The following is a 144,179-nucleotide window of genomic DNA, read 5'->3' as shown; positions in this document are numbered from 1 at the left end:
GTCCACTCCAACAAGTGCTTGGGGATTCATATTAATGACTGGTTGGACTGGTCTCGAACAAGGTGATTCAGGGTGTCAGAAGCAAGACTGTGTGAGAAGTGTGACACAACCTTGAACTAAATGACAGTCTATTGCAGGAGACACTCACACACAACCACACACACACACACATATAGGAAACATAGGGGCTGATTTAGAACCACCAGCTAACCTAAACAACTGTTTGGAGATGTAAGAGGAAAGACAGAAATGAAAAATTGAAAAATGAACACAGTATGCATGCTGGATGGTTTGGCTAGCAGTACTAACCACTGCCCGCCATGCTAACCTAAATGAAAGTAATATTCCATGTTAAACACATAATTATCAGGCTACTATTATAAAGAGCATCTGTAGTTCATGTGGGGATTCTAAGAGAGTTGCAAATTATGAATATAGCGCCTACAAAGAGAGAAATTTGGGGATTTTTGAAGTTTTCATGAAAATGAAAAAATTAGAAAGTGGAAAGTTTGCCATTCTCCATGGACAGCATTTGGAGCACTCTTCTTTTCCAAGGTCAGTGCATCAGCTTTCATGGCATGCCTTAATAATCGTGTCCAGATGCTTGCGTCTCCCAAGACGCTTTTGGGCTGCCTGCACGGTATTGCTAAGGAGAGGAATGCACTTATGAAATGCTGCTGACATGCTTCTCAAGACTGAAAAATTTCCCTCATCGCAGAACTTCTTTTCTTCTGAGCTACATACTGTAAATTCAATGCTGACATTTTCTCTTAAAGTGCAATATCTGGTATTCCTCAGATAAAATTAGAACATTATACTTGTTATCACAAGACGAGAAAGAATAATACAATGAAGTTGGTAGAATTAAAATAAAAAATATTATAATCTTTAAACCCATAGGTAACACTTTAGTGTAAACATCCATTATAAGCAGCTATTACCAGTATGCATGCTATAAAATATATTACATAATATTCTGTTCCTCAAGAGTCTTACTACTTTTTTGTGATCAATTTTTTTTTTTGTGAATTGAAAATCAAGAACAATTATACATTTCAAAACCCAAAACCTGAGTTCTCATAAGAACAGCGAGAGCCTTGGAGTGGAAGGCACAACCAAATTAAAGGAAAAAAATCGAAAAAGATTATGAACGGTCAAGGGGAGAACAGACTAGATCTCCCATCTATATGGCTGCAGACATGCTGAACTAAGGACTGCTAATTTAAAATATGGGATGTGAACACACCATTAATTTGTGCCACAAATAACTCTAACAATGTCAGAATAAAATAGGAGGCTTTTACCACAAATCAAAGGATAGTAAACTAGGAAATTTATGGCAGGAGGCACAGAACAGTTTAACAGCAATTGTGCCTTGAGAGATGAGACTTTGATGGAAAAGAGAGACAGCAGAAAAGTTGAGGGGAGAAAGAGATTTTGTAGGAAAGGAACGACTTTGAGACATTACACCAGAAAACCATAACATTGAGACTTTCCCTGAATATACACAGGAAGATACCCACAGATTTAGAGGAACAAAGGAATACAAGGGACATAGGAAACTGTCTGTGACAGTTTAAATTTAAGTGGTACAGAAATTTAAACTATATGTTGGTAAATGGGATTCTTAGTAAAGTAATACTTTTAAAAACAGTATTCCAATCAAGAATAATGTGAGAGGGAAAGTCGTTCTCCCAAACTAAATGAACTGGTAATATTTAAAGACAGGCTTTTGGCAGGGCTTTATATATAATACAGAGACAAGTTTTATTTTCGGAGATACAGACTGAATAAAAGATAGCAAAGGATAAGAGTACAATTGAAAAGAAAATGGCACATGGTGTGACTTAAAAAAAAATCTAATTTAACGATAAAAGAAAAAGGATGAGGATGAAACAGAGAAATGAGACCTTAAACAATGGAACATCCAAAGCCCCAAATCATCAAAAATGCTGAAAGCAAGGCAATACCGCTCTCCCTCCAGGCCAGAAAAGAAATCAGGTTGCCCCCAATAAAAGTTTTATTACTGTAAATGATCATTTAGTGCTGACAATAACATAGCTAATAAACTGTTTATAGACTGTGTGACAGATAGAGGGCGCTGTCGTCCCCTTGAACCCTCAGACTAGACGCCAGACACCAGGTAAAAGTCCAATAATTGACTTTATTAAAGTAACACAGTGCACAAAGCACCCTCCTCTCCACAATACTCATAAACCAATTCACAATACAATAATCAATAAATCTCCACTCCCAGACGCGTTGCCACCCTGCCACCCAGCTCAGCTCATTGTTTGGTATTTCCCATAGTCTTTTATAGTATGTGACCCGGAAGTGTTTCTCAGCCCCTCTCCATGTGACTTCCTAGCACTTCCGGGTGAACTGAAAACTCATTCTTCTTCAACCCGTTGTCAGTGTGACTAGGACGCACTTCCAGGTTGTATTACAAAATACTTGTTGCTCCTCCCTGCAGTTCCATCTAGTGGCCCCTGTGGTATCAGGCTGTGGATGAAAACTCCATTGTCCATAATTCCCTGCTGGTATTTGGGGCACCTCCATGCTGCAGGGAGGGCTAAACCTGGCAGCCTGGGGGTATTGGCCTGGATGACTGGCCGGCCATAGACCACAACTGTTATTAGTTGTTTTATAATGAATACCTAAACTAAAGTGTGACCAACGTGGGATGGGTCGAAATACGATAGGGCTGGATTTCTGCTGCCTTTCTCTACACCTTTTACATAACCTACACTAATCTCCATGAATAAGAGGAATAAATGATTAAGTCAATAGTTATCACAAAGTTCCATCATCCCAAGAGTGTTATGTGTTTTGCTTGTTCTGCTGAAGGAATACTCTGGGCAAAAATGATCATTTTTGTACCTGCTAGTCAAAGTGCTGGTTCTGGTCTTCCTGAGGCTTTAACACAAAATTCTATTTGTATGTCCACCATATCAACCTTCTCATCAAAGTCTTCTCTGCTCCTTTCCCTTATTAAAATATTGTGGCCGCTGCTACAGGGGGACACGGCCCCCCTCAGAAACCCCCTCTTAAACAGTTTTTCATTGGGAAACAAACACACTCTTACAGCTCCTCTTTGTTGGCTTGCCGTGTGACGTGCTCCTGACATGGGGCTTCAAACATTTGGGAGAAGGGCCTGGGGAAGAGAGGTGACCAGCAACCAAAGAACAGTCTTGCTCATCTCCAGAGAACCTATCTGGAGATGGGAGAAACTTTCAGAAGGACAACCATCACTCCTAGAAGTCCACTGATCTGGGCATTACAAAGAGTGACCAGACAGAAGCTTCTCCTCAATAAATTACACATTGAAATATGTTCGGAGTTTGCAAAAAGGCACTTAAAGGACTCTCGGGCTGTAAACAACAAGATTCTCTGATCTGATGGAACCAAGATTAGCATCATGCCTGGAGGAAACTAGGCACTACTCATCACTTGTGCTACCATTCCAACGGTGAAGCATGAAAGTGGCAGCATCATGCTATTGGGTTGTTTTTCAGTGGTTGGGGGTGGGAGACTAGACAGTTTTAATGGAAAACTGAACAGAGCAAAGACATATCCATAATGAAAACCTACTCCACAGTGCTCTGGACCTCAGACTGACCCAAAGGTTCACCTTCCTGAAAGACAATGGCCCTAATATCAAAGCAAAAACAACACAGGAGCAGTGTAAGGACAACTCTGGGAATGTCCTTGAGTGTTCCAGCCAGAGCCCAGATTTGAACTGAATCCAGCATCTCTGATGAGACCTGAAAACAGCTGTCCTCTGATTGTCTCCATCAAATTTGGCACAGCTTAAGAGGATCTGCAGTGAAGAATTGAAGAAAATCTCCAAATCCAGGTATGCAAAGGTGTTTCAGTTAAGTACTGGTCAAAGGGTCTGAATACTTGTTCCAGTGTGGTATTGTAGTTGTTTTTGCTTTATTTTTAATAAATTTGCAAAACAATTCTAAAATCCTATTTTCACTTTGTCATTCTGGTGTTGCTTGAAATGGGGAAAAAACAATTTAAATAAATTTAGCACAAGTCTACAACATAACAAAATGTGTAAAAAGTGAACAGATCTGAATATGTTATAAGATAGATAGATAGCTATCATTTCTTGACACACTTCTGCTGAATAATTTGTTGGCTGAAGCCCTCAGTGTTGGTGTATCAGAGAGAGGATGTGCAGCATTCTTTATAATGGCACTCGGTTTTGCTTACGTTGTCTCCTTTGCTACTACCTTCCGGGGGGTGTAGAGTTTGTCCTCTAACTGAGTCTGCCTTCTTAATTAGCAGTAGTAGTTTGACAAGTCACAAACCATAAAGTGCATGAGAGGCATTATGCAAAGATGGGCCACGGAAAAAAAACATTGAGCCCAGTCCCTTAAAATCTCCTGTCTTGCTGCTTATCTATTGTTCATTTGAAAGTACTGAAATTGGCTTCCACAGGTGTGTGGCCTCTTACTTGTCCTCCCAGTTCTCCTGTTTTCAAAGTAACAGGTTGGGAGTCTGTAATTGTTGTGCATTTTGAAAGTGTTCTGATATTTATTTAGGATCCCTTCACTCAAGGATGGAAGCCTTAAAATCAACAATTACAAACAGCAAGACACAGTTTATGGGGAAGTGTAGTTGCTGTACCATTTGTAATGGGTATGAATGTTGCCAGCATAACACACTACCACACTTGGGATTACCTTCTTAGGCTCACCTTCTTGGTCCTAATGTGAGGTGGAAGACGAAACAATATCAAGAACCACAGTAAAGGAGTCATATGAACAGGAGCAAACTCTGGATCAAATACCAGTCTATCATGGGATGACAAACTCATTACAAATTAAGTGTCACCATTTAACCAAACAGTACTGTGAGAAAGACAAAGCTGCCCAGAGTAAATCCACATGTACGCGAGGAGAACTCAACACAGAAAGCTGCTAAGTAGGGTTTGGGCAACACTATGAAGCAGTGCTTAACACTCTTGCCTCAAGGACGCCAGGGATCTGGTTTCAGAACCCATCTTGGGCATTGCCTACATGGATTTTGCACGCTTTCTCATGTTCATGAGTGCTTTCTTTAAGACATTAAATTTGAGGAAATTGGAGATGGTGAACATATCTAATATCAGAGAAAAAAATGAGTAAAATTGATCTTGCACCTGATGTTGCTACAGTAAGTTCTGGCAGCCTTCATCATGTAATAAGAAAAAAGCAAGTTGAAAAAAACTAATCAGAGTTTTTGTTGAAAAGAGGGTTTCAAGATAATGGTTGTTAACTAATGTATTCACTATTATATGCCTCTAGATTTGAATCTATGTATATATCTCTTTTACTATTAGATGAAAACAGGCCATTAGGCCCAAAAACCGTGCCAATCCTATTAACTCAATTTGTTTTAAGATAACATTGAGCCAAGTCTTGAAGGTTCCCTAAAGTCCTGCTGTTTACTCTTTACACTACCTTTAATTAATTCAACATGTCTGTGGTTCTCTGTGTGAAAAAACAAAAATCTTTCTGACATTTGAGCAAAATTTATCCTTAAAAAGTTTCCAACTGTGTCCCTAAGTTCTTGTTGAAGAATTTATTTTAAAGTAACAGCTGGGATTGAATGTACTAATTCCCTCCACGACTTTAAACAATTCAGTCATGTCGCCTCATTATCTCTCTTAAACTAAACTCCTTCAATCGCTCTTCATAGCTCATACCCCTCAATCCAGGAATCAGTCTAGACACTGTCCTTTGGACTTCCCAAGCACTGCTGTGTCTTCTTCGCAATATGAAGACCAAAACTGAACCCACGACTCCAAGTGAAGGTTCATCAGTGCATTAACTAACTTAAGCATAAACCCCCTTGACGTACATCCTACACATCATGCTGTATAACCAGACATTCTGTTAGCTTTCCTGATCCATTCTGTACACTTTATTGTTGATAGTGACAAGTCCACTGTGACTCTGGGGTTCTTTTGATAAGATATATTTTCTGGTTTCAAACCTCTCATTGCGTATTTAATTCTACATTTATTTTTACTATCTATATGTAAATATTTACATTTATTTACATTAAATTTCATCTGTCACAAATCCACTCACACCTTTATTCTGTCTATTGTGTCATAGGAGGCAGGTTTGGACTGGCATCTGGGCTGGGATGGTTGGAGGCTCCTTTCCTGCTTAGGTGCTCATTATAATGGAAGGAAAGAGGGAGACTGCCTCCTGGGATCACTTGTTCTCACAGTACACTGGAGGACAGCATCCTTCTAGTATGGCTCCCTTTTTGGGTCCTTGGGTGCCAATGGAGAGACTTACTGGAGGTTCTACCTGGGTTTGAGTTAAAAAGGGAGGTCTCTGACTCACCCAGGCAAGTTGGAGTTGGCAGAGGTGAAGGACAGGGACAAGGTAAAGGAAAATAATCGTGTCTGATTGTACTTGTGGTGAGTGGAGTCGAGAAGAAATCATTATTGCAAGGTACAATATTTGTGAGTACAGTTGTGTCTGATTTTTATGGGTCTGAGACCTTCCTTAGCAGTCACACCATGCACTTTTTGTAATGATTTGGCTGATTCTGCATTATCTTCCACTCCAACTAGTTTGGTATCATCTGCAAACTTAACCACCTTGTTATGTATAATTTTATAGAGATCACCACTTTTAACATAACCTTATTTTCAATATGGTTCCTAGCACCATAACCCTTTTGGTCTTGGTGTTTATGTCAATTTTGAACACATCTACACAATGCACCTTAAACTCATACTTTATTAATTTTGATCACAATCCTCTCATTTAACGCCTTTTCAAAAGTTTTCAAAAAAAAAAATTGAGATAAATAATGCATCTCTATGATTGTATGCTATTGCTGCTTCTTCATAAAACTCCAGAATAATAATGAAACACAATAGTTTCCATCTGAAATCATGCCAACTGCTCACTATCACCCCATTCTTAATTTGTGATGCTTCATTTTTTTCTTAGTAATTGCTTTCAATAATTAATCTGTGATGCATGTTAAGCTTATTGGCCTACAGTTACTTACATCAGCCTGATTACCATTTTTATGGAATGTGATAATCTTCGATTTTCTGGTCCTTAGGATTTTCCCCATGTGTATTGATCTCTCAAAAATATGCTTCAAAAGTTCATATATGGCCTGACTAACCTCCTGGAGTACTCCAGAATAAATGTTACTTGTTCCAGGAAGTTTGTTTGATGCCGGTTGTTTTTATCCAAGCAGCACTTCTCCATCTACAATTTCTGAATCACTAAGTAGGATGTGTAGAGAAGAGGGAGTTGAGGTGCTTTGAGTGAAAACAACTAAGTAAATGAGTAGTCACTACTGAAGCCCAGCAAGCCTTTCTGTTTTATTGTCATATGTGAGCTTTCATTTTTCAGCATTCCTTTAAATGAAGACAAAGGTCTTGCCCTTATGTATGCTGGTCTTTGTTACAGTTCCAGAAACTTCAACTGCACTTTAGTTTAGGTTACTAACAAAAATACATTCTCGTTAAAATAATAAGACTCTAGAAATATGCTACAATAATTGTTCATTCTCTTATATATCATTCAAACAGATGTGTAATGTTTTATAAAATACACAAATTTAATAACTACTTAAGACTAAAGTGTTACTGATGCTTCATAACAGTAGATATTCACAGTGTTCATTCACTGCCTGATCCACAGACTCAGAGCCACAGTGACGAAGAGAAGGAGTCTGAATGAACTTGACATTAAATCACAGAGTACCAAGCACAAGCAGCATTCATTAACTTGCATAGCCAGGAAAAACATCCAGAGTGTTGCATAGTGAAAGGACCATAGAGAGGTCAGTGACCTCAGTGCAATGACAAAGTGAATACGCTAGATTCAAATAAGTGGTGTATTTATATTTCTTTGTTGTGGGAGTGGATGTTCATCCCAGACATCCTGGCGTGCTTTAATAAAGCCGAGAGCTCTCGCTGCAAGTGTCTGCATCTCCAGTGACCTCGCCCCTTATTTCCTGTGCCTACAGCTCAGGGAACAGCTTGGATCACTCTGATAAGAAAGTCCGAAGGAAAGTCAGAAGGGGACAGCAATCAGCCTTGTTTGGAAATATTCTGAAATGTGTAATTCTTGTTTTTGTACTATGAGGTTTCAAAGCATTATGTTCTGCCATCTACCAGGCATTGTTTCTATTAAACACTATAAAGCAATTGTATTATATGAGCAATAACAATAATAATAATTATTATTATTATTATCATTAGTAGTAGTAGTAGTAGTAGTAGTAGTTGTAGTATTATTAAGCATTGCGTCTATTAAATACTATAAAGCAATTGTTAAGCATTGTTTCTATTAAACAGTATAAACCAATTGTATTATTTGAGGAATAATAATAATTATTTAAAGCTCAGAGGGTGTGAAATGTGTGTGTGAAATAAGAGTGTATGATTTAAAGAGAACATGCCGTAGAGCTGAGCGTAAATGGACTAAGACTAAACTAACTATCCACTATGAAATATTAAAAGTTAGAATAACAGAATACAATAACACTGTCCATCTTGAGAGGTGCTGCTATTTCTCTAAGCTTATAAATGACAATGCTAGTAATCCCAGAGTCTTATTCTCGACGATTGATCGTCTGCTAAACTCAGGTAACTCAAAGGAATGCCTCCTAAATACTTCCAGTAAAACCTGTGAGGCTATTGCTGTATTTTTCAAACAAAAAATTAATGATATTAGAAATAAAATAGTATATCTCCCCAACACTAAGGGTCCTCCTAAACCCCAGCATTCCGTTATAAACAAATTAAACTCTTTCACTAGGATAGATTTACCTGATTACAAAAAATAATATCTCAATTAAAACCCTCCACCTGCGTCCTTGACCCGATACCAACAAGGTTTTTCAAAGAAGTATCAGGTGTGCTAATTGATAATGTTCTGGACATAGTAAATTCGTCATTAGATACGGGGGTCTTCCCAGACTGTCTTAAGACTGCTGTAGTTAAACCTCTACTTAAGAAACATAATCTTGATCCCTCGGCTTTTGAAAATTTTAGACCCATCTCTAACCTGCCCTTCTTAAGTAAAGTTCTGGAGAAGGAAGTCATTATGCAGTTAAATGACCACCTCAATAAACATGCTATCTATACTAATAAAAGGCAAAGCCCTCACTCACTCACTCACTCACTCACTCACTCACTGACTCACTCACTGACTCATCATTAATTCTCCAACTTCCCATGTAGGTAGAAGGCTGAAATTTGGCAGGCTCATTCCTTACAGCTTACTTACAAAAGTTGGGCAGGTTTCATTTCGAAATTCTACGCCTAATGGTCATAACTGGAAGTTATTTTCTCCATTAACTGTAATAGAGTTGAGCTGGAAAGGCGTGGGGGAGTTTCGTGTGACATCATCACGCCTCCCACATAATCCGTGAACTGACTGTCAGCGCAGTGCGTAGAAAACCAGGAAGACCTCCAAAAGCACTTAAGAAAACATGCATTATATAATTGAGAAGGCAGCAAAATAATAAGAAGCGGCGAGTGACATATACTACCATATTTATGAGTGCTGCTACCTCAGAAAGAAAGCAAGGTGTAAACCTAAACTTTAAATTAAGTTCATAGACAGGCTACGCTGGCGTTTCACATACCCACAGGTAATGCGGGATGCAAGTTTAATGAGAGGGCGCGGATATAAGCGAGAGTTTTGATCACTTTGTAACTAAGTTAAAATTGTAGGTGAAGGGGTGTGCTTATGCAAATTCGAGACTGTGTTTGTGGGGATTGACAGTTAAAGGCGGGTGGGGAGTCGTCATCATCTCCCTCCCATTCATCTCATTTCGCTCAGAGCAACTTCGTCAGACTGCCACCAAATACTCACAGAAAAATCCACAAGTTAATACACACGCTGTCTCTAGAGTTTCTCCACACTGAATCCTCCAGGCACTACTTACAAAAGGTCAAATTGACAATCGTGTTACGTTATTTTTAAAATCTTTCCTTTTCTTAGCACAAGCACAGCTGAGAAGCTTGATGCATGTGCTCCATAACGCGTTAAAAATAATGCATTTAATCACACTTTGCATTACAAGCAAGGGGAGCTTTTGTCAATGCATGATTTCCTGGTACACCATTACATTGATCAGCGCATCCCTATTCATTTTACCCTCGCACCACCTTAGTTTGAGAAGAAGTATGAAAAAATATGAGGTTAACACAGAAAAACAGATCACCAATTCAAGCTTTATGAATAATCGATTAAGCCATCAATAATTGTTTTGGTAAAACCATCCTCCTTCCATTTTATAATTTTTCCACCACTAGCCATGATTAAATGAGCGGTAAAAAGTAAGAGCAAAGCGAGGGTGACTTATTTAGGCAGGCATATATATGACAGCAACACTCATGACAATGTCAATCATGTTACGTTATTATTAAAATGTTTCCTTTTCTTTTCATTACTTCTTTAACACACTACTTCTCCTGCGGCGGGTATTTTGCTATATATATAATATATGAATGACCTCCAAAGAGGCTGAGACTTTTGATATCATGAGCGTGTCTGCAAAACTGGGGTCTCCTGCCCAGCAAAAGTCAAGCAGCCAGCGCGCATGCATAGCTGTGCCGGCCTTTGAGATGCTGACTGTGCTTCTGCCTTAAGTCAAAGTGAGCACTTTTAATTTTTTCATCCTCCCCTGCGCTATAGCCCAGACAAGTGCAAACACTGGACCCCTTTTCTACACCACGGCAAAATAATATTAAGGCGATTCACACTTTCTTTTGCGTATACATTATGAGGTCCTCAGCTCGGATTATGAAGACACGCACAGAGTGGAGGACTGACAGTGCCATCACAGCCGATTAATGGCGGGGCGTCTCACCAGTCTACACAAGACCCACGCGACTGTCCCCAAAAGGCGATCATAGCGTCAGCGAACACATCTCTCTATACTATATAAAAGAAAAAGGCAACTTTCCTTTCTTTACACCTTTTTTCCTTTTATCCCAAACCAAAGCCTTTCTCTCTTAACACTGCAGAGGACACAAAACTAATTTTCTTTAAATGCGGTAAGGCACATTACCAGAGGCACAAATTTGAACGTTCACATAGAAAATGTAATTTCAATGTACCTGTATTTCTTAAAACGTTAATGTTTTACTGTTTAATAACTTATAGACTATAATTTATTATTTTTCCCTTGCACTCAGTGACCAAACCTATACACACACATATAGACACATACAAACATACACACAAGTATATGTATGTGTATATATACACACACACACACATACATACATACATACACACATATATATAATTTGTGTGTGTGTATGTATGTATGTGTGTGTATATATGATGTAGATAGGTATGTATATATATATATGTGTATATGTAGATATGTATATAGGTATGTATATATGAAGATATGTATGTGTATATATATATATATATATATATATGTATGTATGTATGTATGTATGTATGTATGTGTGTGTGTGTGTGTGTGTGTGTATATATATGACAGCAGCAATCCAAGCTGTGAGAAAACAGTAAAAGGAGTGTCAGATGTGGTACATTTTCTGATGCAGCTACGAAAACAACTTTGTGGCGCTGCCAGCAAATACACAAAACAATTACTTTGACAATCATGTTACATTATTTTTAAAATGTTTTCTTTTCTTTTCATAATTTCTTTAACACATGACATCGCTCTGAGCTGGGTATTTTGCTATATATATATCACAGCGACACTCATAACAGTGACAAAACAATTACATTGACAATCATGTTACGTTATTTTCAAAATGTTTCCTTTTCTTTCTCTTTCCTTCTTTAACACACTACTTCTCCACTGCCAAGCGCGGGTATATATATATATATATAGATAGATAGAGATATATATATATAGATAGATATGAAAACAACATATATATATATATATAGATAGATAGATATATATATAGATAGATTGATATGAGAACAACACTCATGTCAATGACAAAACAATTACATTAACAACCATGTTACGTTATTTTTAAAATTTTTCCTTTTCTTTTTCGTACCTTCTTTAACACACTACTTCTCCGCTGCGAAGCGCGGGTATTCTGCTAGTTCTTGATAAATTTCAGTCGGGTTTTAGAACAAATCACAGCGCAGAAACTGCACTCGTTAAAGTAGTAAATGATTTGCAGGTGAATGCAGACAGAGGCCATTTATCTGTTCTCATCCTCTTAGATCTGAGTGCGCATTTGATGCCATTGATCACAATATTCTTAGAAATCACCTTAGTCAATGGGTGGGCCTCTCTGGCAGTGTCTTAAATTGGTTTGAATCCTACCTGACAGGGAGAAAATATTTTGTTAGTTGTGGGAATTACAACTCAAGACACATGATATCCAATATGGTGTTCCACAAGGCTCTATCCTGGGTCCGCAGCTCTTCTCAATCTACATGCTTCCGTTAGGTCAGATTATCTCAGGGCACAACATGAGCTACCACAGCTATGCTGATGCCACACAGCTGTACTTATCAATAGCACCTGATGACCCTGATTCTATTGATTCACTAACACAATGTCTGACTTGTATCTCAGAATAGATGAATAGTAACTTTCTCAAGTTAAATAAAGAGAAAACTGAAATCTTAGTGATTGGCAATAATGGATACAATGAGGCTATTAGAAATAAACTGGATACATTAAGATTAAAAGTCAAGACGGAGGTAAAAAGCTTAGAGGTAATTGTTGACTGTAATCTGAATTTTAAATCGCATACTAATCAGATCACTAGGACAGCATTTTTTCACTTACGAAACATAGCAAAAGTTAGACATTGAAAGATGCTGAGAAATTAGTTCACGCGTTTGTTTTCAGTCGACTAGATTACTGTGACGCACTCCTCTCAGGACTACCCAAAAATGACATAAATCGTTTGCAACTAGTGCAGAATGCAGCTACTAGAATCCTAACTAGGAAAAAGAAAATCCGAGCATATTTCTCCAGTTTTGATGTCGCTACACTGGTTACCTGTGTCATTCAGGATTGACTTTAAAATTCTGCTTATGGTTTATAAAGCCTTAAATAAATCTCGCCCCATCTTATATATCGGAATGTCTGACACCTTATATTCCAAATCGTAACCTCAGATCCTCAAATGAGTATCTCCTTAGAATTCCAAGAACAAAACTTAAAAGTGGTGAGGCGACCTTCTGCTGCTATGCTCCTAAAATCTGGAATAGCCTGCCAATGGGAATTCGCAGGGCTGATATGGTGGAGCACTTTAAAAAAACTGCTGAAAACACATTATTTTAACATGGCTTTCCCATAATTTCAATGTAATCAAAATCCTGATACTCTGTATATCCAACTCATTATAATAACTATTCATGAGGGCTCTAAAATCTGTACTAACCTCTACTCTCTCTTCTGTTTCCTTTTCCGGTATCCTTTTGGTTGTGGCTTGCGCCACCACCATCTACTCAAAGCACCGTGATGTTCCAACAATGATGGATGGATTAAAAAGCCAGAAGTCTGTATGACCATCAATATCAAGTGACTCAGTGAGAACCCTAACTACAAAAAGGACTATTTCATTTATGTTAGGTAGAATGCCGAGAGGGACTGGGCGGTCCGTGGCCTGGAACCCCTGCAGATTTTTTTTTTTTTTCTCTAGCCGTCTGGAGTTTTTTTTCTGTTTTTTCTGTCCACCCTGGCCATCGGACCTTACTGCTTTTCTATGTTAACTAATGTTGTCTTATTTTAATTTCTTATTTTGTCTTTTATTTTTATTTTCCTTATTATGTAAAGCACTTTGAGCTACTTTTTGTATGAAAATGTGCTATATAAATAAATGTTGTTGTTGTTGAAATGTGTCAAACTAAATAAACTGTAGTCACTGGAGCTGTTCAGAAGAAATTTTTAGAAAACTTAAATTGCAATTTAAAATGAAGCCACTATAAAATATAAAATATAAAATGGAAAACAATCAAAACTTTTCACTTATTCTTGGGAGCAATGTATGCTATATCCTAATTACAGGGTCACGGGGTCTGCTGGAGCCAATCCCAGCCAACACAGGGTGCAAGGCAGGAAATAAACCCCAGACAGGGTGCCAGCCCACCGCAGGGCGCGCACACACACACACCCATACACCAAGCACAATTTTGGATCGCCAATGCACCTAACCTGCATGTATTTGGACTGTGGGAGGAAACCGGAGCACCCGGAGGAAACCCACGCAGACATGGGGTGAACATGCAAACTCCACGCAGTGAGGACCCAGGAAGTGAACCCAGGTCTCCTTACTGCATGGCAGCAGCGCCATCGTGCTTCCCAATAGCAAAGTCACCTATCTCAAAATGTCTGAAGAAAGCTGTGAAAAGAAACTACTGCTACTACTAATAATAGTAATAAATCGCTGTTGTTATAAATATTCATTTGCTTTATGAACCTAGCCATGGCCCCATATTATAATGTATTAACCTAGCTAGAGAGGGGTCTCCATGTTGCCAGAGGCATGATGATGGCAGTTGCCTGATACACACTTGCAGTGTTCCCTTCACCACTGGTTCACGTGTAGTTCTATTCTATTCTATGTTTTGCCTAATCCTCATCCTTCTGTTTAAATGTCAGTCCTAAAATAGAATACTGGTTAACTTGAGTAGAGTTTATGCATTTACTTATTGCACTCTTCCATGTCAGCTTAGAATATAATTTGCAGATAAAACTTCACAAATAAAATACTGACATACTTTAGTCAGAAACTAAAACACATAACACTGCAGTTGATACTAAAATAACCTTTTCCCATTAACTACAGTGCCCTCCATTATATCTGTGACAAAGACACATTTTTTCCTTGATTTACGCATTTGCTATGCATTTTAAAATTACAAAGCAAACAATTCAGATGTGATCAAAGTGCAGGCTTTTAACTTATGGGCATTTGCTTACATTTCAATCATACCATGTAGAAACGACAACACTTTTTCTTCATGGTCACTACACAAGTATGTATTGATCACTAGTAGAAGGCCCAGATGGTGGTGATGGACCAGGATATTAGCAGGCTACAGCATCATGAAGTTGTAGGCAGGACACAAGCAGGACATGTTAGACTGGGATATGGAGGGTCTCCACTGCTCTGGTCCAGGGCAGATTAACACCATTGACCAAAAAAACTGAATTTTTAGGCAATAGTAGGGGTCATGGCAAATAAAGGTGAAGGAGGAGAAGTCATGTTATAGAGGCTTGTCCAAACCCTGACAATTTCCAGAACATCCTCAATACACTGTGTGCACAATTATTAGGCAAGTTGTATTTTTGAGGATTAATTTTAATATGGAACAAACACAGTGCTATCAGTCAATCCAAAATGTTAATAAACCTGAAACCTAAATGTTTCACAACGGAAATGTGTGAACATCATCAGGGGAATACATATGTGCGCACAATTATTAGGCAACTATTAGTGTGCAGATTTATTATGCAACTAAAGGAAAAATGAAAATTTTCCCATCTCACTTGTTTATTTTCATCTGTTATAGTGAGAATAATAAACAAACACCTCAAAATTTACAAATAAACATCTCTGACATTTCAAAAAATAAATCAATCAATCAATGACCAATATAGCCACCCTTCTTTCCAATAACAGTCATAAGCCTTTCCATTCATGGAGTCTGTCAGTTTCTTGATCTGTTGACGATCAGCTTTTTGTGGAGCAGTGACTACAGCCTCCCAGACACTCTTCAGAGAGGTGTATTGGTTTTCTCCCCCGTAAATCTAGCGTTTAAGAAGTGCCCACAAGTTCTCGATAGGGTTTAGGTCAGATGAGGAAGGGGGCCATGTCATTATTCCTTCATCTTTAAGGCCTTTACTGGCTGGCCACGCAGTGGAGAACTTCGATGCAAGTGATGGAGCATTGGCCTGCATAAAAATCATGGTCTTTTCCTGTATCACTGTTTGAAGAAAGTGTCTTCGAAAAACTGGCAGTAGGTTTGGGAGTTGATTTTGAGTTCATCTTCAATGCAAAAAGGTCCAACTAGCTCATCTTTAAAAATACCAGCTCATACCAGTACCCCACCTCCACGTTGGAGTGGACCTCTGTGCCATTACTGACCCACAGGTCCATCCATCTGGTCCATCAAGAGTCACTCTCATCTCATCGGTCCATAAAACCTTTGAAAAAAATCTGTCTTCAGATATTTCTTGGCCCAGTTTTGACGTTTCAACTTATGTTTCTTGTTCAGTGGTGGTTGGGTTTCAGCCCTCCTTACCTTGGCCATGTCTTTGAGCACTGAACACCTTGTACTTCTGGGCACTCCAGGTAGGTTGCAGCTCTGGAATATGAAAGTACTGGAGGATAATGGGTTCCTGGTAGCTTCACGTTTGATTCTTCTCAAATCTTTGGCAGCCAATTTGCGTCTTTTGTTCTCAACACGTTTCTTGCGACCCTGTTGACTATTTGCAACAAAATGTTTGATGGTTCTGTGATCACACACCAATATCTTAGCAATTCCAAAAGTGCTGCATCCCTCTGAAAGACTTTTTACAATTTTTGACTTTTCAGAGTCAGTTAAATCTCTTTTTTGGCCCATTTTGCCTGAGGAAAACTAGCTGCCTAATAATTCTGCACACCTTGATATAGGGTGTTGATCTCCTTAGGCCACACCCTCCCTCATTACACAAATACACATCACCTGACGTGCTTAAATCCAATAAGCATTCAAGTTAATACACCTTGGAGTTGGAATATACGCATAAAAATGATGATATGGTCAAAATACTCACTTGCCTAATAATTGTGCACACAATGTAGATTGTACATCTCTCAGATGGACTTGGAGAAATTGGAGGAGGTTGGTGAGTTAGGTTAGTTTAATCAGCTCTGTCTGTAGCAAGTACTATCCTGTTGGGAAAAAGAGTAAAAAGTTTAATTATGAATGACATCCACATAAATGTTAGAAATAACCTCTCATTAAGATACTGGTTGGATTGAAAACTCTTTGCTGTGCTTCACACCAACCTAAAAATCAGATTTAAATGACCTTTAGTAGACTGTACATAGGAAATCTATTAAGGGCAAGAGTTCTGAAATTAGAAAAAAAAGCTGGTTCAACTGGGACAAAATGTTTAGAATAGGAAAAGGTCATTTAATCCATCAAGGTCTCCTCAGCTTCCTGAAATTTATTCATGCACAATGTAAGTCTCAGAGGGAATGTTTCTCAGGTCCAACAATTATGTGAACGATATTTCATCAAACTATACTTTTTATTTTGCTCTTGAGTTTTTTTATTTCACTTTATTCCAAATTTTTCCATTTCCTCATTTGTTTAACATTAACCTTTAATGTCTTTACCAGCTCTACATCAATGAACCTATGATGCAATAAGAATGCTTTCTAACCTGATCATGTTAAAATAAATGAGATACAGTGATTTAAAAAAAAAACTGAATAAAGATCCAGTAACTTTTTTTACAATTCGTGATCCTGAAATTCCATGCTTGCGTGCACTACTTTCTGCATTCCCACCATTGAGCTGTGTGGTGCACACCCTTCCACTACTGGTCCATGAAGAGTCTTCTCATGTAGTGTTCAAATTCATTCATTTCATAAACTCACACTACACAATCCTTAGTAATGAAAGTACAAATCCATGTGCATTCCTACACTTATGGAGACAGAAAAAAGTTAAGGCTAGCCACAGGCACTTTTATTTTACAGAAACTTGAAAACGGGAAATAAAGGGCTTCTGTAGACATAATTCAAAAGTTGAAGCAAGACAAAGGTCAGTACATGAAGAAAGGCACAAGAAAACCAATCATCTTAGCCCAAAACAGAAGGCAAAAATATGAGTCTAAAACAAAGCTAGAAGTTCAAAGCCTTAGTCTAATAACCCTTTTCCTAGACTTTGAAGAATTTGTTTTGTTTTTTGTTCTGGAAAGGGGTGTGTAACGCACCCCATATCTATGCAAAACGATGAAGGGCCAAGTCTTCAGAGTCCTGGTGCTTCCTGTCTTGCTATATGGTTGTGAGACATGGACGCTATCCAGTGACCTCAGATGAAGACTGGACTCTTTCTGTACAGTGTCTCTTTGGACAATCCTTGGGTACCACTGGTTTGACATCCCTGAGGGTGATCCGTGTGGCTGGACCAGGCCAAGGGGACACCCATGTAACATCTGGCTGTGGCAGATAGAGAGTCATTTCCAGAGGGTGCGTATCTCACTCAGGGGGGTTGCCAATCAGGATCCCAAGTTGTTTCGTTGTGTGGTGTGTCTGGCAACGCACTGTACCAGTGCATGCTCCCCAACCTGACCTGACCTGACCTGACTTCAATGTATATGAGAATGTTAGCACAGTGACTGCTGTACACTACAAACTGTTATAGAAGTGACATGATGATGTCATACGTCCCATTCCTATGAGACACATGTGATTGTTGATGCAAAGAATAAGGCTGCACCAATAAGAAACTCCACAAAATAGTGTCAAGCCAGGTAAAAAAAGGTATGAAATGTTAAGAATATAACAGTAAAAATACACTACTGTGATGAACAATAATATTTATAATCCTTATGTGCAGAAATACAATACACTCATGACGCTTGCTTAACTCACGGTTCATGGTTGGCTGGGGCATCAGTCTCTGCCAAATCAGGATGGGTTATTACTGCATTGCAGGGGGCATTCAATGATGCCAGCTCAAACTAAAGTCAACAATCTGCCAAGAATGCATGGTTTTACAATTTGGGGGGAACCAGGTAACAAAGAGAAGAACCCATAGAAATGGGACCAAACTGAGATTAGAATGCAGCCTATTGGAGTTGTGAGGCAGCAGTATTAATAATGTCACCATCCTGGAACTCATTGCCAAAGGTTAAAGATAGTGAAGAAAGATATTTGTGTTAGGTACTGGGCTGAAATCCTCAGAGTAATTGTCAGACCTTACAATGGTGCAGTGGGCCATGGATTCCTCCTGGTACAGGGCAATGCCTTGCCTCAGGATACCAGAGTATGTAGGTAATTCCTGGATGACACAGACATTAATGCCACTAACGGGCCTGAATGTCATCCAGCTTTCCGTGTGTAACAGCCCATCTCCTGGTATCTCCTCCATGCTCTTGAGACTGTGCTGGGAGACGCAGCAAACCATCTTGTGATGGCACATATGCATGCTATCCTAGAAGAGCTGGACTACCTGTGCAACCTGAATCAGCTGCTGGTGCCACCTCATGCTAGCAGTAGTGACAAGGGCACTTAGCAAAATACAAAATGAGAGAAGAATCAGTCAGGAAGGATAAGGAGAGAGCAACCGTCTATGGCCACCACCTGCAAAACGATTGCCTTTTTGGGGGGTGTCTTGCTTGTTGCCTCTCCAGTGAACCTATTGTCACTTTCATTTGCACCAAAGCAGGTGAAGTTGATTCACAATCACTTATGCTTCCTATCTGGACAGACTGATATCAGTAAAGCTTAATTGATTTGGTGTAGTGATTTTTCTGTTTCTTTACTGTAAATGCAGACCATTGATTGTATATTGCTCTAGTATTTGAGTGTTTTCATTTAGACTCTAATGTATTCCCACACTTCAAAAGCATATTTTAGGTGTGTTCTGTACAGAAGACTCTAGAAATGTGTGTGTGTGTGAGAGTGATAGTGCCATCTGATGGACTGGCATCTGGCAAGCTCTAGTGAGGAGACTGTATAGAGTAATTAGGTTCATTTCTTCTTTTATTCTATGTTAGTGTACCCTAATTTTTATTATTTTTGTCTTTTTTCTCTTTCTTCATCGTGTAAAGCACTTTGAGCTACGTTGTTTGTATGAAAATGTGCTATAGAAATACATGTTGTTGTTGTGTTTGACTGTGATGATTGTGTTCCCTGAATTGTTTGAGCAATATATATTAGTGGCCACTACGGGGAATAGCAGATCCCCAAACCCCAAATGTAAATAAATGTTTATTTTAACAATTACCTTCACACAGTCTTCATCGGATGTTACAATTTCTTTCTTTCTTTCTTTCTTTCTTTCTTTTTTCTTTTTCCTAGTGCTATCCTTCTCACCAAAATCTAATTCCCCTGGGTGAGACAAAGCAGCTGTTTTTATGCCAGAGACAGGGAATACTTCCAGTGCCAGTGCATTGCACCCAAGAAGCACTTCTGTGTCAAGAGTAACAGCCATGAAACAAGGGAGTCTTCTCCCAGCAGTGCCCCTTGGCAGCCTCCGGGAACCCAACAGCAACATAATTTATTTCTTTAGCACATTTTAATACAAAGGATATAGCTCAAAGTGCTTTAGAACATGTCAAAGAAGTAGTTACATGCAAAAGGAATAAAATTAAATTTAGATAATAATAATAATAATAAATAGTATTAAAAAGAAAAATTAACATTGCAAACTTACATAACAAAGATATTGAATTAAGAGAAACAGAATCCTTAAAATTCATAATTGTGTGTTTTTTTTACATTTCTAAGTAACAGTCAAGTCAAGCCAAGGTGGACAGAAAAAATAAGGAAAAATAATAAAAAAAAGGTTCCATTGAACTCCTGCAGGGGTCCAAACCGGAGGAACACCAGAGGAGCCGCCTAGCATACTGGGGCAACACCCACAATTGAGAGGTAGTCGACCTAAAACTATCCTTTACTTCTACCTTGTACCTGTGGCAGGAGGCATCACCCATCCTGGCCAGGATGTCCATCTATCTCAGTTGTCCAACCATAACATTGGTCTCTAGGCCTTGTAAGTTATGACTCTCCATGTCAGTAGAGGGTCCAGTGTCTATCACAATATGTAAAGTATATACATATACATACACACACCTAGACATACAGCAATAGATGGCAAAACAAGACATCAAAATATGCCTCCATCCTATTTGTTTACTTTTTTGAAAACTTATTTTTCCTAACCTTTTCTTAAAGAGAAGATTCATAGTGTATTAAATGTTCTCTTAATGATCTATTTTAATTGCATGACTTCTGTATCCAGATTTACAATAGAGAACAGTTAACTCCTTGGAATCAATTCCTGGAATTTTCTCAAGGTTCACTACAAGGTCACCAAGTCCGTGAAGCCAAGCGGAGAGAACCTAATTCCATTGTGTTTTCTCTGTCCATTTTAGGAAATTTATTGCATGTTTTACAAATTGTTCCATGCAACTCAGTAACTGGAAAAAGCAGCTGCAGAAATGTTTCATTAAATGTGGAAGAAATGTCAAATGAATCCTATAACATCAGTGAGAAAAAGCACACTGTTTAGTGAACTCTGTCTTTTAACTTGGTAGTCCACAATGGTTTTGAATCAACTTAAGCTCAAGTTCAAGTGTATTGTCATTTGCACACAGCACAGTGAAATTCTTTCTTGTGTGCTTCCCAGAAACTAGTTGCAGCAGTACAATACACACAAAAGATGAAAGACACATTGGATGCCCTCGTACATTAGTTAATACAGTATAATTAAAGTATACAGTATTATGTGAATAAAACCTGCAGCAGGCATTGAGAAATACATACAATAATCTTTCTAATTGTAAATAAGTGCGGTAAAGATAATATCATTATTGTTATTATTACCATTATTATTTATTATAATCTATGTGTTTAGTTCCAAGCCCAGATAAATGGGAAGGGTTAGCATCAGGAAAGGCATCCAGGCAATAGCAATAATTACAAAACCTATACAATATAAATCTCACACAGAAGTGGGAGAAGATGAAGAAGGAGAAGAAGATTGAGCATAAACAGGATTGGATTATAGACGGATGGATGGATGGATAGGTGAATTAATTATAATATGCCATGTCTCTAAGCTTGAAGTTTCCAAATTTATAATTAGTGATCATTTCATGCGTACACATTCAGTGTACAGCATGGCTATTCAGTTACAATTTCAGCTTAGCCAGACATTTTCAGCGGCCGGTAAGCAACAGGTAATGACAAGTTTTAAACCAACACAATTGAATGCATTGAAAAACAAGTAATGTTTATTCATTGTTTACCTTTTTAATGTGGTCACATTTGACTTGGGAACATCAAAAATTGCATAAAAATCATAAAAAGCAACAACTGTACAGAATTTGAGATAGTAGCAATACTTTTGAAATAAAAAAATAAATATTTTGGTCATATTTGACAAACAAAATAGTGCACCGTATTAGCAATACAATTTGTTTACCTTTTGAAATAAAATAAATATTTTGGTCACATATGATGCAGACACATCACAAAGTGCATTTAACAGAATAAAAAAAGAACTATCAATGCTATGTCACACACGTGCGCATAGGAGGACGTTGTGTGGACCAAGTAAAGGTAATTAAATGCATTAAACCTTCTCCTATTATCTTTGCAGACCAGCCGCGGGAAAACCTTTCTGAATCAAGAGCGTCACTTCCAGTTCCGGCACCTAGAAGAGCGTCACTTCCGGTTCCGGTGCCTAGGAAAATGTCACTTCCTGTCTGACCATTTAAAACCGTCATTTCTCACAACCTTCAGCAGTTCAGTCTTGGACTCTCAGCAGTCAACTTCATTGTTGCATAAAACTAAATCCTTTGCAGCTAGGAATATTATATGGGTGGCTGCCCCAAACCTTTTTTTTACGTGTGTCAAGTCTCTTTCTTTTACAGCTATCAAAGCTCTCAGTTTAGAAAACCCATAACAAGTGATAACAGTAACTAACACACATGAATACAACGTCTACTGCACACTGAGGGAACACAGGTTCATTTGAAATCACCACATGTATTTAGGCATGGCTTTATCACACATCCTACATTATGCTGATATTGTGAAGTGTGGGGCTGTAGGTGTGGAGTCTCGGGGGGGAAAGCACTTTGTCAGGGTTCAGGGATTAGGGTGAGAGGGGAATAGAAATGGTAAAAGAGCAGCAAGAGGTGTCCCTGTGACATAGACAAGGAGTGGTATGGCACCATTTATATCACCAAATAAAAAGCCAGTCTGCATTTTGAAGATTCCCTCGGAGAAGTGGCTCCTCTGTGACTTATTCAACAGGTTGTCACAGTACCATAGACTATTACCACCACTTCTAGACACACAACAAAATACATCAATGTAACAAATAATAATAATAATTCCTTACATTAAAATAGTATTTACTCAAAGCACTCTCCATGCTGGGAGGACCTGGGATGCGAATCCATGATCTCATTACTGTGAGACAGCTGTGCTCTCACTGCTCCACCTGTGTGGATTGTGGGTTGAATGATGAAAGGCTACATGGAGGGTTGGAGAATCGTAAGCTCAGATTCTCAAATGAGTATCTCCTTAGAATTCCAAGAACAAAACTTAAAAGAAGTGGTGAGGTGGCCTTCTGCTGCTATGCACCTAAAATCTGGAATAGCCTGCCAATAGGAATTCGCCAGGCTAATACAGTGGAGCACTTTAAAACACTGCTAAAAATACATTACTTTAACATGGCCTTCCCATAACTTCACTGTGATCAAAATCCTGATACTCTGTATATCCAACTCATTAAAATAACTATTCATGGTAGCTCTAAAATCCGTACTAACCTCTACTCTCTCTTCTGTTTCCTTTTCCGGTATCCTTTTGGTGGTGGCTTGCATCACCACCATCTACTCAAAGCACCGTGATGTTCCAACAATGATGGATGGATTAAAAGCCAGAAGTCTGTATGACCATCAACATCAAGCGACTCCGTGAAAACCCTAACTACAAAGAGGACTATTTCATTTATGTTAGGTAGAATGCCCAGAGGGGACTGGGCGGTCCCGTGGCCTGGAACCCCTGAAGATTTTATTTTTTTCTCCAGCCGCCTGGAGTTTTTTTTTCTGTTTTTTCTGGCCATCCTGGCCATTGGACCTTACTCTTTTTCTATGTTAACTAATGTTGTCTTATTTTAATTTCTTATTTTATCTTTTATTTTCTTTTCTTCATTATGTAAAACACTTTGAGCTACCTTTTGTATGAAAGTTTGCTATATAAAGAAATGTTATTGTTGTTGTATTCATTGTCTGTACATTATTATTATTATTATTATTATTATTATTATTATTATTATTATTATTATTATTATTATTATTGATATTAACAGGATGGAGATTGTGGAAGAGAGCTGAAAAATAGAGTACAGGCAGGGTGGAATGGGTGGAGAAGAGTGTCAGGAGTGATTTGTGACAGACGGTTATCAGCAAGAGTGAAATGGAAGGTCTACAGGACGGTAGTGAGATCAGCTATGTTATATGGGTTGGAGATGGTGGCATTGACCAGAAAGCAGAAGACAGAGCTGAAGGTAGCAAAGTTAAAGATGCTAAGATTTGCACTGGGTGTGACGAGGATGGAGAGGATTAGAAATGAGTACATTAGAGGGTCAGCTCAAGTTGGATGGTTGGGAGACAAAGTCAGAAAGGCGAGATTACGTTGGTTTGGACATGTGCAGAGGAGAGATGGTGGGTATATTGAAAAGAGGAAGGCCTAAGAGAGGTTTTATGGATGTGGTGAGAGAAGACATGCAGGTGATGGGTGTAACAGAACAAGATGCAGAGGACAGGAAGATATGGAAAAAGATGATCCACTGTAGCAACCCCTAACAGGAGAAGATACATCCTTGTAAAGAAACCTGCTTAATCAAATTTTACAGTCACCAGGAGCCAGAACTTATCTCAGCAACAGGGCAGTAACCAAACCTGTATCAGGTAACTTCTTGGAGTCACCAGTCAGTAACCTGTATGTCTTTTGGATGTGGGAAGAAAACCAAAGTACCTGAAGAATCATTCAAACATGTTTACAGTATATTACTTTTGCTTCACTTTCACTCAACTAATGCCGATGACGACCCACAGTGCCAACAGTTCAAATTAAAGTTATCAGGCCAGCCCATTCCAGGCTACTCATGTTAACACAATCTGTGGAACCTCCAGGTTGTCCCAGGGCAGACAGAAGACATAATCCTTCCAGCATGTCCTGGGCCACTGGGTCTTCTCCCAGTTGGTAGAAACTTGCTGCAGTATTACAGTGCAAAATGAAACCACCACAGCAACTTGTGTTTTTACAGTGAAAGTATAGTTCTGATCTTTTATATCAAGGGTCTGCATCGCTTAATGCACAACAAAAGCCATTAGAGCCTGAAGAGCTGAGAAAGTGGTTTGAAAGGCCTGGTAAGGAACTATTGATGGTGTTTATGCCCTTAATGCCATCACGAGAAAGGGCAGAATGCCAAGTTGAACTCTCTGAACTTTATTATTGACATTAAGTGGGAAAAAGACTGATTTTAATACTATTTTCATAAAAATGTCTTCTGCAGTACAATTTCTTCCACCTCTAGGGTCGGGTCCACACCGTTATCCTAAGGCCCTACAGGTTGATGCTTAGAACCCTCTGGACTAAATATTCTTCAATTTAAAGTAGTTCTGTCTTTGGTGATATGAAGATGGTACCACTGAGTTAGGAGGTTTGATCTTGAACCACCAGGAGAAATTTTAGACATGAACACTGTGCATTTTAATCACATATTGGTTTTATGGGTATCTACACAAAGTTCTTGTATTCATGTTGGATATTTTTCATGTAAGGGACTTTTCCCCAATTCTTTTCCACCTGTTCCTTTTTTGCTTCTCTTCTGTCTCATGCAGCAAAGTCAGTGATGGATGCTGTATTGTCTTCATGTAGCTGATCAATCCTCAGTTCCCAATGATAGTCCAGTAAATCTTTTAATATTGCTCAGACATTTTTCTTTGTCAAAGTCATAAAGCATTTTTAGCTGTGGTCTTTGTTTTCTTCCAGATAGGCACCTAGCCCTGTAATAGTTGTCTAAAATGTAATTTCAAGATGAATAAGCCCACTTTCAATGAAGTGAGGTACCTAGGTCAGTTAATATCAGCGTTGGGATGGTGTATCTTATTAGAAGTGAGAAGTTTAAGTGTCCATCCTTTTGATTTTATTTTCCAGTTTATGATGTTAAAACTGTATGATGGTCAAGCTCTTAATGTGTTGTAATCTGTTAGCAGAGTTCAGCTCAGTTTTGAGAATCATTCTAATCCAATTGCAGCACTTCTTCCATAACTTACTTTTCATTGTAGCCTGTTGAATGGCATCTTCTTTGCGGATACCTAGGTATTTGTATTGAAGTTCATTATCTAATTCCCAGATGGTGCTGTTTTTATCCAGAATGATATTTTTTTAGCTTGCGGGAGTTTTCCCCCACTTAAAGGCCTTAGCTCATTTTTCCACCCTGAATTCAATTTAGATAACTGTGCTGAAACATTTAAGATGAGAGCTCGTCCATCTTAAGTCATACCCATATTCACTTACCCTGGATTGATGATCCTAATGCACATTTGTGGTGTGTGAATGAAAACTGTAATATCTTGAGAAAATCTACACAGACAAGAGGAGAGCATGTAAATACACAGTGAATGAGCTGGGGGCTGATCTCAGGTCCTGGAGTTGTAAGATAGCAGTGCTAACCATTGAGCCGCTCTTCATATGACAATATTTTTTGTGATTTTTTCTTTTTCTATCCACAGCTCTATTGTCATGTAGAAAGTGTCAGCAGTTTGTCGGCGTTTAAATATTTGTAGTAAACGCCAGTTAAATCATTGAGTACACACTTTCAGATGAATACTCGACACAGAATAAAAATAATAATTCAATGTAATTTATACTAATTATTTTAACTATGATCAGTTATATTATTTTTTTTATATTAGAAATTTATATACAATTTCAGTTCAATTTTCTCTTGTATATTTTTGAGTCTAGACACAGAACAGAATTCCTATGGTGTAACTTATCTTTTGAAATGTCAACATGGTTTCACAGATAGAGAGAATATTTAATGGATTCCAGAAACAGTGCAGCAGAACACGCCTATTTCTGTATATGATGTGGTACGTTATTGAAGGTATGTGTAATGTATCAGCATGCATTTTAAATCATTTATATTGTCTGCGGTCTTTCACAGGTCAGTGATCCCTCATAAATGCAGACAGTTTTTTACATTGTACAGCTGAGGCTGAACTGCTGTATATAATATTGCAACTCACACACAAGTGTTAGATGTAACCATAACGCATATCAATTTTTTCATTGTACAACATTTTCAGTGATGCCTTTTTGTGCATTAAGGTCAACTTTAGTTAGCATAGAGTGGCTTATCTCTAGCGTTGAAAATTAGAATGGAAACAATAGGTATGCAAATCTATTTTATTATCTCCAGATGGAAAGCTGTTTGTAGCAGGAATATCCATCTCCTCACCTATTGTCAAATATACACTGCTCACAAAAATTAAAGGAACACTTTAAAGAAACACATTAGATACATCAGATCTCAATATGAAGTTGGATATCAATACAAATAACGACAGGGCAATGTCTTAGGAACAAAAGGATGCCAAGTCTTTTAATGGAAATAAAAGTTTTCTGCCTACAGAGGGCTCAATTGTGTAGACACCCTAAAATCAGAGTGAAATGAAGATGTGGCAGGCTAGTCCATTTTTTCAAAAACTTAATTTCTGCTACTCAAAATGCTTTTCAGTATCTTGTGTGGCCCCCACGAGCTTGTATGCATGCTTGACAACGTCGGGACATGCTCCTAATGAGACGACGGTTGGTGTCTTGTGGCATTTCCTCCCAGATCTGTATGAGGGCATCCCTGAGCTGTTGTACAGTCTGAGGAGCAACCTGGCGCCTAATGGACCGAAACATAATGTCCCACAGATGTTCTATTGGGTTTAAGTCAGGGGATCGTGAAGGCCATTCAATTGTTTCAATTCCTTCATCCTCCAGGTACTGCCTGCATACTCTTGCCACATGAGGCCGGGCATTATCGTGCATTAGGAGGAAACCAGGACCTACTGCACCAGCGTAGGGTCTGACAATGGGTTCAAGGATTTCATCTCGATACCTTATGGCAGTCAGAGCACCATTTCCTACGCAGTAGATGTCTGTGCGTCCCTCCATGGATATGCCTCCCCAGACCATCACTGACCCACCACCAAACCTGTCATGTTGAACGACGTTGCAGGCAGCATATCGTTCTCCTTGTCTTCTCCAGACTCTTTCACGTCTATCACAGCTGCTCAGGGTGAACCTGCTCTCGTCTGTAAAAGTACAGGGCCAGTGGCGGACTTGCCAATTCTGGTGTTCTTGAGCAAATGCCAGTCGAGCTCCACGGTGCTGGGCAGTGAGCACAGGGCCCACTACAGGACGTCGGGCCCTCAGGCCATCTTCATGAAGTCTGTTCCTGATTGTTTGGGTAGAGACATTCACACCAGTGGCCCTCTGGAGGTCATTCTGTAGGGCACGAGCAGTGCTCAGCCTGTTCCGCCTTGCACAAAGGAGCAGGTATCGGTCCTGCTGATGGGTTGAGGACCTTCTACGGCCCTGTCCAGCTCTCCGAGAATAACAGCCAGTCTCCTGAAATCTCCTCCATGTTCTGGAGATTGTGCTGGGAGACACATTAAACCTTCTTGCTGCAGCACGTGTGGATGTGCCATCCTGGAGAAGTTGGACAACCTGTGCAACTTCTGTAGGGTTAAGGAATCGACTCAAACTGCCAGTAGAGATGATTACTCAAGCCAAAACTAGCACGAGTGGAAAACCAGCCAAAAAAGATCAAGAGGGAGAAACTTGAAATGACCTCCACATGTAAAACCAGTCCTGTTTTGAGGGTTTTCTAATTGTTGCCACTTTTGTGCACCTGTCGTTAAGTCCATGAACACCAATACAGCAGAAAGTGATTAACAATGACCTCAGCTGCTTAACCAACCAGAAAATTATCAGACAGGTTTAATTGATTTCATGCCAGGCTCAATAAAAAAAGTGTTCCTTTAATTTTTGTGAGCACTGGGCAGCATTGTGAATCAATACTGGACAGGGTGCCATTATTGATTAATTCTATCTGAGATACTATGCCATAAATTAAAAAATTAAAAAATGAGATACAGTGTAGTTTCTATTGAAAAGAATATCAGATTCTTTTACAAAAGTACATGGTTTCAATTTTGAAATCAGTGGGGTCCAAACCCCTGAAAACATAATTCGAGATCTAGAATTGATAACACTAGTAATGTGGGAATAAAACAGTTTGTTAATCTAATGGTGGCCTTGTAAACTGGGACCCTGAAGACAAAGTCAGTTAAGCCACCTGTGCACATATTGACTGGGATGTCCTCATCACTCCTTCGGTAATCAGTGACTAGAAGCACAGGATGTGCTCAACTTTCATTTGTAAATACTTGACATCCCTTTAGTATGGCAAACCTAATGCTCAGATCTCCCATGAACTTTCACCTGGAATATCCGTATTCATGGCACAACTACTTACCAACAAGTGACTTTTCAAAACTAATGCCAGATGCCTCATTGCTTAGATTTCAAAATAATACACTGTTTGGGGCTTTCCCCTATATTAAATTTAACTCTTGCAATGTCTTTGTGTCAAATTTGACCTGTTTTAACATTTGAAATAAGTAAGTCAAAAACGACCCGGAAAGTACAGCATAGAAGACATTGTGAGGGTTAAGTTGCTGTTTTCTGCCAAAATTTCCATTAATAACTAGAGATGAAATGGACAACCTCATCCCATATAGAAATTAATGTAATAATATGACACTAAAGAATAATGAGGCTTTCAAGTTGTCCTATACTAACAAAGAATAAGTGGAGGGTCTTATCCTAACTTGATGTTACAGATTGCCACAATGCCCTGTTTAAATCTTTTATTGCTCCATCCTTTAATGCAGGACAAGCAATATAATGTTTTCGTTATCTGGATAATACATTTGTTGTTCTAGCTAGCTAAATAGCTAATTGGCACAGTCCATCCTCAACCCAAAGTACAGTCATATCAGCTCATTTGAAGTCAAGATGGTCTATCAAAAACTTATTTTTTTAAGAGAGGAAGGTTTCATTTGAAGGCAGATTTACAAATATTAACATCACAACCATGTATATCTGCCAAGTGAAGTCCTGCTAAGCGCCTTTTACCATATGCTTTTAATCCATGCTGAAACAGCACTGCAATGACGTCCAGCAATGACCTCACTCCCTAAACCAGTGCCAAACCTGAGGCCTAATCTGAACCTAGAACTAAGTAAGACACTAAGTACACTATCAGGGGAAGAAATGTCATCATAACTAATTGAATATTTGTTAAGTAAAAATCAAAACCAATCTGTCATCAAGCCAAAGAGTAGTTTGAAAACTCAAAAGGTCAAAAAGATCAAAACACAGGGTCTTTAGCTAGAAACTCATTTAACAAAATGCACTCACTGCAATAAGGTTTCTATTGGATGACCGGGAAGACTTTGTGCTGACCTTTATACCTAGCAATTGCTGACATCCCTTGCTATCATCCAAGGCTACAATTGTAGTACCAAAGCAAAACACCGGCACCCATGATAAAACAATACAGCTGTGTGGAAAGTTGTTAAAATATTTTAACATCTTTAAATATGTTGTAAACAAGAGAAGATAACCATTATAAAGATTTGGGGAGTCCTAGTATATTGTCACTACCAGCACAATATGGTCACAAGTAATCATAAAAGACTGAGTCATAACAGACTGACCTGATGAGTGGTGGATTTATTCTTATATTTTCTTGGCAGGAATAGGCAGGATAGGAAGGGAAGTGAGAGTTGTTCATCAACCCCAGTCTCTGTTGATTACCCTCAACTAAGTAAGGCACATGCCTCCCATGTGCTTGTGTGTGACAATGTGAATAAGCAAAAATAGTAATCAGAAACAGACTGCATAATTTAAAAACACAAAGTAAAAAAGAAAATCAACAAAAAATGAAATATATGAAAAAGTAATTTATGAAATATATAAAAAAGATTATATAGTTTATAACATTAACTGTAAATTGGCTTAGTGGAGGCAGTGATTACTCATGAAATGGCTGTGTGCTACAGTATTGTAGGCAGAGACAATTTAATGATGTACTGTAGAAGTAAAAAAAAAATTATAATAATAAAACTAGAAACACATATAATGAAATGTAGGATTTTATATAATGTACTGTACACTTACATTTTATTTATTTAGTATTTGGCATCACAATACAAAGAGCAAAGATACATCTACTCTGTATACAGTATATAAAATCCTAAGCCTAATAGTGCAAGTGATTTTATGTGACCTTTTTATGTCACTTTTTTTGTCATGCTTTAAATTGGGCTTATTTTAAAACCTACATATACAGTGGAACCTCGGTTCACAACCATAATTCGTTCCAAAACTCTGGTAGTAAACCGATTTGGTCGTGAACCGAAGTAATTTCCCCATAGGATTGTATGTAAATACAATTAATCCATTCCAGATCGTACGAACTGTATGTAAATATGTTTTTTTTTAAGATTTTTAAGCAGAAATATAGTTAATTATACCATAGAATGCACAGCGTAATAGTGAACTAAATGTAAAAACATTGAATAACACTGAGAAAACCTTGAACAACAGAGAAAACTAACACTGCAAGAGTTCGCGCTATAGCGCTACGAACCGCTCACTAAAAACACTTTTGTTTAATGAGTTTTAAGCACAGGGAAAAAAAAAATCAATATTTGAAAAATCCGTAATTTAATAACCACCAAGAAAAGTAACATTGCAACAATATGAACCGATCACTGGAAACAGAAGTGAAGTGGAGGTTAAAATCCAATAGAAAAAAGTCTTCATTAAATACAACAAGGTTAAAACAATGCTCAGATCTGTCGCTTTAAAAACAAGCCTGGTGCATTCTTTGTGTGTGTGTGTGTGTCTCTCTCTCTCTCACGCGTGCGTCTGTGTATGTGTGTGTCTCTCTCTCGCGCGTCTGTTTGTGTGTGTGTGCGTCTGTGTGTGTGTCTCTCTTTCTCGTGCACATCTGTGTGTGTGTGTGTGTTTGTTTCTCTCGCTCACTCGCTGCAAAGGGAATGCACAGGGAGAGACTGAACATGTGCAAACTTTTTGGTTGTAAACCAATTTGTACGTGTTCCGAGATGTTCGTGAACCGAGGTTCCACAGTAAATGTTTGGTATTGTTCTTTTCAGAAATTATTGAACTTTAATGTGATGTTGTTAGATTTTCAGATTCTTATTCCATTTTTAAATTATAAACTAAAAAATATCAAGAATTCACGTCCCTCGAGACGAGACTTATCCAAGAGTGCCAAGAGATTTAACCACGCCTGGGGCCAGAAATAAAAGACAAAGAGTAGAACAGCTGTAGTACAGGCTTTTAAATATATGAAGTGTGGCGTGAGATGCAGATCATACGGCACGGCAGCAGCAGCAAGCCAGCAGCTGATCGAGCAAAGAGGATGAAAAAAAAAACTGGATTTGCTTCCCATTGTATCACCGTTTAATAGGGGGTTTCGGAGGAGCGACCACGTATCTGGCCGCAACTCAGGGTTGGGAGCCCAAGGTGCCAGGGGGGCTTCTTCCCCTAGTATGTTTATAATATATATATATATATATATATATAGGGCAGCACGGTGGCGCAGTGGTAGCGCTGCTGCCTCGCAGTTAGGAGTCGGCTAGGAAGTGCTGAGGTCCAGGGTCCCCAAGGCATTGGGGTGCCCCGTGGTGGTGACCATGGGCCCCTAAAGGGTGGGGCTTCCATGCCCTCAACCCGTGGTCCCCAAAGCAACCAGGATGGTGGCCCCCACGTGATCCCAGATGGGCACGCCCACTTCCGTCCTCAAGGCATCCCTGCGGGTGTCGCCCCTGGCATCCGCGACAATATATATATAAATAACAAACAGATGTCTAAGTTGCTAATATTGCAATTGACTTTCAGGTTGTATGCATAAGTCATTTGGGTTTCTTTCATAAGCTCTTAGGTCACTGTTTTGCTGTGGTAGATGTGGGGTGCCCTTTGCACTAAGTCAAAATCCTCTTTCTGGGCAACAAGGTTCTTTTTATTGATGCCCCCACCCCTGTACCATTTACCAACTACTGTATGGGTAGTCACAGTCCACAACTCGCTCCTGTTGGCATGTCTCCTGGGTCTAATGGCGAGACATCATCCGTTGCTAAAATTACTACTGTGATCCACTTCTACCTGCTGCTGGATTCCTTCTCTATGGCAGCATGTCACCCTATTTTTGGGACTACAAGGTTGCACCCAGTAAACCATTGCCAACTGACCCTACATCTCTTAGAGGATGTCTCCCTACAAACTCCCTCTTACCTGATGAATGGAGCAGTAAACAAGACTGCAAAGCAGATGCTCTCCATTTTTTATGCATTTAAATATATCATGTCAAAACAGAAGCATATAGGTGTAACAAATTACATGATACCAGCTGAGCTCCAATAGCATGTCAATGTTAGCAGCGTCAGTGCATCATAATAGGTGATTTCAGTCTCTTTTCTCTGTTTTCAGGAGGCCAGCCCTGGCAATAAAACAGTTAGATCTTTCTTAGAGCTGTCTGCCCCTCCCAGATGTCTGGATTACATCCATTCTGTGACCCTCTGCAGCTCTCTCTCTTCTGCCTTTGCCTCTCCCTGCTTCAGTTTGCTTGTGGTTTTTGGATGACCACTCCTTCTGCAGCTGTTCAGGAGCGGTCAACAAGTGCTTTAACTTCCTTGCAAGTTACCAACTTGTAACGTATTTGAAAATGAGATTCTGGTTGAGGATCCAGACAGCTGCAAATGAGTCCAAATCATATGCTCTTTTAACACCTTTTTGATATAATTATGCATGATACAAATTTAGCAATAGTTGCAGGAAAATCATCACCAGTCTAACAGCAAAATATACCATCATCACCCCAGGCACAGTCTTCAATGATATACTACATAGTATGTTTTGGTTATTGGCACTACGGTCACAATTTGGAGATGGTATTTTATTCATGGAAGAAATGTGCCTGTCTACTGTTGTTAGTTCTGATTTTATTAAGAGCTGACTAAGGTTTATGAAAAAGATAATATTCATGTGATACTACAGTGACAAAGAGCACATTGTGACATTAAGGACATCCATGCATTTATCTCGATTGACTACTGCAATGCGGTGTTCACTGGCTGTTCAAACTGTTCTCTATACAGCCTCCAGTTAATCCAAAATGCAGCTGCAAGAATTATTACAAGAACAAGAAAATACGAACACATATAACTCCAGTTCTTAACACTGGCTCGGTTAAGTTTAGGGCAGATTTTAAAATCATCCTTTTAACATATAAAGCATTAAATGGCCAAGGTCCGGCTTACTTGTCTGAACTTATCATGACTTACAAACCTGAGTGCACATTAAGATCTCAAGATGCCGGTCTGCTTAGGATTCCAAGGATTTATAAAATAACAGTGGGAGGTCGAGCTTTTAGTTACAGGGCCCCTAAACTGTGGATTGATCTTCCTGTTCTATAAGAGATGCCCCTTGGTCCCAGCCTTTAAATCTCGGCTGAAGACTCACTACTTCAGTTTAGCATATCCTGACTAGAGCTGCTGATTTACTGTACAGACTGCATCTCTGTTGTTAGTCATTAGCACTAAAACATAAGTAACATGACAGTTATAATTTGATACTAACCCTCACTTATTCTGTTTCTCTTCTCGGTAGTCAAATGTGGCACTTGATGCCACAGCCCCCCTGCCAAGTTGTTTTGCCTGCCTATGGTAAAGTCATCCATGATGGAGGATCGCAGGAATCATGGGAAAAAGGGGTCCTTTCATTGGATTGGCTGGCCCAGCACTGTTTTAGCTGTGGAATGGCCAAATGGGGGAGGCAGCTTGATGGATGAGGTCTCTAGGACTCTAAAAATATCCAAATCTTATTATATGATATCATCTACTGTTAAATTTTGCTCTGTACTTCTAAAATTTTTATTTTTATGCTGTATTGAGGATTTGTTCTGTTCTGTGTATTGTATTGTATTGACCCCCTTCTTTTGACACCCACTGCACGCCCAACCTACCTGGAAAGGGGTCTCTGTTTGAATTGCCTTTCCCAAGGTTTCTTCTATTTTCCTACAAGGTTTTTGGGAGTTTTTGTATTATGAGTTTTCTACCCATTCCCTTGCATCCACATATTGAGAAGGCAGAATCCATTGTCTTTTATACCTTTACATGTCTTAATTTGCAGAATTCTAAATCACAAGCTGTCAAAATAATTCATTTTCTTGTGAATCAGTTCTTGGGGATTGTCCGTTGTCTAATTATATTTTCTGATGACTGCTTTTGTTCTGTGAAGGAGTTATGATGGAAAATGACTCAGAAGTAGTTGCCAGAAGGAGGGAGTAGACCTGTTACAATGTGCATGGTATTATTCAATGACACATCAGCCATTTTTGTATGAGTGCTGTTTAACTAATTAGGGTCGTAATATTCTGTAGCTGAAATAACAAAGCCATGGCCTGTGACTTACAAGGTGCAGTCTGTGGATCCTCATGTTGTTCTCTATAGGTTTGTAAAAAATGATATTGCTGGTGCTTAGTTTTTTGGCCATTTTCAGCTGGCATTTTTTGTAGTGTTCTATCAAGTGCTACCCTAATCTGATAAAAAGTCATGGTAATATGTAATTTATAGCACCACAAAAAATCTATATATATAAAAGTTAATGTATGTGTGTGTGTATGTATGTATGTTACAGCATCACTTCCGAATGGCTGGAGCGACTTTCATGAAACTTGGTACGCATGTTTCTCATTGGTCAACTAAAAATACTGTAGGGTGAAATCAATCCTAACCCACCACTTTCTGGGTAGGGTGGAGGGATGATCTTGCGGTCTTCTATGCATTTTAATCCAGTTGACACTCAGAACGACCACCAGAGGGCGAACTGGAGGTGACTGCCAGCATTCTTTATGTTTGAGCACCATTGCCCCCCTGTTACTTTTGAAATTGAATAGAGTTGGGTGGTCCTGAGCGTCAATTGCATGATTACATACATACACGCACATTAGTGAGTCTTCATTGTTGGTAATTTATTTTTAAAGTTTCAATTTTTCTCAAACCATTAAAAAAAACACTTTATTTTCCTCCCGGGCAACGCCGGGTATTTCAGCTAGTAAATAAATAAAACATAAAATGTAGATGGAAACACAGCACAAAAATGGAGACAACACAAAACCATGTAAATTAAAAAGTAATTGTGAAGTGCAACTTACAGCGCCACATTATGTGCAATGCCCTGCAAAAAGTCTAAATAGTATTAGCTTTAAGTTTTGTGTATTGTGACATCAGGCCCTGATTCTGAAGAGGCTGTGGATACTGTAGGAGCCGGCTGGCAGAATCACTTATTGATAGGTTTACGCTGACTCTCTGTGTTGTTGTGTTCATTTTTCCTCTGCACAATGGTAACAGTGCACTTCTGTCTGCACATATTTGTGGGCACTCTGTTTAAGGCAGTGGCACCCAAACTAGCCGGTGAAGTGTTATAATGGAGTGGGTGGGGTGTCATGAAGGCTGAATATACGCTGCTAGCAACAAGTACACCTTGCTGCAAGATGCAGATGGGGTGGGTCAGATGTATGTTGGGCCAGATGTTTATTTATTCAATTTGCTAGTCATTATGTTCTTTATTTTTTCATTACCATACAAGTACCAACCCTTATACCAGGATGCAGCAGTAGGTCTTGTTATATGGTGCGTGGTAGTTGCCCTTACTCCATCTCACATCCGTCAGAGAACATATTGTCTTATATGGTAACACTTGAACATCCGAACCCACCTACATCTGACTCTGCCCCATCCTGTGCACTGCATTGACGGTGTTCTACTAACAGCATGGAGAAGTTTATGACAGGCCTGTCAAAACATAAGGCAGGATGAAGAACCAACCCCAACTGCCTCAAATGTTACAACTACCAAAGCAAAGAAAAGAAAATATCATGAAGCATATCTCTTCCTCAATTTTACTTGTACTACAGTTAGTACAGAGGAGAGACCACAGGGCTTTGTGTGTCTTAGAATGTAAGTCTGAAACCAAACAAGATGAGAAACAATCTGAAGACTTTACATCCTGAGCACAAAGACAATCCCTTGATTTATTCAAAAAGAAACTACAAAACTGTCAGGCTCAGAAGAGCCAAAACATCTGTGCCAGCTAATGCTCAACTTACTTCTTACAAAGTAGCCTACCAAATCGCCCAGTATAGAAATTCCCCAAACTATAGCAGAGGAATTAATCCTCCCTGTTGCTATTACTACAGTTTCCATTATGATTGATGAAGCAAATCGACGTGTTTGTGGAGTGCTTCACAATGATTGCTACTGGAATCAATTTTACAAGAGAAAACACCAATAGCAAAATTCAGTAATGATATAAAAAATACTCAAAGGTAATTCATTCAAAGTTGAATTTAAAATTATCACAAATCATAACTCTGTGCTACCATCAAATCCTAAAATTAGAATAGCTTCCTTATAAAACCAACTTTAATAAAAAGGATAAGTGTCTGTGTGTCTGTAGGTCCATCTTTTTGCTATGTCTCTGTCATTCAAACAGATGGTGCATCATAAACATTTGTAGTAAAAAAGATGGCATTACATCTTGCCTGAAGAAGGGGCCTGAGTTGCCTTGAAAGCTTGCATATTGTAATCTTTTTAGTTAGCCAATAAAAAGTGCCATTTTGCTTGACTTCTCACTAGTAAAAAAGAGCATTGCATTTTTTATTCCAACAGGTGGCATATCCGAAACATTAACACTGTTTTGACAAATCCCATATCAAATGGCATATAATGGAGACATATGCATTGCATGTGTCATTCCAACAGATGACACATCACAAACAAGTGGGGTAATGTATTTTATTACTACAAGTTTTTTGTGGTGTACCATCTGTTGAAATGACAAATGCAATGAATTGTATTACTACATTTATTACAAAATCCTCAGTCATTCCTGCAAAATGTGACAGGATCAGAGATTCTTTCAGTATAACACCCACTGCTGATTTCAGCACTGCAGAACAGGGACAGTTCATTGATGTGCCCTCTGATTCAACAATGAGGCTCCAATTCAAGTCATCTTTGGCTGCATTTTGGACTGGAGTGGAGAAGCAGGGCCCACTGCTAGGGCAGAGAGTCATTTTCATAGGCTTTTGTCTCATGACACATTTTAGGCTTGTCAGTAATATATAAGCTGCATGGCAGCACACCTAATACACAGCCTTGGGGCAAGCTGTTGTTAAATTTCTTCTGATTATTTATTGAAAATAATCTCCTGGAAAAGAATTGGAAAGCTCAAGGCACACTGTACTTTGGACATGTTTTGGGAGTTGATATGTACTGCGTTAGTTGGCAAAATATTGTAGTTGTGTACGTGAGTGGACTGGATGGACAAATGCTGCTTAGACAGGTGCCAGCAACCACATGCCACCTACATCATCCACGATTCTGAATTGGGTTGGTTTGAGAATGCTGTGTCACAGATTTTATTGACAGAATAAAGATATAGACGCCACCTTGATAATGCAATGTACTACAGATGGTAGAAATGAGACAGGTGCAATACAAATGACTATAAAACACAATAACAAAACTGAAAGAGGCTGCACAGTTATATGTAGCTCTCACTGGCTCAGTGTCCTAAACTCTGTGCCCCTTACACCATTCATAATAAACAGATGATAAACAAACAACAGAAATGAAAGGTCCTTTTCACCCTATCTGCAGAGGTTTTCTTATATTCATTTCAGCAGAATTTATTATTATGCATATCACTTATCACTGATGCGTTTAGAGCATTGTACACAAATACCCAACCGTGTTCTGAAACCTCTTATTTTAGCATGAGCAGCATCCAACACAAGACAAAAACCAACCCCGAACAGGACACTGGCCCATCACAGGACACTTTCATGCATATACAGTATCCACACTCTGACATGGTGGGCCCATGTAAAGTCGTTAACCAACTTATATTGTCTCATTTTGGGATGTGAGAGGAAAAGAGAAAAATCCAACTATGTGGGAAGTACATTTAAGCTCCACACTGGTTGGGATCTAAACATTGGAATCTGGAGCTGTGAAGCAGTGCCAAATGCTGCACAGCAGTAACATCATAGCCTATACTGTGTCCAAATAGCTAGAGCCAGAAGAGAAACTAAACTGACGATATAAAGTGTTCAGAGGTAGCATATACGATGTAGCATTTACTTACTGATTTTCTCAACTTGCTTAATCCAATCCAGTTCCACAGTGGGGTTAAAACCATCCTAAAAAAAACTATAACAGAAAGCAGGTGCAAACTCTGGAGGGGATGTCATTCCATTAAAGGACAATTTAGTGTCACAGAGAAAACTGAACTCACATCTATAAAATTTAAGGTGGAACCAGAGAAAGTCCACAGCCACACAAGAAGAACATGCAAACTGAACACAGACTGGGCCCACTGCACTGTCATGCCCCTTCATCATCTTAGTATTCAAATACATAAATCAATATTACTTGTCTTCATTGTACAAGTAACAAATGACACAAATAAAGGAAAATAAAATAGGAAATGTAGCATAAAAGATCCATTTCAAAATAGTGTGAAATGAACAGTCTTGACACACGAAAAAAGGTTTGGGACAGCCACCCAGTATACTCTTATTCCTGGATACAAAAGGCAAATATGAAGCAGAGTTGCGCACAGAATTAAGTTCAAGACAGACTGACTGGCTTTTGAAGCAGGTCGGCAAACGTGACATCATCGTGACCCGGAACTGGAAAAATGCCGTCCTCGGGGGGCGGAACTGGAAGTGACGTCATCTGGCTGGAACCAGAAGAGATGTCATCTGGCCAGAACCGGAAGAGACGTTGTCAGAATCAGGTAGAATTTCCTGTGTCTGGACTGCAGAGATAAAAGAGAAAGGTTTACTGCACCACGCCACCCCCTGGCCTGGAGTGGAATTACCTTCTTTTGGTCCTTCTAGCTGCCTTCCATGCACATGTGTGTGACAATGGTTAAGCATAGACATTTTCTAACTCTGAAAATTACATTGACAGTATCTTTGCAGTTAATGGATTTCAAACACCCCACCGTCTTTTTTGTAAAATTAAAATTCTTGTAATTCTGCTGGTGGGCCAGTAAGCCTGGCTGCCACCTACAGTTATTATTCCCAAATCTGAGTATCTTCCTTGATCATGTAGACACAACCTTAACATGCACTGGCAGTTTGGTATATAATGCAATAAAGGCGAAGGGTGTAAATCATGACATAGTATAATAGCATTAAACATAACTTAAATGGTGAGCAGAAAATAAGTGTTATATTTCAAGCACCAGAAAAAATATTGTATTTTTAGAGCACTAAACTATGACATTTCCAGTGCCAGGCAACTTTTAGCACTAAGCAGGAAAAAAAAAAACACAACCAAAAACTGTTTTTCATTTTTGTAACACATCCAACTGCACACTTCCACCAACTGTTGAATGTTGTGACATAGCAGTAGGTGTCCTGAGTACTATAAGTTCAAACTGAGCATCGAGGCCAAAACTATTCCAGCTGTTAAACATCCATCCATCCATTATCCAACCCGTAAACAGCAAATATTTAAATTAAACTGGAACATGATCACTTCAAAGATGTTTCCTTTGAATGTTTCCTCGGTTGCATGTCATCTCCTTTTGAACCCTACACCCTTTTACTCCCTCTAATCATCATTATCTTTAAATCTGATTTCCTTCTCCAATTGTGGAATTCGACATAGCCTCAACAAACTGGATACAGTGTTGCTTCATGATCTGTATTTAGGCTGTTGAGCATCTCCACCTTTTGGGATATTATCTTTGATAACCTGAAAATAATGGCAGGACTGAGAATGTAAAGACGAAAACAGTGGAAGCACACAGCACGTTATCAGATTACAAGAGGCCTTCTGTTTTGAGCCTGTGGCTGGCAGGGCAGACTGCAGGTCATTAAAACATTGGGTTAAAATTAAAAGCATCTTTGGATGTAAAGTCGTTTTTAGATTACCTTGGCAATTTTCTGAAATTAATTAAGAAAAAGCTTTTGTAGATGCTATTTATGATTTTGATTTGAAAATACTTTGAAGAAATATTTTAGTGCCAAGCATTTTAACATTGTGGCATTGAACTAAGAAAGTCTTTGTAGGATTAACCTGAAGACACGAGTTAATGTCTTGCCTATATGCCTTTGAGGCTCCTTGAATATTGTAAAGCTGAAATAATGCTAAATTGTCAGATTATCTTGCAAAGAAACATCTGTGGAGAAAGTGTTTTACTGAATGATACACATTTAAAATGCTTTTAAGGAAAACATTGTTTAGTACAGAATGCTTTTAAGGAAAACATTGTTTAGTGCAGTGCCTGCAGGTTTTTGCTCCAACCCAACTGCTTACTGTAATAAGAAGCACTTATTGCTCAAGTAACACTTCTGCTTCACTTTTGTTGTCTAGCTCGTTAAGATTTTGAAAACTTACTGCTTATTTTAGTCTTAAACAGCTGTATTCTTGGGTTTTAATTGCTCCTAATTAGCAGTAACATGCAAATGACAAAGGAGACCAGCATTTCTTCATTTAGCTTGTTACCATTTACACCTGTGTGTATTTATCATGCACTACTGCAGGGGTGCCCACATCTTTTCAGCTTGCAAGCTACTTTTAAAATGACCAGGTCGAAATGATCTACCTACATTAAAAATGCTATATATATATATATATATATATATATATATATATATATATATATACACTGTATACTGAGTATACTTTATACATAAAATGTATGTTGTCGTACCTTGCATAACTGAATAACCTTTATGGCGCAATAACAATTCAATACATTTATGGTCACTACAGTATTTGGATTTAATAATCTTCATGTGGGAAAAGGCTGACTCATTTAAATAAGTAGAACCGAATAATGCAGTCAAGAAGCTTTTGAATTCAGCCGAGTGAAAAATGACGGCTCTCTGATTAACTGCGATTTTAGTTCCCTCTCCTTTCTCTTTCTCTGATCGCTTTTTGGAAGGACGTCAGTTTCGTAGTTTTTATGAACAGTTCGAAAGTGTCTTTCAACATTTTCCTTCTTTGGAATTGCAATGATAGATTGACAGATCAGGCAAATGCATTTCGATTGTGACATTATGAGAAAAAAATCCTCTTCCAATTCCACATCCAGCCCATATCCTTCCCAAACATTTTTTTTTTAAATCCCTTCTTTAGTCGATATAAATTGGAAAGTTAACTAGATCACAGCCGGAGTTTTGCAGTAGCTCGCGCGTTTGATCGTGCGTGCGGGTTGACCTGTGTCTTAGAAGAAAAGAGATCTCAGACTGGCCGCCCTTTATGTCAATCAAGTGGCAAATGCCATAAGGAGGATATATGATACACTAACGTTTGAAAAAAAAATGTTTTTCTACCTGCACTATTGCGATTGACGCATTGGGCACCCCTGCACTATTGGGTTTAATTAAATACTTGGAAGTAAAATGAAGAGAAAAAAGTGAAGGACTGAGAATTACTCCTCCATTTTAGCCTTCAAGTCATTTGGATGATATCCTTAGAAAGGGGAAGAAAATCTAGGATATGAGAATTACCTGACATAGCAGAGTTAAAGCACTAACAAGCAAAGAAATTAAATTATTGACAAGAATTGCTTTCTAATTAAGCAACCAGGTTAGAACAAAAACCTGCAGCCACTGTGGCCCTCCAGGACTGTGACTGAGGACCTCTGGTTTAGACAGTCATATACTGTACAAGAGACAAGGTTTGAGTCCCCATGCAAACTCAGCACAGACAATGACCAGGCACTGGAGTAAACAAGTAAAAAATGAAAAAAATATAAAAAGCAAGTAAAAAAAAAATGAAAAAGAAAAAAAAAAACAATAGAAGGCTATTGATTGTCGAAAGCAAAATTTGAAAGAGAACAAAAAGTCTGACAATGTGGTGAGTCTCCTAGTTAACTGGAAGTTAAAATGAAAACAAGGAATGACAGGAAATTAAGAAAATGGTTGGAATGTGCTACTTTAACACTTTAGCATCTCGGACTCTTAGGCTCAACTTTTTTCTAATTGTGTTAAATAAACAAATATTCTTCTAAGAGATGCAGCTGTGTTGAATTTATCTTTGAAAGGATACCATAAGATTACCAAACACTTTTTTTTTTTTTTTGTTTATTAGGTTGAAGTTTGCAGATGCTTCTCTAGGAAGCAGCCTCTGACTTTGAGTATAATCACCACAAATATTTTCTATTATTATGTCTAGATCATCCTAGTTTACCTTTTAAGTAAATGTGCTCACCTAAAGATTTGCATGTTATTAGCTATATGATAAAGATGCTCTTGTCTATAAAAGCTTTGTCTAAACAAAGAATTGTTGGCATATCCGTGATTACAGTGTAGGACTATGCTCCTGAGTTGTGTTTGTTAAATAAATTTCTTATATACTCGCTGGAGTCCTTAGAGTCTTTATATAGGATTTACAAAGCGAATCTGGGATCGAGAATTTTTCCCTATTAAATGATGGACTGTAGGCACAATTGAGCCTCCTAGTGCAGGGCTGGCCACCTCTGATCTCAATAACTGTCCCTTGTAACAATATGCCGCTAGAGAAAGTCTAAATATAATACTAGGGTGTATTATTAACTTGTAAATGTGTTATTTCCAATAATAAAAGCTATAATTCAATAACAAAGTTATAATTCTTTGATTTCACATGCAGTATGAAAATTTCGCACCTAATTTCTAGCACAGTCCAATGTATTGTTACAATAAACACTGTTATGCAACTTGATTTAGTGAAGAGCTAGCTCTGTCATCATGCATCTGAAAAAGGTAAAAACACATAAAAAGCAGAAAACAAACACAACTGTTCCACTGTATAACCTTTATTTATGCACTGGAATGCTTGGAACACATTGGATGATGGAAGATTTACAGGAATCAGCTGTTGTCTTACTTGATATCTGCACTTAACCTCTATATACCACTGCACACTGCAAGCATCAAATATGCTCATATATGCATTCAACTGTGGTATGAGACATGTATAGAATATATCATTTGTATTTGGAACAAATTAAATACAGTGGAAGCGCTGCTGCCTAGCAGTTAGGAGACCTGGGTTCGCTTCCCGGGTCCTCCTTGCGTGGAGTTTGCATGTTCTCCCCGTATCTGTGTGGGTTTCCTCCCACAGTCCAAAGACATGCAGGTTAGGTGCATTGGCGATCCTAAATTGTCCCTGGTGTCTGTGTGTGTGCCCTGCGGTGGGCTGGCGCCCTACCCGGGGTTTGTTCCTGCCTTGCGCCCTGTGCTGGCTGGGATTGGCTCCAGCAGACCCATGTGGCTCTGTGTTAGGATATAGGAGGTTGGACAATGACTGACTGACAAATTAAATACACAGCACTGAGGGGCTTTTCTAGAAAGCAACTAAGTTGTCTTATTTTGTGATGGCACAATATGAATTTGTACAGCCCGGTTTCTGATCGTTTTCTGTGCGTAATTAATAACTAGAACCAAATCATTTTAAAGAGTATTTCATGTTCCAGGAATAGGTTAGACTTTAATGTTTTATAATGTACATTTAGTCATCCAAAAAGATAATGCAACATGACTTCAAAATGTAACAAATCTCATTTATCTTCCTAATGCATGATGATTTTAAAATTTAATGTCACACCAGATTTTAGCAAAGAAACAGCTTGGAACCATCTTCTTTTTTTTTCGGCTGCTCCCGTTAGGGGTTGCCACAGCGGATCATCTTCTTCCATATCTTTCTGTCCTCTGTACCTTATTCTGTTACACCCATCACCTGCATGTCCTCTCTCACCACATCCATAAACCTTCTCTTAGGCCTTTCTCTTTTCCTCTTCCTTGGCAGCTCATTCCTTAGCATCCTTCTCCCAATATACTCAGCATCTCTCCTCTGCACATGTCCAAACCAACACAATTTCGCCTCTCTGACTTTGTCTCCCAACCGTCCAACTTGAGCTGACCCTCTAATGTACTCATTTCTAATCCTATCCATCCTCGTCATGCCCAGTGCAAATCTTAACAGCTTTAACTCTGCTACCTCCAGCTCTGTCTCCTGCTTTCTGGTCAGTGCCACCGTCTCCAGCCCAAACTGTCTTCACACAGTGATAAGGTTAAATTATCTTGTCTCCTTACTGCTATTACTCGTTCCTTTGGTGGCACACAGGAGAGATGGGAGTTGTCTCCTTACATTTTTACTTCAAAAGGAGCATTTGTTTGAATTTCAAGGGATAGGATAGTGTACTCGAGGGAGTATCTCATTTCAGTCCTACATGGACAGGGCCAGGTGCCCAACCCGCAGAGATATTGTGTTTGAATAAATAGGAGCATTGAGTGGGGGTTTCAAGCGTGTGACCTTATACAAATCCAGAAAAAATTTAGAAAAGATGACAAATCAAAAAATAATGCAGCACCAAGCATTTTTTTTCATTTAGTATCTTCAAAAGTAGCCCAGTTGACTTTAATTGCAAAATCATTTAAATTGCGATAATACCCTACTTTTAGACTGTTCATATTCCTTGGGAGGTGGGACATAATATATATAATGGAAACAATATATAAATATTGTAAAAAAAAATGAAGCAGAAAAATGAAATGTACAATGTACGTTAGTAATGGAAAGGTGTGTTGGGCACATCTGGGTCTTAAACTACACTGGTGATGTACAATGATTTGCCGGGTTAGGGTTAGACTAAATCTTTAGCAACTTCTAGAGGTTGGAGGGAACAAACAGATATGGACCTCTTCCCGTTTTAGGCACAACCCCTTCTTGTGCCCCCTTTAAGCCAGCAGAATGATCACATTACTAACACAGTCCCTGTTAGCTCTGCCTTACTCTTCAAAATGTAATCCAGTATGTGGCTATATGTTTAGGAAAGAGCATCTGCACTGCTGTGAGGACGTTTCACTTTTGACCACAACTTAAATCAATATGCCTGTAAATCAAGAAACATTCCTGGAACTGTAGAATTGGAATTTGTCTGCCATAAAATTCCAGACAGCTAAAATTCCTTAATCGAATGACAGAGATTTACAATGGATTCAGAAAGTATTCAGAGTATTCACTTTCTGTACACTTTACTGTGTAGTAGATTAAGATTAAATTAATAAATTTGCCGTTTTACTCATCGATCTACACTCAATAGTTTGTAATGGCAAAGTGAAAACATGTTTTCAGAAAGATTTGCAAATTTATTAAAAATTAAAAGCTGAAATCTCTCATTCATAAAAGTATTCAGACCTTTAATTCAGTACTATGTAGAAGCCCCTTTGGCAGCAATTATAGCGTCAAGTCTTCTTGGGTAAGTCTTTACAAGCTTTGCATACCTGGATGTAGCCATTTTATCCCAGTCTTCTTATGACACCCTCTCAAACCCCATTAGAGTGGATGGGAAATATCTATAAACTGCCACCTACAAAACTCTCCACAGTTTCTTTATGGGCTTTGGCTGGGCCACCCAAGGACAGTTAAGAGACTTCTTCTGAAACACTGTCTTGGCTTTATGGTTCAGGTCATTGGCATGCACAAAGGTGAACCGTCGCCCCAGTCGGGGGTCACATGCACTCTGGAGCAGGTTTTCTTCAAGGACCTCTCTACTGTATATTTGGCTGCATTCCTCCTTCCTTCATTTCTGGGCAGTCTCCCAGTCCCCCACAGCATGATGCTGCCACCACCTTGCTCAGGGCCAACCGAACAGCATTACAGGCCCCCGGGAAAAGCAGTGCACTGGGGCCCCTACCTACACAACCACTCAGCAAGTCACAATATGCAAAGATTAGCATGGGGCCCCCAGGCAAGTGCCCAGCGTGCCCATGTGTTAAGACGGTCTTGACCATGCTTTACTATAGGAATTATATTAGGCAAGTGATGAGCCTGGTAATAACCAGACATCGTACTTGAAGTTCCACCAAGAAAGTTCAAGTTTTGTATCATTACTGTATATCAAGGAATCTTTTTCCCTCATGAGCTCAGAGTGCATGAAATATTGCTTTCCAAACTCCAAATGAGCTGTCCACTCTGTCATAAACAACTGACTGATGGGAGTGCTGCTGAGAGGGTCATCCTTCTGACAGATTCTCCCATCTCAGCAAAACACTTCTGAAGCTCACTTTGCCAAAGATGGACTTCAATCAAGTTCTAGAAACATCTCAAGGATAATTAAAGCAAACAGGAAACAAGTGTCACAGCAAAGAGTATGAACACTTACAGAAATGAGAGATTTCAAGATTTGATTTTTAATAAATTTACAAACCTTTATGAGAATATCTTTTCACTTTGTCATTATGGGTAAATGAGTGTAGCCTGATGGGCAAAAAGAGCAAATTTATCCATTTAATATAAAATCCACAGCACAGTAAAGTGTGCAGAAAGTGAAGGTGTTTCCGTTCTTACTGAATCCACTGTTTATCTGTGATGTGAGAAAACTGACATCTTTGGAGGACAATCCATGGAGTGTGTAAAGTGTGCATAAACAATGACCAGGCTGGATTCAAATGAAGCTCCTAAAGCGATCATTGACCTTCTGGTCCAACTCCAGAGAGATACAGTGATCTGCTGTCCCAAGCAGATCTGAATTCAGCTGCTCCATTACCCCAGTGCCTTACTTTGATGAGCTGAAGCAGTATTCCACTACTCTCCATTGTCTTTGCAGATTATTCATCCAGCTAGATATTTCTTTCAGTGTTATTAATGATATAAAAAAGAACAAAAAAAAAACTTTACAACAAACTTTTTTTTTTAGATTCATCTGCATTGTGCTTTTGATTAGTCTCTGGGGGATTTTGATAAAGATCAGTTGTTAAATCAGTTGTTTATCTGTCCCAGTCCTTTTTAAATATACTGTATGTGCTTTATTTAAAATGAATAGTACATTTTTGCAGAAAATGAAAATATTAAGTGTGGGTTTGCTATTCACTTTAAGGACATTAGTAGATAAAGCAAATTATACTACCAGTTGACATCAGTATATCTTTCTGCTAAAGAAATTATTTCCATGTTGACCTTGGTATGTGGGCTTCCCTTAAACAGCACACAGCTTCACAGTATTGTGGGAAGGAAACCTTTCCTACACCACTCGAAAAACTTTCCCACCCCTCTGTGGGTGGATGTTAAGTTGCAAGCCCCCTACTTTTCTGCCCTGTCATTGGCTTTTTATGAATCTGCAGCCAATTTATAAACAGTCATCCGTTCCTTCTCTGTTATCAGGCACATGCAGATCCTCAGAGAGTCAGTATGCCATCTTCATACCAGACCAACATGAGGCTCAAGTTCCCTATCCTCGCTATTTCTTTGGAGATTTTAATAATTATTTTATTTGGGGTTTTTGTTACATATAAGGATATAAGTACCTCAGGTTCACATGCCAACACCACAGAAAACAGATTTCATGCCTTATATCCCAGTAAGTATTTTTAAAATAAATTTCTTTTAATATATTTTAATGAAAGTCTGTAATATATGTATTTAATTAAAATACTTTTCAACCTATGACTAGTATGAAGGTTTGTCTTAAAAGATTTCCACTTTACTTTTAATCTTATAATGCAACTTTCAGTTTGTTGATAAAATTGCTTTTTAATGAACCTATTTAAATTCAAAGTGACAATATCTGCCATAATATTTAAGCTTAATCCATTTTTATAATTCGCATTATAATATCACTATATTATTATCAATTGTATGTAAGAATTTCTTCCATGTTATGCATAGAAAAACTAAAATAAAATATTTGGTTCCTTATTCTTCAGTGTCTTGTTAAGAAATGTGCAGCTAATACTATTACAAAACAGAAATAAGAACAGTCACATGCCATTTCTAAAAGCCTAGACCTTTTTTTTTCCTACTTGCTGACCTTATGTTTTTCTTTCTTAGTGCACAAGCAGATTCCATGAATATATTTGAAGGTTTATTGAACATTCTGCCAATGCTAAATAACACTCATTTTGTTTCTAAGTTTGAAAGTAACTTGTGCCTGCATTCATATGCATTTGGAATGTTTTTAAACAACTAGTTCACGAATGGCTGCATGCAATAGCAAGTCAAATGAGGTTATCACCTTTTCACTCATTGCCCTCCCAGACTGGACAATGATAGCTTCGTATTTGGTCAGGGTAACATTTTCCATGTGCTGTCATCCTACACACTCACATGTGGTGAAGCAGATAAACAGTATCAGGAGATCTGCAGTACCATAGAGAGCCACAGTGCTACTCTATATAGAAAAGAAAACCCTTCTAAAGATACCTACCCTACTATAATGAAAGAAAAGTGTGTCTTCCAGTACAAGCCCTATTTACTTATTTCGTTCTAACCTAGCTACCAGCTCATTTTAAAATTGAATTACATTTGTTCTTTGAAAAGATATCTACATTTATTTTTTAGAGCTGAATTTGTGAATTTAAAGTGCATTAATGAGTTAGTATGTGTGCTTGTCTTACATGTTAGATGTAACAGCTAAAAGATGTGTGAAAACATCATCCATATCTTTAATAAAGGTAATAAATTACAACTGTACATGGATTTGACTTTATCCACTTTGTTGAGATGGAAGTGAAAAAAATCTTTTAAAGGCTGGTTAAAGGAGAGTTTGCTCGGATTGAATATGAGAAGGCAGAAGCATTCACTGCAATGTAGGAGGCCAAAGTCAGTCAGTCAGTCAGTCATTTTTTAACCCTCTATATCCTAACATAGGGTCACGGGGGTCTGCTGGAGCCAATCCCAGCCAGCACAGGGCACAAGGCAGGAACAAACCCCAGGCAGGGCGTGAGCCCACCGCAAGGAGGCCAACATCTTCAATGTAAAATGTAATATCTAAAGAAGACCCTGCTTTAAACTACATCTGCATGTACTCTTCAATGTCTTTTGGTAGTATGTATTCATTTAGATTTGTCTGGCCCTGAAATGACTTTCAAATAGTTTGAAGTAGTAGAAAATTTTACAATAATTTGTATTTAAATATCCATCTTTAAAAGTCTCGCTTACAGGGAGAGGCAAAGACCAGATCTGGATGCGACACCAGTACATCACAGAGAATGCACACACACGCTTTAGAGGTTCTGATCATTCACTTTGAGATGTGAGAGGAAATCTGTTTGAGTTTTAATGAAGTCTACAAGCAGAGGATTTATGGCATTCAATATACATTTATTCATGGCTTACTTTTATGTTGTTCATGTGCGGTGGGCTGGCGCCCTGCCCGGGGTTCATTTCCTGCCTTGTGCCCTGTGTTGGCTGGGAATGGCTCCAGCAGACCCCCGTGACCCTGTAGTTAGGATATAGCGGGTTGGATACTGGATGAATGGATGGATGATAACTACATTTTAGCCACAAACTATGTTTTCAACAAACCAATCAACACATTTATATATGAAACTGCTCAAGTTCAGGTTTATTGTCTTCTATACAGACTAAAACAAGAAAATAATAAAAGAAAACCTGTCAATTATTAATACTTGAATTAGATGATGGTGGCTTTTGAAAGTTGACACTTTAGACGTCCCCCCCTTGATTGAGCTGAGTGGCTACATCTAGTTTTGCAGTGAATGTAGGTTTGATTCTTTAGCAAAAAGCAACTTCTGGATGACTTCTCTGCGTGTATCATTCAAGTGCTACATGGTTGTAGACGTATTGGTAACCTTTTGTTGTTTGATCATATCATAACAGAAAACTCTAGATGCTCTAGATGCAATGGCATGATTCATTTCTCATTTATTCTCTCTAAGGAATGAAGCAGTCAGTGCAGACTGGCGGTGCACGCTATATAACTGTGAAACGTTAGCAAATGGCAGAAGAGCCTTTCTCAAATGCAACTTCCAATAAATCATTGATGAGTGTATAATGTTTATGCATTTATAGTAAAAACAGTAGTTTAAAGCTTAGTTGACACCATACCACATTTTAGACATGCACATCTTTATATATAATACGCTACCATGGCTGTTCGTTTGTCTGTCCAGGATTTAAAATCACCCGTAGCTCGCAAGCCGTTTGAACTATTGAACTGAGATTTGGTACACATATACTACGTGACGTCTACTATGCGCCTTCCAGTGATGATTGACCTCCAAGGTTATTCCTCTTTTTATTTTATTTTATTGTATAATCAGCTCTCGGCAGCGGCCAGCCGGGCGGTTGTGAGGCGCATGCGTATGGACGCTGTTCTCGTCCCTACCACTTTTGCCATCACTTCCCCTACCTCTTCATAATTTAAATCATTCTTGAGGCAAACTGAAGACTTAACTGCCAGTTTAAGTACAGAAAACGTATTAAGTAATTGCAACACAAACACTGACTTAATCAGTTTTAACACAAAAAGATGCCAACGAAAGAAGAGAAGAAGCGGGCTGCTAGGGTGGAGAAAAGAAGAGCTGCTCAGGAAGCAGCAAGTGTATCAACCTCTGAGCAAACAAATGCTAAACGTACAGAGAAAGATTAGGAAAACCATTAATGCTCAAGTCAAGTGTATTCACTGCACGTTTACACCGGTATTGGTATGGAATAATAGTGCTCAGAAATGACATATATTCTAGTGAACATATATTACATACGGTACTTTTCAATTTAAGATATAGGGAAGTAAATTAATTATATATTAGAATGGACATACACTAAAGTTAGGAATTAATGGGGAGATTAATCAGAATGGAAACTAAAAAATATGGCTGTACTGGTGTTGGACAGCAGAGCTTCAGATGGTGTGTGGAATAAAACTCAAGACGATTCCTTAATGATAAAGCAATGTTATTTACTAAGCATAGCCATTATTGGCACAGAGAATACATGCAGTATAGTAAATTAACCCAAGGCAAAAGTTTATTTGGAAGATAAAAATGCATAAAAATGACTTGCATTAAAGCCAAGGAGGTTGGGACAGAGGTTAGGTTAGCTGCCTCATAGCAAAAGACACCTACTGTAGGTATATCTGTGTGGAGTTTCATGTCCTACCTGTGTCTGAGAGGATTCTCTACTCACATCCCACATCCCTAAAGGTTTGCATAGTATATTAATAAGTGACTCTGAAATGTCTTTGTTTGAGTGTCTGAGCGAGTGTGCTAGTGATACTGGCTAGTTGCTTCCACATGATACTGCAAAGGACTCTGGCAATGGATAAATATAGAAAAAAGCAAAATAGAAACGGTCATTTTGAAACCATTAAAATTGTGTATTTACTTTGAATGAAACATACTGTATAGTATAATGAAACAACAAAACATATTCATATACTCCTAAAACACTACTAAAAAATGCACTACAAACTGGAACAGAATGAGACCTGCCCACAAGTAATACAATGTTCAGTCAACACAGAAAAAGACGGCAGTCTCCTGAAAGGCACGCCCACCTTGAGTCATACATTTGGTGTACTCAGATACCAGGAGAATGCGCAGACTCCTCACAGACAGTGACTGCAAAGTTCTTCATTCTTTAAAATGCAAAAATGAGTCTCTGAATCTGACTCCATCACATCTTTTATAACAGTTTTAAGTAAAGGATACATCTGTTTTCATAGCCCACTATTATAAGTTCAGAGGCACAGAGAGTCAGAGCTCATTCCACCAACAATGGGCCTAAGTCATGAACCAACCTTGGACAGGTCACCAGTTCCAGCCCAGGATGATTACAATTACTTATAGATAAAACCTTCACTAAATCTAAGCCACACATCTGATAAATATATTTCAGTAGGAAGGATATGTAAACACCCTATTGGCTGAGGAAGGCAAACTTAATAAAATGCAATGTAGGAACGAGAGCCCATAGGCGAGGATAGTGAGCCTGGCTGTGCCAATACAAACAGGGCAGATTAATTTAATAGATTAGTCGGTCAATCAAAGGTGGCTAGTAGAGTTGGCATTGATGCCTTTTTCACACATTAATGATTAAGGGATTTTCCAGATGATTATTGATTTTTATTACCAATTGTCGAATAAAAATGTTTGCTGCAGCCTGCTCTAAACCCTGTTGAGTAGCTTTGATGCTGTAACATTATGTGTGTTGTGTGTGACTATATCCCAAGGTAGCCATTCGCAATACGCAGTATGTGGTTTCAACATTTTAATCTATAGTACTGTATGAACAGTCACAGTCACCTTATCGTCTTTAACACAAAAAACCAGGCTTCTGTAATGATAGCAAGTCACAAGTGCACCATAGTCTTCCTCTTCATACAGGTTTTTCAAGACAATATTTGTGATGTGTGAGCAGTAGTAAAGCTTAAATTCTGCTTTGAATTATGACAGCATGCTTTGAAAGAGTGGGTTGTTCACTACAATGAATGGTTACATGTCTCCAATAATCAGATGTGTGATATATTTTGGACAGTTTCTTGGAATGTAGATAACCATTTGTCACTGATGGAAACAGGCAGCTGTCTTTTTGCATATCCCTGCCATTACTCATTGTGGTTCCTTAACCTGCAATTGCTCCTTCCTGAGTATGACGTGAACCTGCATCCAGCCCTGCAAGCAGGTTCTCCAACATGTGGGGAGAACTCAGGGGTTGGTGGAAGGAATTGCACTAATGGGACTGTAAAAAAAAAAGACCTCCCTCTTCTGAACCAATGCTGACTATTCAGAAAAACTCCTGTACTTGCAATGTGCTGCTGATAATTTTCCAGTGATGCATGTTAAGCTTAATAATAATAATAATAATTTATTACATTTATATAGCGCTTTTTTCAAGGCACTCAAAGCGCTTTTACATACAAGGGGGGGGAATCTCCTCAACCACCACCAGTGTGCAGCATCCACCTGGATGATGCGACGGCAGCCATAGTGCGCCAGAACGCCCACCACACACCAGCTTACTGGTGGAGAGGAGACAGAGTGATGAAGCCAATCAGTGTATGGGGATGATTAGGAGGCCATGACGGTCAGAGGCCAATGGGCAAATCTGGCTTACTAGCTTATACTTGCTTGGATCTCCCCGATCACCCTTTTTAAATAATGTTATAATATTTGCCATTCCATTCCAACTAGTGTGGTGCTGAGGTGTCACCCGCTGTGCTCTGTTCCTAATTTGGGATCTTGTGGTGGGTGCAGCAATGCTCTGTATCAGCGAATGCTCTCAACCCAACTAACTCGTTCTGGTATCTGCTTAAGTGTGTAATGAGGTTCATTGTGTTCCCAGAGTATGATACCTCAAACTTACAAATTGTTTTATCTTGTGGTTATTTGTACAATCCAACAGAGCTCAGTCTATCCCCCCCAAAAAAGTCTTGAATGTCTTTATTCAATATTTTAGTGTTAAGAAGGAGAAACAGGCAGAAGAGGAAAAGGAGAAGTTAATTACAGAGAAATACATTGCATCTCCTCTATCTCATCACCCAGTTCTATAGACAGGTAATTGATAAATTGAATTAAAAAATGGTCAACACAAAGCACTAATTATAATTTAATTATGCCACACATATAAAATGTAATATAATCTATTCCTCAATCATTTATTAATAAAACAAAGTGCAGATTGATAATCGATACACCAATGGTTTAAGTTATCCTTAGTGGTTAGATTTACAAGACAACTGACTTGATGGCACAGAACACCAGAATGGATTTCAGAAGCCCCAAGGACAGATAAATGTGCTGAAGCCAGAGGTCACCTTTGCCACAGTATCTCCAAAGGAGATAAGTGAAAACAATCCACTTAGTTTGGGACACACATGTGCAGTAGCCTGTAGCAGCTCCAATCAAAGGAAGGAGCAAGATAAAACTGTTTTTGGCTCATCACCTAGCTAGAATAGTTGAAGGAGGTAATGGCCAAATGTAATGGCTTTGGGATCGTGTGGTTTCTGAGGCTGATGCTCTACTTCAAAAGGACCAATAAATATTATTTAACTCACATCAAACGGAGAGATTCAAAATTATCTCATCAGCAGGCTACAGACATACGACAAACAGCAATAATCAAAGAAAAAGGGGAAGATAAATTTGAGCGGAATCCGTAAAAGTGGTGTAAAGAAGGTAGTGTTACTAATGTGTTACAATGGGTTTATTATTTTTTGTTCGGCCCCAGGTTTTGAAAGGTATGACTAACGGACCATCAGTGAATCCTGTAGGTCTTTATTGTGATTCAAGATGGCTGGATGTGTCTTAACACAGTTGAATTAAGTCAGAAGGTTGTACTACGGAAGAGATTCTCTCATTAGGATCAGTCTTACAGACTCATAATGAACTGCAAGGGAAGAATGGACAATTCCATTGCACTAAGGGTTTTCATAGAGGCAACCGTATCCAGTCATTATCTGATTATCAACATTCCTTGCATGATCACCCCCTAATGAAATGGAATAAATTGTGCATCCCTTGTGTTTTAATTTTTTTGAGGATGACACATTGCCACAGACTGAATCAGCCAGCAGTGCAGCCAGAAAGAGACCTCCACAATCAGAAAGATTGGTTGAGTTGGAGAATCTATTGCATCACAGTTTCAACATTAGTGCAACACTAAATGGTGAGCATGTTGCATAAGACCAAATTAAGGTGCAAAGATCTTCATCATCTAATGATTATGATTTAGCATATTCATTATTTATCATGCATGTTGATCCTGGGTATGATGTTAATCTTCATCCAGCCCTGCATGTAGTCCCTCCAACCTGCAGGGAAAAACCTGGTGGTTGGTGGTAGAATTGGCACTCCAGCCACCATAAAAAAACCTCACAGTGTTCCATTCCATCTGAACTAGTTTGGTGCTGAGGTGTCACCCATTGCATGGTTGTACTCGGGTCCTAATCTGGGATCCTGAGTTAGTTTGTCATGTGGTGGGTGCAGCAATGCGCTGTATCAGTGAGTGCTCCTAACCTCTCTCTCTCTGGGTGGCATCATTCTTCTTCACAGCCCCAGGGACCCAAGTTTGATTCCATGTCCATGAACTGTCCTTTTGGAGTTCGCTGTTTTCACATGTTCACATATGTTGTTGAGAGAAGTTTAAACTCACATCTCAAAGATAGGCCAGCTTGTAACATTTAATGTGTCTGATAAGTGGGAGATGAGCATGACATGTGATGGAAACGCATCCTATCCTTTTTGGTTTTCTGCATGATTCCCAGTAGGCCAAATATATGATCCAACTCCCTTTGAAAATGTAAACTAAGGAAATGTTTACATGACTTGGATGGTTGACTGGACAGCACGAATGCTCCTCCTTGATAATGAATCAACTAGAGTGCACTAAACTGTTTATTTACAAAGCTCATCTCACTCAACATTGAAAAACATAAAGATGGGATGCTTGCCAGTAATATAGCAGGTACAGTATCTTACTTTAGAGAACTGTTTATGGTGACAATTCAAAATAGTGTGGAATGACCCCAAGAGTTAAACAAACTTCACAGCAGGAAAAAAGAGATAGTAATATGAGGATGAAGAAGGGAGAACCCCCATAAATCAATTACAGTATATGGGAGCCCAGGAAGGAGCCTGAACCAACTGTCATAAAGTGAGGTAGCCTTTTATTATTTATACAGTAGTCCAGAGTGTAAAATTTGTAGGATTGTAGGGGTTATTTTCTGCATTTACAGCAAAAATGGGTTGTCTTACTTACTCAGTAGAAAGGGATTTAAGTGTGACTACACACAGACAATCATTATGGATGTCCAACATACTCTCACATCATACGAAGAGTTAAGGTCCAAGGATGGGAGTTTTAATGCATTATGGGCCACTAGGAGGAAATTTTTTTATAGTTGATTTATTGTATACTAAAGGAAAGACTAGGAGCTTTGTGGTGGTTTTCACTGAACTATAACTTCAGGACTACATGGGCAACAGTTTGCTACTGGAAAAGAACTGTGGCTAGAAGGTAAGAGAAGAGAGGAAGAGAACAAAGAAGACTGGAATACCCAGGGAAGATGCTCATTTATAAGACAGGGGTCTCCACCAATCTTATTACACTACTCCACTGGAATATATGTCTTCATTTCATTTAACGGCTGGGGTCAGGTTTGTGGAGCAATCTGGGGTGAGGTCACTGTACAGCGAGGGAGTATTTGTCATTGAATGTATAAAAAAATTAAACCATGAGGCAGAGCTGGCCAAACAGGAGTGTCTAGTAGAGTCGGCAAACACTATATATTTTAACTGAACAGATTATGGGTGTCACAGATGTTTAATTGAATGCACATCTACAGAAATTTCCGTTCAACTGAAATGTCACAGTGTTCGACAATTTATCACCAAACAGAAAGCAAAAAAAAGTTTAAAAATAGTGGCAAACCAGCACGCCCTGTCAAAGAGAAGGCATGCAACTGATGAAAATGATTTCCTATGTTATTACAAACATACAGCTCACACACTCATGTAGGAAGACATCAAGAGCACTGCACAAACAATATCAAATGCAACACAAAAATATATCCTGTTTGCCTTTCCTAAATACAAGTACTCCATTTCTAAGTTTTGAGATGGCTGGTCCATTTCCACTTCAACTGAAAAACACATTTCTTTGATCTAAACTCTGTGATATTTATCTACCATTTTCTTCTGGCCAGCAATTTAAATATTACACTATGTTCTCCATGCCTATGCAGTACACATAATGTAAATATATTTTAATGACCCATAACATTTAGAAGTTTTGAATTCTATATTGCGCATGGAGCAAGAATTGAGCTACCAATAAAAGATAGTTCCTTCAATAAATTCGTATTTAGAAGAATAGGTGTCTTAGGGTTCTTCTTCTGCCTGAGTGCATGAAAAAATGCACAGGAATAAATTCACCTTAGTAAATTTGCAGCCCGCTTTCACAACTGATGCTAGTGGCCTCCAGCTTCAAGTTTAGGCAAGTTTCACACCACTACTTTTCCATTTATGTATGTGATAAAGGAGAGGCATACAAGTCAACAATTACTGCTTTTTACTTTAGCTCCCTTTTGTTAAAAGGTAGAAAAACATATAGGGTGGTCCAGATCTAATTATGCAATTTTCATTACACTATAACTTATTAAGTTTATTACACAGAAAATCACCCGAAAAATCCTGGACCATCGAGAAATGTGCGAACTGACGACATGAATAATCGTCTTTGCGCCGAACTGGAAAGATGTGACCACATCTTTAGTGCCATAATGTTTAGACTAATCCGTTTCTTTTGAAATTTAAAAAATGACTGATTACATGTGGCCACTCTTTTTCTGAACTGAAAACATCTGTTGCTTTCGACTTACAGTATCTAAAAACAGAACATTAGTAGTGTCAGATCCCATGACCAATTATTTAAAAAAAAAGGAAAAATACAATATGATGATAATCTTTGGAGTCATTTTAATTCCTTCATCAAAATAGCCCTTTATAATAATAAATAAAATTAGACTAACATAATAAACAGCATAAAGTAGATCATTATAAGGCTACAGTTGGAAAACAAAGTTACTGCAGGTTTTGATTGGGAAATGAACCAAATGAATGTAATACAGTTGTCCATCTTTTCCTAACAAAGTGTAGGGTCATGGGTAAACAATATTTATTTAACTTAAAAATAACTAAATTATTTAAATTAAATTCATAGACAAATCTTCCTTGTGTTAGAAAATATCCTTTCTATAAATACACATTTTACTTGTGGAAATTCACCATGTTTCAATATGTATTCTGCACTCCCTATTTCAGATGATGGAGAATTTCAAGTGTTACATTACAACACATTAAAGTACCTGATCGCTGTGACAGCACACCCGTGGAGACAAGCATTGCTCTGTTTTGTTTTTTTTTTTTTTTGTTTTCTCCCACCTACTGTACATAGCCATGTCTCTGGCCACATTTTGCTACAAAATTACAATTACCCAACAGTCAACTGAGACCCTTCTACCATAATTTTCAATATACATAAACAAGCTCCCAACCACACTCATTTCTCAATGGTTGATGTGGTCATGTCTTAAGTTTCTCATTGCTTCTTTTTGAATCTGTGTTCATTTTACCACATTTTAATTACCCTAGTGATTTTTTCTATACCTACTAGTTCTTGAACTTGTGCATGCCCACAGCTTTGTGTATGCTGTGTATGAATTCATTTGCGTCTTAAACACATCATTTGGTCCTCTAGCTGCTGGATTCATATTTGAATTTTCTTATTCATTTTACCATTCCATACACATTAAATTAGGAGTTGCAAAATTGGCGAACATCTCTTTCAGAATTATCAGCAATGTGATAGATTGACTTGCAGTAGTCACAGTTTCTATACATGTAAATACAAGCAGCTCCTCTTAGCAGCTCTTATAAAAACTGTGGTGTCACTTTAAATTTGCCTTTGTAATTAAATCAACAAACAAAAAAAAAAAAAAAACAATGGTAATATTTTCCAACAGAACAGATTCATCTTGCTTATTGAGTTTTCTTCAAGAAGATAAAACTTTTAAGACATTTTAGTTCCATTTAGTGATGTCTATTTCTTTTGCTTTCCTGGGGGAATTAAATTTTCTCACAGATTCTTAATAATTGAAGATATTTTATTTGCTGCGGTGGGCTGGTGCCCTGCCTGTGGTTTTATTTCTGCTTTGCACCCTGTGATGGTTGGGATTGGCTCCAGCAGACCCCCATGACCCTGTAGTTAGGATATAGTGGGTTGGATAATGGATGGATGGATGGATATTTTACTTGTCAACTGTGACTAATACTGTCCCCAAAGTCTTACTGTCTACCACACTACTTGGTAGCTTATTCCAAGTGTCTATCGTTCTTTGTGTAAAGAAAAACTTCTTAATGTTTGTGTGAAATTTACCCTTAACAAGTTTCCAACTGTGTCCCCGTGTTCTTGATGAACTCATTTTAAAATACAAGTCTCGATCCTCTGTACTAATTCCCTTCATAATTTTAAACACTTCAATCATGTCACCTCTTAATCTTCTTTTGCTTAAACTGTAAAGGCTCAGCTCTTTTAATCTTTCCTCATAATTCAAACCCTGTAGACCTGGAATCAGCCTAGTCGCTCTTCTCAGGACCTTGTCTAGCACTGCAATGTCCTTTTTGTACCCTGGAGACCAAAACAGCACACAGTACTAAAGATGAGGCCTCACGAGTGCATTATAAAGGTTGAGCATAACCTCCTCGGACTTGTACGACACACATAACCAAACATTCTACTACAAAGCATTGAGTCGACTCCTAAATCCTTCTCATAAGGTGTACTCTCGATTTTCAGACCTGCTATTGTATATTCAAACCTAACATTTTTCCTCCCTATGTGTAACACTTTACATTTACTGACATTAAATTTCATCTGCCACAAATCTGCCAAAGCCTGTATGCCATTCAATTCCCTCATCATCATCTGCAAACTTGACCAGCTTGTTACTTATATTCCTATCTAAATCATTTATATATATTAAAATTAGCAGCAGCCCTAGCACTGACCTCTGTGGAACATCACTCTTAACTTCAGCCAATTCTGATAGGGTTCTGTGCTCCATCGCCGCCTGTGTCCCATTTCTGAACCAATTCCTACCCATCTGCAAGCATCACCTTGAGCTCCTACTTCTTTTAATTTGATGCCCAACCTTTCATGTGGCACCTTATCAAATGCTTTCTGAAAGTCAAGACAAATAATATCATATGCCCCACTTTGATCCTTGTGTTGCTTCCTTATTGAATTCCAGCATGTTACTAAAACATGACCTCCCTCTTCTGAACCCATGCTGACTATTCCTCCTTTACTTGCCATGTGCTGCTCAATCGTATCCTTAATAATTCCTCCCATTCAGTTTCGTGTGGTTTACATTAAGGTTGCTTATAGTTGCTTAGATCTCCCCGGTCACCCTTTTTAAAGTATATAACGGGATAATATTTGCAATTTTCCAGTCCTTCGGAATTTCCCCAGTGTGCAGTGACATCCTAAAAATATGCGTCAAAGGTTCATATATGTACTCGTTAACCTGCTTGAGAACTAGATGGTAAATATTATCTGGTCCTGGAGATTTGTTTGAATTTAGCCTATTTAATCTGAGCAGTACTTCTCCCTCTACAATTTTTAAATCACTCAGTATCTCCTTAGTAGTCCCGTTTAACTCTGAGAGGTTATCCACTTGCTCACTTGGGAATACCTCAGAAAAATTCGTATTTAGAGCAACCACTATTTTGTTGTCTCTGTTTTTTAATTCCTCTTTACTATTCCAGATGTACTTCACCTCCTCCTTGACTTTTACTGCTAAAATACTGAAAGAATCTCTTTGGGTCATCTTTCGCCTTACCTGCTATGTTCTTCACTAACTGTCTTTTAGCCTCCCTAATTGTCTTCTTAATGGTAGCCCTCATGGTCATATACACTCTACGCAGTGGCGTAGCTCGAGTTCGTGACGCTCGGGGCGGGGCGGGGCTTCAATTTGCCGCCCTCCAACATATCTGAATATGTTAACCTATTTAAATAGAAAATTAAAATGACGTATAGAGAAAAATTAAGATACATTTTGCATAGATTTATTCATATATAAAGAAACAGCAATAATTTTTTTATATACATTTATAAGCATCAACTAGACAAGAATATAGTATAGACGCACTGGTAAGTCGTGTTCTAATTATTAGTTTAATATAATTACGCTACGAAAACCAGAACCGAAGTAATAGGTGGGGATGTTTTCTATGGAGGAATATTTCGGACAAAATGAAATAAATAAATAAATGCGTAAATAAATAAAAGTACTGTGAAATGTGAGCATAAATAAATAAATGTGTCATGAAATGACAGCCTTAATAAATAAATATGTCATGAAATGAGAGCATAAATAAATAAATGTGTCACGTAATATGTTTTTCGTTGCTTATTTATTTATTTCATTTTGTCCGTAACATTCCTGCAAACCGTCATGAAATACGGCTTGAAATAAAACTGTCACTTTCACTCATCAAAGTTGAGAGGGTGGGCTCTAACACGCCCTCTAGTTACTGATTGGTGAATCGATAGCACAAGAATTAATTAGAAAAATGTTTACTACTGCCGATTAAATGGATTCTGCCGAAGATATTACGTATTTCAGAGAGAGATTGAAGATTTATCGGAAGAAATTACAATGTTGGCGGCCCTTTTAGAACTGAGTATTTGACCCTTGTTTTACGAGTAGAAAGTCAGTTGCATATTCGCAGCTACTTTTTCAAACAACTGTACAGCTCTGATCAGTGGTAAAGTTGTTCAGTTCAAAATATTAGGTGGAGCTGCTTTGGGCATTCCATGTCAAAGTACCTAAACAAATACAGCCGTTGCAGCTTACCGTATATCAAACTGGCTCATTCGCCTTGTGATCATCTTCTCCAAATACACCATATAGATTTGCAATCTGTTGTACTTTTAAACCGCATAACAGAAGGTGTTCTATTGACTCAGCTGGAATGTCAAAGGATGGACGTCCAGAGCAGGGTACTGCATCAGCTGAACTGGAGTGTAGTTGAGTCCGTTCCACCTGTTCTTCGATAATTTCAAAAACAGTTTCATCTATGTCGGAGTCTAAAAGGGCCGCCAACATTGTAATTTCTTCCGATAAATCTTCAATTCTCTCTCTGAAATACGTAATATCTTCGGCAGAATCCATTTCATCGGCAGTAGTAAGCATTTTTCTAATTAATTCTTGTGCTATCGATTCACCAATCAGTAACCAAGCCCACCCTCTCAACTTTGACGAGTGAAAGTGACAGTTTTATTTCAAGCCGTATTTCATGACGGTTTGCAGGAATGTTACGGACAAAATGAAATAAATAAATAAGCAACGAAAAACATATTTCGTGACACATTTATTTATTTATGCTCTCATTTCATGACATATTTATTTATTAAGGCTGTCATTTCATGACACATTTATTTATTTATGCTCACATTTCACAGTACCTTTATTTATTTACGCATTTATTTATTTATTTATTTCATTTTGTCCGAAATATTCCTCCATAGTTTTCTGCGCAGAGCAAGAATGCATTCGGATTAATAACGAAACGAAATTATAAATTGTAAATTAATTGTTTATCTTCCTAGAAATTATTATCGGTGTATCGTTTATGTTTATTTTTGTCATTGCCTCATACATTTCAACTGCTGTGTCTGATGCAGAAGGACAGTCTGAACATTATTTTTCAAGCATTTGTGGTTAAAAATCTGAGAATTTACCTTTTTTCATACATGAGTGATATTTTTCCGAACCCTGCTGCTTAGACATGAATTATACTGAGCCTTGTGGCCAATAATGCCGCCCCCAAAAATGTGCCGCCCGGGGCGGACCGCCCCAGCTACGCCACTGACCCTACGATTCACATTGCAATTATTAACCTTATACTGTATGCCTTATACGGCATTTTTTTTTCTCTTTGCAGCTTCTTTTCTTAACTCTTTATTAACCCATTGTGGAATTTTTCCACATATTGGTATGTACCAGTCCTGCATTACATGTAAAACGTTTCTAAACCTGTTCCACGGCTCCTTGACTATCTCCACACTTAAAAGCTTATCCCAGTCCATCCTCCTTAGACACTGCCGCATCTGCTCAATATTTGCCTTACCAAAGGTAAACTTAACAGTTTTAGTCTTTGTATCTCCACTCTTCAAAAATACTGAGAATTGAATTATATTTTGATCATTTGACCCTAGTGGTTCAATCAACTGTACACCCTCAATTCTATCCCAATTATTAAAAAAATACAAAATCTAGATAGGCTTCACCCCGTGTTGCTGCTTTAAAATACTGTATTAACAAAACTTCACTGATAAAATCTGAAAACGTGTTATCTTGTGCTCCGCTGTTTGCAAGGTTATCCCATTTAATATTCAGGTAGTTAAAGTCCCCCATGACTATAATATCCCCCTGTAAACTTGCCTTTTTAATATTACTAAAAAGATGTGAGTTCAAATTACTGTTTGCATTGGGCGGTTTGCAGCACACACCTAAAATACGACCTCTTTTCCTAATGCTTTCCTAGGCAAAGACATGTGTCTTCACTAAGATGGGGCTCATCGTCCAACTGAACTTATGTTTGACATAAATAGGAACCCCACCGCCTTTTCTTTTCTGCCTATCCTTCCCATAGAATATGTATCCCTAAATATTATACTCATCCCCATCTTTGTTATTTAGCCAGATTTCCATTATTTCTATTATACTTCTGTAGAACTCCAACTGACTTGTTTTATTCTTGACACTTCTAGCATTAAGGCAAGCTATTTTTAATGTGTTACTGATTTTACTTTTATGGATTTATTATATGGATTGATATGATTCCTTGACCCATTTTTTAGTCTGAATACATGATTTGCTGACAATCAAATTTATGTCTGACTTGTAATGATTCTTTTTGTTAAGTCCACTGTTCAAGTCTGGTTTCAGTCCTGCAATTGCAGTATACCATTTTGTAATGCAGAGTCTATTGACTTTATACTCTCAATCTTTTCTAAAGGTTACGATGCAGAAGCTTGGTTCTGATAATTTACAGATTGTCAAGGGTATTTTTTTTAAATAATGTGTTTTGTAATATTCTTTTTGTTGACACACCAGGCATTGACTATACTAATGCTTGGTGGGTCTAAAAGTCACACTTTCATTAAAGTACTGTCAGGTTTGACCTCTGCCATGTCCATGGCCACACCTTCAAACATTGCTCCTACCATTAAGACACACCTACCACATGGAACTGGTTTCTGTCTCACTCTCAAAGTTATAAGTAATTGGAAACTGAAATTGTCTAGTAGTCCTATTAACTTTAGCTGTCAGTAGATACCAGTGGCATTCTTTGCATTATATTTAATAGTATTATTTTGGTATAGTTTACATTTTTAATATTTATGTGTATGCATATGTAAATAAGCTCTAAAATCTATGAGTACAGTTAGTTTGCCAGTGAAGTGGTTTCCTCTGCAGCCCATTGTTTTGGAATCCTTGGCCTGAATCTTGGGCCACACACTGTCTCAGAATTTTGTGAATTAAAATTTTTTTTTTTAGAGTATTCACGTCTTCTTCTATATTTCAAAAATGTGCATCCAATGATAATTTACTACTCCAAACTGACCCCCGATGTACTTTGTAACTCTAGACTAGCCAACCTTAAAGTGTGCCCTGTCATGGACTGGCATCTTCTTGGGAAGTGGTTCCTGTTTTATGCCATATGTTTCTAGAATAGAGGGCAGTGACCATTAAGTCTGAAATTGATTAAATAGATTAAAAAATGAGTGGACAGATTAACAAGTACAGTTCATTTGGTTTAACTGTAACTTAAGCTAGTTTTTTAGAAAAGCATAATAATGCTTCTTTTAGGTATTTACAATAACTGATTTATTATGATGTAATACTAATGCAAGTACAGTATATCAAAATATCTGAACTTTTTGGCATGTGAATCATCTGTTTAGCCAAAAATTCTGTAGTGGAACACATAGCTCTGTTATATTTGAGATAAACAAGAAAGTAAGTCCAGTTAAAAAAGAATTTAAAAAGAAAGCAGCAGAGATTTACAAATATTTAATTTACCGGTTAGCCAAAAGGATGGTAAGTTTTGTACCTGTATCAGTTTTCCAATACACAGAAAATTGTTACATAAATCATCAAAAATCATTTAAAACAAAACAAAATCAAATTGTTTTCCTAATAGTCTGCTCAAGCTCTAATTTCTTGCAGGGTCTTCACTTTGCCAGTATGCGGTCAATGGTAGACTTCTTAGGCATAAAAAAGAGTTTCTTTGCAGCCTTTGTCGATTTTTGCAAAGCGTTTGACTCAGTTGATCGAGCTGCCCTGTGGGACACCCTGAGGGTTCGCTGGATATCATGGCCGGCCTGTACACTGGTACTCTGAGTGCTGTGCAGAGTTGAGGCAGGACCTCTGTGTTTTTTGTAGTTGATTCTGGGGTTCATCAGGGTGTGTGTTCTTGCTCCTACTCTGTTCAGTGCTTGTATGGACTGTGTGTTGGACAAGGTCATGGGGTCCAGCAGCTGTGGGGCATCTGTTGGTGAAGAAAGATTCACGGATCTTAACTTTACTGACGATGCTGTGATGTTTGCGGAGTCAATGGAGGCTCTGATCGGGGCGCTCGAGAGACTGAGCGAGGAGTCTTAATGTCTGGGCTTGCGAGTGTCCTGGATAAAAACTAGGATCCAGGACTTTAATGACGTCTTGGGCACAGCCATCAGCAGTGTGTCTGTTTGCAGAGAGAGTGTTGACCTTGTTGAGAGGTTTACTCACCTTGGCCGTGACATTCATGTCTCTGGTGACTCTTCCTATGAAGTCAGCAGACGAAGTAAGAGAGCTTGGGGGGTCATAAGGTCGCTGGAAAGGGGTGTGTGGTGCTCCCAATATCTATGCAAAAGGACGAAGGTCCAAGTCTTTAGAGTCCTGGTGCTTTCTGGCTTGCTATATGGTTGTGAGACTTGGACGCTATCCAGTGACCTGAGATGAAGACTGGACTCCTTTGGTACTGTGTCTCTCCGGAAAATCCTTGGGTACCATTGGTTTGACTTCCTGGCGAATGAGCGGTTGCTCATGGAGTCCTGAATGAAGCACATTACCTGCATTGTGAGGGAGCATCAGTTACGGCACTACGGCCACGTGGCGCATTTCCCCAAGGAAACATTTGTAAGATACCTGTCTTACTATTAAAAATGTATTTCTTGGCCAGAGTTCTTTAGCTTAAATTAACATGGCTGAAGGTGTTTCACTAAAATTTAGAGTAATCTAAAAAAAAAAAATATTAAGAATTTGTATGATGGATAAGCTAGAGCTGCTTCCTCATGCCTTCAAGTTTCTCTGACCTTTCCATAAGCTCAATGCCTTACTTCAGTTTTTGGCCACATTCTGAAAATGTAAATTGTTGACCAACTACATAATGACTTGATGTGTGTGTGTGTGTGTGTGTGTGTGTGTGTGTGTGTGTGTGTGTGTGTGTGTGTGTGTGTGTGTGTGTGACCCTGTGATGGGCTGTGCTAGAACCTTGTGGCCAATGCTGCTGGAATATATTCCAACTCAAACACTTGCCAGAAATGCTAGCAGCAATATAGGATTCAAAATGTTTCAAAATAATCACTGCCTGGAAATTTCATATTTAAATGTTTTAAATGCTGAACAGAGCTTTATGTAAAAAGGGGATTTTTTAAAAAAAAATTAGAGTAGAACAATTATAATCATCTTAAGAATGTTAACTCATGGTAAGACAAATTGTTTAGGGAGAAATTTACGATGTTCTTTATATAAGACTATCCTGTGATGGAGTAGGGTGCATATTCAGGAAGGGTTTCTGCCCCATTAGACCATGAAATGGACACAGGAAATTTTAAATTACTGGATTTAAGTCTGTAAAATAAATGTTGTTATTTATGCATTTTATTTTTCACTGATATTTCTAACAGCAATTCTAATTATCTCCCCTGCAGTGTTCCAGGATGTCCATGTGATGATCTTCATTGGCTTTGGCTTTCTGATGACCTTTTTAAAGAGATATGGCTTCAGCAGCGTTGGATTCAACATGCTTCTTGCTGCCCTGGGCCTTCAGTGGGGTATTTTGATGCAAGGCCTCTGGCATCTCCATGATGGAAAAATAGAAGTTGATGTAGACAAGTAATTTTGTTTTTTGAATTATAACAGTGCCAGTACAGCAGCACATTTACACAGAATAAGTGTAGCTCAAAGAGTTCAAAAAGTACCGTTTTGTATAAGTTTAATAACTAACCTATAATGTTGTCAGCAGTTGAGTTAAGGGTAATATGAAGCTTTACAAAATAGTATGGATTTTTATGGTGTATTTAAAAGTTATACCTCATATAACAAAGATGCTAATAAGCCAACAGGCCTTAACCTTTGTATTCATTGCTCTTTTGTAAGGTTAAAAATTCGGACGCGGGCGTCAGTAGGCTTTGCACCCTAGGAATCAGCAATAAACTCATTTTATGTACAGCATAACAGGCTAGAGACTTCATCAAAAGCAATCTGACCAACTTCCCTCATCTTCCAACAATATTTACTCCTGAAACAATGCTGTATAGGTTTTGATTAATATACAGGTAGTATTTTAGATTCTGTCAATGCATTTCATGGGATTCACCCCAGGTAAGTTTAGGAATCAACTGAAAAGTGAAATTTCAATTAGAACTTCAGCTAAGGAATGGAATTGAGTCATCCAAATTCTTTACCAATCTATGGGCAATTAAGGCAAGCCATAATTAACCAAAAAACTGTACATTGTACAACTGTACATATATCTTGTTTAAAAAATGCCCACAATTTATCTGGGACAAGATCCAAGTTATGAACTGTGTCTTCAAAGGCCTGCCTCTACTGTAAAATCTGATGTTCTAACGCCATATAATGAAAAATCGATTGCCATATCTCATTTTGCTTAACTGGAAGAATCCTAATTAACGCCTCTCTTGCAATGAGAAAGCGATTTCTAAATAACTTCAATCATTTCCTATTAAGGAACAGTCCAAATTCAATTTTATTTGTCATTCAGCAGAACATTCAATATGTGTTGCAGAATGAAAAGACGATGCACAAGACATTAATAAAAACACATGGTATTTAAAAGATGAACGGCGGTAGAAAAAAATAGATCAGGTTTCAGCAACATTTTTTTGCTGTTTTATAATATATGAGGAAATATATTAGTCCAGGCTCTCTTGCCATATACAGTAATTCTCTGAATCATGTAGGAGAGCAGGGATGAGTGTTTATTTTGATAAGTTTTATTTTTTGATTATTTTTAGTACAGTATTAAATGTATTTCTGACTTACATGTATAATAGATCTTGTTTATGATTTTCTCAACAAACAATATACTATATGTTAAGAATATATCCACCAATGGAAGATATGCTTCTTTACAAAAAGTTTGAATTAATTAAATGTAATCAGATATCACATGATGTGCCCCTATTTTATTATTATTATTATTACCACACTTTATATTAACTTCACCTGTTTGTTGTCTGGTACAAATCTTGTAATTGATATTTAACCCACTTCCTATTGTCCAAATGACTTGAAATTTTGCACCCTTACTCACTTCCGATGACAATACATGAATCAATAATCAGTTTCGCTAATTGATCAATTAATCCATGTTAATTAAGAAGTGAAATTTTCATATAAAGAATAGTTGAAGATTTCACCAATAGATATAACGCTAGTAACGGATAGAACTAAAACAAACCCAAGACTAAAAAGTTGAAAATAATATATATATATAAAAAATACTTTTTAAAAACCATGCTTATATTAAGTTAAAAGTGTACTAAAAAGTAAAAAATAAGTCTCTCATACATCACTTGTAAAATAAAAGTGTGGGTGCTTTTCATCAATCAACATTCAATAAACACTTCTTAAAACCTTAGCAAAAGTGCCCACCTTTTATTTAGGGATTGATGTATGAGAGGCTTGATTTTTACTTTTTAGTACACTTTTTAACTTAATATAAGCGTGTTTTTTAAAAAGTATTTTTTTATATATACAGTGCATCCAGAAAGTATTCAGAGCACATCACTTTTTCCACATTTTGTTATGTTACAACCTTATTCCAAATGGATTAAATTCATTTTTCCTCAGAATTCTACACACAACACCCCATAATGACAACGTGAAAAAAGTTTACTTAAGGTTTTTCCAAATTTTTTAAAAATAAAAAAATTGAGAAAGCACATGTACATAAGTATTGACGGCCTTTGCCATGAAGCTCAAAATTGAGCTCAGGTGCATCCTGTTTCCCCTGATCATCCTTGAGATGTTTCTGCAGCTTAATTGGAGTCCACCTGTGGTAAATTCAGTTGATTGGACATGATTTGGAAAGGCACACACCTGTCTATATAAGGTCCCACAGCTGACAGTTCATGTCAGAGCACAAACCAAGCATGAAGTCAAAGGAATTGTCTGTAGACCTCCGAGACAGGATTGTCTCGAGGCATAAATCTGGGGAAGGTCACAGAAAAATTTCTGCTGCTTTGAAGGTCCCAATGAGCACAGTGACCTCCATCATTCGTAAGTGGACGAAGTTCGAAACCACCAGGACTCTTCCTAGAGCTGGCTGGTCATCTAAACTGAGCGATCGGGGGAGAAGGGCCTTAGTCAGGGAGGTGACCAAGAACCCGATGGTCACCCTGTCAGAGCTTCTGAGGTCCTCTGTGGAGTGAGGAGAACCTTCCAGAAGGACAACCATCTCTGCAGCAATCCACCAATCAGGCCTGTATGGTAGAGTGGCCAGACAGAAGCCACTCCTTAGTAAAAGGCACATGGCAGCCCACCTGGAGTTTGCCAAAAGGACCTGAAGGACTCTCAGACCATGAGAAACAAAATTCTCTGGTCTGATGAGTCAAAGATTGAACTTTTTGGTGTGAATGCCAGGCGTCACGTTTGGACGAAACCAGGCACCGCTCATCACCAGGCCAATACCATCCCTACAGTGAAGCATGGTGGTGGCATCATCAGGCTGTGGGGATGTATTGCCAGCAGCAGGAACTGGGAGACTGGATGAAAACCTGCTCCAGAGCGCTCTTGACCTCAGACTGGGGCGACGGTTCATCCTTCAGCAGGACAACGACCCTAAACACACAGCCAAGATATCAAAGGAGTGGCTTCAGGACAACTCTGTGAATGTCCTTGAGTGGAACAGCCAGAGCCCAAACTTGAATCCGATTGAACATCTCTGGAGAGATCTTAAAATGACTGTGCACTGATGCTTCCCATCCAACCTGCTGCTGAGGTGCTGCAAAGAGGAATGGGCGAAACTGGCCAAGAATAGGTGTGCCAAGCTTGTGGCATCATATTCAAAAAGACTTGAGGCTGTAATTGCTGCCAAAGGTGCATCGACAAAGTATTGAGCAAAGGCTGTGAATACTTATGTACATGGGATTTCTCAGTTTTTTTATTTTTAATACATTTTTAAAATCCTCAGGTAAACTTTTTTCACGTTGTCATTATGGGGTGTTGTGTGTAAAATTATGAGGGAAAAAAATGAATTGAATCCATTTTGGAATAAGGCTGTGACATAACAAAATGTGGAAAAAGTGATGCGCTGTGAATACTTTCCGGATGCACTGTAGATTATGTCATATTAGGCAAACATCATTATGTCTTTGTGCACTGAATGGCAAGCACACCTAGGCAGTGCATGTGACAGCAGATTTTTTGTATGCAGATTTTTTGTGTGGGCTTGTGAAAGTGAAGAGTTGTACTAGACAAGGATGATGCAGCATCCATGCTGAGTTGCTTACTGTGTCTTAACCACTTATGCACAAAGGGGATTTTGGTACTATTGCACCTAAATTACATACTCAAAAATAAATGTCTATTATTTTGCATAGGTGATAAAGGAGCTGCAAATAGGTTAACTTTTATGAGTACACCTCTCCAGATTTTCAAAAGAAAGTATTTATATGATTAAAAACCTTTGAATACACCAATATCAATTAAATAAATCACAAAAAATTTTGTGCTTTAGGGTTTTATTATAGCTAAAAAAATTGGATTTTATAGTACACAACCAAGACATTTTATGATGCACAACCCTGGAATAATTTTTCTTTTGTACCCCAGTCTTTCAGCTATCATTGTACCAAGTTTACATGTCATATTCCTTTGAATTACAAAGTATTCCCTTTTTGAAAACATGTAGTATTTTGCAGCCAGAACAATCTCTCAAAATATGTATTGCAGTTACAATTTTCCTTATTTTTTAGAAATATATATATATATATAAAATGCAATGTCTGTCTGTCTCTCTGTATGTCTGTCCACTTTTCACGAGAGAACTACTGAATGGATTTTTTCTCTCATCACACCAAGTATCATAGTTCACTTGCGGCAACAAATTATTCATGCGAATCCAAGACAGAGGCTGCGGGCCGAGGGTCGGGATAAAAACCTCAGGAGTAGGGAGCCAGACTGGGCCCTCCTCACTCACACTCCAGCCTCCATTCAAGTTGCTCTACCTCTCACCCCGTGTTGGAGCATACCCTGCCTGTGCTTGGCTGGCAGTACCTGTTTGTTCAGCAGACATTATCATCTAGAGATTGTTAAGGAGTAACATTTGATATTTTTGAGAGATCACAGCTACGGATGTTTTAGAGAGTAGCTGCTCATTGACAGACATATATCATGGCCAAGTGCTCTTCTCCCCACACAAGGGGCGCTCTCCCATCAGAGCTGAACACGATCAGACACATTGGCAACGTTTGACGTTGGAATGTACCTACCTTCCGCTTGGCCAGAGATACCTTGAAAACCTTTTACATTTTTGGCAAAGAGATCACAGCTACATTCTCGCCCCTGACAGCAAAATCAAAAATATTGAATATCAAGAGGCCCTCAGATACGAACGCTATCAATATAAATTCTTCTCAATACAAATTATATTTTTAAAATTTTTTTTATTGATTTTTAAAGTTTGTCCTGTTTCAATACCCATACCTTTGCTTTCACAATTATTTTTCATGCCAGCCCTTGAAACAATTTCAGTTCACCACTAGACACGGAGAAACCTTACATTTCATACACTAGATAGGAGTTTCTGTGCTGCAATTCACTTATATTCTGCCTTCCATTACAATTTCCCCACAGACATTTAATGTGTTTTAATTTATTTCTTTTTTGTTGTTGTTGTTGCTTTTTTCTTGCATATTATGTTTAGAATAAACTAAGAACATACATATAGCTTTTTCCAGTGCTATATTATAAGGGTGAGGGCAATGCCTTTCCTGCCAGCCCTGGGCTAGAAAGAGCCCTAGACAAGGACCCCCAGAGCTAGTCACACACACCACACATACACTTAAGTCAATGTTGCTCAGCTACTTTTGGGTTGCTGGTGGCCATCACGAGCACATGAGACTTGTTCATGGCATAATCGAACACCAGCCTACGATTCTAAATGTGCTCAACTCAATCTCTGCTGTCCCCCCAAACCCAAACCACAACTACTCACCACATTACTGTATATCATATTGGTGGTGAAGGAGGAGGAGTGAGGTAGATTATACTGTGAACAAGACACTAGTTGAAACAACATTTTTTTAATTGTGTGCTCTCAACACAGCAACATGAGCGACATGATACAGTGGCATTCTCTCTCATGGAGGGCAGAAGCGCCTCTCCATGTGAAAACTTTTAGCACCAGCAAGGCAAGGCATGGTCACATCCAATGACATTAGACAGAAGAGCATTCCTCAGTCAAAGTTTGTGAAGTGCTTCTCAGTGACACTTGATGTCGTCCTCCATGAAAGTTCACACAAGCAGTGACATTCGATCAAAGGCGGGTATGTTGAAATAGAAAGTTGAAACTGGAAGAGCACTGCTTCGGAAACTAATACAGGAAAAACACACAGTAGACAGCATCCAGACAAGATGAACTTACAAATGAAGTGTAGCAATAAGTCCTTCAGCAAACACGTCTTTTTTAATAGATACAAAACTGTGGCTCAGGGTCTTCATATTCTATATCATGAGCATTATGTAACTTTTCTAGGACTTCCTAAACCATATACTGTATATATTTTTTAAGAAGAACACATTTCCCTAGTACAAACTTCAAGGTTTATTGCACATCGACCAAACAATCCTCATACACTCTCACAGAATCTTGTGCGTAACAATGCTAAAAGATGCTTAAAGATTAGCTGTCACATAAGTAATATATTTCCTGTCTTCTACACACAGCTGTGAAATGTAGTACATGTGACCAATCATAGATCGCTGAAATGGTCTCAAACTCAGCAATTCAATGGAAATGAGTATTTAACTAAATGCAACACAACATGTTTGCGATCATTGAGAAAAGCAGATTCACTCAGCTGTAATGCGCTACTTGTCTCGGCATAAAATCACATATTTTACTAATGAAAGAGAGCAGACAACATTAAAACTTGTGATTTCTTTGAAAGAAGAAACTAGGGAATCCATTCCGGAGCCCGGGATTCCGGGACATTTTTCATTCCCGCATTCCCGTGAATGAAACTGCTGTAATTCCCGGGAAACCAGGAACAGCCAAGCTCACATATATGGCGTGTAAATGTTGTATCAGTAGGGGACGCTAGTGCTCCCTTGAACCCTCAGGTACCACGCCAAAACACCAGGTAAAAGAGCAAGAATTATTAATTATAATAATCAAGTGCACAAAGCACCACCTCTCCACTCTTCTCAAATAAACAATACTAAATAACCAATAAATCAACAATACAATAACCAATCATCCGACAGTCCTTTTATACTCCCTGACCCGGAAGTGTTCCTGGCCAACAGTCCACAAGTCCTTATTCCTTCCAGGTCAGGGTAAATAGTATTTTTTCTTCACCCTGGAAGCCCGTTGCTCTTCATGTGACGAACTGCAGGGTCAAAGTGCAAATAACACTCCCCAAGCCTCCCTACAGTGGCTCCTGGTGGCCCCCATGGTATCCAGCAGTGCTGTCCATAAAAACTACAATGTCCATAAGGTTCAGCTTGAATTTGGAGACCTTCCATGCCGCTGTGAGGGCTCCCTCTGGCAGCCTGGGGGTATTGGCCGGGATACAAAGCCGGCCATGGACCACAAAGTGTAAAAATCGATCAAGAAATAACAGAGTTATAGTTGAAAATAATTAAGTGGCACGGTTTTTTGGCCCACAATGTAGTGTTTTTCAGATTGATTCAGTCAACCAGCAGCAGTCGTCAGTCTCCCGGCTCCCACTAAGACTGAGCACAGTGGAATAGGAGGAGTCTGCACTCAGCAGCTCACGAATGCCGGGACAGGGCAGACTTCATTGACGTCTGTCAGACAACAGCTTTGAACAGCAACTTGAAATTGCAAAGCGTCAGTCTGTTGCATCCGCATTATCTGTGCCAAGAAACTTTCTATCACAGAATGATGACAAGAAACTGGATGCATCATTAAAAGCTAAAATGCCGGTGTTTCAAAGCAACGCAAGCGTTGTTTAGAACAAGTGTATCAGTTTCTGATCAGGTAGATTGTGTTGCATTCAAAATTTTTTTTTTAAACGTTAGTCTATTATATATCCTCCCTATGGCATTTGCCACTTGATTGACATACAGGGCGGCCAGTCTGAGATCTTTTTTCTTCTAACACAATGGTCATCCCACATGCACCCATACAATCAGACTGTGATTCAGACTACGAATGCCATGAATGTAATTACCCCGATCTACATGCTGTCAAATAAACGCGCCACACGCTGTGGCACAATGTAAAGGGCAAAACACATGTCGCGTACTCTTTGCATTATTTGACAGTAAAACTATGCTATATATATATACAGTATATATAGGGCGGCATGGTGGCGCAGTGATAGCGCTGCTGCCTCGCAGTTAGGAGACCCGGGTTCGCTTCCTGGGTCCTCCCTGTGTGGAGTTTGCATGTTCTCCCCGTGTCTGCGCGGGTATCCTCCGGGTGCTCCGGTTTCCTCCCACAGTCCAAAGACATGCAGGTTAGGTGGATTGGCGATTCTAAATTGGCCCTAGTGTGTGCTTGGTGTGTTTGTGTGTGTCCTGCGGTGGGTTGGCATCCTGCCCAGGATTGGTTCCTGCCTTGTGCCATGTGTTGTCTGGGATTGGCTCCAGCGGACCCCTGTGACCCTATATATATATATATATATATATATATATATAATTTTTAATGTAGGTAGATCATTTCGACCTGGTCATTTTAAAAGTAGCAGGCAAGCCGAAAAAGTGTGGGCACCCCTGAACTAGATACATGTACTTATATGACAGCATGAACTGCTTGTAGATAAGGTTAGTCTTGATTGTATGTAATGATATTTTCATTGTTGTATAAGTTAGACTTCATCTTATGGAATGTTAGAATCTTCAAATAAAATTAAACAAAAAAACAGTTATTTTTATAAGTCAATAAATTGATTAATTGACAAAATAATTGGACAGATCACATAATTATCAAAATAATCATTAGTTCCTACTCCAGTTACATAGTCTGATTACTTTTTAAAGTAATGAGTAATCTAACATAATACAAGCAAGCAGCAATACACAAACAGCACTGGGTGTAAGGCAAGAAGCATACCGGGTCCTTTGTAGTGACCAGTAAAGCAGAAAAGAGTGTGCTGTGTGCAATCTGGTAACAGAAACCTGTAAATAAAGTTTCAATTTGACTAAATCTATACTAATAAAAGGCAAAACCCTTACTGACTGACTCACTCACTCACTCACTCACTCATTGACTCATCACTAATTCTCCAACTTCCCGTGTAGGTAGAAGGCTGAAATTTGGCAGGCTCATTCCTTACAGCTTACTTACAAAAGTTAGGCAGGATTCATTTCGAAATTCTATGCGTAATGGTCATAACTGGAACCTACTTACGTACATATATACAGCCATAGCCTGCAGCTCGGTCGCCTTGTGAGGCGGAGTTGCGTCCCTTATCGTCACGCCTCCCACATAAATAAGGCCGTCCGTCAGCAGCAATCCAATAGACATGCTCCGCTAAATATTCGCAGGTAAAGGACTGTGCTTATGCAAACGAAGATGAGATGGTCAGGGACAGACTAGTGTTTGGCACAAACTCAGCGAAAGTGCGAGAACAATTTTTAAGTGCCGGGTCTTAGCTAACATTAAATAAAGCCGTGGACATCACAAGATCGCGCGAGATAGCACAAGCACGGCTGAGAACCTTCGATGCATGTACTCCGAACGTCTCACGTGAACTGACTGTGAAAGCAGTACGCAGAGAACAAGCAAGAGCTCCAAAGGGCGCCGAACAAAGAACGCATTACACAATTGAGAAGGCAGCAAAAGAATATGAAGCAATTCACGCATACAAGCATATTCATAAGTGCAGCTACTGCGGAAACAAAGCACGGTGTAAACCTTAAGTTTAAATTAAGTTCATAGACACGCTGCCGCTGGCGTTTGTCATGCCTACGACGAATGCGATATTTGTGAGATACAAGTTTAATGAGAAGATGCAGGGTATAAACGAGACTTTTGATCACTTTGTAACGGAGTTAAAATTGCTTGTACGGAGTTAAAATTGCAGGTGAAGGATTGTGCTTATGCAAATGAATAGGAAAGCAAGTTGTAAAGCTTAACTTTAAATTAAGTTCATAGACACACTGCCGCTGGCGTTTGTCACGCCTAAGACGAATCTGATATTCACGAGATACAAGTTTAATGAGAGGACGCAGGGTGTAAACGAGACTTTTGATCACTTTGTAACGGAGTTAAAATTGCTGGTGAAAGACTGTGCCTATGCAAACGAACATGAGATGGTCAGGGATAGAATAGTGTTTGGCACAAACTCAGCAAAAGTGCGAGAGAACCTTTTTTACATTCATAGGCATGCTGCTGCTAAATATTCGCAGGCAAATCCACAACTTAATACTGGGAATGCCTGTTGAACATCTTAGATTCACGAGTACCGATATGGGTAGTGATCACTTCAATGAATGAAACCTGTTATCTTTACAACGATTGACAACGAACATGAGATGGTAAGGGATAGACTAGATAAACGCGGAATGTAACCTGAACACAACACATCCTTCAAATGCAAACCTGATTGAAAGAAATAGTGATAATCAAATCCTTGATGACAGCAACACTCATAACAGTCACAAAACAGTTACATTGATAATCATGTTATGTTATTTTTAAATTGTTTCCTTTTCTTTTTCATAACTTCTTTTACACAGTACTTCGCTGCGAAGCGCGGGTATTTTGCTAGTGTATTTATAAAATACAAAAAAACTTATCAAATGTGTCATGCTTGTTTTTGAATTCACGGTGGCTGATGGTGACATTTAACTCTTTTTTGTGCAGTTTAATGACGTGAACTCCAGAAGATTACTTGCCAATGTAAACATGGATTTTTAAAAAAAACAGGTTCTATGCCTTCACCCATTTTCATTTTAATTTTTTCTTTCAACAGAATGATAAATGCAGATTTCAGCACTGCAACTGTTCTCATCTCCTTTGGGGCAGTTTTAGGAAAGACAAGTCCTGTCCAGTTGCTTATCATGACTATCCTGGAAATCACCATCTTTGCCATGAACGAGCATCTTGTAGTGGGGATACTTGGAGTAAGTAATTCTGTTTTTCCTTCTTTGGAAAACTGAAATTATATTACCTACACTAAACAGCTGAAATTGCAATGCTAATGCCTGATGCTTAACGTATGTGAAACATTTTCACATCATCTACTATGGAAGGTATTTTGTTGAAGCAGTTATAACATTCACAGTGTAGCATGATTATTACAATAATAAGAAGTATTAACATTTTCCACATGGAGTCTGCACATATTCCCTGTGGCTATTCTTTCCACATCCCAAAGACAAGCATGAGAGATTAATTCAGAACTCGCCACTATCCCTGTATTAGAATAGGACTCTGCCATGAGCATGTGCTGGATGCTGCCTAGATAGATTTTGACTCCTGTTATACTAAACTGGAGTAAACAAGTTTGATGATTAGTGCTAGGTCCATCACAGGGTCTACTTATGCCCATAACAGTTACATACGGTAGATTTAAAGTCAACAGTTGATTAGACCTGAGATCTTGGGCATGCAAGTGAAAACCAAACTACCAGGAGAACACTCCACAGACATTGGAACTAGCACACGGCACTGCTAATAGCTTTATGCCACTCATGTGCTAATACAAAAATATGCACATACACCTTTCAGCCACAACATTAAAACCACCTGCCTAATAATGTGAAGGTCACCTTCGTGCCTCCAAAACAGCTTTGACCCATGGAGGCTTGTACTCCACAAGACATATCAAGGTGTTTTGTAGTATATGGAATCAGAATACTGACAGCAGATCCTTTAAGTCCTATAAGTTACAAGGTGGGGCCATGGATAGACTTGTTTTTCCAAGACATTTACACAGATGCTCAGTTGGAATGAGATGTGGAGAACTTGAAGGCCGAGTCAACACCTTAAACTCTTCATCATGTTGTTCAAACCATTCCTGAACAATTTTTACTGTGAGGCAAGGTGCATTATCCTGCTGAAACAGATAACCTCCAGGGAATACCATTACCATGAAGGGGAGTAGGTGGTCTGCAACAATCTTTAGGTAGGAAGTACATGTCAAAGTAATATCCACATGATTGTTAGTACCTAAAACTTCCCAGCAGAACATTTTCCAGAACATCACACTTGCCAGCCTAAATTCTTCCCATAGCCATCTCTGCCCCAGGTAAATGACACACTTGCACTTGGCTGTCCACATGATCTAAAAGAATGCATGATTCATCAAACCAGGCCACCTTCATTCAATGTCCCATTGATCAGCTCTGATGCACATATGCCTTTTGCAGGCACTTTTGGTTGGGCACAGGAGTACATTTGGGCAATGTGACTGGTCTGCCTCTATGCAGCTCCATATGCAACAACTGTGATGCACTTTGCGTTCTGATACCTTTCGCTCATGGCATAACTTTTTCATCAATTTGTGCTACGTAATTTCTTCAGTGGGAGTGGGCTAGCATTTGCTCCCTACGCATATCAATGAGCCTTGGGTGCCCATGACCCTGTCCCAGGTTCGCTGGTTGTCCTTCCTGGACCACTAACCACTGCATAGTGGGAACACCACAGAAGACCTGCCATTTTTGGTGATGCTCTAATCCAGTCACCTAGCTATCACAATTTGGACCTTGTTAAAGTCAGTCAGATACTTCCAACCCTGAAGAATGTACTGCTCACTTGCTGCCTAATATATCCCAGCCCTTGACATGTGCCATTGTAATGAGATATCATTGTTATTCACTTCACTTGTCACTGATTTTAATGTTGTGACACATCGGTGTATAAGATAGTTGAAAACCTACTATGTAAGGTGGGAAAACAATCACTGACACCATATCAAAAAACCTAAATGAATATTTGAATATATAAAATGCAAATAAGAATATAAATATGTTTTTACATAAAATGTATATAAAGAGGTACAAGCAGTAGATCCAGATTACAGGCAGGGTAAGTCATTTACACTGCATCACTTCACTGCATTGTTCTATTTGTTTTAGATTCTTAGATCCTACCAGGTCCGATATTCATATTGATGTCAAGTGATTAATTTGAGAAATAAGTTTGGCAAATAGAGTTAAAATCGTTAAGGGCATGTTAGAAAATGGAGCACCCTGCAAAGAATTAATGGGAAAATTGTGCGTGAATTCAAGCATGAACGTCTGGGTAAGCCAAAAAACTGGAAAATGCATAAGCCAAACAATCTGATTTGTAAAACATGGGGTACAGTATACACATTTGTGAACAATTTACCCCTTATAAACCATAATCATCTTGTAATTGTGTATACATGAAAATGCAATTAACACCGCCCATTTGCCACAGAGAAACAAACATTTATGCTCTATATAATCAATCAGTCACAATGCTCCAGACCTTCATGCAGATACCACCGTCTGCATTTGAGGACTTCTATGGTGCACACAATAAAAAAATGGCAAAAATCATACACAACAATTTAGTAACTCTCTCTCTGTGCTCTGAGGGTCAGAAAATGCCATAAGTTGCCAGCATCTGAGCAGGTAGCCGCTATCACCTTTCTATGACATGATTGCTGTTGACAACTGACATGACTGCATAACAGTCTATTTGCCAGTCACCACTTACAGCACCAACAGCAAGCCATTGGCCGATGCTACCTGGCCCCAAAATAAATTAATCATGGACTGACTCAGCCACGGATCCATTACATTTGTCAGTCTTATCTTAACATTACAGTACATTAATGGAATATCGCTGTTTAAAGTTAACAAAAGAAGCTTCATTCTCGCCAGGTGCCCTTTTTGAAATATGAATGCAGCCGATTGATCCAATTACATAAGAAAAAATAGACACTGCTGGAAATAGCTTTTTAATGTTGATTTGTAGACCCCCACAGTACAGAAACTGAATGTAGTGCCTTGTCAGTTGGTTTATAGCTTCTGGCACAAAAACATGATGAAGCTGAAGCTTGATTGAGACATTCCTGACCTGTTGGATAATTCCCTCTGGTAGGTGCCTGTTACCAACAAGCCAACCATTGTTAAAACCTGAATAAGAACAGGTATCCCAATTTTTGGGTAGGTAATGACAAGGTCTAATTCAGCACATAGTTCCAAAAGAACTGCTCTTGGGAGCCTAAATCAGCTCATAGGTCAATCGTGGGCAAAACAATCCTGCCATTCCCTAAGATCTTGTTCTCATCATATATGATTATTTGAATATTCTTCAAGCAGTGCCAAACAAGTCATGTTGTGTCAAACCATTATGCTAAGAATAGACTGTAGGGAATGATATTTATATCTCTCTGTACACAAGGAGGGAGTTACTCCTGTGTTTTTAGTTCATGCAATTTACTGGCAACAAGTGATTGCATTGGTTTCTAATTCAGAGAGCCCAATGGTGCTGAGATGTCTCTGGCACCTTGCAACTCTAAAGTGGATAAACACAGATTTGACAGTGTTACTTAGGCTATGGTTAACACAGAAAGGTCTGAGTTGTCTTGGTTTCTGTTTGGAGAGTGGTACCACATTCTTTCTATACATTGATACAAGGTGTCCTGTTGGTTCATGGGAATGCAAGAAACACCCTTATAATACTTAATTGTATGCAATTTGAGGATGAGAGCAGAATAAAATATAACTTACATTATAAAGAAATCATAATATACTGTACACTAATCTTTATGGTTTATATTTTAACAGGCAAAAGACACTGGAGCATCAATGACCATTCATGCATTTGGAGCTTATTTCGGCTTGGCTGTTACTCGTGTCCTGTACAGACCTGGGCTAAAAAATGGACATGAGAATGAAGGTTCCGTTTATCACTCTGACCTGTTTGCAATGATTGGTAAGCACACTCATACAAGATTATGCAGTCAGTGTTTTTTGTTTGTTTTATGACTTTAGATGACATATTAAAAGAGCACCAATAGTATGACTGAATTGTGTCTAGATTCAATTCAAAAGTATGCATTCTACCAGGCTTTAATAAGTGCTTACTCTTACTAATTATATAGGATTCTTCTATCTCCTGTCCATAAATAACTAAATGTAATTTAAAATCATAACAGTCTAGTATTTTAAATAACTTTCTGCCACATTTAATATAGCTCAATTATTGTCCCTGCACCAAGCCATGCAGCCTTAGTCTATCTACAAATCATGTATCATGGGACTTGATGTTTAAGAGTCAGAGTTCAGTTATGTTCAGTAGTTCAGAATTCATTTCCCTTTGCAAACACCTTCTCAACTACAAAATTAAAATCTACATATTTAAAATGCTAAACACTTACCCATCTGTCTACTCATGAACTTCTGGAGCTAGAACCTTGATCTTGGTCTTAATGGAAAACTTATGATTTGATATGTTCTGGAAAATCAAAAAACTTGACAAAGTGACCGTTAGTAATGGGTTTATAACAGTAAAGTGCTTCAAAAAACCAAGTGACATGGCAGAATTAAAAAAAAAAACCCAGCAATATCTGTTGAGCATCAAGCAAATCACAGATGTCAATTACATGATGAGGAACACCATAATAGGAAGAAGAAAAATAAGAGCAGTGCCATCTATTGAGCATCAAGTTAGTGGTACAGAATGCAACAATGATAATGATGGAGCAATGCCAACAATCACACAGAAAATTTACTTTTTATATGTGGCCTTTTCTGGGGATGCACAACCTCCTCCTATAAGAAGTCAAGATGCTGAACTACATTGACAAGCGAGAAGTACTCCAGAATATCAAACAATTAAGCAGTAGACAAACACAATGGCTCATAGGCATGCAAGACTAATGCCAGGATACAGAAGGGAGGAAAGCCCCAGAGACAGAAATGCATGGCGACAATCAAGAAGATTATCAAATACTTGAAACTTCTGACCATTTGAAAGCTTTGCTTTTACATCCTTGAATCAATGCTTCTCTAAAGACAGCTGCTTAGCAATGTTACATCATTGACGTGATCAATGTCAAGCCAGATTTTTTCATGTTCCAAAAATGTGTAACCAAAATAGATAAGTCACCAGAAGTCTTAAAAAACTTTATCACTCCTTGACGAATTGAAAGAAGTAGACCTTTAGAATATATAATAGGTATCAATAGCTCCTAATCTTTAACTTGGTTTTTATTAAAATTTTATCACAGAATGGTAGGTCTGTGTGTTTCATCAGTTTTGATTATTGTAACTGATAATTGCTCTTTCTAAAGGGCTAAATCAGTAACAAATACATAGTAGGAGTTTCAGTCCACGGCAACACACACTGCCACACAGAACTAATATGCAGTGACTTATGTCTTTGAGGGACTGGAAGAAACAGGAACTACTAAGGAAAACCCACATGGACACAGGAAAAACATGCAAACTCCACGCAGTGATTCACATAATACAAAGAAAAAAAACCTACATCTTTTTGCCAGCTGCGCATTGTGATCCCTGGACTGATGTTAGATTTGCTAGTGTAGGAACTAAACTTATTTAACTTTCATCGATTCTCATGGTAAAATTTGTAGTGGCAACTGAGTTCACAAAAAGTTGTACTTCAGTATTGGAGGAAGCAAGCCAGCAAAAATTTGTCTTGTAAATGGGAGGTACAAATAATCTTTGTCTGTCCCCACATGACATTAAATAATTTCAAGTCGAGTGTCAACAAAACTTGACATAAAGCATGCAAGATGGGTGTCGACATAAATCGACATCAAGGGTTAGTTGCATGTTTTCCACAATTTGTGTAATAAAAGGAATACTGATATTTTTCACATTTTGAAAATAAAATCCAGCCTCACTCTAGCCATAACAAAGGAAAAAAATGCCTCAGAAAAGCTAATGAGACAAGTGAAAAACATCAATAAGCAATAACAAACATAATTAAAAAATGGATTAAAAATAGGCTGAACATAAACCAAGTACTCTCTCTCTCTCTGCCAGTTTAATGGCCTTTTTATGGGGTTCACCCAGGTTGGCCAGTTGTCCCTCAAATATTGAAGGTGTTGCAGAAGAAATTTTTATAGCTAGATACCCTTTCTGATGCCAACTTCTCTTAGTCATCTTTTATAGCTTGCAAGATAACATCGACCTTATTCTAAGGCATGAACAAAAGTATTCTATCAAAATTTTACCCAAAATCATAGTGACAAAAATGTAAAACAAAAAATCCCAAAACAGGAACATTTAAAAAATACATTAGAAACATAGTTTTTATAACACGGTATGTTAAAGCACCAACGTGGTGTAAAGCCTGTCTGAATTTAGTATTTTGTAATAATCAGGATAGAACTGAGGGAGTAGAGGTGATTGAACCACTAAGGTCAAGGACCAGAATAAAATACAGTTCTCAGTGTTTTCAAGGAGTGCGGATGCAAGATTAAAACTGTTAAGTTTAACTCTGGTAGGGCAGATTTTGAAGAGATGAGGCAAAGTCTAAGGAGGACAGACTGGGATAAGATTTTAAGTGTGGAGACAGTCAAGGAGCAGTGGAACAGATTTAAAAAATGATTTAAATATAATGCAGGGCAGGTACATATTTAAATTTAGAATTAGGAAATTTTAAAAAAAATTGTGCAGTGGGTTAATAAAGAGTTGAAAAAGAAGTGGCAAATGAAAAAAATAACAGTATAGGTGTATATGATTAATAACTACTGTACAAGGTAAACTGTAGGATGTATAAAAACATGAGGGCATCCATTAAGAAGTATATTAGGGAGTTAGAGAGGAATATAGCAGATAAGGTGAAATATGACCCAAAGAGATTCTTTCAGTATCTTAGTAGTAAAAGAACAGTTAAGGAGGAGTGAGGTGGACCAGGAATAGTAAAGGGGAGTACAAAAATACAGACAATGAAATAGCAGATGCTCTAAACTCACATTCTTTTAAGATTTTCACATGTGAGGAAGGACTGTTTTGATTAAATAGTTAAAAATCAAATAAATCACCAGGAAAAAGTTATATTTATTCTTGAGATTGTCGAAGTGAAAAATATGCACTTTGAGTGAAGGCTCTAGGAGTCGGAGGATAGGCAAACAGAGTAATTAGTTTTATTGCAATAAACAATAATACAGACTCAACCCAATTATGCCAAACTGAGCTGAGCCCTGAACAGGCCAAATATCACAGTTTATATAATCATTTCTTATCATCTTGACCTCGCTTGTAACAATGCATTTGCTGTCTATTCTGACTCACTACTCCAGCTGGCTTCTCACGGTCCCTTTTCATGGCCACCAATATTTTCTCCGTTTCATCATTAGTATCATTCCTTGCTTCCATTTTTTTCTAACTGGCCTTCAAACAACAGGTGTTCCCCCTTCTCTGTCCTTGGGTAGTTTCTGTACGTCATCTTCTTCCTGCTCTATCTTTCCAAGTTACCCAATATTGGTGGTTTCACTTTGAGCTTAACTAAAATGAAATATGACAAATGCTTTTATTTAACTATTTGCTTGACATACAGCATCTAATTCACACTAAGTTTAATGCTTATAGAAGCTCTTAATTAGTTTTATGTCTATTAATGCTAATACATAACTTTTTATTTTCCATAAATTCTGGAGGAGGTCGGGGAGTACATGTATAAACCCTTGGCATAATATTTTAGGAAGTCACTGCATATTGGGTAAATTCCCAAGGACTAGAAATGGCAAATATTTTTCTGTTAAATAAAAAATGGTGACTGGGCAGATCCAACCAACTATGGGCCAGTAAGCTTAACGTGCATTGCAAGTAAATTAATGGAAGAAATTATTAAGGGTAAGATTAAGCAACACATAGCAAGAACAGGAACTTTACTGAACAGTCGGCATGGGTTCAGTAGAGGGAGGTCATGTTTTACCAGCATGCTGGAATTCTATGAGGAAGCAACAAAAGGATATGAAAAAAGTGGAATATACTGTATAATACAATTTATCTCGACTTTCAGAAAACATTTAATAAGTTGCCATATGAGAGGTTGGGCATCAAACTAAAAGAAGTGGGAGCTCAAGGTGAAGTTTGTAGATGGGTGTAAATTTGGCTCAGACACAATAAGCAGATGGTCGAGGTGTGATGGACCCTATCAGAATTGGCTGATATTAAGACTGGAGTTACACAGGGGTCAGTGCTATGGCCATTGCTATTTGTAATATATATACAGTAAATGATTTGAATAGGAATATAAATAATATGCTCGTTAAGTCTGCAGATGCTGCCAAGCTAGGTGGATTGACGGATATTCTAGAATACACTGAATTATTACAAGCTAGGGCAGTGCAGTTGACATTTAATGTAAATAAATGTAAAGCATTACACATGGGAAGTAAAACTGTTAGGTATGAATACACAATGGGAAGTCTGAAGATCAAAAGTACACCTTATGAGAAGAAGTCATAGTTGATGCGACATTATCAACTGCCAGATAGTGTCCAAGGAGGTTATGGACAAGCTTTATAACACACTGGTGAGGCCTCACCTTGAGTACTGTGTTCTGTTTTAGTTTCCAGTCTACGAAAAGGACGCAACATTACTAGGAAAAGTTCTAAGAGGAGCAACTGGGCTGATTCCAGGTATACAGGGTTTGAATTATGAGGAAAGATAAAAAGAGCTGAGCCTTTTCAGGTTAAGCAAAAGAAGGTTAGGAGGAGATGTGACTGAAGCATTTAAAATTCCAAAAGGAATTCGTACAGTGGATCTAGACTTATTTTAAAATGAGTTCATCAAGAACACAGGGACACAGAGGAAAACTTGGCAAGCATAAACATCACACAAACATTAGGAAGTTTTTCTTTGCACAGAGAACCACACATGGATATGCTACCAAGCAATGTGGTAGACAGTAGGATTTTAGGGGCTTAATAAACTTGATATTATTTTAGAATTAAGTGAATAGGACTGGCAGGCATTGTTGGGCAGAATGGCCTGTTGTTGTCTAGATTGTTCTAATGTTGGAATCACTCTGATGGTCTCACCATTGGCCTCACTCCCTCAACGTTTAAAGCTAGTTACCCTTTGAGAGTGTGGCCCTTGGTGTAGGCAAAGGAGTCAGTAGGAGTCATGAAGGAATGGGAATGGTTGATGGTAAAGTTTAAGGTTGGATTTGGATTAGTGATTTTTAAGAGCTTTTGAATAAAGATCCACCAGTACAACCTTCAGTGAATATCAATAGCCAAGGTCTGTAAAAGGCAACAGATGAATAAGAGTCATAAATAGGTATAAAATAAGTCTAGTGAAAAACAGAAACGGCGCTATCAAAAATCATAAACCAAATTTCCTGTTCCATTTTACAGATCTTTTAATTTATTTATTTTGTTTTTATAGGGACAGTTTTCTTATGGATGTTTTGGCCCAGCTTTAACTCCGCAATTGCCAATGAAGGGCAAGACCAGCTCATCGCTGTTATAAACACCTACTTCTCGTTGTCAGCTTGTGTCCTTACAGCATTTGCAATTTCTAGCTTAGTGCAAGAAAAAGGCAAATTTGACATGGCAAGTATAATCTAAATATCTAAAAAATTCAAGAAAACATGTACAAATTTCATATCATTAACTGTAACATGTATATTAACATTTTTAGACCCGATTTGTTAAAAGCTATTGACAAATAATATATTTGTAAGGTGTTACGATTTTTCTTCTGTTTCTTTGTGAACAGGTCCATATTCAGAACGCCACCCTGGCAGGAGGTGTAGCTGTTGGCACTTGTGCAGATATGAGCATTGGTCCATATGGAGCCATGCTGATTGGTTTCGTAGCTGGAATAATTTCAACTTTTGGATTTAAATTTTTAACAGTAAGTGCAGAACAAAATTATGAAAAAAGAATCTGAACGAGATGATCAATAAAATGAGGATGAATCCTTTGTTTTCTCTTACAGTATATTACTAGGACTACACAGTTACACCTTATCTTGATTTCACTCACCGTAATTTAAATGCCCATTATTTCGTTCAAGATTTTAAATGTTCTGTCATCTATTTACACTAAACAGTTTAGCCATTAAGCATTAAGATTAAATTAGATTATACTTTACTTGTACACAAAGGGAAATTAAAATTTTACAGTAGCTCCAAAAAAATGATATTAAAAAACAACAGCCCCCCACCCCCCAACAAACATAAAAACATCTGTCTTTGATAACAATGAGCTGCTACTGTCAAAACAGGCTTGTAGGTGACAGTAACACAAGGTCAGACTTACTCAGATTGTGACATGGGTTTATATTTAATGTCATTAATATTAGGGTAGAACAGTGTCCATGATAGGAACAGGCCTAATAAGCCTTGATTCCTTCTTTGATGTCATCGACATTAAGAATGATACATCAAAAAGATGACGGTACAGAGTGAATCATTTCTGTTATTGAGTCAGCCAGGATGATGCAACTTACTTTCCCACACAGTGAAATGGGCGAATTCAGTCTGCAATTTAATGCCTGGATTAATTAGATAGATAGATAGATAGATAGATAGATAGATAGATAGATAGATAGATAGATAGATAGATAGATAGATAGATAGATAGATAGATAGATAGATAGATAGATAGATAGATAGATAGATAGATAGATAGATAGATACTTTATTAATCCCACTGCTGGCATCTTGTTTTTAGCATTGTGGCACCACAAATCTGAATGGTCCAGCTGCTAAAGGTTCTGACTTTATATACAGGTGTTAGCACTTCTTATCATCTGGTAGTCAGAACTGTACTTGTAACTGAAATAAAAGAAGGAAGACTGGGCTTCTCTCACGGCCAATGGAAAAACCTAGTAACTGCCACTGCCACTGAGGTTTTTTAGTTTTTGGAGTTACTAGGTCTTTCCTGATGTTATATAGTAGTGGTGATGGCCAAATATGTCTTCATTCTGGTCATAGCCCAATGGAAGAAGCTAGTATGTACACAGTATTTTACATACTGCAGAAAAAAAAACCTAGCAACTCCACTGACCAAGAAGATGTGACATACTAAGTATTTCTATAGTTGGTGAGTTCTGCATGTTGGCCTTTTTATTCAACAAATAATAACAGTGTAAAATATATTATGTGATGTTCATCACCTGAGATCAGACTTATCCACTTTTAAAAACAGGTGAAGTCTATGTGATATTTACTTAGGTCTTTATGTATACTTTTTCACATGACTCTACACATATTTTGAGGCCAGTTCTGTTATTAAATGTTCTCTAAAAATTTCCTAATGCCCTTAAACCTCAGAATATGGATCTACCTTTACAATTTTTCTGTAAGGCGTCCTCAATTATTACATAAAAAATAAGGCGACACTTTCTTTATTATGTTGAAGTGAAATGTGGAGTCAACATTAATTTGACTGTATTGTTTGTTGTTTTTTTCTCTTATTTTCTCTGTGCGCTTACAGTTCTGCTCTGAAATTTACTGGCACATTTGTTGCTGCCAGTGGCTCTCAGATAAATAGTTATGAGCCAGAAATTTGCACAAAGCAGAATTTCCTGTAAAGCTTAGTGTTTTGCTTCACAAGAAAATTCGCAAAACAAAATGTAATTGGTACTAGGGAACCCCTCAAGGGCTTACTTTTCATGTACACGAGAAAATATTTCATGCTCATGAGATCTTTTTTCATACACACAAGAATGTTTTGCATGCTTACAAGATATTTTATATGCTCACAAGTTTTGCCTACTCATGAGATTATAACCATGATGCAAGCTGGTTTCACACCAAGTAGTGTCAGTATGCAACAGGCACTGAGTACATAAATCTTAAAAACATTTCAGTCAGGGCTAAAATTAAAAAACAGTCTTTTAGACACCTTACAGCTTTATTTTAAGATAAATTACTACATTTTTTTTTAAAGTATAATACTGTATGTTTCATACCATATGCAGGTGAAATAGATATTCGAGTTTGGAAATGAATGGATGGACTTTATTAATTCAGTGGTTTGAATGTTTATTTTCGTACCCATAATACACTTCAAAACCTAACGAGAACCGCTGATTAAACCATACAGTTTTCATGAACCTGCTACCTGTCTTGATATTGAAAGAAACAGCTGAGATATGAGGGTCTTTTAGTCTGTTGAATTTTATGCTGAATGTAACTCGGCATGTCAATTTTCTGTTGCCAGCTTCACAGCACTCTAAAAAATCTTGTGAGCATGTAAAAGTTTCCCATGTGGATGAAAAAGATCTCATGAGCACAGGTTATTTTCTTGTGGGCTAGGGAATTAATTCTATTTTTGGGTCCTGTCTCTTTAGGGGTTCCGTACTGTATATTCCTCCATGTAGCATGCATAAAATCATCTTTATCTGTAATAATCAATAACCAGGAACAGGCAGTTGGTAGGTAATGACAAGGTGCCAGTTCCCATGTAGTACTTTTCACTGCAGAGAAATTCAATACTCTGCGCTGTTACATTTTTAAAAACTGGAGTGTGTTCATCCACAGAGACAGATGTGGACAGTCGTAAATTATAACTTGATTTTGCTGGTGTGTTCTGAATTTTCTTCATTATAAAGTTTTAAAAAAAGTGTAGAATTGTGAAAGAGGCTTTAGGAGGCAATATTGTTTTCATCTTCAAAAAAATGCAAAAACCCACAAAAACTCTTTTTAGTGAGTTTTGCATTTTGTGATCACAAAATTACATGCAAAAAATGCTAATGTGTTAATTCCATGAAACTGTATGCAAAACAAAACTCAGCTGTTTCTCCTAATCAGTGCCCTCACGAATTTTGTCTTGATTTATTTAACAATATTTTTTCATATATTAAATTACTTGTACTATATATTGATAAGTTGTATACTGTTCAATGGTAATCATATCTTGTTTGCACAATTGCAAGTCATAAAGCTTGTAAAAATAAAGATTAATTGATGGATTATAGCTGAGCAAATCACTTCTTTTTTGTAATATAATTCATTGTTACATTTTTATCACTAAGTGTTTTCCATTTGCAACTTTAGGGTCTCTCTTGGCTTTCACATTGGCTTATACTCACATATCTCATTATATATATATATAAAATCCAACATATGTCTGTCTGTATGTCTGTCCGCTTTTCACGAGAGAACTTCTTAATGGATTTAGATTGGGTTTTTTTCTATAATTTGCTTGAACATTCCAGTTGATTTTGCGACTTCTTGCATTGTGCTAAGTATCATAGTTCATTTGCGGTACAGGTTTATTTGTGCGAATCCGAGAGAAAAGCAGTGAGCTGAGGGAAGGGGAACGGGGCCCTCCTCACTCACATGCTAGCCTCGGGGCGTATTTTACCTACGGGTGCTGAGCAGGCTCCTGTCAATCATGGAGAATCCACTGCATCCACTGAACAGTGTCATCTCCAGGCAGAGGAGTAGCTTCAGTGACAGTCTTTTGTCACTGTCTTGCTCCTCTGACAGACTGAGGAGATTGTTCCTCCTCCACCCGGGGTGGTAAACGTTAGCATTATTCAAAGTTATTGTCTGTTTTTACCTGCATTTTTATTACTCTTTAATTTAATATTGTTTTTTGTATCAATATGCTGCTGCTGGATTATGTAAATTTGCCCTTGGGATTAATAAAGTATCTATCTATCTATCTATCTATCTATCTATTTATCTATCTACATCCGCTTAGGTAGAGAACGAGAGAACTACTTAACAGATTTAGATCAGGGTTTTTTCTATAATTTGCTTGAATATTCCATCTGATTTTGCAACTTCTCTCATCACGCTAAGAATCATAGTTCACTTGCAGGAGCGATATATTCACATTAATCTGAGACAGGCTGCGGGCCAAGGGGAGGAGGAAGCGTGACATCAGGAGTAGGGTGCTGGGCAGGGCCCTCCTCATTGTCCTGTTTCACTACTACACAGACTGAGCCGCAGGGGACGGCTAGTATAATTATATTACATTAAATATAATACAGCAACACATATAACACATATAAGTCATGACATTTTGCTTTTCAAAGGGACATTGCATGTATTTACATTTGTCCAAAATAATGTAGTAGTTATAGCATTGAGTATCCAGAAAGAACCTTTCACTGAACCTACATAAGTATATGAAATACATTTGTTTAATTTGTTCTATAAAAGTATTCCAAACAAATGTGTTTTACGTTTTGTTTTTTAGCCAATCTTGGCATCTAAATTAGGAATACAAGATACTTGTGGAGTTCACAATCTACATGGCATGCCTGGTGTTTTAGGAGGAATGGCTGGTATTGTAGCAACGGCTATCACAGGGTGAGTCTACATATTAAATTATTTTTAAACTTATTGCACAATGTATCTTATTTCTTGATGTGATTGAATGTTAGCAAAATATAATAATAATAATAATAATAACATAATAATGTCTTCTTTGTGAATTCTACTCACCCACTATTATAAAAAGGATCTCTTAGCTCCATCTGTTCAAATGCTGCATTCAAGTAACTTGCTTCTTTATTTAATATTTATGATACTGAAGACACAATAAAAGTGTGACGTGAGTATAATTCACTGAAATTATAATAATGTTTTTTGAGTATCATTAGATTGTGTTTTATTTTGTTTGGTATCTCTTACACAATTTTGAGATTAGAATAACTGTTAACCTGGATAATGAACACTGGGAAACCCTAAAAGCTTTCCCATCCTATTCATACAGAATGTAAAAAATAACATCAAGTCAGAATCTGAAGGTTCTTATAAACTTACTCTCCATTCCATCCATCCATTATCCAACCTACTATATCCCAAATATAGGGTCATGGGGGTCTGCTGAAGCCAATCCCAGCCAACATAGGGTACAAGGCAGGAAACAAACCCCAGGCAGGGCGCCAGCCCACCGCAGTCTCCATTCCATTACTTGGTAATTTTTTGCACATGTTTACACTTGAGCGAAGTTTGCCTTTAACAAGTTTCCAACCATGTCCCTGTGTTCTTGTTGAAGAATGTATTTTAGAGTAACAGTTTGCATCAACTGCACTAATTCCTTTCATAATTTAAATATTTCAATCGTGTCACCTCTAAATCATCATTTGCTTAAACTGAACAGATTCAGCTCCTTAAATCTTTCTTTGTAGCTCATAACTCAGCCTAGTTGCTCTTCTCTACACACTCTCTCGCGTGACTACATGTAAAAATATGTGTATGCACAAAAATGTTGCATACGCCCATTTCCACTCTCACATTGCGATGTATAAAAACGAAGCTTGGCGTAAAGCCATGCACGTTTTCATGCCAGCTCATTCCCTTGCATACGCAAGTTCTCCACTCAGTTTTGCAAACTGGCGGCACCCAGCGTCAAAGCAGTGCTACTGTTCCTGTGTGATTTCCCTTTATTTTTTAGATTTACATCCCTGACGCGGCTTTATCAAGTACCCTGAAATTAACTGTATATCGTTTTTTAGTTCAAGGCATCTGATTGTAATCAACCCGTAACCATATAATGGTGCACTGAATGGCCAAACTATTCTTGGAGTACACTTGGAGTATTTTAACCCATTGTACCTGAGTGTGGAATCACAACTGTACAACAGCTGATTGGAAAAGTCTACAGCAGATTGTGTCAACAGCAGGGATAAATATCGGGATACAGCTTCTAACACAAGCTGCCTCAGTCATGAGCACAGTCTATTTGAACTTCTCTCATTCGGCAAATGCTTCAGAGCCTTTCCTGTATGGACCTGTCACTCGATTAACTTCCTTTTGTTGTTTATATCACTGCTTAAACTAACAAATAGTATGTTTTTCCTTGCCTCTTCTTGGTATTCACTGAAGTACTTTTTTTCCTGTGCTTTTGCCATTGTCTTTTAACAGAACACAAAACATAAGGGGCTATTTATATTGATTTGTATATTCAAAGAGGCATAATTCTAGGAGGAGTCAAGTTGGTGTGGCAGGCACGTGCACAAGTGTTACTTTTATGGAAGATTTATGGAGAGGAAGAACGTGGAAGTTGGCGTACGCACAGATTTATACATCTGGATTTGTTTGTGTGCTTGCACATTTCCACTTTTGTCCGTACATCATATTTTAGTGTGAATTCTATGGACGGCGTTAGGCATGAGGCCCAAGGTGATGCCTTACCTGGGGCGGAGTAGTGGTGGATGAGGATCTGTACTGGTATCTGGAAGGTTGTCGGTTCGATCCCCGTTACTGCCAAAAAGAGATCCTACTCTGATGGGCCCTTGAGCAAGGCCCTTAACCTGCACTTGCTCCAGGGGTGCTGTACAATGGTTGACACTGTGCTCTGGCCCTAATGAGTATGTGATTTCTTAATAGAAGAAATTGTGTAAGGCAAAATAAAAGAATAAAACTACTACAATATATACAGTAACAATAACCTCCCTGCTTAGGCAACAAATAGTTTTGGTTAAATATTTTGGTTCACCAAGTTCATTTGCTTTGAAGCCAAAGTTTTGCCAAATAGGCAAGGATTTTAACCACCTATTTGCTCATCTGTGCTTTTCTATATAAAATGAGGTATTCTCCTATTTTGTTTACTATCCATGGCTATTAATAATAAGACCACTGTGTGGCCAAATTGTAAATCACTATCATATGAAATTTTGCTGTAATGTAAAGCAAATTTTATAAAGTTTTAAAAAAGCCTAGTATCTCTTGTGTTTTATAATGTAGTGTGGACTAAGCCCCGGACACAGACAGGTAGACATGTACTTAATCACCACCACACGTTTATTTACAACTATTTACAAGTCAATAAATTGCCACACAACCCCCAAGACTCCCCAAAGTCCAGGCCTCTCACACTCTGCCTCACACTTCAGACCGCCTCCATACCTCTCCTTCAAGCTCTTGTCCTTCTCCTCACCCGACTCCAGCCTTGAATGAAGGGAAGCGGCCCCTTTTATAACCACCCAGATGTGCTCCAGGTGTCTTCCAGTAACCTTCGGCCGACACGCCCCTGTGTGGCGGAAGCACCGGTTGTGTACCCGTAAGCACTCCGGGTGTCCCCAATCCTCTTCCCCCCAGCACTTCCAGGTGTGGCGGAAGTGCTGAGGTCCAAGGCCCTCTAGGCATTGGGGCGCCCCCTGGTGGCAACCATGGGCCCCTACAGGGTTGAGCTTTTAAGCTCTCTACCCATGGTCCCTAAAGCAACCAGGGCGGTCGCCCCCTCGTGGTCTAGAGGAGGCACAAGCCCTCCTCTGGTTCCTCCTGGGCGTCCAGGCTGGGTTACAGCCCCAGCCACTCGTCACAGTAGCTAAAGGGTACTGAGGTCACCGTGTGAAAATATATTTATATTTTTTTTTAATTAATAGCTTTAAACCTTATCGAATATGTCAGTTTTGTATGCCAAAAACATTAAAAGAATATTGATTCACATTCTGAGATTGCAAACATGTTGCAAAGTAGCATATTCATGTTATTTTAGAAGAAGAAAAAAGGAAAAAGCAAAACATTTTGGTGACCTGCTGTGTACTTCCCTTTGCTGCTCATCTTCCTCCAGGGCAACTTTTCAGGGCTATAAATGTGGCTTTACCTGTGAAATTCATCATTAAGCCCCATTACTGATATTAATAAATGTTGATGCCCAGATGTGAATTGCTGTCTCTGTTCTGTATACAACTAAATAAATAGAATTCTTTTCTGTCATTATTCATGCACATAACAACATTTTTTCTGGTAGGACTCGGCTTCAAGGCAGAACACTTAAAATACACAACACACTATAAATAATAAAATAAACATAATAAGTATAAAAGGTAGCAGCTATAAAACATCAACAAGTCCAGACTTTTCCTGAGGTAGTACGCCTGCAGAGACCAGTGATCTGTGTGCATGGGTCTGCAGGGGAGGAATATGAGTGTGTGTGTTTAATTACAAGGAAAAGTGCATGTGCATGTCTACAGGAGGGCAGGTTAGGGGTAGATGTAGATGTATGTGTGTGTATTAGCAGGGGCAGATGGACTTCACAGCTCTGGGGAAAAAGCTGTCTTTCATTCTGCTGGTATGTGTTTTTATGTTTCTGTCCCGCTTTCCCAAAGGAAGTGGTACAAACAGTCCATTTCCTGGATGGGTGGGATCTGCAGCTATGCATTTGGCCCTCTTCTGCACCCTTCCAGCATATACAGAGTCCAGGTCTAGGAAATGACTTCCCATGATCCCGTGTGCTGTTCTCACCACCTGTGCCAAGTCTTTCCTGTCCTGTGCTGTGCAGCTGCTGTACCACACTGACAATAACAGCTGAAAAATGTCACACAATCACTCAGATCATCACAAAGATATTGCCTGTATGATAATGCACATGTGCTTCGGTGGGAAAGATTGAGCATGCTCGTATAAGGCAATCAAGTAAAATAAACTGAACAGATATTACAGGCACACATTTAGTACTATTTAGGTTGAAGTTTTGTAAGTTTAATACAGATGTTTTAACACAGGTGGAGTAGTAGTGCAGTGCTGTCATTCCTGCCTCACAGCACCAGGTTCTGCACAGAGCAGACAAGAAAGCAAAACATGTTTCTTTAACTTGATAAAATAGTACCAAAAATCTGTGATAAACTATTATTTCTAGTTTTGTTGTCACAGAAACAAAGATTGTATGTTTTCTTAAATTTAAACTTTTGCTACTTCAAAGTGTATATATTGTACATTTTAATATTTTTCATTCACATCAGGGTCTTGGTACCCATTAGCTTCATTACAAAGCACAAGAGCAGAGTAGTTATTTTTGTAAAGTTAATAAACTATGTTTCACTTTTGTATTATTGAGGCATTTGTGAGATTTACTAAGTTCATTACCATTTTGGTCTACTCCTGCATCTCAAGATTAACACACACAAATACACACACACGTAAACACACAGAGATCCTAGTCACACAGTTACATATGAGTGATGCCCTACTGCCAGTCACTCTGCAATATCCCACACAGTATCTCTTCTACATAAGGACATAAGAGTGATGCCTCAAGCCTGTCACTTCTCAGTACTCCACATAGGGACTCACTATCACCAGCACTAACAAAGATACAGGTGTCCTTGAGGCACAGGAAGACTCAACACACTTTTGGTTATATGTCGCTTACCAACCAACAAGGTCTTAGTTCTAACATACTTCTATTGTGGTGCGACATCTCAGCCTTGATAAACAGTATGAGCAAAATGCTGCAAAATTCCCACACTAGGTGCCTAATCGTTACTTTAATCACTTAAAATATAAAGACAAATTCTAGAGATGTAACTGCAACACGGTATTTATTATAGTACTAGGCTGACCCGCCTTTTAAGGCGACCGACTTTTAAGTTGACCACTTCTTAAGGCAATTCAATATGTAGATCAATTTGATATTTTATACAAACTCATTAATTTGGTTATATTGCATTTGAGCGGTATTACTTTAATACTCGTAGTTTCTGTTATTTTTGTGATGAAATTTAAACAAAAGCAAGGGAACGATGGGAGCATCAGAACTCTGCTCACATCATGTTGCTTCATACCGCAAGCTGCAAGTAGTAAGTCTGTGATAAGCGGAATACAGCTACGCTTTCCACTTACGGGACGGAAGGACAATCCCAACTGCTTTTATATAGTAAGAAAGAAGAAGAAGATATCGCACAGTCTGGAGTAGAAAATCATCTTTTACCTGGAAAAACAAAATTACAAATCCCATCGTGCATTGCAAAATGGACAGGGCGTGTGTGAAACTCCATGCCTGCGTAGCACTCATGGGACGGAAGGACGCTTTTATATAGAAGGATAATATTACCAATAAAAGAAGGTATAATAGAAAATAAGATAGCAAAATTCTGAATATAGTCTTAGAAGAGCTAACTGAAGATCAGTATTGTCAAGGGTGGATGTTGTCCTGAGTGACTTTGTAATTTAGTAACCAGCATGATGCACACGTTTACATTCTCTGACATTCAAATAAAATGTGGTCTTTCTTCTTCTCTCTTATGTGTCCTGGTCTCTGATATTGCTTCTTATGTCATTCCGGTCCTTCTCCTCAGTCCATACAATGAGTTATTATTTTTTGTTAAAATTTCACATGAGGGAACCAGGTCATGTGCAATTTCACATATTTGATTGGCTAGCTGTCATTGTGATGGATGGTTCTGCTCAAATTCTCTAATCTTTTGCAAATCCATTTTACTATTAAATTGTGAACTGACTGAAACAACTGTAACCATGAACATCCACACAGCTTTCTGTTCCCAAGTTATAATATGACTGAAACAGCTTTTGGTTCTGCGGCATCTGCACTGTTTTCCAATTCCTCTACCATTAAGTTATAAACTGACTGAAACAGATGTGTTAAGTTATAAATTGCTGGTGCAATACAGGAAGAATATATAAGAGAGCATACTTTAAATGTGAATTGCCCCTGTAATTAAACTGCCTTATAGTTCATCTTGGTTTGTTTGAGCAAAATTAAAGCTTAATATAAGCAATCTTTTGTTTCAAAATATGCCTACTTTAAACTCAAGGACAACTTTAGAAAACCACTGCATATGGCAAACAAATATATACCATGACTGTGAAGAAATAATGTAGACTTAAAAATACTGATCTTGCCCCCACCACCACCTTCAAAAGAGAGCCAAACAAATAAAAGCCAGTGTCTCTGCCCAAGTACTGAGCATTCCAACAGCTTATTATATAGGGCTGGATTGGTCCCACAGAGCCAACATTAGAGGGCCCTGCTTCTCAAGGGATAGCAGATAAAGGACAAGAAATATTGTATAACAAATGTGTAACTCTTAAATTAAAATACATAATAAATACATTCGTGTAAATATACAAAATGCTTATCAAGCAATAGCAAACATAAGAAGAGGGAGAATAAAATAAAATTGCAACAAATTACAAAGGAGTACATAAAAACAATAAATTAAGGAAACTAGCCGAAGCCCACTGTAGCATACAGCGGTGTAAGAATAGGAACGGAAAACGGTGAAAAAGGAATTCAGTATAACAAAGGCTTAGGAAACCACTGTCGCAGTATAACGAAAATAGCAAGGAGCGAAACCAATGCCAATGGTCAAGAGAAAAACATAGACATATATAGATAGACACCGCATTCACTGTGTTGCCCAGTCGACACGATAAGTCAGCGCGTCTGCCCTATTGTGAGTGGTAAAAGTGCCACTTAAACTAATACAGGAAGACGTGGAAACCGGGTTTTCTGATGAAAAAACAATAACGTTTTAAACAGTATCGTTTACATACAACAGATTTTGGCAAATCGTTCACATGCAATTATTTATATCCATTTTTACACTAATAATGGCAATCATTAAATAATAATAATTATTATTATTATTAAACAATTACTCCCGTATAAGTAACATTTCTCGGACAGCTTTCTTCCATCTCCGAAACATTTCTAGACTTCGTCCTGTTCTTACGCAACAGAGTACTAAAGTATTGGTTAATGCACGAGTCACCTCATGTATAGATTACTGTAATGCTATTCTATCTGTCATCCCACAAAAACTTATCCATCGCTTACTATTTATTCAAAATTCTGCTGCCAGGATAATAACATACTGTTCTAAATCCACTGAACATACTACACCTATTCTCTCCCAACTTCACTGGCTCCCTGTTGACTACAGAATACAATACTAAATACCGCTCTTAACATTTAAAGCTCTCCACAACCTCACATGATCTCCTACAGACTGACGCTCCTCTCACTCACTCAGATTCTCATCTGCAACTGTACTTTCTGTACCACACATCAAACTCTGTGCTATGGGAGCTTGAGCATCTCTCATAGTGCTCCTCAACTCGGGAATTCTCTTCTCTCTCATATACATCAGCTTGATTCAATAACACATTTTAAAACTACCCTCAGAACTTATCTTTTCAAACTGGCATACCAATTGTGAATTTTGCACTGTTACTGCCAGTTATCTTTGTTTGTTTGCTAATTATTGCTGTTTGATCGAGAGTGACGGTGGATGCAGAAGTAGGATTACAGATGGCAGGCGGGGCTCTGTTGTGCGTATCTCATGATCTTAGAGTTGGTGGGTGGGGCTCTGTGAGTTGGTGGGCGTGGCTTTCTGTCTTGCATGCGCTCTCTGTCTTGCTTGCCCTTAGTTAGAGTTGGCGGGCGGGCTTTGGCAGGCGTGGCTCTCTGTCTTGCTTGCCCTTAGTTAGAGTTGGTGGGCGGGGCTCTGTCGAGGATATCTCATGGTCTTAGAGTTGGCAGGTGGGACTCTGTGAGTTGACGGGCGTGGCTTTCTGTCTTGCTTGCCCTTAGTGAATTATGTATATAGATAAAAAGAATTACACTAGAGTCAAGTCCATTTAATCTAAACAGAAGACAAGAAAAGGAAGTTCTCTGCTTATATATTAGGTTTTTCTTTTAAGAAAATTCAAAAAAAGAACAAGAAAAAAATGTCCCAAACAAAGAAATTACACTTGATAGTTTTGCTTTAGTAGTTGAAGCAAGCATCAGCATCACTCTGGCTAGTTGGTTGGCAGCTTCTGCTCTCTCACACAGAAGTCACAAAATGTTGCTGTTTTGCGAGTAAAAGGTGGCATGACTTTTGTTTGTATATTTTATATATCTGTATGCTATGAATAGTCTGTTTGAGATGTTTACAGTATATCCTAAATGACAGAATTGTATGTAGCTAATTGCAGTTTCCATAGTACAGGACCACTAATTGGAGGCCCGATTACTGCAAGATATTTCACACACTGTTTGGGGCTATTAAGAGACTTTCAGCAGTTTGTAACCAGGACCCAGGGAAAAAAAAGTATAAAAAGCCTTACTGTACTATAACTATATACTAGCACATCACTTTAGAACTGATAATATTTATGACAACATGTTAAAAGTACTTGTCTCTAGGTGCCTTTAATCATGTCTGTTGCAATAATGTGTTTGTAGTGTGTGTGCCAGGTATAGCTGGAAGGAAAGATGTGAGGTGCTGAAAACCTTGGAGATAAGCAGCAGAGTTTGCATGTTGCCCCTAGAGGAGCTAAGACTTGAATCTTCTTTTGTGTAGTTAACTCTACACATCCTTAAAGACAGGGCATCACTGCAACATGATAAATCTTGCCCTTCGATACAAATGCCAACAAAAACAAAATTGAATGAGCTGGGGTGTAAAGGACACAATTTGTAAGGTGTCCTTTTTAGGCTGCCACATATCTGTGTAGTAAAATTAGTCAAGTTTGTACAAGCGCAAATTCTGTAGCAAGTGACATGCCGTTCACTACTTTGAAGCATTATAGATAGACTTTGTTTCTAGGCAAAGACACATATAAGAAAAGTAATGACTGCTTACTGAATTATTCAACAAGATTTATCATATCACCCACATAAACAAACAGTACAAACATTTTCAGGAATAGTTTAGCTACTTTTTACTTGTTTTATTTATTAATGGCAGAGCTCATTATAAAAAAAACTGTCAAAACAACAAAAATAATTTAGACAAGGTAAGCAAACTGTATTGGTTAATTTTTTTGACTACTTTGTTCACTATCCAGCGACATTACCTAGCAAGTTAAATGACTAGACGTACTATCCTTTCAAAAATCATCACATAATTGTGTCGCACCTCAAGGATGCATTTCTGTCAACTTTACTAAAGCCTAACACTGTGCATTTAAGCTGGCATTAGTTCACCTTAGGAATGTTTTCCTTTTTTGAGTGACAATTATTATTTTAACCATACACATGCTTTATATGTGTTACAGAAATGTTTAAAAAGAAACAAAAAAAAAAAGATTTTTTATTATATGGCCATTGCCATTTATAGCTCTGCCATCATTATGATAATAATCAATGTCTTGGGTCCCAGTAAGGTACTGATTTTCCCATTTGGGTTCTCAGATTAAGAAGTTTAAGAACTCTTGATCTAATGATTTAATTTCAAATGTTTAAATATGTTAGAACATGAACACTTGCCATTATTTATTCTTTACTGATAAATGCATACATTTGTAGCCTACTTTTTGTCATCTGATTTCTGGTGAGATAAAAGTGGGATTGTTATGGACAAATGTATTCATTGTGGTGGTAGTCCTGGTAATAAAATGCCTTTGGGAAAAGACCATGTGGCTGTTATAGATGGTCCAATCCTGATTGGACCGGTCCATTTCAAATCAAAGTTACTGATAACAAGTGTTTGGAGCTTTGGTGTTGATGCTTTTATTGGCATTGTGAAGATGGACATAGCATACCTAATCCAGAGTGACATTCCCCTGAATATAATTATATCACATTACACTGCTTTATGAAGGAATCACGAGTGGTAATTACAGATGAGGCTACTATACCTATTTAAACTACTCACTGTTAATACTTAACATTTTTTTCCCCTTCTCTAATTAGGACATCTTTCCAGATGCAATCTGCAGCTTTGGCATCATCTGTGGGAATAGCCATTATAGGAGGAGCAATCACAGGTACAGCACAGTTTCATTATTAAAAAAGCATTCTTTGCCAGCATCAACATGAGCTAGTGCAACCTTATAACTACTTGCCTCTAAGGCTAAATTAATATTTATTGTATTTATGGTGGGCATTATAATTCATTGGTTAGTACTTCCACCTCACACTTCTAGGAGACTGGAGGCTAGTTTTGGCCTGGTCACTGCCTGTGTGGAGACTGCTTCTTCTTTGTCTTCTGTCTGTTTTTTTATCTACAAAGTTCACATATATTTTTAATATATTACAAGAATTACTGAAATAATGGCACTACAATTCTAGCCTTAACCAATCAATGTAACACTGGATGTAATATGACTAAGAAGGTAGCTACTATACTAGTGCTATAGAAAAACAAAGATAAGTACCACAGAGGAAAAAGTCTGTGTTCTAAATCAATTGGTGTCTGTCTAGATGTAATTCACCTGCTCTCTTTCCTCTTCCTTTCTCTTTCTCTCCATTACTGCTAATGCCTGTGAATAGGTTACCTTTATAACGTTACCATCTGGTTGAAAAAATCTTTTCATAGTGTACCTAAAAAGTTTAAGCAGCAAATGAAAGAAAGAAAGAAAGAAAGAAAGCTTATTTTTAACATACTGTATTCCTACAGGTTTTATTATGAAGCTACCCATCTGGGGCCAACCACCTGATCAGAACTGCTTTGATGATTCCATCTATTGGGAGGTATGGGTCTGCCTTTGATAGTCTAGTTATTTTATTTTCCCCCTGAATGTGTTATATATACATTGGCATGGGATATGCAAAGCTGATAACTAAACAACAATAAAACTATTTTGATTCATATATATAATAGTTGCATATGAAATCTCCACCCATACCGTTCAAAAATCACTTATGCAGCACAGTTTACAAATATCCACACAAGAACAACGAATTTAGTATACTGTAAAAGTGTTACTGTCAAACTCCAGCATATACTGTACACACAGCAATACTGCATGGTTTTATCCACAAATGAGCACAATCTTCATTAACATCACAAATATTTAGAATATTGAAAGATAAGCAACCACAAGAAAATGAGACATCATGAAAAATAAGTAATTAAAAAAATCACACAAACAAAAAAGAGAATTACATGAAATCCTTAAATGATTTTTACTTTATTATTACTGCAGAAAAAATAGCTGAGACTAAATGAATTCATAGTTATTAATTTACTCACCACCCTCTTCATTTCACTAAAAAATGAAAAGAAGCAAAAAGCTATAAAGAAAGAAATTCAACAGATTCAAGATTAAATGTAATTAATGTAATTGTAAAAAATGAAAATAAAATTTTTTTTATCATATATATATATATATATATATATATATATATATATATATATATATATATATATATATATATATATATATATTTGTCACTCATCCTTCTTGCAGAGGGAAAAAAGGTTGCCCCGGATGCACATATATATATATATATATATATATATATACATACATATATATATATATATATACATATATATATATATATATATACATATATATATATATATATACATATATATATGCATATATACATATATATATACATATATATACAGTATATACACATATATATATAGATATATATATACACACACATATATATATATATATATGTGTGTGTGCATCCGGGAACTTAAAAGTGCTATGATATTTTTGTCACTTTTTTGTCACACTATAAATCTGGCTTATTTTAAAACCTATATATATATCATTGACTCACATCCCAAAAGACAAGACTTTGTGCCAAGAGATATAACTACACCCGGGGCATGAAATAAAAGACAAAGATTAGATGACAAAGACAGTTGCTGTACAGGCTTTTAAATGTCTGAAGTGCCACGTGAGGTGCAGATCACGTGGCATGGCAGCAGCAGCAAGCCAGCAGCTGATCGAACAAAGTGGAGGTAAAAAAAACAAAACCCTGTATTTGTTTCCCATTGAATCACCGTTTAAGAGGGGGTTTTGGAAGAAACTTTGGGGTGAGTTCAGCCCTCCTCTATACAACACAAGCGGCAGAGACGCGAAGTGGCTGGTGAGTAGCGCAGGCCAGGGGGGTTGGCGAGCACTGGGTAACCCCCTATATTATATACACAGTATATATACACACACACACATACACACATATATAAGACAAGGTGGGAAGAAAAGGTTTGTTCTACTTAGATCTCATCTTGCATTTTGGACAAACTCCGTTTTTGAATGTGCAATCTACATGTTCTCCTCATTTTTGTCACAAGTAACACACAGTGAGTGCTGAACTGGCACCAATCATTGTTGCACTAGTGTTTCAATGACTAAACAGATGCTTAACACATGTCCAATGCTTAAAAAAAGTGATTTAAAATTATCTGTCAATGAGTTTCAAACATTGGTAAATTATGTCAAGATATCTTAAAAAGTCTGTAGCTATATACATTACAATAATGGTTTAGAATAAACTCTGTTAAGTAAATTTGATATTCATAGGTGTCATAAAATAATTTGGAGATACCTGTAAATGATTTAAAGACTAAGTTTAAGAAGAGATCTTCAATTAATTTATAGATATCTCTAAATCAGGGGCCTCATACTGTATCTAGGTGCTTGAGGGTCACAGTGGTAGAATGTCAATGAAATAAGTAATTTAAACACATGCATCACTATCTCTCTCATCCTGCCTGTCATGTATTTATTATAATGTAGATTTTGTTTCTTTTCCTACTTAGTTTATTTTCACCTTTAAAATGTAAAAGTACAGTAACCAATGAAGAACATTGCACAATTGACTGAAAGTGACTTCACATGATGAAACATTGTCAAATTACTTTAAAATTTGGTATTGTCAGGAATACTGCAATCTTGTAAAATATGCAATATAATTCAAACTAAAACACCAACTGCACTAGTGAAGGACAAAATAGAAGTCTTGTGATTAATCATTAAGTTGCTTATTTATTTTGCAGTGTTTATCTTTTTTTTTTTTTTTTGTTTAATTAGGTGCCAGAAGAAGGAGAGGAAGAGGAAAACCACCTGGCACATGGAGAGCATTCCACCAATAAGATTGAAGCCTAAATTACATTAATATTTAAATTTATTACAGCACTGCAACCACACACAACACTCAGTAAACAAATACAAAATTAATGTGGCCTTACAATATAGAACATTTGTGGCGTGACACTTGTCATACATTAAAATTGTGCTGTTTTCCAATGTTGCTGTACAGCAGATTTGACTCCTTCCCTTCACAACTTTAAAGTTAAACTCTTAATCATGGGATCTAGTTGAGAATAAACATAATATGAAACTGATCCCTAAAAATGCTAAAACTAATGTATTTTTCACACAGCTAACAGGGCAGACATAGACATAAACATAGACTTGTGGGATATCTGAAAAACATTTTAGATATTTCAAATTATTGCCTAATATTTTAAAATGGGTTTCCACGCCAACTGAAATATCTTAAAATGCAGATGTGATAGCTTGAAAAAACAGGATGTTATTTCAAGATATTTAAATGTCAGTTTTGATGCATCTAAAACACCTTTAAAACAAACCTCAAACAGGCTTCCAGATATATGAAAATAGCTACCTGTGCATTTCAAGTTATTTCAAAATCACTTTCTTGCTATTTTAAGTTATCCATAATGCATTTTGAGACATCTGAACATACAGAGGAAATGGTATTGAGAAAATATGAAGTGCAAAAGAAGATGATGTCACAAAGTTCATTTCAGATATCTTAAAATGCCCGGGAAGTCAGTTTGACATACTTTTATATATAAAAAAAGAAAACCTTGTTTTGAGATATCATGAATTCATTTTCAGATATTTGAAAAGCTCTGCTGCATTTTAGGATATCTCAACTGTATTCTGAGATATCTCTAAACATTCAGAAGGCTTGCCATTCCCATGTAGACTGCATCATCATAAAATTGATATATTATAAGCAAGACTGGCTGGTTATGTTATCCTCCCAAACACTTCAAGCAGAAAGCCTCCTACAACTGGATGTTGAAAACTTCAAGTGATGAGGTGATAATATAACTTGTTAAAGGAAATGAACAAACCTTTCTGACTGCTTGCATTTTTTTACTTCTCTGTAACACCTATTTTATGTATTTATCTTCAGGCTCTCTTTGATTATCAACCTTTATGTGACAAATGCAGCATTTCTGCATTTTTGTAAGTTAAAAAATGTTATAAATTATGTCCAGATTATGTTATAATTAAAAAGGTAATGTCAATTAGCACAAAATATTAAAAGTAATATACCTGTAACATATTATATAAAACAATAGGTTTCTATTCCTTGGACTGGATAAAAGAACAGATGGATAGATAAAGTCAATAAAAGCACACTTCAAACAAAGCATGCATCCATGATGTTATCTTAACAAGAAAGCATCATTTTAATTATTTTCTATTTGCATTATTTTACTGAATATGCAAGTGCAAGGTATTTTTAATTCTTTCAAAATTATCATTTAAACTTTACATTTTTTAAAGTAACTTAGTTACTAAAAATTTACTAAACATGAAAGTTATGTTTTTGCATTTGGAACACTTTATTTAATTCATGGTTTTTGTTACTATTATTTATCAGAAATGAAGATGATGATTTAGCCATGTAAAAGAAAACACTAGATGATAAGAAAATTAATTCACTGATCCCATTTCAATGCAAGGTTGTGAGGGAGAATTAAATGTGGCCATCACAAGACACGTTCATGAACATGCTCACACATTCTGGACCCATTTAGAGTCAGCAAACAATACACAGAGTTTTATAGGGATGTGTGTGGGAAACTATAAGTATCCGGAGAAAATCAATGGCAAAAAAGTGTAAGTATATTGAGCACCAACTGGGCACTGGCACTTCTCACTTACTACTGTGCTACTTTCTGAAAATGTGATTTTTACATTATACCGTTCCAAAAGCATTATAAGTGTATAGGTATAAACATAATCAACAGAACAAAGTTAACAAAATGAACACTGACATATTCCAAAGAAAAAAGTGTTTTCTTCTTCGTGTCTTTTAATTAATACTGGGTTGATATAAAATAAAACATATGTTAGAAAATGCATTGTAAATTTGTTGTATAATCATTTACATTATTCATGTTTTGTGACTTATTTTGTAAAGCTGATTGTTTTGATATTCATGTTAGCTATTATTTTTATGCCTAAGGTGAAGTTGCATTGTTTTCTTCCTAGTGATTTTAAAGATAAATAAAGCATTACTGACACAGATTTCACCAATTATGAATTTCTTGTCATTTTTCTTTCTGACAAAACTAGCACTTGTGAATCTATAAAGTGCGCCTTTGACTAATAAGAGAAAGCCCGCTTAAGAAGCACACAGTGATTACCGACTGGGTTGGGAACATATAGAATACAAAGAATTGAATGTGCCACTTTAGTTACAATGGGATTTGAGAAACTCTAGTAAATTAAAGTTTAAATTTAAGATGAATTTTATGACATTGTGCTTTAATGACAAAATAAACTATGAGATTAAAAGTGGAAAAATTGAGATCAAAGTTGACATTTCGACTTAAATCTCGATATAGACTTTTTTTTTCTTCACTATGTCCCTAAGACACTTCCCTATGACACTCCGACACTTGCCTTTTCACGTCGACTTTGACATCTGACCACTTCTTTTTTTATTTCAGCACTGTGCAACTTTCTGAGCTTGAACGTTTGAGTGCCACTCAATCAATTTCTTTTCGTTGAACATACCACTACCTAAGTCACCAAATTGTATGTTTTCCCTTGTCTCTACTTCACCATATATATACACACAGTACATATATATACATACAAATACATACATACATATATAGACATATATATTTGCAGCTGGAGATCCACAAAGGGAGAAAATGAATCACGTATCATAAAGTAGTTTTTATTTCTGAGCTTTTAGCTCCTGCCAGGGGCCTTCATCAGAGGATAATGCTTAGACTTACAATAAGCAAAGGCAAAATAAAGCAACAATTATGTTTATGTTTGGGCGGCTATGTTAGTGTGATCACGTGGTAGCCAGTGTGAATGGGGGGGTACAGGTATTGGTTGTAAAGTTTTACTCATTATGAACATGTTCTTCTTAAGTTTGCATATGCTGGGTTTATGTCCTAATGTCTGTTGATGTCATTCTCGTTTGATAGCCAAGATTCAGCCAGCTCTCTGGCACTTTTAGTACTGGCCTTAAATCTTACTTGTACATTGTCCCAGTTAAATGTATGTCTTGTTGCTTTAGTATGTGTATAGATCAGTGATCGTAAGTCCTTTCTTCTAATGGTGTTGCGATGTTCATGTATGCGTGTTGCGATTCTTTTTGATGTTTGTCCTATGTACCGTATACCCCTGGGCAAGAACTGCATGGAATGCTATAAACTGCATTTCATGTTTCTGTTTATATATATATACATATATATTCATATATATATATATACATATATATATATATATATATACATATATATTACATATATATATACATATATACATATATATATACATATATATATATATATATATATATATATATATATATATATATATATATTGTACCAGATAGAGGCGTGGTCCACCTCTAACACCCTCGGGTACCATTCTGAACACCAGGTGAAAGTATAATAATTATTATTTTTATTATTATACAGTGCACCAAGCACCCTCCACTCCACACTTATAAATCACAAATAACAACCAATACTCTTTCCTCCTCGCCCAGACACTTCGCCCTCCTACCTCCCAGCTCAGCTCACTGTCTGGGCCTTCCCACAATCTTTTTATACACCCAGGGCAAACAGTCCTTTTCTTCACCCCAGGAGCACGTTGTTTCTTCCCGTCATATGACTATGACGTACTCCCGGGTTATAGGGCACATGCAAGCCTATGAGCCCCCCTACAGCGACGCCTGGTGGCCCCCAAGGTATCCAGCAGGGCTGTGTAAAAACACTACAAAGTCCATGATGCCCTGCTGGAACTCGGGGCATGATCATGCTGTCGGGAGGGCTCATACATACATACATACATATATACACATATATATATACATATACATATATACACACATATATATATATATACACATATACACATATATACTATATATATATATATATATATATACTATATATACTATACTATATATATATATATATATATATATATATATATATATATATATATATATATTAATATATATACATATACACACATATATATGCATATATATATACACATACTAGCCGAAGCCCGCCGTAGCATACGGTGGTGTAAGAATAGGAACAGAAAACGGTGAGAAAGGAATTCAGAAATCAAGAAGAAATAAATACTGTACTTCTTGAAAGACACAGTTGTGAATAGGTGTTTTGGTGGTGACGACAGATAATGAGTCGAAAGATCTAACCCTAGAAAAAGCCAGGTACAACTGACCGTGGCTGAAGACTGGTTGTAAGAATTATTGTGAAGAGTAAACAGCATGTGTGTATGAGAAATGCCGCACTTCTGAAATTTGATTACATAAATATAATCAATAACAACCTCAAAAAGATGTTGTTGTAGAATGTCTCTAAGTAATTCCTGCTGCTTAATCCAAAAGACTCGTACTACAATATCAGGTCTGTGCTCCGGTCTTTGGGTATCCAACAGTGCATGTAGAATTTCCGGCCAAGCAGGATTACATTTGAAAGTGATAAATAAATCAGGCTATCTGAATTTATGTGACGTACTATGGCCATGACATCCTGCTAGTTTTGTTGCATGTATCTTGGACTTCCTGGAAATGAGGATGGTAATATGATCATTTTGCCTACACATATGTTGTTATTTTCAGCGTTTGCTTGAAGTGCGTCTCACAGTCCTTTGTATTGTGCCACGCGAAGATCTTGTTGATCTAATCTAAGATAGCTGAGACACGTGCCCTCTGTTTTAACATACGCATCTACGACGTACTGTTGGAATAGTTCGCCGCTGGAGTGCAAAATACTAAATGTATTCCTCATTGCTAATCTGTACGCATAAAATTGGCATTGAGTAAGCCTTCTTCGCTTGGCGGTTCTTTTATCGGGAACATGTAAATCTTTGTGCCAGCCAATGTCTCCGTAAGGGAATAAAAGTGGGTAAACCATAGGATCGCAATTCATATTGAGCGTGGAAATCTGTTTACAGGAGTTGCCTATGGGACAGATGCAAATGTCCCTTTCGGCAGGAGGTTCGCCTTCTTCTACAACGAAAATCGCTGCAACATTGCTGTGACGTGTCAGGGCATTGTATCGTCGTAAATCCTGCCTAGGGTCTTCCTCGAAAAGCATTTGTACAGATGCTGTTGGACTGGACTGAGCGATTTCATGCATGTGTTTGTATGATTTAGCGAAGGGTTTGATGGTTCTGGGCGTGGAATCTAGCTGGAGAAGTAAATTTTCGCTGTATGTAGAGTTTGCTTTATTTTGTAAGCGTACTTGAGAAGCTTGGCGAGAAATGCTGTGTTGGATGCATGTGGGCGGGACCGGTTTTGAAAAGGAGCTGCTGGTAGCATGGGGAGGGGTTTGGAAGAGGATACATAAGAATTGAGAAATGCCATGTTGGCTGCGTGTGGGCGGGACCGGTTTTGAGGTGGAAGCAGGACGATGGTCCTAGCTTCCTGACTCTGATGGTATGAATCAGGGTTTTGTAGAGAAAGGTTTTCCCTGTTCCTGCAGGACCATCAAAGGAGCATGTTTGTCACGGATGGGAATCGCTATATGCAGTGTGTAAACATGTGTTTGGTGAGGTGTTGGGGGCGGGCACATAAGTAGGCAGTGCGCATGCCTCGAGAGCGAGGGTGGGGGCGGGAGGAGGGTTAAACTTGGAGGACGGGGCCCCGTCGTGCGTACCCCATGGTTGGGTGACTTGGTCGATTATATATATAGATATACTAGCAAAATACCCACGCTTCGCAGCGGAGAAGTAGTGTGTTAAAGAAGTAATGAAAAAGAAAAGGAAACATTTTAATAATAACGTGTATATATATATATATATATATATATATATATATATATATATATATATATATATATATACTAATAAAAGGCAAAACCCTCACTCACTCACTCACTCACTCATCACTAATTCTCCAACTTCCCGTGTAGGTAGAAGGCTGAAATTTGGCAGGCTCATTCCTTACAGCTTACTTACAAAAGTTGGGCAGGTTTCATTTCGAAATTCTATGCCTAATGGTCATAACTGGAAGGTATTTTTCTCCATTAACTGTAATAGAGTTGAGCTGGAAAGGCGTGGGGGGGCGGAGTTTCGTGTGACATCATCACGCTTCCCACGTAATCACATGAACTGACTGTCAACGCAGTGCGTAGAAAACCAGGAAGACCTCCAAAAAGCGCTTAAGAAAACATGCATTATATAATTGAGAAGGCAGCGAAACAATAAGAAGCGAGCGAGTGACATATACTACCATATTTATGAGTGCTGCTACCTCGGAGAGAAAGCAAGGTGTAAACCTAAACTTTAAATTAAGTTCATAGACAGGCTGCCGCTGGTGTTTCTCATGCCCACAGGTAATGCGGGATACAAGTTTAATGAGAGGACGCAGGGTATATAAGAGAGTTTTGATCACTTTGTAACTAAGTTAAAATTGTAGGTGAAGGGGTGTGCTTATGCAAATTCCGAGAGACTGTGTTTGTGGGGATTGACAGTTAAGGCGGGTGGGGGAGTCACGTCATCATCTCCCCTCCCATTCATCTCATTTCGCTCTGAGCTGAGCTCCGCGGCTAACGCCGTCTTCCGAAGCAACTTCGTCACACTGCCACCAAATACTCACAGAAAAATCCACAAGTTAATACACACGCTGTCTCTAGAGTTTCTCCACACTGAATCCTCCAGGCACTACTTACAAAAGGTCACATTGACAATCGTGTTACGTTATTTTTAAAATCTTTCCTTTTCTTAGCACAAGCACAGCTGAGAAGCTTCGATGCATGTGCTCCATAACGTTAAAAATAATGCATTTAATCACACTTTGAATTACAAGCAAAGGGGAGCTTTTGTCAATGCATGATTTCCTGGTACACCGATTACATTGATCAGCGCATCCCGATTCATTTTACCCTCGCACCACCTTAGTTTGAGAAGAAGTATTAAAAAATATGAGGTTAACACAGAAAAACAGATCACCAATTCAAGCTTTATGAATAATCGATTCGCCATCAATAATTGTTTTGGTAAAGCCATCCTCCTTCCATTTTATAATTTTTCCGCCACTAGCCATGATTAAATGAACGGTAAAAAAGTAAGAGCAAAGCGAGGGTGACTTATTTAGGCAGGCATATATATGACAGCAACACTCATGACAATGTCCATCATGTTACTTTATTATTAAAATGTTTCCTTTTCTTTTTCATTACTTCTTTAAACACACTACTTCTCTGCTGCGAGGCGCCGGTATTTTGCTATATATTTATATATATATATTTATATATATATATATATATATATATATTTATATATATATATATATATACAGTGGTATGAAAACTATTTGCCCCTTCCAGATTTCTTATTCTTTTGCATGTTTGTCACACAAAATGTTTCTGATCATCAAACACATTTAACCATTAGTCAAATATAACACAAGTAAACACAAAATGCAGTTTTTAAATGATGGTTTTATTATTTAGGGAGAAAAAATCCAAACCTACATGGCCCTGTGTAAAAAGTAATTGCCCCTTGTTCAAAAATCACCTAACTGTGGTGTATCACACCTGAGTTCAATTTCCGTAGCCACCCCCAGGCCTGATTACTGCCACACCTGTTTCAATCAAAAATCACTTAAATAGGAGCTGCCTGACACAGAGAAGTAGACCAAAAGCACCTCAAAAGCTAGACATCATGCCAAGATAGAAAAGAAATTCAGGAACAAATGAGAACAGAAGTCATTGAGATCTATCAGTCTGGTAAAGGTTATAAAGCCATTTCTAAAGCTTTGGGACTCCAGCGAACCACAGTGAGAGCCATTATCCACAAATGGCAAAAACATGGAACAGTGGTGAACCTTCCCAGGAGTGGCTGGCCGACCAAAATTACCCCAAGAGCGCAGAGACGACTCATCCTAGAGGTCACAAAAGACCCCAGGACAACATCTAAAGAACTGCAGGTCTCACTTGCCTCAATTAAGGTCAGTGTTCACGACTCCACCATAAGAAAGAGACTGGGCAAAAACGGCCTGCATGGCAGATTTCCAAGACGCAAACCACTGTTAAGCAAAAGAACATTAGGGCTCGTCTCAATTTTGCTAAGAAACATCTCAATGATTGCCAAGACTTTTGGGAAAATACCTTGTGGACTGATGAGACAAAAGTTTAACTTTTGGAAGGCAAATGTCCCGTTACATCTGGCATAAAAGGAACACAGCATTTCAGAAAAGAACATCATACCAACAGTAAAATATGGTGGTGGTAGTGTGATGGTCTGGGGTTGTTTTGCTGCTTCAGGACCTGGAAGGCTTGCTGTGATAGATGGAACCATGAATTCTACTGTCTACCAAAAAATCCTGAAGGAGAATGTCCGGCCATCTGTTCGTCAACTCAAGCTGAAGCGATCTTGGGTGCTGCAACAGGACAATGACCCAAAACACACCAGCAAATCCACCTCTGAATGGCTGAAGAAAAACAAAATGAAGACTTTGGAGTGGCCTAGTCAAAGTCCTGACCTGAATCCAATTGAGATGCTATGGCATGACCTTAAAAAGGCGGTTCATGCTAGAAAACCCTCAAATAAAGCTGAATTACAACAATTCTGCAAAGATGAGTGGGCCAAAATTCCTCCAGAGCGCTGTAAAGACTCATTGCAAGTTATCGCAAACGCTTGATTGCAGTTATTGCTGCTAAGGGTGGCCCAACCAGTTATTAGGTTCAGGGGCAATTACTTTTCACACAGGGCCATGTAGGTTTGGATATTTTTTCCCTAAATAATAAAAACCATCATTTAAAAACTGCATTTTGTGTTTACTTGTGTTATATTTGACTAATGGTTAAATGTGTTTGATGATCAGAAACATTTTGTGTGACAAACATGCAAAAGAATAAGAAATCAGGAAGGGGGCAAATAGTTTTTCATACCACTGTATATATATATATATAATATATGAATGACCTCCAAAGGAGTGCTGAGACTTTTGATATCATGAACGTGTCTGCAAAAACTGTGGTCTCCTGCCCAGCAAAAGTCGAGCAGCCAGCGCGTGCATAGCTGTGCCGCCTTTGAGACGCTGACTGCTTCTGCCTTAAGTCAAAGTGAGCACTTTTAATTTTTTTCATCCTCCCCCTGCGCTATATATATACATTGTGTGTATGTAGATATGTATATAGATATGAAGATATGTATGTGTATATATATTTATATATATATATATGTATGTATGTATGTATGTATGTATGTGTGTGTGTGTGTGTATATATATGACAGCAGCAATCCAAGCTGTGAGAAAACAGTAAAAAGGAGGCATGTCAGGCGTCGTGGTACATTTTCTGATGCAGCTACCGAAAACAACTTTGTGACGCTGCCGCCAAATACACAAAACAATTACTTTGACAATCATGTTACATTATTTTTAAAATGTTTCCTTTTCTTTTTCATAACTTCTTTAACACATGACATCACTGCGAAGCGCGGGTATTTTGCTATATATATATCACAGCGACACTCATAACATGTTACGTTATTTTCAAAATGTTTCCTTTTCTTTCTCTTTCCTTCTTTAACACACTACTTCTCCGCTGCCAAGCGCGGGTATATATATATATATATATAGATAGATAGATAGATATATATATAGATAGATATGAGAACAACACTCATATCAATGAAAAAACAATTACATTAACAATCATGTTACGTTATTTTTAAATTTTTTCCTTTTCTTTTTCGTACCTTCTTTAACACACTACTTTTCCACTGCGAAGCGCGGGTATTCTGCTAGTCTATACTAATAAAAGGCAAAGCCCTCACTGACTGACTGACTGACTGACAGACTCATCACTAATTCTCCAACTTCCCGTGTAGGTAGAAGGCTGAAATTTGGCAGGTTCAATCCTTACAGCTTCCTTACAAAAGTTAAGCAGGTTTCATTTCGAAATTGTACGCATATTGGTCATAACGGTCAACAATGTCCCCCATGTTGAACTTTTTCTTTTTCATGGCCCCATCTTCACGAAATTTGGTAGGCGGCTTTCCTGCGCTAACTGAAACCGATGTACAGTAATCCCTCCTCGATCGCGGGGGTTGTGTTCCAGAACTCCAGGCGATAGGTGAAAATCCGCAAAGTAGAGACCATATGTTTGTATGGTTATTTTTATATATTTTAAGCTCTTAGAAACTCTCCCACACTGTTTATAAATATTCTCCGCACAGTTATACAGTAAACCCTCGTTTATAGCGGTTGATCCGCTCCAGCCAGATAAATGGATTTCCAAGAAGTAGGATTCTTTATTTATAAATCTAATATTTTCGCAGTTAGAGCATTGAAAACCTGTTTACGACCTTCTAAATACGTTTTTTAACATTATTGGAGCCCTCTAGATATGAAGTAACACCCTTTAGTCAAAAGTTTAAACTGTGCTCCATGACAAGACAGAGATGACAGTTCTTTCTCATAATTAAAAGAATGCAAACATATCTTCCTCTTCAAGGTGCGCCTTCAGGAGCAGAGAATGTCAGAGAGAGAGTAAAGTAAACAATCAAAAATCAATAGGGCTGGTGCGCTTTTAGGTATGCAAGCACCCCGATAAAGCACTGCAATGAAGGTATCAATGTGAAGGTAGCCTTTCAGCATTTTTTTTACAGGTGCGTCCGTATCTTCTAAGCAAACAGCCACTGTGCAAACAGCCCCTCTGCTCACACCCCCTCCGTCAGAAGCAGATAATGGGGTCAATCATACGTCTCCCTGATGGTATTGCATGATGGATAAGTATCTGCCTGTATTTTTCACAGAGAGTGAGACACAGAGAAAAGCAAACAATGAAAAATCAATACGGGCTGTTAGAGCTTTTAAGTGTGCGAAGCACGCGGGAAGCATATCGTATATCATTGAGTTTTATTTAATATGTAATATGTAATATATATATATATATATGTGTGTATGTATGTATGTATCTGTATATATATATGTATATATATGTATATATATGTATATTTATGTGTCTGTGTGTATGTATATATATATATATATATATATATATATATATATATATATATATATATATATAGTGGAACCTCGGTTTGCAAGCATAATTCGTTCTGGAAACATGCTCACAATCCAAAGCACTCGTATATCAAAGAAATTTCCCCATAAGAAATAATGGAAACTCAGATGATTCGTTCCACAACTCAAAACTATTCATATAAAAATGATCAATACAAAATAAAAAGTAAAATACATAATACAAATTAACCTGCACTTTACCTCTAAAAAGAATCATGGCTGGTGTGAGTTTCTAAACTCATGTGGGATTCCACCCAACGGGACGACACGCGGAAGAGCATCCCAAAGCAATCGCAGTCTCCCAGCGCTGTAGCAGTTCGCCGTATAAGCAAATCCATAAAGATTGCAGACATTGTATAAGCGCCTGTCGTCAATTGGTCATACAAGGAACATTACAAAGATCCCACTACAATAAATAACAGCGCTGTTGCTGTTTGAAGTTAAATAAAGCTGGTGTTAAAGTACTGAGACTCAGCTTCGTGTTTTGGGGAGCAAGATGGGGACTCGCAATTCACAGCGCAGCACAGAGAGAGAGACTTACTGGGCGAGCGAGCGAGCGAGATAAGGAGAGAGAGAGAGACACGCGCTGGGCAAGCGAGGCGGCGAGATAAGGAGAGAGAGAGAAGAACCATCAACTCAGTTGTGATCACATGACGCTCAGCAGACAAAGTGTATCCATACTACTCGTATTACAAGACATCGCTCGTTTATCAAGTCAAAATTTATTAAAATTTTTGCTCGTCTTGCAAAACACTCGTAAACCGAGGTATCCACTATATGTATATATATATATATATATATATATATATATATATATATATATACTAGCAAAATACCGTGCCATGGCGGAGAAGTAGTGTGTTAAAGAAGCAATGAAAAGAAAAGGAAACATTTTGAAAATAACGTAACATGATTGTCAATGTAATTGTTTTGTCACTGTTGTGAGTGATGAATGTTGTCATATATATATATATATATATATATATATATATATATATTTACACACACAGACATAAACATATATATATATACATATCTATACATATACACATATATACATACATATATATCTACATATAAACACATACATATACACACACACATATATAAACATATATACATATACATACATATCTACATATATACACACACAGCTATTTCGTATCAGTGCAATACGCTGCATTTGTTAAAACGGATAACTCCGCTCTTACGTGCAAGTCTGCGTGGATATTATGAACTATCGTATTTGTTCAAGTTCTATTTAAATTTTAAATAGAAGGAATTTTTATTTAGTCGACAGAAATATCTTTGGTAGGAATGGTAAAAACAGACAGGAATATTATTCGTGAATAAATCAACTCAAACCTTAAACAACTTATAATATTTTGCTCTCCATAAAAATATATCCTGTCTAAATTATACAAGTTAGAAATAAAGTAAGCGTTAAAAGAACAAACATTCAAATTTCTTTACTCTTATGTAATTTTATATAAAAATAAACTTAGATTTTAAATATCCCAAAAGATTTTGCTCTCCATAAAAATATATCCTGTCAAAATTATACAAATTCAAATATGAACATGCTGCATAACAAAACCTGGAAATATAAATAAAATGTGTTCCTTTCAGCAATAACAAATCAAATCATTCAGTTGTCTTTGCTCATATGTCATTTTAGAGCTGGACGCCTGGCATCTTTTTGGCCACAGGTTCGTTTCTGTTTGGTGTGAGGTTCTGTGTTGTGGAGATTCTCAGGATGGATTGCAGGTGCTCATCAGTGAGGCGACTCCTGTGTGCTGTTTTGTTAGTCTTTATCACTGAGAAGAGCTTCTCACACAGATATGTGCTACCAAACATGCACAAGGTTCGAGCCGCATGTAGACGGACTTTTTGTTCTTCAAAGTCACCAAAGCGCCGTGCAAACTCAGTGCGCAGTGCGCTCGGTTTATCAGCAAATTGCGTAGTTGGGAACACCGTAGTGACGACTTGGTTTAACATTACTTGGCAACAGGGAAAGTGGGGCAAGGTGCACTTGGTGCATTTGTGTCTCCCATAAAAGCAGCTTCACTTGAAATCACTTTGTGATTGTGCACGGGTTAAAACGTCCGCTGAAGTGTCAGATTCTTATTTAATTATGCTGCTTTCTGTATCTTCTGCATTGCATTCAGGTTACCCTGATGTTTTATCTCATAGTGCCGTCTTAGATTAAATTCTGTAATTACAGCCACATTAGCTCCACAAATGAGACACACGGGTTCAGTAAACATATACTCAGCCTCCCATCGGTTTTAAAGGCTCTATTTTCAGAATCAACTTTTCTCTTCAGCATCGTGTGAGCTAGCCGCAATAACTTGTTCGGCAAGGCGGCTGAAGCGCTGCATTATGGGATCTGTAGTTTATTGTGTTACCAGCGCTTCATATACCCGGGCTTTAATAACAATAATACAGTATATAAAACGATCTCGATATAATTACACGCCGGGCGGATGTGGCCCTGCCCTTGAGTTTGACACATATGGACTAAATAGAACTTGAAAAGATATATTTTTCAAATGTGATCGCGCAATTCAGATAGAGTTGACGCAAGCACTACAGCCTGCATGCCTCAATGAGTCATCCTCCTCGCTCTTACTTTTTACCGTTCATCTAATGAATACACTGAGTATGGCTTTACCAAAACAATCATTGATGGCGAATAAAGTATCCATTATTCGAGTATGTAGATCGGGATATATATATACATATATATATACCCGCGTATCGCAGCGAGAAGTAGTGTGTTAAAAAGCTAGAAAAGAAAAGGGAACATTTTAAAAATAACGTAACATGACTGTCAATATACAGTATTTGTTTTGTGAGTGTTACTGAGTGTTGCTGTCATCAAGGATTTGATTATCATTATTTCTTTCAATCAGGTTCGTATTTGTAGGATGTGTTGTGTTCAAGTTACATTCCGTGTTTGTCAATCGTTGTAAAGATGACAGGTTTCATTCATCGATTCGTTTCTTACTGCATCAATAAACAGCTCGTCTTCTTCTTTATCTGAGACCTGACACACTGCATGCACGGGTTTTTTTTACACTGTCTTCCTTTAGCGGGACATTGACTTTTTCCACCGTGTGCTTTGTTTCCACAGTAGCTGCATTTATGAATATGCTTATCAGACGCTTCATATTTTTGCTGCCTTTTCAATTGTGTAATTCGGTTTTGTTCAGCTCTTTGGAACTGTTGCTTTTATCTGTGCACTGCGTCAGTTCCGTGAGCCACTCGGTGTACATGCATCGAAGGTTCCCAGCTGTGCTGGTGCCATCTCGTGCTATGTCCATGGCTTTATTTAATGTTACCTTAGTCCTGGCACTTAAAACTTTCTCTGCAGTTTCGCTGAGTTTGTGCCAAACACCACCCTGACCATCTCATCTTCCTCTCCATAAGCACAGTCCTTAACCCGTGAATATTTAGTGGGAGTTTGCTATTGGATTGCCGCTGACGGACGACCTTATATGGGCAGGCACTAAATTACAACCGCCAGCGTCAGCCTGTCTATGAACTTAATTTAAAGTGTAGGTTTACATCGTGCTTTGTTTCAGTAGCAGAACTCATGAATATGGTTGTATATGTCACTTTCGCTTCGCTTCTTATTGTTTCGCTGCCTTCTCAATTATATATGTTTTCTTCAGCGCTTTTTGAGGTCTTCCTGGTTTTCTATGTACTGCGTGATTACGTGGGAGGCATGATGATGTCACAGAAACTCCGCCCCACGGCGTTGAAGCTCATCTCCATTACAGTAAATGGAGAAAACTGCTTCCAGTTATGACCATTACGCGTAGAATTTCGATATAAAACCTGCCCAACTTTTGTAAGGAAGCTGTAAGGAATGAACCTGCCAAATTTTAGCCTTCCACCCACACGGGAAGTTGGAAAATTAGTGATGAGTCAGTGAGTGAGTCAGTGAGTGAGTGAGTGAGTGAGTGAGGGCTTTGCCTTTTATTAGTATAGATATATATATATATATATATATGTGTGTGTGTGTGTGTGTATGTATGTGTGTATATATATATGTATATATATCTGTATGTATGTATGTGTATATGTATATATGTATATGTGTGTGTGTATGTATGTGTGTATATGTATGTGTATATATATGTTGATATGTGTATATATATGTAGATGTGTATATATATATATATATATATATATAAATATATATATATATATACATACACATAGACAGTGACAGTGACAAAACAATTACATTGACAATCATGTTACGTTATTTTTAAAATGTTTCCTTTTCTTTTTCATAACTTCTTTAACACACTACTTCTCTGCTGCGAAGCGCGGGTATTTTATATATATATAAACTGCTCAAAAAAACTAAAGGAACACTTTGAAAACACATCAGATCTCAATGGGAAAAAGAAATCCTCCTGGATATCTATACTGATATAGACTGGGTAATGTGTTAGGAGCGAAAGGATGCCACATCGTTTGATGGAAATGAAAATGATCAACCTACAGAGCCCTGAATTTAAAGACGCCCCAAAAATCAGAGTGAAAAAATTATGTGGCAGGCTAGTCCATTTTGCCAAAATGTAATTGCAGCAACTCAAAATTATACGCAGCACTTTGTATGGCCCCTGTGTTCTTGTATACATGCCTGACAACATCAGTGCATGCTTCTAATGAGATGACAGATGGTGTTGTGGGGGATCTCCTCCCAGATCTCGACCAGGGCATCACTGAGCTCCTGGACAGTCTGAGGTGCAACCTGGTGGCATTGGATGGACCAAAACATAATGTCCCAGAGGTGTTCTATTGGATTTAGGTCAGGAAAGTGTGGTGGCCAGTCAATGGTATCAATTCCTTCATCCTCCAGGAACTGCCTGCATACTCTCACCACATGAGGCCAGGAATTGTCGTGCACCAGGAGCCACTGTACCAGCATAGGGTCTGACAATGGGTCCAAGGATTTCATCCTGATACCTAATGGCAGCCAAGGTGCCTTTGTCAAGCCTGTAGCGGTCTGTGTGACCCTCCATGGATATGCCTCCCCAGACAATCATTAACCCACCACCAAACTGCTCATGCTGAATGATGTTACAGGCAGCATAATGTTCTCCATGGCTTCTCCAGACCCTTTCACTTCTGTCATGTGCTCAGTGTGAACCTGCTCTCATCTGTAAAAAGCACAGGGCACCAGTGGTGCATCTGCCAATTCTGGTATTCTATGGCGAATGCCAATCGAGCTGCATGCTGCTGGGCAGTGAGCTCAGGGCCCATTAGAGGACATGGGGCCCTTGGGTCACCCTCATGAAGTCTTTCTGGTTGTTTGGTCAGAGACATTCACACCAGTGGCCTGCTGGAGGTCATTTTGTAGGGCTCTGGCAGTGCTCATCCTGTTCCTCTTGCCCAAAGGAGCAGATACTGATCCTGCTGTTGGGTTATGGACCTTCTATGGCCCTCTCCAGCTCTCCTAGAGTAACTGCTTGTCTCCTAGAATCTCCTCCATGCCCTTGAGACTGTGCAGGGAGACACAGCAAACCTTCTGGCAATGACACGTATTGATGTGCCATCCTGGAGAAGTTGGACTACCTGTGAAACCTCTGTAGGGTCCAGGTATCGCCTCATGCTACCAGTAGTGACACTGACTGTAGCCAAATGCAAAACTAGTGAAGAAACAGTCAGAAAAGATGAGGAGGGAAAAATGTCAGTGGCCTCCACCTGTTAAACCATTCCTGTTTTGGGGGTCATCTCATTGTTGCCCCTCTAGTGCATCTGTTGTTAATTTCATTAACACCACAGCAGCTGAAACTGATTAACAACCCCCTCTGCTACTTAACTGACCAGATTAATATCCCATAAGTTTCATTGACTTTATGCTATACTCTGATTAAAAAGTGTTCCTTTAATTCTTTTGAGCTGTATATATATATATATATATATACTCTTTGGGGTGCGAGCAGCTGTTGCTGGGCGTGCCAGAATCCATCGAGGAAGAAAAATGAAAAACATTATTTGTACAAAATCTTAATTTATCTATACATTCCTAAATAATTAAATAGGCAGGCTATTTCATATCAGTGCAATACGCTGCTTGTTAAAACGGATGACTTCCGCTCTTACGTGCACGTAGTGCTGCGTGACCATTATGAACTATCGTATCTGTTCAAGTTCTATTTAAATTTTAAATATAAGTAATTTTTATTTAGTCGACAGAAATATCTTTGGTAGGAATGTAAGTTGAATTTTGTCATCATTGCATAAATTTTTCTTCACCATAGAAATGTAAACACTAAATTCAACTTACATTCCTACCGAAGATATTTCTGTCGACTAAATAGAACCTACTTATATCCAAATAGAACTTGATAAGATGTATTTTTTCGAATCTGAGCGCGCATTTTAGATCGACTTAACGTGCACTACATTGAGCCCCGTGCTATTGTGGTCTCGGCTGCCTGCCTCAATAAGTCACCGTTGCTTCTCTCTTACTTTTTTACCGTTCATTTAATCCTGGGCCTCTCTACTGTGTTGTTTATTTTTGGGTTGTAATGTTCATTAAATTTAATTATCATCTGGTCCATTGGAGGACTGTGCATCTCACACCTAGGCCCTCAGTACTGCGCCGTCAGAATCAACCCGCCCCTCAAAAACTAATTTATGGTTATAAAAACCATCTTAATATGCTGAAATACAGTATAAAGAGATGCTGCACCGCAGATAGATAACTCCTGTAGCAACAATAATTGCCTTTACTGAATAGACAAACCAGGGGTGAACAAGTTCCTTTCTACTGCAGCCACAGCGGCGACACACATAAAAAACATCAATAATAACTCATAAACTTGCAATATTATTTAGGAAAATCGCAACATTTTACTCACCACAAATTTAGATTATTTGTAAACAAACTCAAAAACAGTTCAATCAGTCTGTCGTACGGATTATCCGCGTGCCTCAGTTCCATCAAAATGTCCCTTTCTATCACCATCGAAGCTAATGCTGAAAGTCGAACCTGCAGCTTCTATCCAATCAATGGGTCTAAATACGGTGACGTCGCCATACGCCTGCTAGAGGGCTGTACTGACACCAACTAAAAATCTGATTGGTTGAAGTAACAGGTTAATCTACATTTATTCTGTGTTAGAATGCCTACACAACGGATTGTGAAGGCCTCTCTGCCTGGCAACAAATGATGGCTGAAATGTGATTGGTTAAATGCTTTAATACGAAAATACATGCCTGGAAGCAACACAACCATCGGAAAAGCTATGAAAGGAAGCGGACAGACTATTTGGAATTATTTAATAAGTATTCATGGACAAAATATAATTAACATCAGTTTGTGATTCAGATATTTTTACTTATGAATAAGCTAAGCAAAGTCTTTCACCCGCAAATATTTACCTTATATGGCACTCAATTACGTGGGAGGCGTGATGACACGAGACGCAACTCCGCCTCCCACGGTCATCGAGCTGCAGTCTATTACAGTATATGGACGAAAAAAATAGGTTCCAGTTATGACCATTACGCGTAGAATTTCGAAATGAAACCTGCCCAACTTTTGTAAGTAAGCTGTAAGGAATAAGCCTGCCAAATTTCAGCCTTCTACCTACACGGGAAGTTGGAGAATTAGTGATAAGTGAGTCAGTTAGTGAGTCAGTGAGCGAGCGAGCGAGTGAGTGAGTGAGTCAGTCAGTGAGGGCTTTGCCTTTTATTAGTATAGATATACAGTACATACATGCATACATACATATATACAGTAATCCCTCCTCGATCGCGGGGGTTGCGTTCCAGAACCCCCCGCGATAGGTGAAAATCCACGAAGTAGAAACCATATGTTTGTATGGTTATTTTTTATATATTTTAAGCCCTTATAAACTCTCCCACACTGTTAACATTATTAGAGCCCTCTAGACATGAAATAACACCCTTTAGTCAAAGGTTTAAACTGTGCTCCATGACAAGACAGAGATGACAGTTCTTTCTCACAATTAAAAGAATGCAAACATATCTTCTCTGCAAACATATCTTCTCTTCAAAGGAGTGCCATCAGGAGCAGAGAATGTCAGTGAGTGAGAGAGAGTGAGTGACAGAAAAGCAAACAATCAAAAAATCAATACGTGCTGTTGAGCTTTAAAGTATGCGCACCGTGATAAAGCAGCTGTAAAGAAGGGAGAATTGTGAAGGTAGTCTTTCAGCATTTTTTAGAGTAGTGTCCGTATCTTCTAGGCAAACAGCTTCTGTGCAAACAGCCCATCTGCTCACACCACCTCCGTCAGGCGCAGAGAAAGTCAGAGAGAGTGAGAGAGAACGAGAAAAGCAAACAATCAAGCACCGCTCGGGAAGCATATCGTATATCATTGAGGAGTTTTATTTAATACGTAATACATGCTCTGATTGGGTAGCTTCTAAGCCATCCGCCAATAGCGTCCCTTGTATGAAATCAACTGGGCAAACAAACTGAGGAAGCATGTACCTTAAATTAAAAGACCCATTGTCCAGAAAATCCATGAACCAGCGAAAAATCCGTGATATATATTTAGATATGCTTACATTTAGAAGCCGCGAAAGTCGAAGCGCGATATAGCGAGGGATCACTGTGTATATATATATATATTTATATTTATATATATGCACACACACATATATATGGTTGAAAATAGTTTTACTGTCAAATAATGCAAAGAGTATGCGACACGTGTTTCGCCCTAATTCTGGGCCCATCAGGCATACACACTCACTGCACCCCCTCTCGGGAATCGAACCTCGGACGTCAGCGCTAGAGGCGAAGCCTCTTGCGTTGCGCTACGGCGTGTGGTTCGTTTATTTGACAGTATGCAGATCGGGGTAATTACATTCAAGGCATTCGTAGTCTGAATCACAATCTGATTGTATGGGTGGTTACCTACCAGGTAACGCTTGTGGTTGGTCAGCAAGTCGGCTAACATCTGCCTATTTTCAACCATTTTATGATCTGCTTCTCGCAACTGAAAGAGGGCACCGTGGCAACCACAAGAGTATATATATATATATATATATATATATATATATATATACACATACATACACACACACATATGAGAAAATAACCGCTACAGTTAGTCAATGATGTCACTGATGGGAATAACCAATGTGCTTGAACAAAGTGTTGAATTCTAAGATGCAAAAAACAAGCTAAACAGAGAACATTTGGAGAAATATGTAAATGTACAACAAATGTTATGAAGACATGTTATCTAATAGAATGTTTTATGTTGAAGCTCAGATAAATTAACCAGTATATGTGGGCTTTAGGGGACTTTGTTGTTTAACTTGTATCTGATAATAAGGTTAAAATAACTTCAGGATGACAGAAAAGCAAGTCATTCAAGGGTAAATTCTCAATCATCTGGATTTTAGTAATGTCATTTGCCAAAAATAGACGTCAATCCATGGTATAAAAAGAAAGCCCTTCCATTGGCATACAGTACACACTATAGAATTGAGAAGTGCAGTTGCAACAGCGTTTGAAAGAGGAAAGATGGAAACAGAGGGATGACAATTCAGTGTATTTATTTGAGGGGTTCATTATTTGTCTAGCTCTTTCAAAGGTATCTGGCCTTGTTGGAGTTTGCCTCTTTCATGCTTCTTGAGGTGCAAGCTGTGCTCATTTTGTTTTATAGCCCTTTTAGGGGTAATGATTAGGGAGCTAAATGATACAGGCATCTCTCTGGATTCTGCAAAGTTACTGAAGCAGAGGTCAACAACATCTTTTTTTATTTGTGCAAACCTTTATAAGAAAGTTTATCTGGTAAGTCACTGCAGGAGTGCAGATTTTGAGGTGGCTTCTGACTTTTGCTTAGGTGTTCTGAAGTGTAGCTTTTCCATGGGAAGTGCCCAGGGGCAGTAATAGGCCCTAGGCCTCAGCAGAGATATTCCAAAGTTGCTCTGTATTTGGCCATTGTTGTTTGAAAAATGAGTGATGAGTGGATGTCTTATAGGTAAGTACTGTGTGGTGAACATATAACTCATTGCTATTAATTTAGGTGTTTCCAGTACTAACTTGTCCACCAATACCAAAAGAACCTTAGAGGTTAAAGTGTTTTTCATGAGCACTGTTTACACACACAAAAAAGATGTTTCTCTTTTATTATATTAAGTATTATTTAAATAATAAAGTGGTTATGTTACATTCAATACATTACACAATACACTTTTCAAATCAGTCACCAACAAGGTGATTTATTGTAGTATTGTGTATATCGCTTTTTTTATTATTATTATTAATTTTATTGCAATCCATACAAAGCAATCAAGCTTTTACAAAAAGAAAAACTGAGTTAAGAACAGATCGATCCCCACCCCTGAGAGAGAGAGCAAGCCAAACGGCGTAAAATTAAAGGCTTGTAAACATACCTAAATAAATAAGTTCTCTGTGCTTTATGAACTTATTTTAGAATATTACTGATTAGATCCTGGCATGTTCTGAAAAAAGTCTGTACGGATCCTCTAACTGAGTATTTGATTTTTTCCAATTTCAAATAATATAACACATCGGTTTCCCACCGACTTAAAAGAGGAGAGTTTGGGTTCTTCCAGTTTATCAGAATAAGTCTGCCTGCCAAAAGTGTAGTGAATGCGATCACAATTTGTTTGTCTTTCTCTACTTTAAGCCCCTCTGGAAGAACCCCAAACACAGCTGTTAATGGGTTAGGAGGGATTGTGAGTCCAAGCTATCTGAAAGGTAATTAAAAAAATTTGTCCAGAATAATGTTAATTTGGTGCAGGCCCAGAACATGTGACCCAGTTGAGGCTGGGACTTGGTTGCAATGTTCGCAGGTTGGATCATGCCCTGGAAACATTTTGGAGAGTTTTGGTCGAGACAGATGTGCTCGATATATAATTTTATGTTGTATAATTGTATGCTTTGCGCATATGGAGCACGAGTTAATTCTCTGCATTGCTACTTTCCACTCCTTTTCTGATATATTAATTGAGAGATCTTTTTCCCAGTGTCCTCTTGGATCTTTGAAAGGGAGGGATTGTAAAATGATTTTATATATTGTAGAGAAGGAGTCTAAATTCTTGAGATTGAGCAATATTTTTTCCAGCATAGATGAGGGTGCAAGATGAGGAAAATCTGGAAGGTTCTGTTTAACAAAGTTCCTGATTTGAAGATAGTGAAAGAAATGTGTAGTTGGAATGTTGTGTATATCGCTTTTTAAGATTTTTTTTTTTAAGTTCTGGTTAAACAAACAGGTGAATATGAGGAGCTGCTTCCATTCCTATGTCTGTTTCATCTTTGTTAATTGTCAGTATGTAGATTGTACCATAATTAGGGATGCAAAATCCACAGACAAAAGCAAACTAAAATGACAAAAGAAACATTTTAGTATTTAAAGTTAAAATAAAAATCTCATGCTGCACTTTCTTTTTGAATTTTAAATAACAACAGAAGAAGCTTTCTTAATCAAACAATGACATCAATTAATTGATTGTTAATCTGGTTGGAAAAGATATTTCTAGCCCCAGGGGACCACCAGACTAAACTTGAAAACCACTGGAACAGTCAATCTTTGTACCATTTTCACACTCCTAGGGAAAGCAAGACTAATGGGAAAATAATGTATTACATACATATTAAGAAATTATATATATAGGCCTGTAGATGGAAAAGCATAGTCTGTTTTAGACAAGAATTTTCATACAGTGCCTGGCATGCTGTCCTCACAAGGTTTGGACATGTCTTCAGTTTCCAGTTGGGATAAATATTATCATCAAGGTTTTAATTTTAACAAGATTATTTTTAACAAATCTGTGCATCTAATCAGGGGTTTTTGGGTTCATGGATTTTGAATTTCATTTTAGTTTTTATTTAGAAGCTTCTTGACAAAGCTGAAAATATTTTACTTTTTATAATATGTGTGCCTTTCATTTTCACAATACTGACATCACTTAATTGAAAGGGCCTAAACTTTCAGTTTATTATAACAGCAACTGTAAAGCAAAATGAGCAACTTTTACATTCAGCAAATATTGATATTTTCCATAGATTCACCGTAATTGAAATATCAATATCTTTAATATCTTATCAATCTTAAAGGAATAATTTAGAAATATCAATCCTGTAAATAAAGAAAACTTGTATTGCTAAACTTTGTGTCATCACTGTAAGCATTTTTTTTTGATTTAGCCAGTATTTCATCCATGTGTTTTTAGATTTCAAACTTAACAGCATGACATGATAAACATTCAGAACAATAAGGATAAGAAAAAAAAAACTGCATCACAGAAGTAAATATGAATGAAAAGTAAACACAAATAATATATCTTGGTGGAATAATCGACAAACTACAAAAGTAGTACCATAAGCTGGTTCTTTTATTAACCAAAGTATTGTTTTCCAGAAACAGGAAAAAACACTTTAAGTAATATTTGACAATGTTAAAAATTTTCAGATAATAGAAAAATATAACATCACTAATAAATAAGAATAGTGAAACAACAGTTTTTAAAGTGCCATATAGAGAGAAAAAAATGAGAATGTTTTGGCTTTTTGACAAGTATACACACAAAAAATGGCACATTTTGTAAAATAATATATATCTTTTACATTTCACTAAAATTCTGCTTCTTAACTTAGCATTAGAAAACAGTATGAATGAATTTAAACATCAATATTCAATATTTCTTAGTGAAAGTGCAAAGAAAAAAATCCAGAATAAAACTCGGCAAATACGCATAAGAAAAAAAGAATATAGTCATTATAAAAGTAATTAAGAAAAAGGAAATGAACAGTAAAACAGTTGACAGATAAACTTCTAAAAGATGTAACTGTGTTTTTATTGGAACAGATGAATATCGCATAATATGAATGCTACATAATAGAGTTTATTGTATGATAACAATATTCAAACAAAGCTACTTTGACCTGAACGCTTAGAAACAGAAATTAAGTGACAACCTAAAAACAGTATGTATAAAACTGATTGAACATTAGTATATGTCTAATTTATATCTGCAGTTTCTGAGCAGCTATCTTCTGAAGGAAATATAAGCTGTGATATTTTCATGAATAGGTGTTCTGTAAATTGTGAAACTAATACAGCTCTAATTAATCACAAAAATATTTACTCCTCTTCTTGATTTCTTCTCTGGTAAGGTAATGTAGTTTGACCACGATCTGGATCACGCATCCGAAGAATTCGAATGAGGTTACTGTCTGGCAGAGAGCTGGGGAGGAAAAAATAAAAAGGTTAAGGCCAGTTTAATTTTAAAACTATGTTTATCTAATTATTAAATGAATTATATTTCTCATTTTCTAGTCATACCAACTTGGAATCATGAGGTTCAATGAAGAAATCAATCCTATATGGGGTACCAGTCCATCTCCATGCTATAATATAGTACTGTTAAAATAAAACTCGAGGACTGGTGTCAGTCCAGAGTTAGTTTTCTTGCACCCAGTAATAAATGCAATATATACATAGAAATATACATACATTTACTATAAAATAAAAATAATATCAATTTGGTTTAACACTGCTGAATAACGAGGCGGTGCCAGGATTAATTTCTCCTATACAACTTAATTTTACTTGTAGTTTCTACAAATAAATAGATGTTTCCTAAAGTACATATCTTACAAATTTCAAAAATATATATTTTTTTCATTATAGATATGAATGCACTATTTCAAAAATGTATTTACTTGTATTTCACTACTTGTAAGCAAAGGTAAATTGTACTCTAAATGTCCTAACAGTTTTAACTATACGTTTTAAAAGGACAGAAAAGTATAATGTATAAACTGGGATCATAAAAAAATCTCTCCACAAAATTCTGGAAACTACTAATTTAAGGAGACAGGTTGAAAATATGCTTGCTATATTATCAATGTAGGATAGTCTTCTCATATTTCAAGTGCTATTTTAAACTCTCCAAGTTGTTTAGTCTTTAAGCAGTAATAGGCACTCTGATTAGTCTTACAAAAATTAGTGCCTTGGTCAAAAACAATAATTTAGATGATCAGTACCAAAGAGAATATTGTGACCCTATGCCGGTTCTTTTTATCGGCTGAAAAAGATGTTTTCTTATTTATCAACTAAACCTTTTTAAACACATTTTATGATTTGATCAAATCAGAAATGAAAGAATAAATATTCTTATCCAGATCCAATGTTCCTCCTATAACTGCTATGAACATGGCAATATCTTGTGATATATGTGATAGAAATTAATGCTGAATAAATGCTTGTTGTAATCAGAAGTCCTGGAGGCACTGAGGAATCATTTACATACTTTGTAAAAAAAAGAAAAAAGAATGACATTGGGTAATGCTCTTGAAATTACAGATAATGTATTTTTTATTTAAAATGTGTATTCATGCAGATGCATGCTGATTATCCAGTGTTTCAATCGTGTTATACATATGTGTAGTACTGTGAAAAAGTATTTGGCACCCTACATTTCTTATATAAATTTTGTCTTAGATGTTTATTTTTTTGTATTCTGTAACTAACTGTGCGTCAGTTGACAACAGCAAATATCACATTTCCAAAAAATTGAAACTTACAGAATGTTTTGGGTTTTGTTAAAGAAAGTACATACTTAAACAAACATAACAAACAAGTGCGAATGATCAATGGCATCATGAGATGACAGAACCAAATTGATTGACTAGAAAAGAAACAGCCACGGAAGGAATCAAACTGGGTGAAGGGCAACCAAAATAAAATATGAGGGTGTGACAGCATAACCTTCAAATCGTCAATTCATGCACCATGAGAAGAGTGAGCATAACAACATGACACAAGCTGGACATTGAACAATGGCAATGAGTGTTATAGACTGACGTGAGCATTAATATCTGCAGGAAAATTCGTTAAGTAGAGCAGAGGTGTCCTGTAGGTTTAGCGGTACATTTCTGCAAATGGAATTGATGATCGGGTCAGTATTTATGGAATTTTTAATGCTAAAAAGGACAAGATTCCGACCTATCACACAATACCAGCAGAGAAGCACCTGACAATGGACAATGACCCCAGGCACATGGCCAAGGACTTAAAGAACTTTCTACCAAAAAAGGAGTTATGTAAGTATTGGCAAAATCTTAAAAGTCTAAATGTATGTATGAGGTTGTCTACGATTACCTGAAGAAACAGATGCAAGTAAGGTGGAAAAGTGGTGTTGAGAACAGTACTTGAAAAACTGTATTGTCTCTTTGAAAATCCAAGAATAACTGGAGAAATTGAATCATACAGGGTAAATGACTCAAAGGAAATAGTACTAAATAGTGATACATTGGATTGTGTTAAATATCACACAGGAAGCATCAAAAAAAAAATAGTAAAAACAATGGCAAAAAAGGGGATTTCTTCACTGATTTAAAGAAGGTGTACTGGAGTATATAAGGTAATGAAAAAATGAAGTGTGGCACAAAGAAAGGACATTAAAAGAAGCAAAATTTAACATTTGTGCATTAGGAGAAAAACCAATATACATATTAGAAGGGGAGGCTAAGAACCTTCATTTTTATGGTGAAATAATGCTGAATATTTAATCAAAGCATTTTAAACCGAATTTAATTTGAAGCCAAATAATATTCAAACTCAGAAAATATGTTTCTTATAAGAAATTAGCATAGCAAATAATGAGTCTTGCAATGAATATTATTAAATCACATTATTCTTTAAATGGTAATATAAAACATTTTGCAGCATATTCAGAAAGAGCGCAGATAGTCAGAAAAAAAATTCTCTCTCTCTCTCTAGATCAAAAATAGCAGATTATGTACAAATATCAGTTATTAACTTAGTTTTACTATATATTTTATTTAAAAAAATGTTACTATTCTGGAAATTATTTGAATTCTACTATACACCTGCACACTTTCTCCATACTACAGTAGAAGTAACACACAAAATGTTGCATTACATAACTTTGGTTACATGCTCACTGCAGAAACAAAGGCTCATGTACAATTCCAGTTTGCTCAAGAATAAAGAAACTATACACAATTGAATCATCTCTAAACATAATGTGGATAGAAAAGAATATTGCCAAATCACAATGTCAAAAGAAACTAGTGCACAAGGTTAACACTTAAACTGTTTAAGATTCAAAAACTAACAAGAGAAGCATGTATTTGGCATTTATGTACTACATGATTATTTATTTTTTACATCTTTTCAGCATAAATATTCCATTAATGTACTGAGATTTTCAGGTAAGGAAGACAAGTTTTGAATGTGGGTCGTAATGATCATTAACCACAGAGACAAAAAATGGTCAAATGTTGCATGTTGAAAAAACTGCACAGGCAAGTAAGAATTTCTTTGTCCTCTAGATATTCGACAACAATATCCATAGAAACTAGAAACAAAAGAAAATATACACTTCATTTTATTAGTATTTAAAATTTGTTTAATTTACCTCATACTTTGAGGAGTGAGAAAAATAAACTGCCGGTATCGCTGACTATCTGCAATCTTCAACATCATGTCCATTGAAATTCTTCGGTTTACCATATCCTAAAGAAACACATCAAACAAAGATCTGTAGAAAAGATCCCATTATCCCAACATAAAACACAAGGTACTGATAGACCACATAATATCAAAATTATGTTTGTTTTAGCATTTACATGAGCATTTTAATGTTTCAATGTATTTCAACTACTGTTCAATTATAATTTTCTTATTCCACTCCCAATGTCAATGAGAATTATTTTAAGAATGCCATTTTATGCAATTTTATGTTTTTTCCATTTTTTGTTTCAACTTTCGTTCTTTTTTTAACTTTTAAATAAAACAAACAGTGCTTGCCTGCTCTAATTTTTAGGTCTAGAACCCTAATGATCTTGGAATCTCAAATTGGAAGTTAACATCAAATCCATTATTAAGAAGGCTTAACAGGGAATCTACAGTGCATCCGGAAAGTATTCACAGGGCATCACTTTTTCCACATTTTGTTATGTTACAGCCTTATTCCAAAATGGATTAATTTAATTTTTTTCCTCAGAATTCTACACACAACACCCCATAATGACAATGTGAAAAAAGTTTACTTGAAGTTTTTGCAAATTTATTAAAAATAAAAAAACTGAGAAATCACATGTACATATGTATTCACAGCCTTTGCTCAATACTTTGTCGATGCACCTTTGGCAGCAATTGCAGCCTCAAGTCTTTTTCAATATGATACCACAAGCTTGGCACACCTATCCTTGGCCAGTTTTGCCCATTCCTTTTTGCAGCACCTCTCAACCTCCATCAGGTTGGATGGGAAGCGTTGGTGCACAGCCATTTTAAGATCTCTCCAGAGATTTTCAATCAGATTCAAGTCTGCGCTCTGGCTGGGCCACTCAAAGACATTCACAGAGTTGTCCTGAAGCCACTCCTTTGATATCTTGGCTATGTCCTTAGGGTCGTTGTCCTGCTGAAGGATGAACCGTCGCCCCAGTCTGAGGTCAAGAGAGCTATGGAGCAGGTTTTCATCCAGGATGTCTCTGTACATTGCTGCAGTCATCTTTCCCTTTATCCTGACTAGTCTCCCAGTTCCTGCCGCTGAAAAACATCCCCACAGCATGATGATGCCACCACCATGCTTCACTGTAGGGATGGTATTGGCCTGGTGTTGGGAGTGCCTGGTTTCCTCCAAACGTGACGCCTGGCATTCACACCAAAGACTTCAACCTTTGTCTCATCAGACCAGAGAATTTTGTTTCTCATGGTCCGAGAGTCCTTCAGTTGCCTTTTGGTAAACTCCAGACGGGCTGCCATGTGCCTTTTACTAAGAAGTGCCTTCCGTCTGGACACTCTACTATACAGGCCTGATTGGTGGATTGCTTCAGAGATAGTTGTCCTTCTGGAAGATTCTCCTCTCTCCACAGAGGACATCTGGAGCTCTGACAGAGTGACCATCGGGTTCTTGGTCACCTCCCTGACTAAGGCCCTTCTCCCCCGATCGCTCAGTTTAGATGGCCAGCCAGCTCTAGGAAGAGTCCTGGTGGCTTCGAACTTCGTCCACTTACGAATGATGGAGGTCACTGTGCTCATTGGGACCTTCAAAGCAGCAGAAATTTTTTTGTGACCTTCCCCAGATTTGTGCCTCGAGACAATCCTGTCTCGGAGGTCTACAGACAATTCCTTTGACTTCATGCTTGGTTTGTGCTCTGACATGAACTGTCAGCTGTGGGACCTTACATAGACAGGTCTGTGTGCCTTTCCAAATCATGTCCAATCAACTGAATTTACCACAGGTGGACTCCAATTAAGCTGCAGAAACATATCTAGGATGATCAGGGGAAATAGGATGCACCTGAGCTCAATTTTGAGGTTCATGGCAAAGGCTGTGAATACTTATGTACATGTGCTTTCTCATTTTTTTTATTTTTAATAAATTTGCAAAAATCTGAAGTAAACTTTTTTCATGTTGTCATTATGGGGTGTTGTGTGTAGAATTCTGAGGAAAAAAATGAATGTAATCCATTTGGAATAAGGCTGTAACATAACAAAATGTGGAAAAAGTGATGCGCTGTGAATACTTTCCGTTTTTCTTTTTTTGTCTTTTTAAGGTACTTTTAAACTGACAAAGCCATTGGTAGCCCAGTACTATTTTGCAATCACTGAATCTGTTCCTCATGTCCTCCTTAACTGTTTGGTTTAGAGCAATAACAGTTCAGAACAATTTGATCAGAAGAGATAATAAATGAATGTGACTTGTTCGACTCAAGATTTCTATAACTCTAATTACAGGAGACATGCAAGTAACATTATTGTTGACCATTTCCATCCCGGACAGCACACCTATCAAGCCCTATACTATGGAAAACGTTACAGGATACTGAAGGTGAAAACACTGCATGAAAATAACCCCCCTTCCCCCCCAAACCACAACAGATTCTTAAGCTTATAAAACAACATCAAATTATTCTACTTATAACTGATCTTCTGCAACATTCTAATTCTAATGACCACTAATGAAAGGTAATATTTTCAACAGAGTTCTATAGCACAAGAGAAACTAAACAATTGACACTGATGATGGCTTTAATAGGGTTCTTTTAACTAAGGCTAGGCTACATCCACACTATTACATGTTTATTTAAAAATGCCAATATTAGTCTCCGTTTTCGCTATTCATCCACACTACCCCAGAATTTTTAAACTCCAAAAACAGAGACTTTTGGAAATGCTCTCAATAGACATTTTTAAATTAAAACATAGTAATGTGCACATAGCCAAAGGAAAGACTGGATTATTCTGTTTGTTTTAAGCTTTCTACTTATAATGATCCAATTTTGTAACAGTGTCTTATTTAAAAACAGATCCTGACACTGATGTTTACTGGATTATTATATGTTGACCTCTTTTGTAAATCACTTTGCCTAAAAGCGTTTTCTAAATGAATTAATATAATTGTCACTCCCTTCAAGCCATTTATATTACAAACATTTTGAAAAGGCAAATGAGATGCTAGCACATCATATACATACAAAAGAAAACCATTAGATTATTACAGAAATCAGTTCTTACACGAGCTCAAAAACTGTTAATCACAAAGGAAGAATAACATATTCAGGGAAAACAATAGTACAGTGATCCCCCAATATATTTTCATTTCTACTTTAAAACTTTTGTAAAAACAATATTTGTCCTTTATTTCCTGACCTGGGTGTGGTTAAATCTCTTTCTCGCGGGACTTATAACGCTGCTCATATTGTGAAGGGGGGGTCTGAACGCATGCTAAAGAGATGCGATCGGTTCAGCTGGTGTTTTGCAGCTGCTGGCCAGCTGTGTGTTGTGCCTGTCGCGCTTTGCGTCAATCACTTAAAAGCCTGTACAGCAGTTGTCCTTTTGCTGTTAGTGTTCTGTAGAAGAAGGAGGAAGAGAGGGAATTGAACGCACGATAAGGAGAAGTGCTCGGATCATCTGCTGGCTTGCTGAAACTGGTAAGCTGCATGATCTGCTTGTCGTTGTTTTAAGAGCTGGGAGCATCTGAAGTTTTTCTGCCAAAAGCATTCCAACAACTGCTTGGTTAGAGGTCAGTGAACTTGTTTTAAATTGTTTGTAAGTAGGGCGTGACATGCAAAAGTCACTGTCTCACAGGTTTTGCTTCCTAAGGTTGTAATGTCTAGTCTTGCGTGTTGTCAAAGTGTCTCTCCGAGATGATCTGGTCCCCTCGGAGGTATGCTATGCTACTGCCATTTCGCTTCTCTCCTGCTCGTGTTGTGAAGGGGTGGAGCTGAACGCACGCTAAGCAGAAGAGATGTTACTCATATCCTTAGCCCGACATCCACATATCATGTGTTTACAAAGTGTGTTTTAATAAGTCTACATGCGTGTGAGAGGGAAATTTTAAGGCTTAAACTATGAAGAAAAAAAAAAAAAAAAGTTTATTTATATAGTCTTTCTATATCGCGGACTTTCACCTATCGCTGATGGGTCTGGAATGTAACTTCAGTGATAGGCGGGGAATCACTGTACATTATACTTTCCTGAGACTAACAAAAACAAGGCCCCAGTCAATATTTATATATATATATACTGCTCAAAAGAATTAAAGGAACACTTTTTAATCAGAGTATAGCATAAAGTCAATGAAACTTATGGGATATTAATCTGGTCAGTTAAGTAGCAGAGGGGGTTGTTAATCAGTTTCAGCTGCTGTGGTGTTAATGAAATTAACAACAGATGCACTAGAGGGGCAACAATGAGATGACCCCCAAAACAGGAATGGTTTAACAGGTGGAGGCCACTGACATTTTTCCCTCCTCATCTTTTCTGACTGTTTCTTTACTAGTTTTGCATTTGGCTACAGTCAGTGTCACTACTGGTAGCATGAGGCGATACCTGGACCCTACAGAGGTTGCACAGGTAGTCCAACTTCTCCAGGATGGCACGTCAATACGTGTCATTGCCAGGAGGTTTGCTGTATCTCCCTGCACAGTCTCAAGGGCATGGAGGAGATTCTAGGAGACAAGCAGTTACTCTAGGAGAGCTGGAGAGGGCCATAGAAGGTCCATAACCCATCAGCAGGACCAGTATCTGCTCCTTTGGGCAAGAGGAAAAGGATGAGCACTGCCAGAGCCCTACAAAATGACCTCCAGCAGGCCACTGGTGTGAATGTCTCTGACCAAACAACCAGAAAGACTTCATGAGGGTGACCCAAGGGCCCCATGTCCTCTAATGGGCCCTGAGCTCACTGCCCAGCAGCATGCAACTCGATTGGCATTCGCCATAGAATACCAGAATTGGCAGATGCACCACTGGTGCTGGCATTCGCCATAGAATACCAGAATTGGCAGATGCACCACTGGTGCCCTGTGCTTTTTACAGATGAGAGCAGGTTCACCCTGAGCACGTGACAGAAGTGAAAAGGGTCTGGAGAAGCCATGGAGAACATTATGCTGCCTGTAACATCATTCAGCATGAGCAGTTTGGTGGTGAGTTAATGATTGTCTGGGGAGGCATATCCATGGAGGGTCACACAGACCGCTACAGGCTTGACAAAGGCACCTTGGCTGCCATTAGGTATCTGGATGAAATCCTTGGACCCATTGTCAGCCCCTATGCTGGTACAATGGCTCCTGGTGCACGACAATTCCTGGCCTCATGTGGTGAGAGTATGCAGGCAGTTCCTAGAGGATAAAGGAATTGATACCATTGACTGGCCACCACACTTTCCTGACCTAAATCCAATAGAACACCTCTGGGACATAATGTTTTGGTCTATCCAATGCCACCAGGTTGCACCTCAGACTGTAAAGGAGCTCAGTGATGCCCTGGTGGAGATCTGGGAGGAGATCCCACACAACATCATCTGTCATCTCATTAGAAGCATGCACCGATGTTGTCAGGCATGTATACAAGAACACAGGGGCCATACAAAGTGCTGCGTACAATTTTGAGTTGCTGCAATTACATTTTGGCAAAATGGACTAGCCTGCCACATAATTTTTTCACTCTGATTTTTAGGGCGTCTTTGAATTCAGGGCTCTGTAGGTTGATCATTTTTATTTCCATCAAACGATGTGGCATCCTTTCGTTCCTAACATTACCCAGTCTACATCAGTATAGATATCCAGGAGGATTTCTTTTTCCCATTGAGATCTGATGTGTTTTCAAAGTGTTCCTTTAATTTTTTTGAGCAGTATATATATATATATATATATATATATATATATATATATATATATATATATATATATATATATATATATATACACACAGTGGTGTGAAAAACTATTTGCCCCCTTCCTGATTTCTTATTCTTTTGCATGTTTGTCACACAAAATGTTTCTGATCATCAAACACATTTAACCATTAGTCAAATATAACACAAGTAAACACAAAATGCAGTTTTTAAATGATGGTTTTTATTATTTAGGGAGAAAATAAAACCCAAACCTACATGGCCCTGTGTGAAAAAGTAATTGCCCCCTGAACCTAATAACTGGTTGGGCCACCCTTAGCAGCAATAACTGCAATCAAGCGTTTGCGATCACTTGCAATGAGTCTTTTACAGCGCACTGGTGGAATTTTGGCCCACTCATCTTTGCAGAATTGTTGTAATTCAGCTTTATTTGAGGGTTTTCTAGCATGAACCGCCCTTTTAAGGTCATGCCATAGCATCTCAATTGGATTCAGGTCAGGACTTTGACTAGGCCACTCCAAAGTCTTCATTTTGTTTTCTTCAGCCATTCAGAGGTGGATTTGCTGGTGTGTTTTGGGTCATTGTCCTGTTGCAGCACCCAAGATCGCTTCAGCTTGAGTTGACAAACAGATGGCCGGACGTTCTCTTTCAGGATTTTTTGGTGGACAGTAGAATTCATGGTTCCATCTATTACAGCAAGCCTTCCAGGTCCTGAAGCAGCAAAACCACCCCAGACCATCACACTACCACCACCATATTTTACTGTTGGTGTGATGTTCTTTTTCTGAAATGCTGTGTTCCTTTTACGCCAGATGTAACGGACATTTGCCTTCCAAAAGTTCAACTTTCGTCTCATCAGTCCACAATGTATTTTCCCAAAAGTCTTGGCAATCATTGAGATGTTTCTTTGCAAAATTGAGACGAGCCCTAATGTTCTTTTTGCTTAACAGTGGTTTGCGTCTTGGAAATCTGCCATGCAGGCCGTTTTTGCCCAGTCTCTTTCTTATGGTGGAGTCGTGAACACTGACTTTAATTGAGGCAAGTGAGGCCTGCAGTTCTTTAGACGTTGTCCTGGGGTCTTTTGTGACTTCTCGGATGAGTCGTCTCTGCGCTCTTGGGGTAATTTTGGTCGGCCGGCCACTCCTGGGAAGGTTTACCACTGTTCCATGTTTTTGTCATTTGTGGATAATGGCTCTCACTGTGGTTCGCTGGAGTCCCAAAGCTTTAGAAATGGCTTTATAACCTTTACCAGAGTGATAGATCTCAATTACTTCTGTTCTCATTTGTTCCTGAATTTCTTTGGATCTTGGCATGATGTCTAGCTTTTGAGGTGCTTTTGGTCTACTTCTCTGTGTCAGGCAGCTCCTATTTAAGTGATTTCTTGATTGAAACAGGTGTGGCAGTAATCAGGCCTGGGGGTGGCTATGGAAATTGAACTCAGGTGTGATACACCAGAGTTAGGTTATTTTTTAAAAAGGGGGCAATTACTTTTTCACACAGGGCCATGTAGGTTTGAATTTTTTTTCTTCCTAAATAATAAAAACCATCATTTAAAAACTGCATTTTGTGTTTACTTGTGTTATATTTGACTAATGGTTAAATGTGTTTGATGATCAGAAACATTTTGCGTGACAAACATGCAAAAGAATAAGAAATCAGGAAGGGGGCAAATAGTTTTTCACACCACTGTATATATATACAGTCATGGCCGAAATTATCGGCACCCCTGGAATTTTCCCAGAAAATGCACCATTTCTCCCAGAAAATTGTTGCAATTACAAATGTTTTGGTATACACATGTTTATTTCCTTTATGTGCATTGGAACAACACAAAAAAACAGAGGAAAAAAAAGCCAAATCTGACATGTCACACAGAACTCCAAAAATGGGCCGGACAAAATTATTGGCACCTTTTCAAATTTGTGGGTAAATCGTTTTATTACAAGCATATGATGCTCGTTTGAACTCACCTGTGGCAAGAAACGGGTGCTGGCAATACAGCAATCACACCTGAAGCCAGTTTAAAATGGAGAAAAGTTGACTCAACCTTTCTGTTATGTGTCTGAGTGTGCCACACTAAGCATGGAGAACAGAAAGAGTAGAGAATTGTCTGAGGACTTGAGAACAAAAATTGTGGAAAAATATCAACAAAATCAAGGTTACAAGTCCATCTCCAGAGATCTTCATGTTCCTTTGTCCACTGTGCGCAACATAATCAAGAAGTTCACAACACATGGTGCTGTAGCTAATCTCCTTGGACGTGGATGGAAGAGAAAAATTGATAAAAGACTGCAACAAAGGATAGTCCGAATGGTGGATAAACAGCCAGAATCAACTTCAAAACATATTCAAGCTGTTCTGCAGACTCAGGGTGCAACAGCGTCCGCTCGAACTATCCGTCGACATCTGAAGGAAATGAAACGCTATGGCAGGAGAGCCAGGAGGACCCCACTGCTGACACAGAAACATAAAAAAGCCAGACTGGAGTTTGCCAAAATGTACTTGAGGAAGCCAAAATCCTTCTGGTCGAACGTCTTGTGGACAGATGAGACCAAGGTAGTGCTTTTTGGTAAAGCTCATCATTCTACTGTTTAGAGAAAACAGAATGAGGCCTACGAAGAAAAGAGCACAGTACCTACAGTCAAACATGGTGGAGGTTCTAAGATGTTTTGGGGATGTTTTGCTGCCTCTGGCACTGGATGCCTTGACTGTGTGCAAGGCATCATGAAATCTGAAGACTACCAAAAGATATTGGGGCGCAATGTAGGGTCCAGTGTCAGAAAGCTGGGTCTGCATCAGAGGTCATGGGTGTTCCAGCAGGACAATGACCCCAAACATACCTCTAAAAGCACCCAGAAATGGTTGAAGACAAAGCACTGGAGAATTCTGGTGGCCAGCAATGAGTTCAGATCTAAATCCGATTGAACACTTATGGATAGATCTCAAAATTACTGTTGGGAGAAGGCGCCATTCAAATCTGAGAGACCTTGAGCAGTGTGCAATAGAAGGGTGGTCTGAAATTCCAGTTGAGAGGTGTAACAACTTTGTTGATGGTTATAGGAAGCGCTTGATTTCAGCTATTTTTTCCAAAGGGCGTGCAACCAAATATTAAGTTGAGGGTGCCAATAATTTTGTCCAGCCTGGTTTTTGAGTTTTGTGTGAAATGATGTCAGATTTGGCTTTTTTTCCTCTGTTTTTTCATGTTGTTCCAATTCACATAAAGGAGACATGTGTATACCAAAACATTTGTAATTGCAACAATATTCTGGGAGAAATGGTGCATTTTCTGGGAAAATTCCAGGGGTGCCGATAATTTCAGCCATGACTGTGTGTGTGTATATATATATATATATATATATATATATATATATATATATAGAGTCAGGGCTGCCAGGGCAACGACCGGCGGGGCGCCGTAAGGGACGGATGTGGGTCTGCCCACCCTGGATCGCGTGGGGCCGCCTTCCTGGTTGCTTTGGGGGCCACGGGTTAAGGAAGCCCCACCCTGCAGAGGCCCGTGGTTACCGCCAGGAGGCGCCCCAATGCCTAGGGGACCTGTTCCCTCAACACTTCCGCCACACCAGGAAGTGCTGGGGGGAAGAATTAAAAGGGCGCCCGGAAAGCTGCCGGGAGAACAGCTGGCACTTCCGCCACGCTGGGGTGTGGCCAATGAAGGAGTGTTGGGAATCACCTGGAGCTCATCCGGGATATGAATAAAAGGGGCCGTCTCCCTTCCTTCAGGGCTGGAGTCGGGTGGAAGCAGGACGAGGCAAGAGAAGAGAGAGTGGAGGCGGCCCGAAGAAAGGCATTGAGTGGCCAGGATTGAGTTGGGGTTTGTGCACTGTATTCTGGGTCTGAGTGACCATATTGTTTGCAAATAATTGTAAATAAACACGTGTGGTGGTATAAAACAACATGTCCGCCTGTCTGTGTCCGGGTCGGCTCCACAATATATATATATATATATATATATATATATATATATATATATATATATATATATATATATATATATATATATATATATACAGCTTCCAACATCATAAATAAAACACATAATAAAAATCAAAATAATTGTTTACTTGATTTTTTTTTTTTTTTATTCTTCTGTTGTTTCTGTCTTTGAATTCTGGAAAGCAGTTTGATTTTGGTAAAATATCGTTTGACCATAATGAAACTAGCTACTGCTTGTTAAACTGACATGGTAGGCCAAATCCCTGTTATTACTCTTTACTCTACATTCCCTATTCTCACCTATGGATTTTGGCCCTTAGTGGTGACCAAAAGAATTAGGGTTTGTGGTTTCACTCTCCATAATAGAATGAGCAGCTCAATCAATATATGAGTTCCTCAAATTAGAATCATTGCCTCTCCAGATCAAAAACAGACAGTTGAGGAGGTTTGGGTATGTAGTTAGGATGCCCCCATGGCACCTTCAATGGGGGATGTACAGGGCACCACTCACTAGGAGAACACCCAGTGGTAGAACCAGGACATGCTAAATGGATTATAGCTCTCAGCTGGCCAAGTAATGTGAGGGAGGTGTTAGTACGAGCTGCAGAGGATAAATTGGCCTGGATAGCCCATCTCAGAGTGCTGCCATCACAAACCTCCTCAAGAGAAGTGGAGTGAAGATGATGAGAATGAATGAATGCTATTGTGCAATCTGGTTATGGAAATTATTCATACCACTACAACTACCAAAGTTTCCTTCATAAGACATGCATACTAGCTTTAGATTCTATTTTGCTTTTATACCTAATATTTTATATTTTATGTGTGAAATCTTACAATTATTTACATTAACGTCACCTGCCATATATTTGCACAAATGTAATATGTAAAAAATTGTTTAAGCTAATTCTGCATCAAACTGCACCACTTCCCAATTTTTTTTTCTAGTTTGGTGATAAGCCTACTTTAAACAAAGTTTTTTTAAGTCAAGGTAAATATTAATATATGTTGTTGCTGATCGCAAATGATCTGCTGTCTCCTCAGACAAATTCCAACACACAGTATTACAAAAAAAGACTGTTTCACATCATTTGCATACGACTTAAAACTGTTTACCACAGAGATGCTTATTAATGCTTAATAAATCTCTCAACAGTCCTCCATGTGAAAAGATGGATGGACAGGCAGAGAACAAATGTGTGTTTCCAAAGCATAGTACGCATTTATTTTTTGCATCCAACTTCAAGCTAAGACCTTATGTACTGAATAGACTTACTGCAATACTCTCTCCATTTGAAATCTATAAAGATAAAAACTTTCTTTTTTTTTTTTTTAACATATTCTAATTGGAACTCTTCAATAAATACAAAAAAAATCAATTAATGCAGCTTGCTTCGATTAGGTGTATTTTTGAAATTTTGATAGATAAAGACCCAGCTATAATATTTTCAGTAAGTTAAAAAAGTGACATACAGAAAGTATTTTCAGCTGTTTTGTAGAAGAGAAAGCAGGAGAGTCAAGGAGATAACCATTTCACTTATGATGCACATTAACATATTTTTATATAAATTTAGTTACCAGTCTCACTTTCTTTTAAATGGCAGGTGCCAAATGAGACAGAAAAATATGGAAACCTGGAACAGTTTAACACAGTGCATTACAGCCCTTTCAAATGATAAATGACATTCTCCCGTATTGTTTTC

General features: G+C 37.9%; 2 protein-coding genes across 3 annotated transcripts in view; one reads left to right on the top strand and one right to left on the bottom strand.

The window, feature by feature from the left end:
- The first annotated feature begins 48,065 nt into the window (after positions 1-48,065).
- On the top strand, positions 48,066-107,373 carry rhag (Rh associated glycoprotein). The gene is made up of 10 exons (XM_039748110.1): positions 48,066-48,280; positions 67,207-67,390; positions 77,692-77,842; positions 81,482-81,629; positions 87,065-87,231; positions 87,398-87,535; positions 91,840-91,952; positions 102,016-102,089; positions 102,722-102,795; positions 105,102-107,373. Exons 1-10 carry the CDS (start codon positions 48,112-48,114, stop codon positions 105,174-105,176), a joined length of 1,293 nt encoding a protein of 430 aa, XP_039604044.1. The 5' UTR covers positions 48,066-48,111; the 3' UTR covers positions 105,177-107,373.
- A 21,523-nt stretch (positions 107,374-128,896) lies between these two features.
- The window catches only part of si:dkey-119f1.1 (uncharacterized protein LOC557127 homolog), a 175,204-nt gene continuing 159,921 nt past the window's right edge, over positions 128,897-144,179 (bottom strand). The window contains exons 26-27 of one of the 2 annotated variants that reach the window (XM_039748107.1): positions 132,799-132,896; positions 128,897-129,597 (exon numbers count right to left, since the gene is read on the bottom strand). In XM_039748107.1, coding sequence (XP_039604041.1) covers positions 129,495-129,597; positions 132,799-132,896 — 201 coding nt within the window. In that variant the 3' untranslated portion in view covers positions 128,897-129,494. The remainder of the gene's footprint in view (positions 129,598-132,798; positions 132,897-144,179) is intronic. The other variant, XM_039748108.1, reaches the window with a different exon arrangement.

The sequence above is a fragment of the Polypterus senegalus genome, chromosome 3 (genome assembly GCF_016835505.1).
Source record: "Polypterus senegalus isolate Bchr_013 chromosome 3, ASM1683550v1, whole genome shotgun sequence".
NCBI lineage: Eukaryota > Metazoa > Chordata > Cladistia > Polypteriformes > Polypteridae > Polypterus > Polypterus senegalus.
Note: the sequence above shows the minus strand (reverse complement) of the source record. Positions and strands in the feature narration are given on the sequence as shown.

What these genes read in the sequence shown, in the direction of transcription:
- rhag (XM_039748110.1), top strand. Translation starts at nt 48,112, where the DNA reads ATGCCATCTTCATACCAGACCAACATGAGGCTCAAGTTCCCTATCCTC. An exon ending in TGACCTGTTTGCAATGATTG is followed by an intron (nt 81,630 to 87,064) that starts GTAAGCACACTC and finishes TTGTTTTTATAG; the next exon opens with GGACAGTTTTCTTATGGATG. An exon ending in TATAGGAGGAGCAATCACAG is followed by an intron (nt 102,090 to 102,721) that starts GTACAGCACAGT and finishes GTATTCCTACAG; the next exon opens with GTTTTATTATGAAGCTACCC.